The sequence below is a fragment of the Bufo gargarizans genome, unplaced genomic scaffold (genome assembly GCF_014858855.1).
Source record: "Bufo gargarizans isolate SCDJY-AF-19 unplaced genomic scaffold, ASM1485885v1 original_scaffold_975_pilon, whole genome shotgun sequence".
Taxonomy (NCBI): domain Eukaryota; kingdom Metazoa; phylum Chordata; class Amphibia; order Anura; family Bufonidae; genus Bufo; species Bufo gargarizans.
In genome coordinates this window covers 145,309-266,469 of record NW_025334778.1, presented here as the reverse complement: position 1 = coordinate 266,469, position 121,161 = coordinate 145,309, and the positions used below count along the sequence as shown (strand labels likewise).

At 45.4% G+C, this 121,161-nt stretch overlaps 1 protein-coding gene across 1 annotated transcript; it reads right to left on the bottom strand.

The window, feature by feature from the left end:
• Positions 1–31,502: 31,502 nt before the first annotated feature.
• Positions 31,503–106,999, bottom strand: LOC122924267 (NACHT, LRR and PYD domains-containing protein 12-like). The gene is made up of 11 exons (XM_044275205.1): positions 106,903–106,999; positions 91,984–92,036; positions 89,412–89,575; positions 88,126–88,297; positions 83,480–83,545; positions 78,832–80,515; positions 64,568–64,738; positions 49,040–49,210; positions 47,914–48,084; positions 42,085–42,255; positions 31,503–32,481 (listed from the first exon to the last, which is right to left on the bottom strand). Exons 2-11 carry the CDS (start codon positions 92,006–92,008, stop codon positions 32,394–32,396), a joined length of 2,883 nt encoding a protein of 960 aa, XP_044131140.1. The 5' UTR covers positions 92,009–92,036; positions 106,903–106,999; the 3' UTR covers positions 31,503–32,393.
• Between the last annotated feature and the right edge of the window lie 14,162 nt (positions 107,000–121,161).

Sequence of the window (121,161 nt, the reverse complement as noted above, 5' to 3'; positions counted from 1 at the left end):
TGGGCCCGGCAGCTACTATACATCTTTATATATATGGGTCCATAAAATCATAAAAAAGCAGGAGTATCCCCCCGTATAGTAACATAATACAATAGCAGCACTCTGATCGCTCCGCAGTGTCGGATAGATAACCTCCCTGAATATATGCAGCAGGTACGGCTATACCGTACCGCGCTTTATGTCCTGTGCGCTGCTGTCCACCTGCAGATTGGAGCGCTTGTGATTAAATACCACTTCTCAGTTGCGGACGGGCTGACGTACATGTGCCGTGGCGCTCTTCCGTCTGCGGCAGCCTGAGATCATTCAGGAGGACCTAGGCTGCTGCACACAGTATATGACACCCCCTATCCCTGCTGGGGAGGAACAATGCGGGCCCCAGTTTTTTAGCTCCCAGATGCCGTGTTCACATTTGACCACAGCATCTGAGGGGTGAAATGTCTACGATCAATGCCCTCGTGGATTTAGCCCTGGTGTCTTGCTGGCAGGCAACCAGCGGGTAAGGCATTCAGGCGCCATCTTTAAAGACCCGCTGGGAAGGGGGTTAATGTGCCTCCCCCCGTATTAAACCATGCCTGATAAAGAGACCTCAGCAGTCTAGAAAGCTACTGATTGACATAATATCAGCTAGCCATTAAAAGCCATCAACGACTGGAGACTCTCCGTTTTTATTTATTCTCTCATCCCAAGAATTTCCCTTTGCCCGTTTAATACCGAAATATTTCCCTCTTGCCGCTCCATTCACTTTCTATGGGACTGCCCGAAATAACCGGACAGGGGGAGCCGGAGCACAGATGGAAGCGCAAGCTTCTGGGTTTTAGCATCTGAAGGGTTAACTGTCCGACCAACATTACCGCCGGATGTATGCCGTTTATAACAGCAGGCACCCGGCGGCTATGGCGTCGACTCCACTCGCGAGCGGGTGCCATTTTTAAAAGCACTGTTATGGGGGATCTGTGGAGGACACACTGTTATGGGGGATCTGTGGGTGACACACTGTTATGGGGGATCTGTGGGTGACACACTGTTATGGGGGATCTGTGGGTGACACACTGTTATGGGGGATCTGTGGGTGACACACTGTTATGGGGGATCTGTGGGTGACACACTGTTATGGGGGATCTGTGGGTGACACACTGTTATGGGGGATCTGTGGGTGACACACTGTTATGGGGGATCTGTGGGTGACACACTGTTATGGGGGATCTGTGGGTGACACACTGTTATGGGGGATCTGTGGGTGACACACTGTTATGGGGGATCTGTGGGTGACACACTGTTATGGGGGATCTGTGGGTGACACACTGTCATGGGGGATCTGTGGGTGACACACTGTTATGGGGGATCTGTGGGTGACACACTGTTATGGGGGATCTGTGGGTGACACACTGTTATGGGGGATCTGTGGGTGACACACTGTTATGGGGGATCTGTGGGTGACACACTGTTATGGGGGATCTGTGGGTGACACACTGTTATGGGGGATCTGTGGGTGACACACTGTTATGGGGGATCTGTGGGTGACACACTGTTATGGGGGATCTGTGGGTGACACACTGTTATGGGGGATCTGTGGGTGACACACTGTTATGGGGGATCTGTGGGTGACACACTGTTATGGGGGATCTGTGGGTGACACACTGTCATGGGGGATCTGTGGGTGACACACTGTCATGGGGGATCTGTGGGTGACACACTGTTATGGGGGATCTGTGGGTGACACACTGTTATGGGGGATCTGTGGGTGACACACTGTTATGGGGGATCTGTGGGTGACACACTGTGGGAAACACTCAGAAGTCCTTCCGTGGCTTTCGGAGTCTCCATAGTACGGCCTCGTGCACACGAGCGTATACATGTCCAATCTGACAGCACACAGACCTGTTTGTTTATATGGGTCTGCCAAAACCAAGCCAGACAGCAGAGGGAGGAGATGATGTGAGGTCTGCTATATAGAAGAACAGTCTAGTGATGTGAGTGAGAAGGGCGCGGTGTGTACACAGAAGGGTCCGTATTCTGCAGATCCACTGTTTGTTGTGCGCACGAGGCCTTTACCTTAGAAAGCAGCTGCTGTGCCTCCCGCATTGGTCGTCAGGACCATGAGAACTGCTGCAGAATCAGTCCAGGGAAGGATGCTAAGTAACAGTAGTACATTGTCGGGCATATGTATATCTGCACTTTAAGGTCTGACAATATTAGAAACAAAATGGAGATTCACATTACCTTTAAGGGGCCAAACTCTCTGTTGGAATAAGCCAGAGAAGATCATGATGGTCACTGGCCTACAATGTATGTTGTTTTTAAAGTTATTGCCAACAGATGTGATATCTTAAGAGAATGTAATGGGTCTCACATAAACTGTCTCAACTACCGGGGTCAAGAGAGGTTATTGCTTAAAACACTTGTTTCTCTAAACATGTCTGTCTGAGGAACAATGGATGTTTCATGGCTAAACCATGATCTGATAAGAGACATCCATAAAACACATCTGGTGTGGAATAGATATCTATTCATACATTATATATATATATATATATATATATATATATATATATATATATATATATTCCTGTGTGCATTTATTTAGCGTTTGAACTTGTTAATGATTCATATATACTATGCAATATTGATGTATTATAACCAAACATTATTAATGTATCTGTTTGTATTGTATCTCACTGAGGGGATATAGTAAGTTGTTTTTTTTTCTTAAAAAGGGTCTATTCAGAGGAGCTGATGTTATTTCAAACATCATTACTCAATAGCTGTGACAATGAGGTGTATACAGACCAGGACAAAAGCTAAAAGTTTATGGTTCTCTTATCTGACCATAAATAAGATGGTCTGTTAACTGTCAAAATGGATCCATGATGTCTGGGAAAGTGATTCTAAAGTGTCAGAAAGAATCCCTCCTAATTGATTTAGGGTGGACAAGGTGAAAGTTTAAGTGGTGTAATAAAACCATATATAGGTGTTAATTCCTAAAATATCTTAAAAATTGCTATATGATACAACAGTGCCATCAAGTGGTAGATGGGCAGAAGGAATGCCAATTAAATGACATCATCCCCATGATTACCATACGTAACACCCACCTTATCTAATTGGAAATCCCTAATCCAAGAGGGGATGGGCATAGATAAGGATGAGGATATCTAATCCAGTTTTTGGGAGAGAGAAGGGGGGGGGATCACTTAAAAAAGTCACTTGAGACAAAGAGGACTTGAGCCAAACATCACTTGGAACTTCTTCAGGGAGAACACTTGGGAATTTATTCATCAGCATCACTTCACACGTCAGGAACGTACCACAGGACGGGATAGATCTGAATCTTGGAAAGCTGGGTCCCTTCTAAAAGCTCTTTATCCCAAAGCAAGGGGTAATGTATAATCTATTTTACTTGCAGTAATTATAAATCGCTCCAATTGGCATATAGTTGAGACCCCATTATTAGTGGGTCAATAGTGTTAAAACAATAATTTTATGGGAAATTTTAATGAACGTGCACATCATTAGAATTCCTGTAATATTGCTATCAGAGTGGAATCTCTGATCGGATTTTATTATCCGTAGTTAGGTCAACGGGCGTATTTATAAGATGTCTCTTACTGCCATATTCTCTGATTGAGCATAAGGGATTTTCTACAGATTCATTTCTATTGTTTTTTTTGTTGTTGTTGCATTATAATATTTTGATTACCAGTATATTAAATCGGTAATAATTTGATAAAAGGAAAAAGTAGTATTGTATTGTACTTAAGTCAGCCTGTAAACGGTGGAGCACCATCTTATGGTCAATTTTGATATTATCTTTGTATTCATTTGTATGCCATTTTTACTGTTTGTATTTATAATAAATTATATTTTGTATAATTAATTGCACCCTGTTTCATTAGCTGCACAAATTAACTTTAGATCTCATCAATAAAAGAACTGGCGTTTTATATGTCCGCCAATTAAATTTTTCATTATTCATTTTCCATATTTCATAAAAATATGATATCATAAAAATTATGATTTCATATCTTATATGAAATAAATACCCGACAACATGCAGAGCGGTATAACGGTATGACGGGGGAAAGGGAGCACTTAGGGCTCATGTACATAAATGTATTTTCTTTCTGTGTTCGTTATTTTTTTTGCGGACGGTATATGGAACCATTTATTTCAATGGGTCCGCAAAAAAAACGGTGTATTCCGTTTCCGCATGTCCTAATTCCCGTTCGGGAAAAAAATAATAGAACATGTCCTATTATTGTCCGCATTACGGACAAGGATAGGACTGTTCTGTTAGGGGCCAGCTGTTCCGTTCCGCAAAATACGTAATGCACGCGGACGTCATCCATATTTTTTGAGGATCCGTTTTTTGTGGACCGCAAAATACATACGGTTGTGTACATGAGGACTTACTGTGCGGTGTGGCTGATATGCTGAGCGGTGGGCCAAAACCCAGGGCAGATCTTTCCTTTCTACCTCATGTCTGGAGGCTTCACTCCTGGTTTTGGCTCACAGTCACTGGTAAGCCCTAGTTCACACCAGTTATACAGAAGATGTCCTCCTGTGTTGTCCATAGTTGTATCTGCTAGAACGTACAACGTCATACACTGACGAGCGCTGATATAAAGAGAGGACATGGATGAGGCGAGCCCTGCCCTCTCACTGATGTACACCACACCATCACAGTGTTTTAAGGCCACGTTCAAATGCAGATTTTGTGGCAGAAATTTCAGCTCCAGTCACCTGAATGGGAGCTGCAGAAATCCACGTGTCCGCTGCCGAAACCGTCATATTTAGAAGAAAGACGCCGCTTCTCAGTCACTGAGAGTTCTGGAATGTATTGTACTGCAGTGACAGCATTATGGCGGTGTTATCCAAGACAGTCCGGAACTGTAAGGGTTACATAGCATCATAAATCAGTATAATGCTGGGAGTCCACAGCGAGACACCCGATTCAGTGTAAGAGCCAGGAAAATGCTGGGAGTTGTAGTTCTCTTTCTTATACCTCCTCCGATATCACATAATAGCTTAGACATACTGGAAGGTTCTGTTCTCTCATCTTCTCCTATAATGTCATCAGATATTACATAACAGTCTGAACATGCTGGGAGTTGTAGTCTTGTCCTCTTAGATCTCCTCCTGTAATGTCCTCTGATATCACATAATAACAGCCTGGATATGCTGGGAGTTGTAGTTCTTTCCTCTTGTATCTTTTCCTTGTAAGTCCTCTGATATCACATAACAGCCTGGGCATGCTGGGAGTTGTAGTCCTTACCTCTTATACCTCCTCCATGTAATAACACCTTCCTGGAGGCAGCGAGGAAAGGTGTTCAGTATCTGGTGAGTAAAGCCCAGATGTCTCTTGTAGTGTAATATGGCTGACGCAGTTCTGTAGACTGTGGTTTCCTTTCTGTGTTGTCGTCACCCTCTGTCCCGGGTGACAGGGGCAGTGCCAATTCACACAGTAATTACCACTGAGTGTGTGTGGGACCCAACCAGTTACATAGAATGTGTTGGCAGATAAGAACCATTTGGCCCATCTAGTCTACCCAGAGTAGTTGCCCCTGGATGGCCCCTAGACTGTTCCAAGGTCCATCTCTCACTGCTTCTGACGTCTAATAGGTCTTTGCTGCCGTCTCCAACCGTATCTACGCACAGGAAACGCCTGCTCAGCCAATCACTGGCCGTCGTGATGACTCCGCCTCAGGCACAGTTTACCTGCCCACCATCTCTATTGTAGTGAAGGTGGATTTAAAGAGGACCTTTCATGGGTCCAGACTTAATAAACTATCAGGGCATACAGCGGGGATCTAATAGCGCTTACTATTTTTTCTGGGCGCTGCTCCGTTCGCCCGCTGTGCCCTACGTTAAATTCTCCCGCCCAGTATGCTAATTTTCGCATCGGAACAATCAGGAGGAGGCGGAGTCTCTGTGGGCGTCTCCTTCTCCCTGGCTGTAGCGCTGTCCAATCGCAGCGGAGAACGTCACAGCCGGGGGGAAGGGGAGGTTTTTTTTTCTCCTTGGCTGTGACGTTCTCCGCTGCGATTGGACAGCGCTACAGCCAGGGAGAAGGACTAAGAGCTTCCATTACTCATTGGTAGTCGGTATTGTACCACTTTTATCTAGAATGATCCCTATTTCTTAGCTCTATTGTTTATATATATTTATATAATGGTGTGCAGCCATTTTGTTTTTTGTAATCGTCAGGTCAGCGTTATACACGGCATACAGTCTCCATTATCTGTCACTTTCTGCACAATGCCCTGGGCACCAGATGGTTGATGGGAGGGCAGACTTTTGACGTTACAGAGCAGTGATGGCGAGACCTCCAGGGGAAAAAGGCGCGATATTAACTGATGAGCGCTCATTAGTAAAGAACAGGAGGAGCAGGGAGCAGTCAGTATGTCACCGCTAGTGGAGCACTGACGTTACTCACTGCACCCTGGTCCTCTTCACCCGGCGCTGGCACCACCCTATGTTCTGACAGTGTACAGCTCCAGTGCGCGTAGGAGCTCACTATGACCTGACGCTGTGAAGTGCTGCCCAGTGGTGAGATCAAGAGCCAGAGTGGTAGCGGCGCCCGGAGGATGAGGGGAGTATTTATTTTCCATCTGCTCTGCGGTCTGCATTTAGGGGCAGATGGATTGGGTGCTGGTTATAGGGGAAGCAGTAGTCTGATTTGGGGACAATAAAATATTCTGGGTGCAATCTGAGGTCTGTATGAATTTGGCAGTCTGTTTTAATTTTAGTCTGGTCTGGGAACCTATTAATTCTGGGGTCTGGTTTGGGAGTTTGTTATATTTGGGGTCTCACCTAGGGTCCATAATAATGGGTTGCCTAGCAATGTGAAACTTAGGGCTCATGTACACGGATGTGACATACAGCAGGTCGACAATACACTGGCACCGGCCGTGTGCATCCCGCATCACAGACCCATTCACTTGAATGGGTCCGCAATCTGGGATATGCAGAACGGAGGCACGGATTGGAAGCACTACGGAGTGCTTCCGTGGGCTTACTGTAAGTGCCTCCGCACCACAAAAATGTATTGCATGCACTACTTTTTTGCGGTGCAGATCCCAATGCGCATGCGGCTGCCCCACGGTAGGTGCTTGTGCATTGTGGAGAGCTTGGCCAGCACACGGTCATTTGCATGAGCCCTTATGATTAGAATACTACAAAAAGCAGTGACACCTCTCTTCTGACCACTAGGGGAGCTCTTGGCGTCATTTCCAGACATGGACGTCTAGACTTGGGCCGATGTGACAAATGTATTTGCTGTACATGTGATACATGATATAGATATATATATATTACACACCTATTAAGCCCACTTCGAATATGTCGGCGGTGTCCATCCCGCTATTTTAGGCTGGGAGCCGGACACAACTGATATATCTGCACTGCACTTCAGTGCACGGATCTGGCATCTCTCCACTGATAGCGCCTGACAGAGAAGCGGAGCGTGCAGCATTTTCCTGTTCGGCACTATTTGGCATCCAGCATCACAACTGTAGACCAGATGTGTGACAACCATCCCATAGAAAACTATGATATCAGGTCTGGCTTCAGTTCCCCCGCAGCGTTTTCCACTTCATTGTTTGAATTTTAGACTGACAGCATCCGATTCGTAGGTAAAGGACTGAGGCATCGCTAAAATACGGCAATGTCAGATAAGCACGCTGCGCATGTGTCTCATGCTCTCCATTCACTGCTATGCAAAAATAGCTGAGCAAGTGCCCCCATAGTGTCATACCGTATAGGAATACAGCTGCATTCACCGCCATCTGCCCCCATATAGTGCACAGTATCGACTTTGTAGCCCAGATATTTCTGCATAGTCCTAGTCTACTACGCTTTTATATTCAGATAAATGGAGATTTTACTGTCATATGTGACAAAGGGTTCAGATTTGATGTGGAGCGGGCCTAAGGGTTGACTGTCTCGGAAAGTATAGAAAAATATAGTGTTTTAAAAACTCTTTGAATGAAAAGGTGTGTCCAAACCTTTGGTCTGTACTGTATATATTTTTTTACTTATTAATAATAAAGGTATGGACAGGAATTTTTCTTACCATTAAGGCATTTGTACACTTCAATTATAGCTCATCAGACGGAATTATGAATTTTTGAACGCAGGGATCGCTTCTCTATGTTTTATATGTTTTGCTTTACCAACTGACCATTATGTGCCTCTGGATTTGTAGAATAGTTCACATTACGCGGTTCTTTGTGAACATGATGACAACTGGACTTGGAGGCTAACTCGACACAGCTGGAGAGACTCCCGTAGAGGGCAGTAATTGATTGCGTCGTGTTCGCTACAATTTCTTAGATCACATGATATGTGTAGACCTTCGCTTCGGTTCACACCGTGCTGCATTTTGCACGTATGGAGTTGGCTGAACATTGAGTCAAATCTTATCCAACAGGAAGACATCACCACAGATTTGCCTCCATAGGGGAGGGGAGGATTTTGTAATGAATAATACGATGCAACCAATTTCTAGCCCAACATACTATAACGAAGCTATTAATTTTTGCCCAACTTTCACAGATATAATTAATGCAATTAGTATTATGTAGGGTCATCAAATTTGTACCAATAAGAAAGGAGCTGTGTGGTTTTATATTTAACATTTTGTATTGTATGTTTTCATGTTGTTGGGTTGAATAATATATGTCACGGGTGAAAATGTTTGCACAGGTGTCTCACATGAGTCTGATTGATGTTGTGTCCACCCGGCTTGCCCTCACTCCTCCCTGGCGGTGGGAGCGCCGGAGTTAAACTCTATTTCAATTCGGAACATGTCAGACACTTTGGATCATGACTAACAACACAACTGTTTGAAACGCGTAGATCTATTGGGAATAAGTGGGAGCCATCGCCACTGTTTGTTGTATCTACCTGACTATTGGTGACGAATAAAGAACGGGATTATTTGCAACTTCCACGTCTGGTGCTGGAGCCTTCTTTCTATTTTTGTGGATATGTGACGTTACCGCGAATGCGCCATCAGAAATCAACTGATTGTGCAAAGCTATGTTTAACATAAGAACATCATTTAAAGAAATTTTGGTCATCTGGGCATAACTACTGCGAAGGGGGCACATATCTGGGCATAACTACTGTGAATTAGGCACATATCTGGGCATAACTACTGTGAATTAGGCACATATCTGGGCATAACTACTGCAAAGGGGGCACATATCTGGGCATAACTACTGCGAAGGGGGCACATATCTGGGCATAACTACTGTGAATTAGGCACATATCTGGGCATAACTACTGCGAAGGGGGCACTTATCTGGGCATAACTACTGTGAATTAGGCACATATCTGGGCATAACTACTGCGAAGGGGCACATATCTGGGCATAACTACTGTGAATTAGGCACATATCTGGGCATAACTACTGCGAAGGGGGCACTTATCTGGGCATAACTACTGTGAATTAGGCACATATCTGGCCATAACTACTGTGAAGGGGGCACATATCTGGGCATAACTACTGTGAATTAGGCACATATCTGGCCATAACTACTGCGAAGGGGGCACATATCTGGCCATAACTACTGTGAATTAGGCACATATCTGGCCATAACTACTGCGAAGGGGGCACATATCTGGGCATAACTACTGTGAATTAGGCACATATCTGGCCATAACTACTGCGAAGGGGGAACATATCTGGGCATAACTACTGTGAATTAGGCACATATCTGGCCATAACTACTGCGAAGGGAGCACATATCTGGCCATAACTACTGTGAATTAGGCACATATCTGGGCATAACTACTGTGAAGGGGGCACATATCTGGGCATCACTATCTGCCTTAGGCCTCTTGCACACTATCGTATGCCCTACAAGAAATATACGGTCTGTAAGCGGGCCATATGTCCCTGAGCAGCATACATTGTGGACATGGGAGCGCACAGCATCGTAGGTTACTATGATACTGGGCGCATCGGGCCGCCCACGGGACTATTGTCCCGCACTCATATGATATAATTCACCTTTATTTATTTAAAAAATCCCAAATTTACAGAAAATTTTGAAAAATGTGCAATTTTCAAGATTTTAAATTCATCTGCTTTTAAGGCCTCTTGGGCAGAGGGTATACGGTCGTGGGCAAGAGGCCTTAAAAGCTAATTTTTCTAAATTTTCTGTACATTTTCGATTTTTAAAAAAAAATAAAGGTGAATTATATTGACTACATTTTTTCACAATCATGAAGTACAATGTATCGCGAGAAAACCATCTCAGAATCGCTTGGATAAGTAAAAGCTTTCCAAAGTTATTAACCTGGTCCTTAAAGGGGTTCTCTGGGAATTAAGAAAATGAAAATACTTTAATATTACTTTATTATAAATATATTCCCAAATCCCTTTCATTAGTAAGATTGCCTTGTTTTGTCTAGGGAGCAATCATCAGGTGAAATAAAATGGCCGCCATCCTATTAATGCGCACAAAACCTCTCCTAATCACACAGGAGGACAAGTTACTTCACAACACTGAGGTAAAGAGCTGCCTCATCCTCCTCTCTGCTCTGCTTGTCAGGGATTATGGTTCTGAATACAGATAAACCCCACTAATCTCAGATCTTCTTTGGGAGATTGGGAAGGAGATGAAATGTGGAAAAGGTGGGCCGGGGTTCAGATTTATTTCCCCTGACACCGAGCACCCCCTCAGCATCTCCCCTCATACACCGAGCACCCCCTCAGCAATCTCCCCTCATACACCGAGCACCCCCTCAGCAATCTCCCCTCATACACCGAGCACCCCCCCCAGCAATCTCCCCTCATACACCGAGCACCCCCCCAGCATCTCCCCTCATACACCGAGCACCCCCCCCAGCATCTCCCCTCATACACCGAGCACCCCCCCAGCATCTCCCCTCATACACCGAGCACCCCCCCCAGCATCTCCCCTCATACACCGAGCACCCCCCCCAGCATCTCCCCTCATACACCGAGCACCCCCCCCAGCATCTCCCCTCATACACCGAGCACCCCCCCCAGCATCTCCCCTCATACACCGAGCACCCCCCCCAGCATCTCCCCTCATACACCGAGCACCCCCCCAGCATCTCCCCTCATACACCGAGCACCCCCCCCAGCATCTCCCCTCATACACCGAGCACCCCCCCCAGCATCTCCCCTCATACACCGAGCACCCCCCCCAGCATCTCCCCTCATACACCGAGCACCCCCCCCAGCATCTCCCCTCATACACCGAGCACCCCCCCAGCATCTCCCCTCATACACCGAGCACCCCCCCCAGCATCTCCCCTCATACACCGAGCACCCCCCCCAGCATCTCCCCTCATACACCGAGCACCCCCCCCAGCATCTCCCCTCATACACCGAGCACCCCCCCCAGCATCTCCCCTCATACACCGAGCACCCCCCCCAGCATCTCCCCTCATACACCGAGCACCCCCCCAGCATCTCCCCTCATACACCGAGCACCCCCCCCAGCATCTCCCCTCATACACCGAGCACCCCCCCCAGCATCTCCCCTCATACACCGAGCACCCCCCCCAGCATCTCCCCTCATACACCGAGCACCCCCCCCAGCATCTCCCCTCATACACCGAGCACCCCCCCCAGCATCTCCCCTCATACACCGAGCACCCCCCCCAGCATCTCCCCTCATACACCGAGCACCCCCCCAGCATCTCCCCTCATACACCGAGCACCCCCCCAGCATCTCCCCTCATACACCGAGCACCCCCCCCAGCATCTCCCCTCATACACCGAGCACCCCCCCCAGCATCTCCCCTCATACACCGAGCACCCCCCCAGCATCTCCCCTCATACACCGAGCACCCCCCCAGCATCTCCCCTCATACACCGAGCACCCCCCCCAGCATCTCCCCTCATACACCGAGCACCCCCCCCAGCATCTCCCCTCATACACCGAGCACCCCCCCCAGCATCTCCCCTCATACACCGAGCACCCCCCCCAGCATCTCCCCTCATACACCGAGCACCCCCCCCAGCATCTCCCCTCATACACCGAGCACCCCCCCCAGCATCTCCCCTCATACACCGAGCACCCCCCCCAGCATCTCCCCTCATACACCGAGCACCCCCCCCAGCATCTCCCCTCATACACCGAGCACCCCCCCCAGCATCTCCCCTCATACACCGAGCACCCCCCCAGCATCTCCCCTCATACACCGAGCACCCCCCCAGCATCTCCCCTCATACACCGAGCACCCCCCCCAGCATCTCCCCTCATACACCGAGCACCCCCCCCAGCATCTCCCCTCATACACCGAGCACCCCCCCCAGCATCTCCCCTCATACACCGAGCACCCCCCCCAGCATCTCCCCTCATACACCGAGCACCCCCCCCAGCATCTCCCCTCATACACCGAGCACCCCCCCCAGCATCTCCCCTCATACACCGAGCACCCCCCCCCCAGCATCTCCCCTCATACACCGAGCACCCCCCCCCCAGCATCTCCCCTCATACACCGAGCACCCCCCCAGCATCTCCCCTCATACACCGAGCACCCCCCCAGCATCTCCCCTCATGCACTGATCTGCATGAAAAACACAGAATATAGAACCTGCTGCGATTCGCACACAACGCAGAACTGATACGTGAAGAACAACGCTCATGTACACAGACCCACTGAGATGAATGGGTCCGGATTCAGTGCGGGTAATATGTGTTCACTTCACGCATCGCACCCGCGTGGAAAACTCCCTCGTGTGAACGAGGCCTAAGTCTTGCACACCTCTCTGGGGACACACCCAGTTAGGGTCCATTCACACGTCCGTAAGTGTTTTGCAGATCCAAAAATTGCGGATCCGCAAAACGGACACTGTAATAGAAAATGCTTTTTCTGGTCTGCAATTGCAGACAAGACATGTTCTATTTTTTTCGGGAACGGAATTGCGGATCCCGAAAAAAACGGATGAGGATCCCGGAAATGCGGATTTGCATCTGTTCTAGCCCCATTGAAAGTGAATGGGTCCGCAAATTGCAGACGTGTGAATGGACCCTTATGCTAATTTAACAAGCTCCGCCCCTTCATAGTTTGTATCCCCCATAAACCCTGCTACAGAATAGTCTCTTGGGAAGCATAGTGTGCATTACATACATGTGCGCTGCATTACATACATGTAGCCTACATACAGTCCGTGCACCCAGTGCACCTAACACACGGGGCCTCATTTCACCAAACTGTCTTAGTTGCTGATAGCAACCAATCAGAGCTCACCTTTCATATCTTAGTGATCAGAAAACATGGAAGCTGAGCTCTGATTGGTTGCTATCGGCAACTAAGACAGTTTTCCTGTCAGTGAGGCCCATGCTCTCCATTATACTCCAGGTGCACTTACGTAGATACACACTTACCTCACCTGATGGAAGCAGTCAGCAGGACCCTGGAAGCTGCTGATGTCCTCTTCTAATGGAAAGTGTAGGAGCCATCAGCAGGAGCAGAGGCAGAAGTGCTGGTGCCAGGAGCTTCTACCACCCTGCAGTAAGGAGGCCTCTGATTGGTTACAGCAGGCGCCTCTCACAAATGCTGGGCTGTTCCTGTGACCCAGGTGCTGCTCCCCATGAGCACTGTGCAGGTCCCTGCAATACTAGACACTGGGAGGACATGATGGGAGTAATGGCAGATACTTGTACACAGCCCCTGTCCTCCCCTATCATCCAGACTCCAGCACACCAGGTGTCATGGAGAAGCTGCATTACCCAGCAGTAATCTGTGATATATCAGCCATGTCTGCAGTGTGTGAGGTAAGTGGGGAGATACCTGAGGAAACATGGCGGCTACAGGACTTCCTGAGGTAATGTGTGAGGAAAACTGCCTCAGTCATCCACAGCAACCAATCAGATTCCACCTTTCACATTTCAGAGCACATTTGGAAAATGATAGGTGGAATCTGATTGGTTGCTATGGGAAACTGAGGCAGTTTTCTCTTACTCCAGTTTAAGAAATCCCCCCGCTATATTTATTTATGCAGAAGCTGATACTACACCAGTACAAGATGTGTAAGGTAATAATACTCCCATGTATGATGTAGAAGCTGATACTACACTAGTACAAGATGTGTGAGGTAATAATACTCCCATATATGATGTAGAAGCTGATACTACACTAGTACAAGATGTGTGATGTAATAATACTCCCATATATGATGTAGAGGCTGATACTACACTAGTACAAGACATGTGAGGTAATAATACTCCCAAATATGATGTAGAAGCTGATACTACACCAGTACATGATGTTTGAAGTAATAAGAGGAGGACATGATGGGAGTAATGGCAGATATCTGTACACAGCCCCTGTCCTCCCCTATCATCCAGACTCCAGCACACCAGGTGTCATGGAGAAGCTGCATTACCCAGCAGTAATCTGTGATATATCAGCCATGTCTGCAGTGTGTGAGGTAAGTGGGGAGATACCTGAGGAAACATGGCGGCTACAGGACTTCCTGAAGTAATGTGTGAGGGAAAACTGCCTTAGTCATCCACAGCAACCAATCAGATTCCACCTTTCACATTTCATAGCTCATATGGAAAATGATAGGTGGAATCTGATTGGTTGCTATGGGAAACTGAGGCAGTTTTCTCTTACTTCAGTTTAAGAAATCCCCCCGCAATATTTCCTTATGCAGAAGCTGATACTACACCAGTACAAGGTGTGTGAGGTAATAATACTCCCATGTATGATGTAGAAGCTGATACTACACTAGTACAAGATGTGTGAGGTAATAATACTGCCATATATAATGTAGAAGCTGATACTACACTAGTACAAGATGTGTGAGGTAATAATACTCCCATATATGATGTAGAGGCTGATACTACACTAGTACAAGACGTGTGAGGTAATAATACTCCCATATATGATGTAGAAGCTGATACTACACTAGTGCAAGATGTGTGAGGTAATAATACTCCCATATATTATGTAGAGGCTAACATTACACCAGTACCTGATGTGTGAAGTAATAATACTCCCATATAGGATGTAGAAGCTGATACTACACTAGTACATAATGTGTGAGGTAATAATACACCCATATATAATGTAGAAGCTGATACTACACTAGTACAAGACGTGAGGTAATAATACTCCCATGTATGATGTAGAGGCTAACATTATACCAGTGCAAGACATGTGAGGTAATAATGCTCCCATATATAATGTAGAAGCTTATACTATACTAGTACAAGACGTGTGATGTAATACTTTCATGTATGATGTTGCAGCTGATACTACACTTGTACAAGTGTGGTGTAATAATACTACCATTTATGATGTAGAGGCTAACATTACACCAGTACATGATGTGGGAGGTAATAATACTTCCAAATATGATGTAGAAGCTGATACTACACTAGTACATGATGTGTGAGGTAATAATACTCCCATGTATGATGTAGAAGCTGATATTACACTAGTACAAGATGTGTGAGGTAATAATACTCCCATGTATGATGTAGAAGCTAATAATACAACAGTACATGATGTGTGAGGTAATAATACTCCCATATGATGTAGAAGCTGATATTACACCAGTACATGATGTGAGGTAATAATGCTCCCATGTATTATGTAGAAGCTGATATTACACCAGTACATGATGTGTGAGGTAATAATACTCCCATGTATTATGTAGAAGCTGATATTACACCACACTTCTTGTACAAGTGTAGTAATACTCCCATATATGATGTAGAGACTAACATTACACCAGTACATGATGTGCGAGGTAGTAGTACTGCCATATGATTTAGAAGAACCTCAGCCGTGTTAGCCCCCCCATATCAAAATTTTTGAACAAAATATGTGCAGTTGGTTAGATCTTTGTTAGATCAGGTTAGATCAATTGTTGTTTGCGTTAGATCTCATACAGAAGTAGAGATATTAACAGTTATTTGCAGGGGGGGCTAACCCGTCATCAGCCCCCCCTTATCAAAAAGTTGACCAAATAATTAGCTATTTTGGAAGATATTTGTTAGATCAGGTATGATCAACTAGTTGTTTTGTTAGATCTCACATAATGGCAGACTTATTAAGTGATTAATGAGGGGGGGCTAGCCCCCCCACATGCAATTTTCATGTAAAATTTGATGCAGACTAATAGGCCTTCGTTAGATCCGGTAAGATCAAGTGGTTTCAATGTTAGATCTCATTTAATTACAGAGATATTTCACATAAAAATACAGGTATTAGGTAGTATTAAATAGGGGGGCTAGCCCCCCCACATGCAATTTTCTGGTAAAATTTGATGCATACTAATAGGCCTTCGTTAGATCCGGTAAGATCAAGTGGTTTCAACGTTAGATCTCATATAATTACAGAGATATTATGGATATTTGGTATTACGTCAGGGGGGCTAGCCCCCCACATGCAATTTTCTGGTAAAATTTGATGCAGAGTAATAGGCCTTCGTTAGATCCGGTAAGATCAAGTGGTTTTAACGTTAGATCTCATATAATCACAGAGATATTATGGATATTTGGTATTACGTCAGGGGGGGCTAGCCCCCCCACATGCAATTTTCTGGTAAAATTTGATGCATACTAATAGGCCTTCGTTAGATCCGGTAAGATCAAGTGGTTTCAACGTTAGATCTCATATAATTGCAGAGATATTATGGATATTTGGTATTACGTCAGGGGGGGCTAGCCCCCCCCCCCCCCCCCCCACATGCAATTTTCTGGTAAAATTTGATGCAGAGTAATAGGCCTTCGTTAGATCCGGTAAGATCAAGTGGTTTCAACGTTAGATCTCATATAATTACAGAGATATTATGGATATTTGGTATTACGTCAGGGGGGCTAGCCCCCCCACATGCAATTTTCTGGTAAAATTTGATGCATACTAATAGGCCTTCGTTAGATCCGGTAAGATCAAGTGGTTTCAACGTTAGATCTCATATAATTACAGAGATATTTCACATAAACAGAGATATGAGGTTATATGACATAAGGGGGAAAGGTAGCCTTTCAAAAAGTACAGTATCAGCACCAATTTAGAGATGATTGGAGTATATACAGCTGAGTGATACACAAATAAAATACATTTCCCTAAATAGTTGGGGTGCTTGAATGCATTTTTAACAGTTAACTCCTGAGTTTAGTGTCATTTTAAAGTAAAAGTAGGGCTTGTAATTGTAGTATAGAAATCCGAAGCATCACTGAGATATATTTAAAACAGTGACAGATACCGCACCGCTGTTCTATCGACATTACAGTTCTTATCAATTGTGTTTGACTTTTGAGCTATAGTATGAAAACCATATTCTCCACTTATTCCATTCACCTAGATCCATATCTAATTCCTGTGTATCTTAGGGTACCACCATTTTTCACATGTAATTCTGTTAAAGACAGATAGACAGACAGAATTAGGTAATAGATTTGGTAGGAGGTGTCGTGGCAGTCCAAAGTTTAACTACCGTATTTTCCGGCGTATAAGACGACTTTCTAACACTAGAAATTATTTTCAAAAGTCGGGGGTCATCTTATACGCCGGGTATGAGGCAGCACAGGGGAAGCAGTCCCTCCCTCCCCCCTGTGCTGCCTGCTGCCACCAATGATGATAGAGGGGCGGAGGAGGGGCCTGTGTTTTATTTATTGCAAAAAATATATATTTTATAGATATACAAAATTGCATGTGGGGGGGCTAGCCCTATTTAATACTACCTAATATCTGTATTTTTATGTGAAATATCTCTGTAATTAAATGAGATCTAACGTTGAAACCACTTGATCTTACCGGATCTAACGAAGGCCTATTAGTCTGCATCAAATTTTACCAGAAAATTGCATGTGGGGGGGGGGGGGGGCTAGCCCTCCCTGACCTAATACCAAATATCCATAATATCTCTGTAATTATATGAGATCTAACGTTGAAACCACTTGATCTTACTGGATCTAATGAAGGCCTATTAGTATGCATCAAATTTTACCAGAAAATTGCATGTGGGGGGCTAGCCCCCCCTGACGTAATACCAAATATCCATAATATCTCTGCAATTATATGAGATCTAACGTTGAAACCACTTGATCTTACCGGATCTAACGAAGGCCTATTAGTATGCATCAAATTTTACCAGAAAATTACATGTGGGGGGGCTAGCCCCCCTATTTAATACTACCTAATATCTGTATTTTTATGTGAAATATCTCTGTAATTATATAAGATCTAACGTTGAAACCACTTGATCTTACCGGATCTAACAAAGGCCTATTACTCTGCATCAAATTTTACCAGAAAATTGCATGTGGGGGGGCTAGCCCCCCTATTTAATACTACCTAATACCTGTATTTTTATGTGAAATATCTCTGTAATTAAATGAGATCTAACGTTGAAACCACTTGATCTTACCGGATCTAACAAAGGCCTATTACTCTGCATCAAATTTTACCAGAAAATTGCATGTGGGGGGGCTAGCCCCCCCTGATGTAATACCAAATATCCATAATATCTCTGCAATTATGAGATCTAACGTTGAAACCACTTGATCTTACCGGATCTAACGAAGGCCTATTAGTATGCATCAAATTTTACCAGAAAATTACATGTGGAGGGGCTAGCCCCCCTATTTAATACTACCTAATATCTGTATTTTTATGTGAAATATCTCTGTAATTATATGAGATCTAACGTTGAAACCACTTGATCTTACCGGATCTAACGAAGGCCTATTAGTCTGCATCAAATTTTACCTGAAAATTGCATGTAGGGGGGCTAGCCCCCCCTGACGTAATACCAAATATCCATAATATCTCTGCAATTATATGAGATCTAACGTTGAAACCACTTGATCTTACCGGATCTAACGAAGGCCTATTAGTATGCATCAAATTTTACCAGAAAATTACATGTGGGGGGCTAGCCCCCCTATTTAATACTACCTAATATCTGTATTTTTATGTGAAATATCTCTGTAATTATATGAGATCTAACGTTGAAACCACTTGATCTTACCGGATCTAAAGAAGGCCTATTAGTCTGCATCAAATTTTACCAGAAAATTGCATGTGGGGGGGCTAGCCCCCCCTGACGTAATACCAAATATCCATAATATCTCTGTAATTATATGAGATCTAACGTTGAAACCACTTGATCTTACCGGATCTAATGAAGGCCTATTAGTATGCATCAAATTTTACCAGAAAATTGCATGTGGGGGGGCTAGCCCCCCTATTTAATACTACCTAATATCTGTATTTTTATGTGAAATATCTCTGTAATTAAATGAGATCTAACGTTGAAACCACTTGATCTTACCGGATCTAACAAAGGCCTATTACTCTGCATCAAATTTTACCAGAAAATTGCATGTGGGGGGGGCTAGCCCCCCCCCCTGATATAATACCAAATATCCATAATATCTCTGCAATTATATGAGATCTAACGTTGAAACCACTTGATCTTACCGGATCTAACGAAGGCCTATTAGTATGCATCAAATTTTACCAGAAAATTACATGTGGAGGGGCTAGCCCCCCTATTTAATACTACCTAATATCTGTATTTTTATGTGAAATATCTCTGTAATTATATGAGATCTAACGTTGAAACCACTTGATCTTACCGGATCTAACGAAGGCCTATTAGTCTGCATCAAATTTTACCTGAAAATTGCATGTAGGGGGGCTAGCCCCCCCTGACGTAATACCAAATATCCATAATATCTCTGTAATTATATGAGATCTAACGTTGAAACCACTTGATCTTACCGGATCTAACGAAGGCCTATTAGTCTGCATCAAATTTTACCAGAAAATTGCATGTGGGGGGGGGGGCTAGCCCCCCCTGACGTAATACCAAATATCCATAATATCTCTGTAATTATATGAGATCTAACGTTGAAACCACTTGATCTTACCGGATCTAACGAAGGCCTATTAGTCTGCATCAAATTTTACCTGAAAATTGCATGTGGGGGGGCTAGCCCCCCCTCATTAATCACTTAATAAGTCTGCAATTATGTGAGATCTAACAAAACAACTAGTTGATCATACCTGATCTAACAAATATCTTCCAAAATAGCTAATTATTTGGTAAATTTTTGGATAAGGGGGGGCTGATGACGAGTTAGCCCCCCCTGCAAATAACTGTTAATATCTCTACTTCTGTATGAGATCTAACGCAAACAACAATTGATCTAACCTGATCTAACAAAGATCTAACCAACTGCACATATTTTGTTCAAAAATTTTGATATGGGGGGGCTAACACGGCTGAGGTTTTAGAAGATACTACACCAGTACATGATGTGTGAGGTAGTAATTCTCCCATATATGATGTAGAAGCTAATACTACACTAGTACATAATGTGTGAGGTAATAATACTGCCATATTTTATATAGGAACTGATACTACACCAGTACATGATGTGAGGTATAAATAGTTCCAAATATGTTGTAGAAGATACTGTACCAGTACATTATGTTTGAGGTAATAATACCCCTGTATATGAGTTAGAAGATACTATACCCGTACATGTGTGAGGCAATAATACTTCTGTATTTTTTGTAAGAGCTGATTCTACTCCAGTACTTGATGTGAGGTAATAATACTCCCATATATGATGTCAGTGGCGTTGCGAGGGAGGTGCGGCGGGTGAGGGCCGCATTGGTGACACCAGTCTGATGGTGGTGGCGGGAGGGCACAGGGAGATGAGCGCTTCCATTGTGGAATCACTCATCTCCATAGTCATAGTCCTCAGGACAGCGATACAGATGCCTGTGCTGTGGGGCAGGGGAGGGAGAGGCGTGTCCCTTCCCTGTTTCTCTGATAGGCTGCTGGCCTAGTGCCGACAGCCTATCAGAGGCCGGTGCAGGCAGTGTGATGATGTCATCCCGCCGCCTGAGCTGTACAGCGCATGACACAGGCCGGAAGAGGCCTGCATCGCATCGCTGACATGGAGGTAAGTATGTGTTTTTTTTATTTTTTTTATTATATGTACTATACTATTACTGGCACGTGATGGGGGGGCTCTTGTTACTGGCACGTGATGGGGGGGGGGCTCTTGTTACTGGCACGTGATGGGGGGGCTCTTGTTACTGGCACGTGATTGGTGGGCACTATAGGGGCATCTACTGAGGTCACAAAGAAGGGGTATTTTATATGGGGGGCTCTGTACAGTAGCATTTTATACTGGGGCACATTATGGTGGGTACTGTTGGGGGGAGGAGTGCTATGGGGTCATCTACGGGGGGCACTAAGAAGGGGTATTTTATACTTGCAAATTATGGGGGACACTGAGGGCATCTACTGGGGCACTTTATACTGGTACATTATGGGGGCTCTAGGAGGAAGGGGGAGAGGAGCACTATGGGGCCATTTACTGGGGGCACTATATAGGAGTATTTTATACTGGCATATTATGGGGGCACAATGCGGACATTAGCTCAACTGGGGGCATTACAAGGGGGTATTTTTTGCACTGTCTATTATAAGGAAAATTATTACTACTGGGGGGGCATTATGGTGGGCTTTATTACTCCCCCATGGTAGGACCCCCTAGTAGCAGCACCAGCCTCTCCCTGCTCTGCTATCCCTCTGCCGCTTCTCCAAATCCTTATTATAAAATCTTTCTCATTAGGATAAAACACAACATCAGCTCCACCGAGCCCCCGGCCAAAGTGTGGAAGTGGTGTCCGAGATCCCCGAGGGCCAAGCCAAGTAACTGTAAGTGTTCATGTGGAGTATGTTTGTTATACACATATAGCCTACACTGTGCCCCACAATATACAGTATACTGCTACACTGTGTAGTCTGTTCTATAAGCGCCATTGTTTTGTGGCGGCGGACAGAAAATAAACTGGCCCCTCCTGAGACCCGGCTCTGGATCCGCCACTGCCCGGTAAGCAATCTGACTGCTAGCATCCAGCCGAATCTCCCCTCCAGCCCCCCGTCTGCCATCTGTCTGCCACCTGTCTGCTTAGCCCCCCCCCCCCCCCCCCCCCACGTCAGCGGTTTGTTTAGTATCAAAAAACACACACACCCCCGGTACCGCTTGGGTCGGTCGGCAGGCTCAGTGAAGGGATGGCTGCGGCGGCAGAGCGGAGCTTGATGGACGTCCCCTACGTGACTCGACCACACAGGTCAAAACACGATGACCACACAAAGAAGCAGTCGCCAGAAGAAATTGAACAGCATTTGATGTCTCCATTAGCCAGCCAGCGAAAGTGGGGTGCTGGGGCTCTAAGCTTTGGGGGAAGCAACGAATGCCACCCTACGGCTTAGTGGCTAAAAAAATTATTGCTTGGGGTGGGGGCTTGACTGGGGTGACACCATTTTCTACCGCATCGGGTGACACCAGCCCAAGCAATGCCACTGTATGATGTAGATGCTAATACTACACCAGTACATGATGCGTGAGGTAGTAATACTCCCATATATAATGTAGAAGCTGATACTACACCAGTACATGATATGAGAGTATTACTACCTCACACATTTGATATAGAAGCTGATGCTACACCAGTACATGATGTGTGAAGTAATAAAAAGTTAAACAAGTTATGTAGGTGGCAGAGCTCTGTGTATAATGGAGGTAGGTGATTGTGTGTGGGGTATATGTCGGTGTATGGAGAGATGTTGGGAATGGATGCAGACTGCGGCTAAAAAGAGGGCACTACTAGTGTGTGTTCTGCCTAACGGGGACGTGGGTAATGTAGGGTACACACACACACACACACACGGGACCTCTATTGTGCCGGCCACTTATATCATCTTTGTATCTACCTACAAGTATGTAAACGGTTAACGTGTGCAGAAATGTTCCATATAACTTCATTAGAACACGTTGGAAATGTGCGGACAATAATTTAAAGAACGCATGTGACGTTCACACAGCCGAAGAAGGCAGCCGACAGGGTAAGTCCGACCATTAGAAATCTAACACCTTCTTGGAACCTGAATCCAGTTCTTACAGCTTTAGTGTCTCCTCCTATTGAGCAGCTGTCAATTACATTGATTACTAAGTGGCCATTTCTTCAGCAAGAAGGTTTAGTGAGATTCTGTCTCTTTCCACATCACTACACACCATGGAGCCTACCGGTCCTACACACAGGCCTTACTCCATACATCATTACACAACATGGAGCCTACCGGTCCTACACACAGGCCTTACTCCATACATCACTACACAACATGGAGCCTACTGGCCCTACACACAGGCCTTACTCCATACATCACTACACAACATGGAGCCTACTGGCCCTACACACAGGCCTTACTCCATACATCACTACACAACATGGAGCCTACTGGCCCTACACACAGGCCTTACTCCATACATCATTACACAACATGGAGCCTACCGGCCCTACACACAGGCCTTACTCCATACATCACTACACAACATGGAGCCTACCGGTCCTACACACAGGCCTTACTCCATACATCACTACACAACATGGAGCCTACTGGTCCTACACACAGGCCTTACTCCATACATCACTACACAACATGGAGCTTACCGGCCCTACACACAGGCCTTACTCCATACATCACTACACAACATGGAGCCTACCGGCCCTACACACAGGCCTTACTCCATACATCACTACACAACATGGAGCCTACCGGCCCTACACACAGGCCTTACTCCATACATCACTACACAACATGGAGCTTACCGGCCCTACACACAGGCCTTACTCCATACATCACTACACAACATGGAGCCTACTGGCCCTACACACAGGCCTTACTCCATACATCACTACACAACATGGAGCCTACTGGCCCTACACACAGGCCTTACTCCATACATCACTACACAACATGGAGCCTACCGGCCCTACACACAGGCCTTACTCCATACATCACTACACAACATGGAGCCTACCGGCCCTACACACAGGCCTTACTCCATACATCACTACACAACATGGAGCCTACTGGCCCTACACACAGGCCTTACTCCATACATCACTACACAACATGGAGCCTACCGGTCCTACACACAGGCCTTACTCCATACATCACTACACAACAAGGAGCCTACTGGCCCTACACACAGGCCTTACTCCATACATCACTACACAACATGGAACCTACCAGCACTACACACAGGCCTTACTCCATACATCACTACACAACATGGAGCCTACTGGTCCTACACACAGGCCTTACTCCATACATCACTACACAACATGGAGTCTACTGGCCCTACACACAGGCCTTACTCCATACATCATTACACAACATGGAGCCTACCGGCCCTACACACAGGCCTTACTCCATACATCATTACACAACATGGAGCCTACCGGCCCTACACACAGGCCTTACTCCATACATCACTACACTACACACAGGCCTTACTCAATACATCACTACACAACATGGAGCCTACTGGCCCTACACACAGGCCTTACTCCATACATCACTACACAACATGGAGCCTACTGGCCCTACACACAGGCCTTACTCCATACATCACTACACAACATGGAGCCTACCGGCCCTACACACAGGCCTTACTTTATACATCACTACACAACATGGAGCCTACCGGCACTACACACAGGTCTTACTCCATACATCACTACACAACATGGAGCCTACCGGCACTACACACAGGCCTTACTCCATACATCACTACACAACATGGAGCCTACCGGCACTACACAGGCCTTACTCCATACATCACTACACAACATGGAGCCTACCGGCACTACACACAGGCCTTACTCCATACACAACTACACAACATGGAGCCTACCGGCCCTACACACAGGCCTTACTCCATACATCACTACACAACATGGAGCCTACCGGTCCTACACACAGGCCTTACTCCATACATCACTACACAACACGGAGCCTACCGGCCCTACACACAGGCCTTACTCCATACATCACTACACAACAAGGAGCCTACTGGCCTTACACACAGGCCTTACTCCATACATCACTACACAACATGGAGCCTACCGGCCCTACACACAGGCCTTACTCCATACATCACTACACAACACGGAGCCTACCGGCCCTACACACAGGCCTTACTTTATACATCACTACACAATATGGAGCCTACTGGCCCTACACACAGGCCTTACTCCATACATCATTACACAACATGGAGCCTACCGGCAGTACACTTACCTGCTGCTGCACCACTCACACACACCGGCTCTGGCCTATGATCGGCCTATTACTATGTCATTCCCACATTTATTCCTGCATCAGGAACGACCTATTTGTGCCTCACATGTCTACCCTACAGGAAGCCCAGGATCACTACTAGAGATGAGTGAATTTCAGATTTTGAAATTCGTTCACGCTTCGTTTACTGGTAAAAGGTTAATTGCGTTATGGATTCTGTTACCACGGACCATAACGCAATTCTATGATGGAATGCCTTTAGAGGCATTCCGTTATTCATACCATTATAATAGAAGTCTATGGGCTGCAAAAAGGATCTGTCCCATTGTGTCCTCTCCTGTGTAACGGAAGGAGACGCCTATGTTGCCAGACTATCTGACAAACAAATGTATTTAAAAAACAAAGGATGGGGAAACTTTCCCAATATCTGGGGCCCTGGATTGTAACTCCACACATGTAATTTACGTCTTAGAATGCCCGTGTGGCCTGCAATAAGTTGGGCGCACAATACCAACATTGTGCAATTGACTATCGTATTTTTCGCCCCATAAGATGCACTTTTCCCCCCCACTGTGTCTTATGGGGTGAATACTAATGAGTGCTTCCATTATGGAAGCGCTAATTAGTACTGTAGGTCCAGGAAGCGGTGAAGGCTCTGTACTCACCGCTTCCTGGTCGTCGGCTGTGAAGGCTGCGCACAGCGCGAGGGTGCTCTGTGATCTCACGCTGTGCGCGCCAGTTCACAGCGCAGCCGCCAGCAGGAGGAAGAAAATCATGGAGTCCAGGAGCAGGAGAGGTAAGTGGGTTTTTTATTTTGTAAGCTGAGGCTGAATTATGGCTGGGGGCTGATCACATATGGCTGGGGGCTGATTACATGATTAGGGGCTGATCACATATGGCTGGGGGCTGATTATATGATTAGCGGCTGCTCACATATGGCTGGGGGCTGATTATGTGATTGTTTTTTTTTATTGTCCTCCTCTAAAACCTAGGTGCGTCTTATGGGTCAGTGCGTCTTATAGAGCAAAAAATACGGTAAATAAACACAGGTCAAATGTCAAAAAGAAGTTCACAAAAAAAGATTGCAGCGTGTCTTGAAACTATCATGGGGGCAGTTTTTCAGGATTTAAAATCACCCCCATTGAACAGATAACATCAACGTGAGAACTTACAATGCATAAGACATCGCGAGATGTACTGGATCTACAAACTGAATAGCCTCGACCCGTTCTGTGTAAATGAGGCGTTTGAGATCAATCTCTGAACCTCCCGAAACACCGAAGACCTTAATTATGTACCATTCCCTTTCTTTCTCATTCAAGGTTTTTTATTGAGTTTTTCACATAAGTAATACATAAAAGACAACATATTACAAAGTCATACAATGCCATGTACAGCATAGAGCAGACTCCAAGAGTAGGAGGAAGTAAGGTGTAATTTCCCATACGGAAGGGCACCAAGAAGTACCATTCCCTTTCTGTATGTTATGTTATTATGGGAAACGGTCCCCTTTTTATTGTTTGTTTGAGCTTATGTATAGACTTGTAGTAATCTCTAAGGCTGCTTTCACACTTGCATTCGGAGCGGATCCGTCTGGTATCTGCACAGACGGATACGCTCCTATAATGCAAACGATGGTATCCGTTCATGCCATACCCCAAGAAATCGGGCTTAATCACAAAATGCACAGTTTCAAGCTTTCGCTAAAAACACCTATTTCAGTGTGGCCTATCACCTCCCTTCATCTCACCTCCCATAGCCCATTTATCATTGCCTGAGGCTGAGCCTCCACTGCACCCAGAAGCACTTCGTATATTGGCTGCTGACCGGCCCACGTGGCTTTATATCCGCTCCCCTATTCTCCCAAGATGTCTGGACTATCGTACATAACAAGCACTTCTACCTTTTGTGTCACCCCCTATCCCCTCATAGATTGTAAGCTCTTGCGAGCAGGGCCCTCATTCCTCTTGTTTTAATAATTGACTTGTCTGTTGCTATGTTATTTATGACTGTTTGTACATGAAGCCCTGAATTGTAAGGCACTGCGGAATATGTTGGCGCTACATATATAAAGATTATTATTATTTGGGTATTAGTGTATTTATATTTTTTATTAGTTAGCGTCTCCTGTGCCTTATTAGCAGAATTCATTTAAGCTTAATTCATTCAAGTACACTTTATAACATCCAAGTGATTCTGCCCTCAGGAACTTTTTCTATATGCAACTTCTAGTGGCCTTTCTATGTTTAATCCCCATTTAGATCCACAGAGGATCCTTTACGCTGCTTTTCCCGACACTATTGCGTCCATCACCTTGACAACCAATCAGGTGATCTTACCCTTAGGTCAGTTGATCGCTATACTTGTGATCACGTGACCAGCTCGGCAAGCAGCGCGCATGGCCCTTAGTTTCAGTATATTTTCACCACGACAACCGCGGTCATGTGGGCAGAGCGTGGCGATCACGTGACCAATTGATCACGTGCCCATCGCTCTCCCTGCATCCCGGAAGCTACACTACACCAACGAGAGCTCACATGGTCGTCGAAGTTGCGATAACGTGACTTATATTTAAGAAGCAATCTATCTACCGAACTGGCACCAAATATAGGCAAATTTATTAAAGGCTGTATTAACATATGATTTTACTGTACCCATGCTATTTTATGTATTATAAGTTACCCATTTACATACTATGTGGCTAAAAAAACACTGGGGGCTGCCGCTAGGTGCGTTTCTTCTAGCGTTTAAGTATAAATATGTGTATTGTATACCACATTTATATGAAGCCTCTTAACCTGATGAAGATGACCTAAGCATCCCCGAAACGCATTGTTTTATTTGTCTCACCTGATGAGCAATATCTTTGGACGCTACGGCTGCATACCCGACAACTGGACATTTATTTATAATAAGTCTACATCAGGGGCGGACTGAGAACCCTCAGGGCCCCCGGGCAAAATAAATCAAGGGCCCCCTTACAGGCCCCACCCATGTTCTGCTGCAAGCCCCACCCTTGTCCCGCCTCCATGCCCCGCCTCCAGCCACACACTACACAATCTTTAATAAGATTTCAAAGTTAAAGTGACACAAATGCACCCAGACCACTTCAGCTCATTGCAGTGGTCTGGGTACAGTGTCCATTTTGCAAATGTTATAGCTGCAATGTTATAGAGAAACTGCATTGTTTACGTTCCAGCAATAGGTCAGCCTCTAGTGGCTGGCAGCCACCTGAGGGCTTCCTGGATTAAAACAGACCTTTGGTCTGGTATCTGACGCTGGACGTCCTCACACCCTGCATGATGACCTCCAGGAAAGCATTGATTCAATGCTCTCGTATGGGGTGATCTAATCTCAGCGTCCATTAGTGAGCCTCTGTTAGAAGCAGTGTGGGCATAACTACTGTGAAGGGGGCACATATCTGGGCATAACTACTGTGAAGGGGGCACATATCTGGGCATAACTACTGTGAAAGGGGGGGAGGCCCTTCACAGTAGTTATTAATCCCTTTCAGCAGTCCCCCCTTCAGTGAATGGGGGACTGCTGAAAGGGGTTAATAACTACTGTGAAGGGCCTAGCCATCTGGGCAACCACACAGATCATCCCCCCACCCACCTTGTACTTGTTCCACTGATCCGCTACTTGCGGGCTACATGGGCATGAGTTCAGTCACTTCGGTCTGCACTCCCATCCTGCGGCGCGTGATCCCGCGAGACCCGTGACCTACAGCGGCGGGTCTTGCAGGATCACGAGCTGCAGGACGGGATTGCCCACCGAAGTGACTGAACTCATTCCCGCGCAGCCCACAAGTAGCGGAACAATTACAAGAGGGGTGGGGAATAGCCAAATTAAAAAATATTTTGAACCAAAAGGTGTTATGGGGGCTCTGTGGATGGCACTGTTATGGGGGGCTCTGTGGATGGCACTGTTATGGGGGGCTCTGTGGATGGCACTGTTGTGGGGGGCTCTGTGGATGGCACTGTTGTGGGGGGGGGGGGAATCTGTGGGTGACACATATATAGCACCTTATGCTATATATGTGTCATCCACAGATCCCCCCATAACAGTGTCCCTGTGAGTGAATGATCCCCAATACAGGGTCTGGGGGCCGGCATCTGGTGTTGAATTGGCAGCGGGGCCCGGTGCAGTCACTGTATTCTATTACACCGGGCCCCGCTTACTGTAATACTAATATTCATATGTGAACAACTTGAAATCCTCTGCGATCCTCTCCCTCTGAGCTCTCTGTACTCACAAACTCAGTAGCAGGCCGGGCGGCAGCGCAACTCACTGACATCACGCGCCTGCTCCTCCCACTTCATTCATAAAGGAACTTGAATGGAACAACGGAACATGATTTGCGGGCAATAATAGGAGATGTTCTATCTTTCAACGGAATGGAAATACAGAAACAAAATGCATATGAAGTACATTCCGTTAATTTTTGCGGAACCATTGAAATGAATGGTTTCGTATACAGAACACAAAAAATGGCCCGCAAACGGGGGAAAAGAGGCCTAAAATGGAGATGAAATTTCAGAATTTCACTTTTAAGCAATTTTTTTGCAATAACAAAGCAAGAGTTAACAGCCAAACAAAACTCAATATTTATGGCCCTGATTCTGTAGTTTACAGAAACCCCATATGTGGTCGTAAACTGCTGTACGGGCACACGGCAGGGAGCAGAAGGAAAGGAACGCCATATGGTTTTTGGAAAGCAGATTTCACTGGAATAAGTTGCCATGTCCCATTTGAAGACCCCCTGATGCACCCCTAGAGTAGAAACTCCAAAAAAAGACCCCATTTCGGAAACTACAGGATAAGGTGGCAGTTTTGTTGGTACTATTTTAGGGTACATATGATTTTTGGTTGCTCTATATTACACTTTTTCTGAGGCAAGATAACAAAAAATAGCTGTTTTGGCACGGTTTTTATTTTTTGATATGTTCATCTGACAGGTTAAATCATGTGGTATTTTTATAGAGAAGGTTGTTACGGACGCGTAAATAGGTCTACTTTTTTTGGTTTTCAGTTTTACATAATAAAGCATTTTTGAAAAAAAAGATTTTTTTGGTGTCTCTATATTCTGAAGGCCATTGTGTTTTTTTTTTTTGTTTTTTTTTGTTTTTTTTTCTGGGTGATTATCTTAGGTAGGGTATTATTTTTACAGGATGAGATGACTGGCACTATTTTGGGGTGCGTATGACTTTTTGATCGCTTGCTATTACACTTTTTTGGTGATATAAGGTGACAAAAGAATTGGCTTTTTAACACGGTTTTTATGTAAAAATTTTACGGTGTTCACTTGAGGGGTTAGGTAATGTGATATTTCTATAGCGCAGGTTGTTATGGATGCGGCGATACCTAATATGTATACTTTTTTTTACATTTAACACAATAAAAGCATTTTTGAAACAAATCATGTTTTAGTGTCTCCATAGTCTGAGAGCGATCGTTTTTTTATATTTTTTTAGGCGATTGTCTTGGGTAGGGGCTCATTTTTTGCCGGATGAGGTGATGGTTAGATTGGTACTATTTTGGGGGGCATACGCATTTTTGATGTGTTGCACTTTTAATGATATAAGGTGACAAAAAAATGTTTTTCTTAGCACAGTTTTTATTATATTTTTTTGACTGTGTTCACCTGAGGCGGTCAATACGGACGCGGCGATACCTAATCTGTCCCTATTTTTTACAATTTAATTTTTTACTTTATTTTGGGAAAAGGACGCTTTTTTTTTCTTGAAACTTTTACATATATATATTTTTTTTAACTTTATATTTTTAACTTCTTTTTTTCTCACTTTAATTTTTGTCCCACTCTGGGACTTCAACTTTTGGGGGTCTGATCACCTTTACAATGCATGGCAATACTTCTGTAATGCATTGGCTTTAATTGTTTTCCACAGTGTAAGTAGGGGGCTTTGATCTCGCAGGCTATCACGGCATCGGGCTGCCTTCCCTGCCATCGGGTCCCCGTCACAGCAGAGTGGGGACTCGATGGACACCCCGCACAAGTCTGAGGGATTAATGCGCTGGAATCGGTGAAATCACCGATGCAGGTGCATGCAGCAGGGGGTCCGGCTATCAGTGACTGGCAGCTCCTGCACCTGCCCAATCAGCGCGCCATACATGTACGGCCTTGGGAGTTAAGGGGTTAAATAGGAGACAGGATGTTGTTTATTATTATTGATGTTGGAAATTATACATATATTCATTTACCATCTTTATGTCTAGTATCTTTTCCATGGTGTTGATATTGCATCCTCTGTGTGTCTGAACAGCGTTCTATTCACTTGTGCTGATGAATTGTTGAAGCACATTCCATCCACAGATGCCTGTCACCCTGGAGCTACTTTAACACGATGACGTGGCTTCTCTTGAGAGGTAAATCTATTTTCTAACATGTATTTTAACTCCAGTTTTTCATGACCAAGCCATTCTTTTGACAAAGGGCCTGGGTGCCCGAAACGCATCAAGAAGGTTATGTTTTTTATTGATTCAGTGTTTTTACTTTCAATAAAGTGACCAGTTTGGAATACGGCAGTGCTGTTTTTTTTCCTCACTTAGATTCAAGAGTCTCTACTCACCGTGACAGCCGACAGCCTTGTGGATATTGTGGTTCTCTGATTGAGCTGGTAAGGGGGAGATTCCCCGTATCGTGTTTCTTTCCATACTGTAGTTCATGTGTAGGCTGGCAGCTGGGCATCCTCTCAAGGGGAGTCCATTAAGGACCATTTTATACCCTTTGTCTTCTTTTTGTCATTTTACACAGCACTCGCACTGTGTATGTACAGTAAAATACCGCACACCGCCATGTCACTTCTATTGGTCCTGGTGATCGGGAGACAGATCATGTGAACACTGGTATGTCCGCGAGTCGCATCAAGTAAAAGATAAAATAGAAACTGAAATAACAGTTTGTGTGATTTGTTAGTTACACTGTGTGCAATGTGCGGCCTCCTCCGGAGTGACAACCAGTATTATACTGCTGACAACCTACATGACCTTCAGGAGACGCTGCTACATCCCATAGGCCTGGATTTGGGCTCATTATGAAGGGATTTAGTTACTGGACATATAATTAGCTGGAGAAGAACATTTCTGGTATCATCTTTATTATAATATTAGACATTTCCTTATCCTCTGTAGATCAGTGATATTACCCATAAAGCACCAGGAGACGCTCCTAATACTAAACCTCTGAAGACGTCTCCTCCACCAAAGTCCTGTTATCTGCTCATCACTGAGAGGAATCCGGCTTCTTCTCTGTTCAGGAAGATATCTCCATATTTGGTTTCTGCTCTTTCAGTTTTCTTATGGCTTTCTTCTCCTCTTCAGATAATTTATTGCCCTTCAGACTAGAAGAGAAAACAGCGCCCCCAGCATTAGTGAGGTTGTATTGTGAGGTTTCCTCCTGACATCAGACCAGTCAGTGAATTGGTCTCCTGAACATGGGATGTCTATTGTCTACAATCTTGTGTGTTTTGTAAATCTCCCCTTTGGTTCACTGCTCTCATTAACCCTAAGTTCTCACTTGGGCGTTTTACAGCGCGTACGATCGCGCTGTAAAACGCCCGACGCATAATCAAGTACTTGAGCTTCTTTGGGGCGTTTCGACGCGCGTTTGTGGCCATAGGACACTGCAGTCAATCACACAAACGCGCGTCAAACGCGCGTTTACTATTACAAAAAACGTGCATAAAAACGCGCGACTAAAACGCGCGTTTGAGAAACGCTCAGGTGTGAAAGCAGGGTAAGAGAAACTAAATCAGAGTCTTGCAGGTTTGATACCTTTTAATGGCTAACACAAATAGAAGTAATGATGTTACATAGTGAGCTGTCCAGACATCACCAGTCCCTTCATCAGGTATACTACAATATATGAAGAAACATCACTATATATCCAATAAGAACAGAGACATGGGGGTATGAATGGTCATAGTGGGGGCACAAGGTCTCTGAGATAACATCAATTTAGAGACCACAAAACATTCACACCCCTTATCTGTCAGATAATTAAGGACTCATTCTCAAGATCTTTGATATTCAGTTGTTTTTTAAATGTCCTTTCATCCCCCCATGTCTCTGTTCTTATTGTTTCCTCATATATCCTTGTAGGACGCCTGATGAAGGGACTGGTGATGTCTGGAAAGCTCGCTATGTAACAACACTGAATCATCGTTTGCCGGCAGCAGATCATGATTACAAAGCAGGATCTGCCACCGACCAATGAGTTTTAATTCTATTGAAAGATTCCAATTACCCGGTGACCGAGCGTTTACTAGTTCATGTGGAAATTGGCGGCAGTATTAAGCCTCATTCACATGTCTGTGTCCGTGCTCAAATCCGTGAAAAGGTGGTCTATGATGGTCAATGAAAAGATGCCTCGGTGAAGGATCAGTTTGTCTGTTTTTTTCTGTCCGTGTGTCATTCCTGTTTCACAGACACTGCGCAGCTGAAAAATAATTTTCTCGCTGTTATCATTAGGAGACACAGGAGAGCATGGGTATAGCTGCTGGCACTAAGCAAAAAGTGTTAGCTCCTCCTCTCAGCTCTACCCCTACCGAGCTAGTCAGTTTTAGCTTAGTGTCTATAGGAGGCAGACCTTCCTGCTTTGCAGGGCACCTATCCACCATTTTTATTTAATATTTTAGTTTGTTATTTTACCTTTTTCCCCTTTAGGCATGGGAAACAGACACCTTGCCTCTCTGTTTACCCGGGGAGAAAGGCCGGTGTCGGTTCCCCTCACCACCCGACCTCCCCTAAGTGGACCAGGGCAGCCCAGCTCCCCTGCATCCCACAACCCATGGTATCACCTGCATTTCTGCAGTCCACCCCTCCACGCCAACCTCCCTACCACCTCGGTGCTAGCGGCTGAAGAGGTGACCCTACTGCTTCCCCAAGGAGGGGTGAAGAGAAGAGGATGAAGTTGGGGTGAGCAGTGGCGTACATAGAGAAGTATGGACCCCATGGCAAGGATCAAACCAGGCCCCCCACAGGACAAAAGGGTTTCCACCTAATCCCGTGAACATTTTTCACCCTCAGTAGAAGAGGGGATGATCCCAACTGGCCCCATAGCAGTCACATGGTCTGCCACTATGGTAGTTACGCCCCTGGGGGTTAGTATGGTGAACACCACCCCTCTCCATTCCTCTCATCTTTATTCCCCTCCTGGCCTGGGTTATCTCCTCTTTATTTCACCTAGTGCTTGCGCCCCTCCTCGCCCCCTCCCCTCCCGGGCCTGCCGGTACCATTTTCCAGCGATTGCATTCCGTCCTGGGCTGGCCGCTGCTTCTCACTAGTGGACATCGATTATGCCCGTCTCGGGCCTCCTTGGTCCAGAGTTTGGGTATCTAATGTCCATTCTTTCCGCCCTCCGTTCTGGCTAGAAGTTCTTCCAGTTGGCTTGCTACTACTAGGCCACAACTTCCATGCTGGTGTATGGGGGAAGGGGGGACCGTCCCCCAGGCATGAAATCTACTCACCCAGACGTTCCCCTCCTCCAAGAGCCTGCTGACCTCTGCCCCTGATCACCACTAATTTATAAAAAAATAAAATAAATTAACCCCTTCCTCATCTAGGGTTTAACTCCATAAATATCTAATTAAAATGTAACCCCTTCTTTCCTCTTCACCCAGTTGAAGTTGGGGCTTCAGATTTCACTTGGATGATTATAAAAAAAAAAAGATGTTAACCGTGGTGCTATCCGGCGCTGGAAATAGTGAGTACTACAGCTTTAACCCTTTCTACGGGTGGTGCATGGCTACCTCCTCACTCCCAGTCACGCACTACCACTGGTTGCTGTACATCCTGTCATATTACCTTCCTTCTGCAAGTAATCACACTGACAAGTGAAGTACTTGCACCAACATTGGATACTGTGGCTTTCCACAGGTGGAGTATTTGGTATCTACTACCACTGGATACTGTGGCTACTACCGCATTAACCCCTTCATTTTTGTGTTTTGGTGTTGAGCGCCTACATGGCAGTCTCTGTCCTCCCAGGGTGCTACCCCACAACACTGCTTTAAGTCCCGGTGAGACACCACACTACACGGTTGGTCATTGTACTTGACACCTTCAATAGGTGGAGCATCTGCCCTAGAACAGAATACTGTGGTTACTACTATGCGAGTCGAGTATTGCACTATTGACTATGAGCACTATATCCACTACTAGCTCTCCTCCTTATCAGGTGCAGTATTTATGCTAGTACTCCACACCAGGTCTACTACTGAATGGCCTCCTCCTCAGGTTGAGTATTGCGCTAGCCCTAGATACTGTGGATACTACTGTATGGCCTCTTTCTCAGGTGCAGTTTTGCACTAGCCCTAGGTATTGTTCCTACCACTATACGGCCTCCTTTTCAGGTGGAGTATTTGCATTAGTACTACATACCATGGCCACAACTGGGCGGCCTCCTACTCAGGTGCAGTATTGTTCTAGCACTAGATACTATGGCTTCTTCCATATGGTCTCCTCCTCATGGAGTACTGCACTAGCACCAGATACTGTGGCTACTCCTGTATGGCCCCATTCTCGGGTGTAGAATTTGCCTTAGCCCTAAATACTTTGTCTACTACTGTGTGGTTCCCTTCTCAGGTTCAGTGCTTACGTTCACCCTGCAAGCCATGGTGGCTCCCACGTTGTTTCCTTCCTCACATGATGTATTTGCACTGGGTATTGGTTCTTTGGTTCCTACCACACTGCCTTCTATTCCACACCATGTTTCAGCCCTGGCTTTGTATGCTGTAGCTTCTACTACATTCCCCCTTCTATAGGTGGAACCTTCACACTGGTCCTAGGTGTGGGGTCACGGCGCCGTCTAGGAGGGGGGCACGTCTGGAGCGCGTACGCATAATCAGTGCATCCAGTGTCACCCGCGCTCCTGATAATACTATGCGTGCATCTATCTGCATTCATGCTAATGGTTTTAGTGCTGAGCACCGAGCTGATCACTCGGTGCTCAGCTGTGTAGTCTGTGTGGAGTCATGTGACGCTGGCCACGTCACATGATCCCTCTAGCTCCCTATTTAAACAGGCAATCTGCTGGCCACAGATTGCCTGTTATTTAGGTTCCACCTTGTGTCTTTCCTGGCGTACTTACCTCCTGCTGAATTCCTGACGATCCTCTGCCTGCTCCTTGTGTACTTTGCTGCTCTCCTGGTATTCTGACCCCGGCCTCCTCCTGACTATTCTCTGCTTGCTCCATTTGTACTTTGTAGCTTTCCTGGTATTAACTCGGTCCGTTCACGTTCTGTTGTTTGTCTGTCATCCCTGCACTTATTCCAAGCTAGGGATTATCGTCCAGTTGTCCCCTGTCATTAGGACTCGACCGTTACATGTGGTCATTGTATCAACCTTTCCGTCTCAGGTGGATCTCCTGCTCATTTTACCTATGCTGTAGCTCTGACAGGTGTAGTCTTTATACTGCAGCTTGCCATTGTAGCTGACACGTCTATTCATTCCTGATAACACTGGTCATCTGCATTACTTCCATCATCAAACCAGGTATTTGCAATAGCATGGAAAGCTATAGTTGATCAGCCCCTTACTACTGGTGCGCACTTTTACAGGGTTCTTCAGTTGACATCACCTCCTCGTTTCTATGGCACTGGTCTACCACATTGTTCCCTTTACAAATGTGGCATTGCCGCTAACAGTTGATGCTGTGACACCATCAGCATTGCCTCTCTTAGGAGATGGGTAATGGCTCTGACTTGTCCGTCTGTAGTGGACATACCTATTCAGTGCACATACTGGTAGTTGACTACATTACTCCCCGGACGGAGCAGTTGTGCTGTCACTTGTCACTGCTAATAGATTATTAGTTGATGGCACGCAACACCCTTTCTACTTTATGCCCTTCTGCAAGACGAGTCCACCCCTAGATACTGTTGGTCAGTATCCATATTCATGAGGTTCGCGTCTTACTGCTCTGGAATGTCTGCACTGGCACTATTTTTCTATATGACCAGTTTTTCTCTAGTACTTTTGTGACGATGGGCATCGGCATCACACTCTCTTCTGTGTTTCTCCCATCTCTGGCCACTTTGTGCATTCCTCTGATGACCACATTCTCCCCTTCAGGCACAGTTGCTACAATATGGTGGTAGGTGGTCTCTGATGAGTCTACTTGCCTCTGATGTTTCTGGTATCGCTTCTACCTATCACCAAGGTATTATTTTCTTCAGCCTACTGTCGGGTCTGCCTGATCCAGGCAGTTCCTCTGTGATGTATCACGCAGCTTCTCTCGTTAGAAGACTCCCGATAAAGCCTCTACGCCTCGGGGGTATCTGTCTACCAGGTTACCTTCTCCTTATGGAGCTTTCATTTTATAGCTGAGGTGTACGCTGCGGTCCTTTTGGATCTGCTTCGAAGAGTGTATTCCTGGCAAATGTATGTGCTCTCTAGCACGGATTGTAGCCTGCTCTTTTTTCACAGTGCGGTTGCCCTGTCTCTGCTCCATTACCTCAAGTTGTCTAAGACCAGTCCTGGATCCAGCATCACTCAGTCTTCCTTTTGTCCAGTGACGGAGGTTGGTTTGGCTACACTCTTATGCTACATTCCTCTCTGTGGCATGGCTGGGATATTATTGACCCCTGAGGTTTTTTCTCTCTCAGACTACTCCCCATTTGCCTTTGTTTTTTCAGTTTAAAGTTCTGGTTGGTTTCGGTTGTGCCTGTTCATCTCCCTTGACCATCCGTTATCTCTGTCTTGATGAGTGACCATATTCCAAAATGTTTTTTCCTCTTCTCGTCCACAAGGAAGTGTCTACTCTGGTACTCTGCCTTCTGCCCAGTTGATTCCTTCCAGATCACCAAGTTTTCCCTATGTTGAAATCCCATACACATCACGTACACATTTGGGTAGAGTTTTCTATGGGTTTTCCTGTCGCTTGTTAGCCGGATGTCATGCTTACCCGGATTCTACAGACCCTATTTTGCCGACCTCCCTCGGTTTTCCGTGGGGCTTATTGTTATGCAAGAGGTCCTGGCTTTTCAGTCCAGACTCCCACAGCAGTCCTGTGGTACTCAAAATCCAGATGTACCTTCCGGATATCATTTTCAGCAATCTGAAATGCTTCTCCTTCTTATGGATATTCTGTGCTGGTATCCACTTCTTCTGATGTATCTCCAACCTTTGTTTAACTGGGTTTTCCTCTTTCTGCCCAGTCTAAATCACTGCGTGTTCTATGCTCTCTGGCTGGCCCTCCTGGTTCATGCTCTTCCTGTCCTATTCAGGGTTCTTTTTCCATGCGGGATCTCATGGACAACCTTAGATTTTACTTAAAAATAACCTAGCAGAAGAAGCAGCGTGGCCGGACACCACAGAGCAGTGACAGGAGGCACATTTATTTGGAGGTACATTAATGAGGGGACCACATGCACCATCGCTGGTTGTTACACCTGAAGTTCCGGACCTCGACCCCTCCACTTCACTAAACCACATTCCCTTTATAGAGAATCTAGAAAATACGTTTTCTTATTTTCCGTTGTCTAAACCTGGGGTGCGTGTTATAAAGGGAAAATACAGTATATGACATATAATACTACATATTGTGCAGATGATAATACCGCCATACTGTGGTCACATGACTCGCTGCTCATGTAATACTAATAGATGGATGTGTCCACCCTCGTGTTAAGGTCTCCAGTTTCTCATTATATCAATACAATATCAGGAAATCCCTGTAAAACCCTTGGCAGGCGGCAGGTCACCTGACAACCACTAGGTGGCGCACACAGACTCCTGTAGCAGGAGATATCATCTCACTGAGAGCCCTGTCACCTGTCTGAGCCGTATATTATACCTATACTACAATATAAAGTACCGCCACATACTGCACTCGTCATGCCACATCACAGTGTGGCACATCAGATGCTTTAACCCCTTCAGGACCAGCCTAATAGAGGAAATGATGGGACACTAATAGTGATACGGATAAAGAGAAGCATTCTCTAATGGAGCCTGATATGTGATGATGTCACATGTGGTTATAGACGTGTCACAATTTAGGTTGTGATGTGCGGCTTTATACTGTGACACGTCGCAGGCGGACAGTGCGCAGAATGCTGCTGAAGCCTCCAGCTTTACATGCTGATACAGATGAGGTGAGATCACAGGCGGCCACAAACTGCAATCTGCAGCGCCCCCCAGAGGCCACGTTCACACACAGCTTTTTACGGGTGTTTTCTGAAGTTGTGTGATTTTTATTTTATTTTTTGCAGTAAAGGTCTATGGAAAGTATCACACAGAAGAGTTTTTGTCCTGGAGTTTTTTTTAGTTATGTGTTTTTTCCTGCCTCTTTTCAGAAGCGCAGCGTGCTGGAGATCTGGCGGTTCTACATCTTTCACTATAGAGGGAAAACATTTCACAGACGTCCAGAAAGATACGCGACTGAAAACGGACAAAATCTGTTCTGTCACCTGTGATGTTGCTGCATTTTTTAGGGTTTTTTCAGTGACTACTTTTAAAACATGTAAAACATTTCTGAATTGCGGCTGAGTTCTGACCCCGTATGGGCTGATTAACACGCCAGTGATCTATCCGTGTCCTCCGTGGACAGCTCACATGTCCATAGATTTCCCTGTGTTTCCTCATATACCCTTGTCTGTCCACACCCCGCGGGTCAGTGCAGGAACGGAGACATACAGATCTCCATATAAACCGCAGGCGCCATCGTGTTCTGTCTGTTCTCACTCATCCACTGCATAGAAAGTGCATTACAATTAAAAGTAAGAAAAAAAAACAAAAAAATCTTAAAAAATACAACAATTCTATTCTCCTCCTTTCCCAATTTTACATATAAAAATAAAGAATAAAAAATAAACATAATTGGTATTGGCTCATCCGAAAATGTTCGAACTAATAAAATGTACAGTGATCGCTGTTTTTTGGTCACTTCACCCCCTGAAAATAATAAGATCAAAAAGTTATTTGTTACCCAAATTGGCACCAATAAAAACTAAAGCTCGCCGGCAGAAAACAAGCCTCAGCCCGGTAGATGGAAATGTAAAACGGGCATGGGGTCAGGATATGGCCATGAAGGAATTTTTTTTTTTTAAAAGGTTTTTATTACTTTCAAAATAGTAAAATGTAATAGAAACCATATACCGTATTTTTCGCCTTATAAGACGCACCGGCCCATAAAATGCCCCTAGTTTTTAGAAAGAAATATTTTTCATTAGACCTCATGTCAGACCAGCAATCAGACCCCCAGTGTTAATCAGACCTCAGATCACAGCTCCAATCCGATCCCCAATGTTAATAGGACCCCAATAAGACCTCAGATCAGACCCACAATCAGACCTCAGCTCACACCCAAAAGTGAATGACCCCCAATCAGACCTCAGATATGAGTCCCAATATAAAAAAAAGACCCCAGTCTCAAATCAGCCCCCATACCTCATTTGATCAGCCCCCAGTCTCATATTAGCACCCATGACTCTTTTGGCTAACCCTAGTCTCATATCAGCACCCACTGCCTCTTTTTATCAGCCCCCATTGCCTCTTTATCAGCCCCATATTGTCTCAGATGAAAAAAAAAGATATAAATCACTTACCTCTCCTGCTCCTGGATGCCGCCGCTCCTCACCAACCGTGCTCTGGCTTCCTCCTGCTGTCGGCTGTGCTGTGAAATGGCGCGCATAGCATGAGGTCACAGAGCGCCCTTAGGCTATGCAAAGCCTTTACAGCCGACAGCTGAGGACCAGGAAGAGGTGAGTACAGAGCCTTCACCGCTTTCTGGTCCTCCGGTACTAATGAGCGCTACCATAATGGAAGCGCTTATTAGTATTCACCCCATAAGATGCAGGGGCATTTTCCCCTACTTTGGGGGGGGGGGGGGGAATGCGTCTTATGGGGCAAAAAATACGGTAAATGTGGTATTGTTGTAATTGTACCGATCCTCAGGATAAGGTCGTCATGTCAGTTTTGGCACACCGGCAACACTGTAAAAAAAACAACATAAAAAAATGGTGGAATTGTAGCCCCAAAATTTTTTCCTGGGTTTTTAATACAAGTTATGGGAAATTAAATGGAGCCATTAAAAATACATCTTACGCCTCATGCACACGACCGTAGTCTCAGTCTGCGTCCGATCTGCGGATCTGATGTAGACCCATTGATCTCAACGGGGCCACAAAACATGCGGACATTACACCGTGTGCTCCTCACACCCTGAAGTCTGCCCTGTGGTCTCAAAAAACATTAAAACGTCCTATTCTTCTCCATTTCGAGGACAGGAATAGAACTTTTCTCTAGACGGTCCGCAAAATACAGCAGCGCGCATGAAGCCCTTAGACGGCTATGTGAACGGAAAAGTAAAAAAGTTATGGTTTTTAGAAGTTGGGGAAAAAAGCAAAAGGGAAAATATTTATCAGTAATGTGGAGAGAAGATGATAAATCTGCTGCAGATGACACTTATATACAGACTGTGCCGAAATCAGGGGTGCAAGCAGGGGCGTAGCTAAAAGCTCATGGGCCCTGGTGCAAGAGCTCAGCTTGGGCCACCGTCCCTCAGTGCTTGTTGGCAAGGGGCAGGGTAGCACATAGCCTTCCTGCTGCCTGCGGCAAACATTGAAAGGGCCCCCCTCCTGCCAAATTCTTAACCTAATCCCTTCCCTCCAGCCAGAGGTGTAAATTGACCAGTATGCACTTTCTATAATGCCAGTGTCTTATGTGGCACAAGGGTCTTTGGGCCCCCTCAGGCTCCTGGGCACGGTAGCGACTGCTACCTCTGCACCCCCTATAGTTATGCCCCTGTAAGGGGGCCGGTGGCTGCTGACACAACTAGACCTGGTGCATTAGTCAGACATTAGTAGAGACGTCACATATCAAGGAGCAGTCAGCAGTTTATCTCATAGACATAACACTGGTGCGGAACATAAAATAGGATAACATCCATGTATAACTTGTGCCCCACATGTCTCAGTCCTGTACACATCTCTTATACTCACTCTAATGTCTCTATCCTGCCGGCCGGACTGGACAGAGCCTCCATCAAGTCACTGAAGTGAGGACCAGACAGACTGTTATCAGACAGGACAAGTTTCTTCAGGGACGGGTTATTCCTTATTCCAGATGCCAACTGGATGCAGGAAGTGTCTGGTAGACGATTATCACCCAATCTGTAAGAATAAGAAGATGAGATGTGGGTGAGGCGTCCACAGAGCGTTAGTATAAAATCTGTAGATTGTGACTGTGGAGAGAAATGTCCCCGGCTGTTAGCAAAATCCATAAATGTCATCACTAGAAGCCGCCTCTTGTGTGTGGTGGATGTCGGGAATGGCGGCAGCTATAGGATATGTCCATGTCCTAGAAATCCAGAACCCCCAAGGAATATTCTCACTTTATGGCATGTCATAAATCAGTGATGATGGCAGCACATGAATGTACAATAGGGTAGTGGTTTATACTAGAGTAATAGTGGCTCTCCCAAATTATTCCCTTGGAATGGTGCTCTTGTCGGAGGTGGTTCACCTGCCCACTGGTAAGTATGTAAGTGATAAAAGTAAGAAAAGTCGACAGGCACTCTATATCTGGTTTTAGAGGATATTTATTGGTTGATATTGTACAAGGTTTTTATTAAAAATATTGCTATTTAATTTTTTTTAAAAATTTGAAATATTAAAATGTTGAGATCCCTTATTTGTTATGGTGGGGGAAGGGTGGTGTGGTCTGGGTACCAAGGTGTAACCTGAAAAATATCCCGATGAGGGAAGGGGTTGATGTGGACACCTAGGTGGAGGGGGACTAAATGGTGGAACAAAAAATTAAATAGCAATATTTTTAATGAATGTACAATAGTCATAAAGCTGGAGGAACTTGTGTCAGCGTCATCAGCTGCTGAGAGCTCTCCTTCCTCCACTATCTATTGTGGCCCTCAGTCTTTGGCCCCCATTCTCCTTCCTCCACCATCTATTGTGGCCCTCAGTCTGTGGCCTCCATTTTTCTTCCTCCACCATCTATTGGTTCTGCTGGCTGCCTGTCCCCAAAAGTTATGGCCACAGGAGACGCTCACCTTCGCGACGCACTCCTGGCGATGGCTTAGTGAGGAAGGGGAGGGCTGGCTGCGTTCATTCCTGGGCAGCCTGAGCGCTCCCTCTTCCTCCATCCCTCCTGCTCTTGTGATGCCTGATGCGGTGGGGTTGCCGCAGGTGACTGCCCCACTCCCACCCAACCCCTTTGTCATGCCCTCCTGCACGTCTGGGGCACTCTCCTCCTTCCTCTTCAGGTTCTGCTCCGGCTCCTGGAGTCTGTGGGCCGGCTGGTGGCAGTTTCGCGGTGCCGGGAGTTGGCCCCGCCCCTTCCGCTTCCTCCGCTTTAGCCACTGTGTGCCTCAGCGTGGCAGGCGGCAGGAGTGTGTACCATGGGGTCAAGCAATAGTGTAGAAGTAGCAGAGGACTACCCCTCCGGAGTCTCAGCAGGCACCCCCCCCCCCTTATACCTGTTGTCCCCCCCCCCCCCTTCTGTGGGGTTGGGGCTGGCTCAAGCCGTTCAACCAATGCCGGCGATTCCTGCTGCGGGTATACCCGCTTTTGGCCCCTCCCACTCGTCGTAGTCGCCGTTCGCGGCGGGGTTCCTGATCGCCTAGGTACAGTCGGCGGTCCAGATCCTCTCGATGGCGCTCCCTGTCGTCCTCGGATGGGTCCTCGGACGCATCAGAGGAGTCTGTTCGTACACCGTGTTCCAGGCGGGGCAGACCGGTTCCGGTTGATGGGTCCAGGGCCTCTAACCTGGCTACTTTGGCGGTTCACAGGGATGTTGTGCCTGTACCTGCAATGGCGGCGCCGAATCCTTCTTCATCTGGTGAGTAACAATATGCGGGGGCCTGGGGGGCGGGTGGATCCAGTGCAGGTTTGGAAGTGTTGCTGAAATCCCTATTGGACAAATTGCCGTTCTTGTTGCCCCCAGCGGCTCCTGCGTCTACAGCGCCGGAACTGGGGTCTGATCCGCAGGAGGCCTCGTCGTCCTCTGGGAGGGTCCCCCCGGTGTTGGCGAGTGTGCATAAGGATTCCTTTTTCTGCGGGGTTAGCCCCTTAGGTTCTCATTTAGATGAGGCGGTACAGGAGAAAATTTGGCCCAACCAATATGTGGATATTTGGTCTCTGATATCGGTGGACCAACATACGGTGGATAAAGAGAAACGTTTTTTAGATAAGCCGGATGACAGGAGGGTTAAGGTGTCAAAGACTATGAACAATTGGCTACAAGCATTCTAGGTTCTGGGTTGTGTTATGGGTCAGCGGGCCCCCGAGCGCTGTTCTGAATTGTTCATATACTTGGACACTATCTATAGTGCGTATAAGGCTCACAGGGGCAGTGCGTGGTGGAGGTATGATGAGGAGTTTAGGAGGCGTTTGGCGCTTCAGCCGACGCTGGGGTGGGGGGTGAAGGCCACGGATGTATGGCTTCGCCTGATGGTGTCACAACGACCCCCTTCCTTTTAAGGGGCGGCCGCTGGGATCGGGGCCATCAGCAGCCCAGGGGCCAGTGGCCGTTCGACGACCAGGCCCGTGCTGGTTGTTTAATGAAGGTTTCTGCAAGTATGCCGGTTTGTGCAAATACAAGCACGAATGCTCTTCATGTGGGGGCCCTCACGCAGCGGGTCGGTGTACCAGGTCCCAGGTTAAGCCTGGTAAAACTCCCTCCACCTTCGAACAGAAGGACGCCAGTCAGCGTGGTAGAGATGGTGCCGTGGCTAGATAGGTATCCCATTAAGGAGGCAGCTTTCACTTTGCGTAACGGTTTTTCTGAGGGTTTTTTCATACCGTTTGTTCTTAATCTGTCCCCATTTTATTCTGATAATCTTAAATCGGTCAGGGAAAACCCAGAAGAACTAGAGGCTAAGTTGCAGAAGGAGGTGTCAGCGGGTAGGATTGCTGGCCCTTTTGTAGCCCCTCCCTTCCCTAACTTGAGGGTTTCTCCGTGGGGCGTGGTTCCTAAAAAAGAGACAGGGAAATTCCACCTTATACATCATCTATCTAATCCCCGGGGTTCATCCATTAACGATGCTATCCTCCATGAGGAAGCATCGGTAACGTATGTCTCGTTTGATAGAGCAGTGGCTTTGGTGAGAGCATCAGGTCAGGGTGCCCTTCTGGCCAATTAAGTTATAGAATCGGCATTTAGACTTCTGCCCATTCACCCTGATTGTTTTCATTTGCTGGGGGGTTGTTTCGAGGGTCTTTTTTATTACGACATGTGCTTGCCCATGGGGTGCTCTATTTCGTGCCATTATTTTGAGATGTTCAGCTCATTTTTGGAATGGGTTGTGCGTGTCGAATCTGGGTTGTCGTCTGATGGAATATAGGTAACTCCATTTTGTCCTTCTAAGTAAACGTGTATTATGGATTATATCTGACCAGCTAGTGGCCAACAGTTGATGTCCCTTGTGAGTGTGTCGGTGTCACCGGCGACGTGGCAGGCACATGGTAAGGCCTGGGCAGACTGGTTGGCTGTGAGAGGTACAAGAGATGTCGGTTGGAGGGATGATCTTCGTTTAGAGGTTACTATTGAATGGCTGTTAGGAATGAGGCCAATGGGGGTCTCTGCCCCGGTGGCGCGGTGGCGTTTAGCGGGGGTGGCATTCTACTTTAAGTTGTGTGGATAGGCGGATGTGACAAAAAACTTTGTGGTGAGGCAGGCCATGAAGGGATGGCAAAGGGAGTATGTAGTGAGAGATGATAGATGGCCTATTTCTTTTACATTACTATGCAAGTTGATTGAGTGTTGCGGGGAGGTTTTTTCATCAGCCTTTGAGTGTTCTATGGTGGCGGCTAGTTTCAGTCTCGCCTTTTTTGCAGCTCTAAGGGTGGGGGAACTGGTGGCGCCTTCAGGCACTAGACTGGTTGGCTTGTTGGAATTGGATGTCGTGCTGGGTAATAATGCTCTCAGAGTCCGTATTAGAAAATCAAAGACGGATCAGTTGGGGAATGGGGTATGGTTACCGATATTGCCAGTACCGGGAGTAGCCTGCCTGGTTCGGTTGGTGTCTGAAGATGAGTTGATTAGGATGAGTGGCGTAAATTTTTTCGCGCATGCTGATGGGTTCCCGTTTACTAAATTTCAGTTTTCTTCTGTCCTGCGCAATTCCCTGTGGCATTCGGGGGTGGAGCCTGGTGAATTTGGCACTCACTCTTTTCGTATAGGCGCAGCCACAGAGGCGGCTAGAGCGGGTTTATTGGAATCGGAGGTGATGCGCATTGGCAGGGTGGCGGTCGGCCTGCTTTACGCAATATATTCGTCCTGATCTGCTGGTTTGAGTTACTATGTTTGCAGCTATTGCATTATTGACACGAAAAAAAAAAAATTTGATTAAGGTATTCATGGCAGATCTATGTTTCATAGTTTTTTCTCTTTTTTTCTCTTTCCCCTAAAGTGAGGAAAATTGGCTTCTACCTCACAGTTTTTTTTTTGCCTTCCTCTGGATCAACTTGCAGGATGACAGGCCGAACTGGATGGACAAATGTCTTTTTTCAGCCTTATGTACTATGTTACTATGTTCGTCCGGTGGTGTGGCTGTTTGGCCACTCTTACATATTTTGGGCGGTGCAGAGGGCGGAACGCAGGCCTGGAGGTCGGAGCCTTGGATTCGGGGAACTAGAGGTTTTTTGGAAGGGTATACGGGGCCTTCGATGGTCACAGCTGTTACCTGAGGTGGTTGATTTGGGTCTCCGGTCTGTGGGACCAGTCATACTGGTGATTTATGCAGGCGGAAATGATCTCTGCGCCCTGCAGCTAACTGAGTTAATGGCGCTTATGCGCTCTGATCTGGAAAGGTTCCCGGCCTTCTTTAGGGAATTGATCATTGTGTGGTCGGAGGTGGTTCACCGAGTGGTGTGGCATGGGGCTCGGGATGGTGAGGAACTGGAGATGTGCCGGAAGACCTTAAATGCCCGTATTTCACGCTTTGTGCGCTCCCGAGGTGGTGTAACGGTTCGTCACCGACAATTAGAAGGTGACAATAGGGCGTTGATGAGACCGGGTGGGGTACACCTGACAGAAATCGGTTTGGATATATTTTTGTCTTGCCTCCAAGAGAGTCCCGTATAAAAGTCGGTCTTCCTCCGTGGCGGCAATATAGAGAACAGGAGCATGGTGCGAACAGATTTGGCGCATGTGCCCTCTGGGGTTCAGGGGTTGGCACACCGCACCGAAGGAGTGGTTGGAGGAGGAGTTTAATTTGCCGTTATAATGTTTAGCTGTGGCCGATCATCACCCAGTAAAGCAAGTTAAAGTTAAACAGTGTTTGTGTTCTTTGTTAAAGGATAAGTGAATAACGGGGGGCCTGGTGATATTTCTCTTATCCTAACCCCTGTCCTGAGTACCAGCAGTCTGGCCCCCAGTCTGTGGCCTACATTATCCTTCCTCCACCATCTATTGTGGCCCTCAGTCTGTAGCCCCTGTCCTCCATTCTCCTTCCTCCACCATCTATTGTGGCCCCCATTCTCCCTCCTCCACCATAACAGAAAAAAATATATTAAAAACATGGGATTTGATTTTTTTTTTTTTTGTCAACTTGACCCCCAAAAAATAGGATATGACTGTTCTATTATGGGTATTTTGGTGTTTTATTTTTTGGCATGGTATCGAATGGTATAGACTAGAGTATTGCAATACTTTTTTATGGTATTGAAAGCTAATAAAAATTCTGGTATCGTGACAACCCTAGTCAGCAGTTTATCTTATAGACATAACAATGGTGCGGAGCATAAAATAGAATGAACTCCATGTATAACGTGTGCCCCACATGTCTCAGTCCTGTACACATCTCTTATACTCACTGTAATTCCTCTATCCTGCAGGCCGGACTGGACAGAGCCTCCATCAAGTCACTGAAGTGAGGACCAGACAGACGGTTACCAGACAGGTAAAGTCTCTTCAGGGACGGGTTATTCCTTATTACAGATGCCAACTGGATGCAGGAAGTGTCTGGTAGATCATTATCATCCAATCTGTAAGAATAAGAAGATGAGATGTGGGTGAGGCATCCACAGAGCGTTAGTATAAAACCTGTAGATTGTGACTGTGGAGAGAAAATGTCCCCGACTGTTAGTAACATCAATAAATGTCATCACTAGAAGCCGCCTCTTGTGTGTGGTGGATGTCAGGAATGGTGGCCGTTCTGTCCCAACACAGGGAGATTTATTTCAATGTCATTTCAGATAATTCTGCTTCAATTTCTATGTTCCTGCAGTTATTAGTTAGGCAACAGCACCATCTGGTGGTTTTAAAAATGTATTGCACCTTGTTTATACTTTGTTCATCTCTTAATAAAGATTATTGTATTTGTGGGTAGTGCAGGGCATTCTGGGAAGGAGAAGCCAGTCTCCAGTCTACATAAAGACGACAGGACATCAGCAGAGCTGTTCCTTGCAGTTCTCCTTCTTAAAACTCCACCAGTATATCTGGTGAGTGTCATCTACATGCTGTTCTATGCTTCTGTTGATTCATGTTATGTCTTATACTTATACAAGTAATTTGTATTTTTATAGTTTTACCAATCAATCAATTGATCACATCAATTCACAATCCTGTTGACCAATAAACAAGTTAGACTACAGAAAACAGTCCTTTTATTTGGAAGACAGGAATGGTGTATGCTGACTGTCAGACTGCACACTGTGTGAACGTGCTTGGTTGCTCTCAGAACTCTATAGAAATAAATATAGCATGCTGGGAGTCGTAGTTTCACCACAGCTGGAGTGCAAAGGCTAGCCATCACTGGTATAGAGTATCGCAATACTTTTTTATGGTATCGAAATCGAATCAAAATGTTGGTACCGTGACAACCCTAGTCAGCAGTTCATCTCATAGACATAACAATGGTGCGGAGCATAAAATAGAATAAAATCCATGTATAACGTGTGCCCCACATGTCTCAGTCCTGTACACATCTCTTATACTCACTGTAATTCCTCTATCTTGCAGGCCGGACTGGACAGAGCCTCCGTCAAGTCACTGAAGTGAGAACCAGACAGACTGTTACTATACAGGTCAAGTATCTTCAGGGACGGGTTATTCCTTATTACAGATGCCAACTGGATGCAGGAAGTGTCTGGTAGATCATTATGAGCCAAACTGTAAGAATAAGAAGATGAGATGTGGGTGAGGCGTCCACTGAGCGATAGTATAAAATCTGTAGATTGTGACTGTGGAGAGAATATGTCCCCGGCTGTTAGTAAAATCCATAAATGTCATCATATGATATGTCCATGTCCTAGAAATCCAGAACCCCTGAGGAGTGTCCTCACTTTATGGCATGTCATAAATCAGTGATGATGGCAGCACATGAATGTACAATAGTCATAAAGCTGGAGGAACTTGTGTCAGCGTCATCATCTGCTGAGAGCTCTCCTTCCTCTATCTATTGTGGCCCTTAGTCTGTGTCCTCCATTCTCCTTCCTCCACCATCTATTGTGGCCCTCAGTCTGTGGCCTCCGTGGCCCTCAGTCTCCTTCCTCCATAATTATTTGAGGCCCTCAGTCTCCTTCCTCCACCATTTATTGTGGCCCTTAGTCTCCTTCCTCCACTATTTATTGTGGCCCTTAGTCTCCTTCCTCCACCATTTATTGTGGCCCCCATTCTCCTTCCTACACCATCTATTGTGGCCCCCATTCTCCTTCCTACACCATCTATTGTGGCCCCCATTCTCCCTCCTCCACCATCTATTGTGGCCCCCACTCTCCTCCTCGCATTACTACAGAACACATTTGGCTCGCTCAGTCAGTTATTTGGGGGATGGATTATTAGTAGATATTACACTACATTCAGGGTTTCTCTGGATTCTTCTGGTATTGATTATCACTTATTGATAACGAACAGTAATCGTCTCAATTCTGAGTAAATTACAGCTGGGGTCATCAGTAATAATACCGCCATACAGCTGTAATGTAGCACAGGCAGAGATGAGCGGTAAGGGCTCCTGTACATGTGAGATGGGGAAACGGCTCTCCTTGTCTGAACACTGTGTAGATTAAATTAAATGCTCTGGACTGATATTCTGCTGTCTGGCCACAAGATGCCGATGTTTGATAAACACAGCTACAGACTGCCTATATATTACCATATTCATGAGAAAAATAGTGTTTACTCAGTGTCTGGAGAGAGGAGAAGGATACAGCAGCCATCTTGGAGGGAGGTAAAACTAAGAAACTGTGTGAGGAGAGAATCTGACGGCATCCAGGTGTGAGAGCATCCCTCAGTGACCAGAGCTGCATCTAAGTGAAGCTGATCGTGTCAAGACCCTGATCCTGTCCGGAGGAAGAAGGATGCTTCCAGTAATGCTGATGAGAGCAGAGGAACAAAGCAACTTACACTGCGGGACCGCATGCTTGTTGGAGAGGCATTTGTTCTGTTCAGAGTCACCAGCGAATGCAAAGCAGACATGGGACGTAAGTTCGTGCATGCACCTCATTACAGTGTTGGCGCCTAGAGACTGAGACTAGGCCTGTAGTTAGTTAGTTAGTTAGGGTTTGTGTTTGTGTCAGGCCAAAAGTGTTACTACTGTTCGTTGCAAGGGCTCTATAACTTAAAGTGACATTTCACATTGGAGAGCTGATAAACTTCCCACAAACTCAAGCCAGGCTAGCGTTTTGCTCAGGAGGATTACTCAGGCATGTGCTACAGGACCAGTTATGGGAGGGGGAATACTGTAGAGCTTTGTAAGATTGTAAGCTGTTGTGCTGCACCGCAGGCTAGCCCGCACCACACACCCATACAGCGATTCTTGTTTTTAGGGTAATAACAGGTAAGGTGTGGCAGTTTAGTTGTGTCCGCCAGTAGGTAAATTACTGCACTTTCCTCCTTCATACATCGGAGGGCGCCGTGCTGTGCAGCACAAGGGTCTCAGCCTTCAGGCTGGGTGTATGTAAATTTATTGTATGTTCCCAGCATTTGTGGTTGTGTTTATTGCTACATTTAAGTAAAATTCGTTTTTTGCAAAAGCTGGTGTTGGGGTTGCCTATCTCGTTCGTGACTTCGCTGTATCCTGGACAGCCCACCCCGGTACACAGCTTACATGCATATTACAGCTCTGTATAACCTGGGAGTTGCTCAGATCCATAATCTGCCCCATAGACGCAGATGTGTCCTTCCTGTCCCTCCAGATGTCTCTCAGGACATATGACACCTTCTCCATGTGGAGGCACAATGCAGGTTCTGATGAGGTCAGTCCTATGACTTACTAGGATGAAAGATTAGTTCAGCCTCCTTTAACAACACCATCCCATTCCCCCCCCCCCCATTAACAAACGCACAGACTTCAATTTTTGGTATAAAGGGCTGTAGCGACCAAATTATTAACATATTAATCCATAATAACATTTTATTTTTTCACTTGCATGTAACCGAATAATGCCAAAACATTCCAAATTCATAACCCCCTGATGAAGAGGGATCCTGGAAGGCAACCCAATCATTTTAATTCTCAAGTTGTAATTCCACCGTACCCTTGGCTGCACTCAGCGACCCAAGGGCACCAATCATCAATATTATGCCCCTGCAGGCCTTCTGCCCCTAACAGGAGCCCCCAGCCTTCAACTCACCAAACCTCCTAAGATGCACGCCCCAAAGGGTCATGCACCTGTTCCACATAGTTTTGCCCCCAAAGATCCCCTTTTTACCTGCCACAAACGAGAATTGATGACACCTCACCTATGCTCATCCTGCCACACCCGAACCGCTGTCTCCAACCCTTCTTGTAACCCCAGTGCCCACAGATCCATCCCAACCTCATTGAGATGAACACCGTCTGCCCATAAAAACTGAGTAGACGCCTCCTCCATTTTCTTATGGCGCACAACAAACCCCCCTTTCTGCCGCACAAATCGCCCAACCTCCTTGTTCAGCTTCGCCCTAGCTTTGTTGATGCGATCTACTGATCTGGCTAACCACCTTGCCCGCCGTGCTACCACCTCGGATCAAACTACCAACAAGTCCAGAAACTCCGCCCATAGACACAACAAATCCAACTTGATGTCACTTATTACATCTCTCGAGCGACGCACCCCCCAGGTTGTTTCTCCCGACATGATGTGTATTTTCATGAGTGTACAGTATTATCTAATGATATTATAGCCGAAATGAATGCTCGTTGCCTTTAACCCCTTAAGGACATAGGACGTACCGGTACGCCCTATTTCCCGAGTCCTTAAGGACCAAGGACGTACCGGTACGTCCTGACTTTAAAATCGGCATGCCGGCGCCGCAGGGGTTAATTTGAACAGGATGCCGGCTGAAATCATTCAGCCGGCATCCTGTTAAAACGCCAGGGGGGGTCATGTGACCCCCCCGTGTCGGCGATCGCAGCAAACCGCAGGTCAATTCAGACCTGCGGTTTGCTGCGCTTTTTGCAGTTTCTGATCCCCGCGGTCCCTGACCGCGGGGATCAGAAACTTTAGAGTGCCTAAAATCAATATAGTACACCCCCCCCTGCACCCATGCATGATTTGATGGCGGCGGGTGGTGCAGGGGGGGTGTCGCAGGCGGTGGGGGCGTTGCGGGAGGCGGGCAGTGCGGCAGGCGGGATCGCGATCCCCCGCCCGCCTCCTATTGCGTAATCGTTGGTGTACAGTGTGTATACCAGGGTGCCAGCACATTGCTGGCACCCTGGTATAAACGGCTGACATCTTTGATGCGATGTCAGCCGTTTAACCCTTTCCATACAGCGGTCCGTACGGACCGCTGTATGGAAAAGGTTAACAGTAAGAGGGAGCTCCCTCCCTCTCCGATCGGGGGGCTGCTGTGCCTTTGCAGCCCCCCGATGGAGAGGGAGAGAGCCCCCCGAAGCCCCGTCCTCACCCTTCCCCGTCTGCGAAGTTCTGACCATAACTGAGCAGACGGGGAAGGTTCCCATGGCAACAGGACGCCTGCTCAGGCGTCCTGCTGTCCATGGTGCTGAACAGATCTGTGCTGAAAGCATAGATCTGTTCAGTGTAAGTAAAATACAGTACAGAAACCTATATAGAGTACAGTACTGTATTTTACAGACATCAGACCCACTGGATCTTCAAGAACCAAGTGGGTCTGGGTCAAAAAATAAAAAGAATAAGTGAAAAAAGTTAAGATAAAAAAAAAAACATTTATCACTGAATAAAAATTAAAAAAATAAAATAAACTACACATATTAGGTATCGCCGCGTCCGTAACGACCTGATCTATAAAACGGCCATGTTACTTTCCCCGCACAGTGAACGCCATAAAAATAAAAAAATAAAAACTATGAGAAAATTGAAATTTTGCCCACCTTACTTCCCAAAAAAGGTAATAAAAGTGATCAAAAAAGTCGCATGTACGCCAAAATAGTACCAATCAAACCGTCATCTCATCCCGCAAAAAATGAGACCCTACTCAAGATAATCGCCCAAAAACTGAAAAAACTATGGCTCTTAGACTATGGAAACACTAAAACATCATTTTTTTTTGTTTCAAAAATAAAATCATTGTGTAAAACCTACATAAATAAAAATAAAGTATACATATTAGGTATTGCCGCGTCCGTATCGACCGGCTCTATATAAATATCACATGACCTAACCCCTCAGGTGACCACCGTAAAAAAAAAAAAAAAAAACGGTGTAAAAAAAGCTATTTTTTGCCATCTTACGTCACAAAAAGTGTAATAGCAAGCGATCAAAAAGTCATATGCACCCCAAAATAGTGCCAATCAAACCGTCATCTCATCCCGCAAAAAATTAGACCCTACTCAAGATAATCGCCCAAAAACTGAAAAAACTATGGCTCTCAGACTATGGAGACACTAAACAATTTTTTGGTTTTAAAAATGAAGTTATTGTATAAAACTTACATAAATAAAAAAAAATTGTATACATATTAGGTATCGCTGCGTCCGTGACAACCTGCTCTATAAAATTACCACGTGATCTAACCTGTCAGATGAATGTTGTAAATAACAAAAAAAAAAACGTGCCAAAAAAGCTATTTCTTGTTACCTTGCCGCACAAAAACTGTAATATAGAGCAACCAAAAATCATATCTACCCTGAACTAGTACCAACAATACTGCCATCCTATCCCGTACTTTCTAAAATGGGGTCACTTTTTTGGAGTTTCTACTCTAGGGGTGCATCAGGGGGGCTTCAAATGGGACATGGTGTCAAAAAACCAGTCCAGCAAAATCTGCCTTCCAAAAACCATGTGGCATTCCTTTCCTTCTGCACCCTGCCGTTTGCCCGTACAGCGGTTTACGACCACATATGGGGTGTTTCTGTAAACTACAGAATCAGGGCCATAAATAATGAGTTTTGTTTGGCTGTTAACCCTTGCTTTGTAACTGGAAAAAAAATATTAAAATGGAAAATCTGCCAAAAAAGTGAAATTTTGAAATTGTATCTCTATTTTCCATTAAATCTTGTGCAACACCTAAAGGGTTAACAAAGTTTGTAAAATCAGTTTTGAATACCTTGAGGGGTGTAGTTTCTTAGATGGGGTCACTTTTATAAAGTTTCTACTCTAGGGGTGCATCAGGGGGGCTTCAAATGGGACATGGTGTCAAAAAACCAGTCCAGCAAAATCTGCCTTCCAAAAACCATGTGGCATTCCTTTCCTTCTGCACCCTGCCGTTTGCCCGTACAGCAGTCTACAACCACATATGAGGTGTTTCTGTAAACTACAGAATCAGGGCCATAAATAATGAGTTTTGTTTGGCTGTTAACCCTTGCTTTGTAACTGGAAAAAAAAATATTAAAATGGAAAATCTGCCAAAAAAGTGAAATTTTGAAATTGTATCTCTATTTTCCATTAAATCTTGTGCAACACCTAAAGGGTTAACAAAGTTTGTAAAATCAGTTTTGAATACCTTGAGGGGTGTAGTTTCTTAGATGGGGTCACTTTTATGGAGTTTCTACTCTAGGGGTGCATCAGGGGGGCTTCAAATGGGACATGGTGTCAAAAAAACTGTCCAGCAAAATCTGGCTTCCAAAAACCATGTGGCATTCCTTTCCTTCTGCACCCTGCCGTTTGCCCGTACAGCAGTCTACAACCACATATGAGGTGTTTCTGTAAACTACAGAATCAGGGCCATAAATAATGAGTTTTGTTTGGCTGTTAACCCTTGCTTTGTAACTGGAAAAAAAAATATTAAAATGGAAAATCTGCCAAAAAAGTGAAATTTTGAAATTGTATCTCTATTTTCCATTAAATCTTGTGCAACACCTAAAGGGTTAACAAAGTTTGTAAAATCAGTTTTGAATACCTTGAGGGGTGTAGTTTCTTAGATGGGGTCACTTTTATGGAGTTTCTACTCTAGGGGTGCATCAGGGGGCTTCAAATGGGACATGGTGTCAAAAAAACTGTCCAGCAAAATCTGGCTTCCAAAAACCATACGGCGCACCTTTCACTCTACGCCCCGCTGTGTGGCCGTACAGTAGTTTACGGCCACATATGGGGTGTTTCTGTAAACGGCAGAGTCAGGGCAATAAAGATACAGTCTTGTTTGGCTGTTAACCCTTGCTTTGTTAGTGGAAAAAATGGGTTAAAATGGAAAATTAGGCAAAAAAATGAAATTCTCAAATTTCATCCCCATTTGCCAATAACTCTTGTGCAACACCTAAAGGGTTAACGGAGTTTGTAAAATCAGTTTTGAATACCTTGAGGGGTGTAGTTTATAGAATGGGGTCATTTTTGGGCGGTTTCTATTATGTAAGCCTCGCAAAGTGACTTCAGAGCTGTAGTGGTCACTAAAAATTGGGTTTTTCTAAATTTCGGAAAAATTTCAAGATTTGCTTCTAAACTTCTAAGCCTTGTAACATCCCCAAAAAATAAAATATCATTCCCAAAATAATTCAAACATGAAGTAGACATATGGGGAATGTTAAGTCATCACAATTTTTGGGGGTATTACTATGTATTACAGAAGTAGAGAAACTGAAACTTTGAAATTTGCAAATTTTTTCAAATTTTTGGTAAATTAGGTATTTTATTATGCAAAAAAATTAATTTTTTTGACTTTATTTTACCAGTGTCATGAAGTACAATATGTGACGAAAAAACAATCTCAGAATGGCCTGGATAAGTCAAAGCGTTTTAAAGTTATCACCACTTTAAGTGACACTGGTCAGATTTGCAAAAAATGGCCTGGTTCTTAAGGTGAAAATGAGCCTGGTCCTTAAGGGGTTAAGAGGAAATCAGCTTAAACCAAAGTTCTGTTATGTGGCTAAAGAGGCCAATATGAGTTCATGGCAAGTTCAGTTTATATAAGAATCATAGTGAATATGAATGGACATTGTATTTTAAAAGTTATTGCTAAAAGATATGGGTTTATCTATGGGGAGTATACTGGCTTCTCCAGACATGTCTGTCTGAAGGGAACAATGTTTGTTTCATGGCTAAACCATGACAAGATAAGAATTTATATCCTTAAGACACATCTGGTGTGTGGTGTCTATTCATATATTCATAAGTATTATGTATATTCATGTGTGCATTTATTTAGCTTTTTAGTATGAACATATCAATAATTCATGTATAATATGCAATATTGATATATAGTATAACTAAACATTAAGGTATACTTTATTCCGTGTGTATCTCACTGAATACATATAGTCTTAGAAGGTATAGAAAACACTAAGGTTTTCTACTAATGGAAGTTTCTCAGAAAAGCTAATTCCAGGCGTCGTTACTCAATAGCTTGGACAGTTGGATATACAAACCCACAGTGCGAGTGTAAGGCTCATTGTATTTCTTATCTGGCCATAAATAAGATGGTTTGGGAACAATCTAATTGATTCCACTAAGTCTGGAAAGATTACTTCAAAGTGTCAAAGAAGCATCCCTCCTCTTTGATATACGTTGAGAAAGGTGAAAGGTATAGTAAAAATCTGAAGTCTGATGTTACAACAGTGCCATCTGGAGGCAGATGGACAATATTATATTATGTTACCATTTGTGTTATACCATGTCAAGGATTAATATGACATCATTGTGTTATTAGCATACGAGTACACCCACCTTACCTGATTGGAAATCCCTAATCCAGAAGGGGATGATTCTTAGATAAGGTGGGAAATAATTACTCGTGTGCAGAGCATCAGCTCACTGAGACAAACTAACTAACTCGCCAAAAAGAAAAACTCACCAAGGAAACTGATCACAAGAAAAATATACCAAAAGAAACTTGGATTATTTTTTTTCGACTACTAGGAAGGTTCTTGAGAACTGGTCCTATCTGAAACTCTGTCTACCTCTGACCCGGTAACTTATACTGTGCTTACTGCTCATGATATTAATAAGATATTTCTCTCGGTATATAGCCAAAAGTCCCCATACTGTGGGAATATATAGTATTAGGCGCCTCCATAATGCTGATTATTCTCTTAGCAAAGATGCATATTGCTAATGGAAGATCTGACATAATTTGAAAAGAGGACTAAACCGTTGGAAATTTATTTTCCATAGTCTGATTGCCGAGGTGGATATTTTGTCATATTAATATCAAATAGTTTTGATTGGTCATTGGGAAACAGAGTCAAGGGATAACATTTATTTTTCCTATATTAATCCGTGTTTTTTTGTTATAGCCTGTTTGGTAAACAGAAGATCCTAAGTTTCTCCTGGTATATAAATTATTGGTCTGCTTGTTAAAAGTATAGCATTGACGTTTTGTGATAGATAAATTTAAGTTGTACTGTGCTGGTGAGATAGTGGTGTGTTAGCACCACCGTGTGGCATATTTTGGGTATTATTTTACAGCTTCATTGTTTGCCTTTGCAATCGTGTTGATTTTATATTCTTGATTTGTATCGTCTATAATAAATTACATATATATTTTTGCATAGACAACTGTCCCTTTGTTTCACTGCTTGCACAAATCAAATTAAGATACTCCATAAAAGAACTTAGAGGCGATTATGTCCGCCTGAAGGATCATATAAAAAAAAAATATATATTTGATCCTCTCTTTTATATGAAGATTTTTTTTATATTTAAGATATTCGACAATGAAGCACCAAAATGTCTGGGCGTCTATTTAAGGTAACATAAAAGCTAAACTCTTGCAGAACCTTTCCCCACAAAAAGGCCCTGCAAACCTATCCAACATACTTGTAACTCATTGATAAAAAAACCTAACTGTCTTCTGTTCCACCGAACATCTGCTCGCAAAGCTCCCCAATATACATAGGAATGCCCAAATATCCAGGCCAAACACAATGAGGACCCTGCAACAAAACACAGAGGGAACATATTATACATAAAACTCCTACTGCCACCCTAATCCCCTGAAAACACAAACCATTACCCTGGCACCCTTAAAAGCAGACTAGGGCAAACATAAGATCAGAAACAAGCCGACTCCCAGCAACCAATACGTTTTATTGCTGCATCACTGTCACAGGTAATGGGGAGGCGAAAACCCCAGATAACACAGAAAGGAAAAGACCAAAGTCTAGGCCTCAAAGCGAAGAGAGAGGGATGTGACCTCCTAGGAATCCCTAGACCTCTCCCTGCCTCCTGCCAATATGAGCAGACCCTGAAGGTGGGAATACTCATACGCCGAAACCTCCTTAGCCCTGGTGACCCTGGAAGCCCTAGGAATGGTGGCAGGGAATGAGACTACTGGTCGCTTCCCAGATGAAGGAACCAACGTCTCCCTGAGGCCTAGACAACAACAAACACAAGCAAAAAACAACATGCAAAAATAAATGCACTTAACTTTAAAGGAGAATGGAGGAGCAGGAGATACAAAGGAACAACACACCAGCAAAACAAACTCCAACAGGAAATATCAACCGCAAGGTAAGCAGTGTGAGTCAGAACTAAATAGAGTCTCATCAATGAACACAAGCTGCACCTGAAGAGAGGTGTGGTCAAATCAAACCACAACACAGCAAGGAGAAAACAGATAGACTGTCAGATAACCTCACGTGCCACGAGTCTCTCTGATCTTCTCACCTCTGTCAATGGAGGGACCGTGACAATCACCTAAACCCTACCTGGCTGCCTCTGTAGCCACCCCAATCCTAAAAGAATGAGAAGCAAACTCCCCCACCGGCAAACCTGCAGCTTTCAAGCACTTCAGGAAATCCGCTACAAACTGAAAATGGGAAAGAGAGGTGCCATCCTGATGCACTAACAAAGGTTCTTGCCCCTCTGAACGGTACAGAATTTCTTCAACACACCGAACCGGACACACCACACAGCCAAACAATGGGCGTATATTAATTTGCACCCCTTTCCTACTTGGTCCATCTTTGACCTTCTAAACAAGCACTGTAATCCATCAGCTCCCCCGCAAATATCCTTTCGCAACAAAACAAACCCTCTAACTAGACACCAATTCGGAAACCCGAAAATCGCCAAAAGACGCCAAAGAAAAACCCGCCCCAAACAAACAAGCTTCATACTTTGACGTACAAACTACCTGTACCATCTTACACAAAGTCTAACACCAAAAAAGAGACGGGCTTTCGGGTGTCCCTGGCGGGTTGCACCCTTCCGGTAGCCCTTCAAAGCCTGGCGAACCAAAACAAACTTTCAAAACATCAACAAACCCCCATAATCGCAACCAAAAACCAACCGCTGCAACCTTCTTGGACACCGCCGAAAACGATGCACCACTCTCAAAAGACAACCCCAGCAAATACACCAATAACGTTTGAAATTCTTCCACAGAAGAGCATCCCCCTACCCGATCTATCAGCTTTTCCCACTGACACCAAACCACTGCCCAGGTTCCGCTACATCGCCGTATCAAGGACATCGACACCCGAAGGCCACGCTCCAGAACCAATGGGGACAAATCATCCCTTTCTCGTCCGCTCCCGGCACCAGTCAACAAAAACGATCCCACTGGAAACAAGAAAGAGAATCGACCACTGAATTATCGACTCCAGGCACATGCACCGCTACAAAACATGAATTCAACTCTATTCCCGAAGAACCAGGTGGCGCAACACTGGCAACAAACTAGCTAAATTGTCACAACAGAACAGCAACCGTTTGTTACGCAAACGGTTCTCCCATGACTCGGTAGCCAATACAATTGGAAATAACTCCAACAGCGCCAAATTGGATAGGAAGCCAGCCTTCCACTACTCCTCCAGCCAAGAACCCACACAGCACTGCCCCTGGAAAAAGGAACCATAACCACACACCCAGGAAACATCTGTATAAAGCTCCAAATCAAAACTTGACACCAGCGCCTCTATCCAAACTGAACGCCCATTAAACTCACCCAAAAAAACGATCCCACACCGCAAGGTCCTCCCACACTTCAGCTGCCACTCTCACATAATGAAACTGTAACATCGCGCCCACCGTAGCCAAAGCCATCCGTCTGCAAAAAACTCGACCCATTGGCAAAATACGACAAGCAAATGGGGCAAGGGATATCCCCTGGGCGACCACCTGTAGGCCTGTTGCATCAATTGGCGTCACGAACAGGATAAGAAAACTATTTGTGCAACGTTTAAAACTGTGTAGGCAACCCTTACCGCACTCTGGCACTTCCTACACTGGGATCCACCAACACCATATACTTAAAGGAGACTCCATGTCCTCGTTGCTTAACTGCAACTGGTTTCATGCCTACTTGCTCTATCAGAGGGACATATATCGTAAAAACCTCTTAAGGGGCAAGGGATATCCCCTGGGCGCCCACCTGTAGGCCCGTTGCTTTTATGTCTATATAAAGTGGAATAGAATTATCCCAAACAAATCCAAGAGACGTCAGTTGTATGGTTTTCAGGAAATATGTTGGAACTGCGATTGACAGAGCTCTAAAATAGTATAATAATTTGGGCAAGACCGACATTTTTAGAGAGTTAACTCTCCCTATCCAAGATATGTGGTAGACTCTCCACCTTTCTAGAAGTCTCAGCTTTCTGAGGAGCGGTGGGTGATTGTGTGAGTAAAGTGTATTGCAGGAGGCTATTAACAGAATGGGAAATTAGTTGTGAAACTTCCAACTATGGGAGCGAGATATTGAATGCTTTTGATTTCGCATTATTAAGGCTAGAGCTACACGGCGCCTGGTATGATAGTCAATAGTGTCTCACAGCAACATGCAACATACTGTGACAGTCGCCAAAAATCCATCCAAGTTGTGTATCGGGATGTGGCACTGCGACACCATAGTCTAACATTACAATAAATGTGATTTTTCTGTGACCCATGTCGCTGTGTAGCCCTAACCTAATAGTGAGGCTTGAGACTGCCCTGAACCTGGACAACTCTAAGAGCAGATTAGGGAAGGAAATATGAGAAGACGATTCAGACGACCGTCTGATTGGGTCGACATCCATTCCGCAATTTTGGCCTGTTCCATGGCCCTACAAAAAGATAGAGCACGTCCCATTCCTGTCTGCAATCGTGGACAAGAATAGGCATTTCTATCATAGAGCCGGCCAAGCGCAGTCCGCAAAAGGCGGAACATACATGGACGGTATCTATGTTTTGTGGATCCGCAATTTGCAGACCGCAAAACACTACGGCCGTCTAAATGAGCCCTTAGAATGTAATCCGCAAACATACACATTTTATGGTGGATGGATGCAAGTTCCAAACCTTTACTATCAATATTGCTACAAATACAGAACGGGTTGAGTTCTGGAGCCAATATAAACAATTGCTTGAGGGTTAGCATAAAGCACTTGAAGCCATGTAAGGAATTCAGGTGGGAACCTCCAGTGTCTCAGTACAGAGGACAAGTAGCGCCATGATAAGGTACCAAAAGCCTTATGAATATATAGAGAGAGCAACATGGCAGGGATGCCCCTAGCATTACAGGCGTGAATGAGATGAGGTATGCCTCTGATGTGGTTATTGATCCTTCCAATCAAGGAAGATAATAGTGTATTAAGGAGCGTTGCTAGTGTCTTGATAAGGAGTCTATATTAATAAGTGAGATGGAGTGATAATTGACTCGATCAAGGGGATCTTGATCAGGTTTGGGGATCATTGATATAGCTGCCTGGAGAGATCCTTGGTGAACTGGAGGACCCTTACATTGCATTAAAACATTCTGCTAGGTAAGGGCTAAGAATGGAGGAGAACGTTTTATAATATAACCCAGAAAAGCCATTGGGGCCTGGGCGTTAATAAATCTTAAGGGAAGCAATTGCCATTCTACCGCTATTGGGGTCATTTCAGAACATAATAGTGCAGCAGGCCGGACCGCAGGGGCAGTATGTCAGTGCACGGTGGGCTGATGGGGGTAATAGTTGTACTCACGGTTTTGCAGCTCCCTGGGTCGGCGTGCAGTGATGAGGAAGACAGCACTAAATCCTTTTGGGCACTCTCTATTGCAGGAACACCAGCCAGATGGAAGTTGAGGTGCTCTTGATGGTAATGGATATACTTAGGGTGCTTTGGTGGTGGGCTCCTGTGTTGTTCGTGACGCCAGCACCATGAGGTGCAATTAGGAGATGAAGTGGTATAAGGAAACCAAGTTTCTTAACAAACTTCCAGTACTTTACTGAAGCTGATCCAAGGGTCATCAATGTGCACAAAAGTCATTTACAGCAAGGCAGCTTCTACAGTGATTCAGATTAGTTCCCAGAAGTTGCATAAGGGGCAGTTTTCTATGACAATCAATCTTTCTCCCTTGTTTCTCCAGGCTGGTGGGATGGACTATCTCTGCTGTACTGTATAGTCATATACTTCTGTATCCTCTCTAGGAATACTATATTCTGACAGATGGCCTTTCTGTCCTTGGTTATGGTAGGCAGCGTGTAGCTTAGAATCTCTCCACCTAATGCAAAGGGGACTAGACCCTGATAAACGACGGTTACCTTCCTTTGCCAATATTCTCACTCCCTCTCTGAGTTGCCTGGTTCTTCTGTAATCTTTCCCTTTTATGGGCTGGTACAATGAACTAACTTTGGAGTTTTTGTAACTCTCCAAGATGGCTGCTGAGGTGCAGCTTTGTCCTCAGACATCACGCACACTGACCTCCTTCTCCTCTCTACTGTGTGCAGGGAGGAGTCAGCCCTGGGAAGCTTGTTAGAACCTCCCCCTCCCTATGCAACTTTATTGGAACTCATATACAAGCACAATTTACATGAAACACAATCACAGTATTAAGCAGTGTGTTTCAGGACACTACATCAGTGATACTGGAGAGTCTGGTGTGGGAGACTAGTCTTCTGTAAATAGGTAGCGATCTGTTCAGAAGAGGAGGTGTGTGGTTGTGAATATAGGTGGGATAGGAAGGATTTTTCAGGATTAATGGCTATTGTGCCTTGAATAGTGTGGGGTTGATTGAAGTGTTTTAGCTAGTGGGGTAAACGGCTTATTGTTTAGGGTATAATATTTCTGACAGGCCATCATTCAACAGTATCTGAGAAGCAAAGATTGAGCTCTGTCTGTGGGCGAGAGAGAGAGCTTGGTGGGATTCTTCAGAGGGGTTTGCCTTTGCCAGAACTTCACATTGGGAGACTTTTTGTTCCTGTTCTCACTGCTTGAGTGTGCATTTCCAAAGTACTGTTTTATGGGAGATAGGAGGAGACTGAAGGGGCATTGATAGTAAAGTGTTCTACTAAGTGTGTTTTGATAGAGAACACTTTATGCATCATTAAAGGGAGTCTGTCACCACATTTGACCATATTAGACAGATCCTATAGCGTTATATGTGCCACCCAGCAGTTAAAAACGGTACCTTTGTTGCATATAACCGAGTCTTCTTTCTGCCAAAAATGAACTTTGAAGATTGTGTAAACGAGCCCTCTCAAGTGCCCAGGGCGGTGTCTCAATCTTCCGAGCCCAAGACCGGACCTCCCTAACGGCTCATAACCCTGCCCTCCTTGTGCCTGTGCCCGCCCGTTTACTCCCCTCCCCTCGCCTTTTCCATTGCGGCTGCGCGGACAAATTCGTAGCCGGCGCATGCGCAGTAGGTATTGCGATGCCCTGCCAGGACCGTGCATCGCATTGCGCATGCGCCAGCTACGAGTCTCGTAGCTGGCGCATGCGCAATGCGATGCCCGGTCCTGGCAGGGCATCGCAATACCTACTGCGCATGCGCCGGCTACGAATTTGTCCGCGCAGCCGCAATGGAAAAGGGGAGGGGAGTAAACGGGCGGGCACAGGCACAAGGAGGGCAGGGTTATGAGCCGTTAGGGAGGTCCGGTCTTGTGCTCGGAAGATTGAGACACCGCCCTGGGCACTTGAGAGGGCTCGTTTACACAATCTTCAAAGTTCATTTTTGGCAGAAAGAAGACTCGGTTATATGCAACAATGGTACCGTTTTTAACTGCTGGGTGGCACATATAACGCTATAGGATCTGTCTAATATGGTCAAATGTGGTGACAGACTCCCTTTAATAGAGGGACATTAAGAGACCAGGAAGGATTGGGGGGTTTAGACAGGAGAGATAAAGAGAAAACCAAAATTGGGCTATGGTGCGGAGTATAAAATAGAAAAAAATCCATGTATAACTTGTGCCCCACATGTCTCAGTCCTGTACACATCTTTTATACTCACTGTAATTCCTCTATCCTGCAGGCCGGACTGGACAGAGCCTCCATCAAGTCACTGAAGTGAGAACCATACAGACGGTTACCAGACAGGTCAAGTATCTTCAGGGACTGGTTATCCCTTATTACAGATGCCAACTGGATGCAGGAAGTGCCTGGTAGATCATTATCACCCAATCTGTAAGAATAAAAAGGTGAGAAGTGGGTGAGGCGTCCACAGAGCGTTAGTATAAAATCTGTAGATTGTGACTGGAGAGAAAATGTCCCCGGCTGTTAGTAAAATCCATAAATGTCATCACTAGAAGCCGCCTCTTGTGTGTGGTGTATGTCAGCTAGGGATGAGCGAATCGACTTCAAATGAAACATCCAAAGTCGATTTGCATAAAACTTTGTTCTAATACTGTACGGAGCAGGAGCTCCGTACAGTATTAGAATGTATTGGCTCCGATGGGCCGAAGTTATTGCTTCGTGAAGTCTCGAGAGACTTCGCGCAATAACTTCATAAATTTATTTGTACTGTAAAAAAAAAACATTTCCCGAACTCTGGTTCGGGAAATGTTTTTTTACAGTCCAAATTTATTCATGAAGTTATTGTGCGAAGCCTCGCGAGACTTTGCGAAGCAATAACTTCGGCCCATCGGAGCCAATACATTCTAATACTGTACGGAGCTCCTGCTCCGTACAGTATTAGAACAAAGTTTTATGCAAATCGACTTTGGATGTTTCATTTGAAGTCGATTCGCTCATCCCTAGAGACAGCTATATGATATGTCCATGTCCTAGAATGTTCTCACTTTATGGCATGTATTCTGCCACAGATGTACATTAGAGAAGTCTCTGACTGGTTGTGAGCGGAAATCTCTGTACAAGCAATGGTAGATAGCTGAACTCGCTAATATCCCTAGGTTGTGGTACCAGGTGTATGTGAAAATCCAGTGAGGAGAATACAATGGAGATGCTTTGGTAATTTATTAAGTTTACCTGGAGCAAAGACATATAGAGGACATTAGAGGATATTAGAGATATCAGAGGTCAAAATGAAATGATCTGACCAGCTCTGAGTCTGCTGCAGAAAAGGAAGACACAGGAAGAGATAGAACAGGATGTGATGTCACAGAAAAGGAGTAGACAGAGAAAGGGTCATGGAATTTACATAATACATTCAGGAAACCTATAACAAGAATGACCACAGGGTGTCAGCATTACATAACATGGTAAGAATATGATAACACAAATACAGCAATTAATATTAAATGGAAGAAATAAATGCTGGGACAGCACACTCCCCGTCTGAAATCCTAGGATTTCACACTATATTAAACATGAATGTCCATATGATGTTCGATGAAAATACTGGAACCTGAAAGACAAAAGGCAATAACGAAAACACAGTAAACTAGAATGGTTCAACAGGAACAGTCCAATATCTGGAATTTTAAGAATGGTCTGGAGATGGATGACTAAATGGAAGAAAAATTCTTAAAAGGATTCCTCAAGGTAGAAGAAATCATTACTCAATGGGTAAGAGGAGAACAATCTCAGATGCAGGCCTGATGAAGTAATTGGGATCGCCTTGTTTTGCGATGGTCACTCCCACCTTACGAACCTTGCCATCTTCACTGGCGAAGATTTTTGAGATGATACCCATGGGCCAGGAATTTATTTCCACCTTCTGGTCCTTCATGACAACAAGATCTCCTATTTGTAAGTTTGGCTTGACCTGCTGCCACTTCCTACGTCTTTGAAGAAGGGTTAATTACTTGTTTTTCCACCTGATCCAGAAACAGTTGGCGAGATGTTGAAAGTACAATACAATCGTGTTCAGCGACTCGCCTTGCCTCTTCACAAGGACCCGGTGCTCACTCCACGGAAAATCCGATACAAAAAGTGCAAAGTAATATAGTAACTGGAGGGCACTCAAATACCAGAGAACATCAAGGCAGGATGTCAGTAATCCCAATTTATTACCTAAAATAGTGACATAGGACTAAAACCGTACTCGCATAAATCTAAAAACATGCAACTAAAAACATGCACATAAGGAAAATTGACCACACAATGAAATGTCCACACAATGTATATTAGGACAAAATCCTTATAGGGTTGCAGTGTCCGAATGCAAGGTCAGGTGTATGACCGCATATATGCAGATTAAATTTGTGTGCAAACTCAGCACACCAGACAGCACGACTACAATTTAAGACCCCGCCAAGCAATACACGACAGACACTCACCACAGAGAATAGAGGACAACTATCAGGGTCCAATCACTTATCAGAACAGGTCACCACAGAGGCCTCACCATTACAATGCACAAAAAAGACAGAGAGGGAGACATTCACGGAAAAAGACACAACCCCTATGTACACAGGACCCATCGAACATGATTAATATTAGTAAAATTAAACCCACAGAAGCACAGATTTCACTTTACATTCACACGTCCTGTTTTTTTTCATCCTGAAAAACGGTCCGTTTTTTGCGGATCCGTTGTTCCTGAAAATGTTTCCATATGTCATCCGTTTTTTGCGGATCCGCAAAAAACGGAAACATGTATAAATTTCAATAATCAAATAAAGTTGTTTGGAATTCATTGAAAAAAAATTGAAAAAAATAAATAAAAAATTTGTTATGTGTTTCCAGGAACGGAATCCGCAAAAAACGGATGACATACGGAATGACATCCGAATGTCTTCCGTTTTTTGCGGATCCATTGACTTTGCATTGTACCAGGATCCGATTTTTGCGGAACATAATAGGACAGGTTTTATATTTAAACGGACATGCGGAACGGAACAACGGAAACGGACAGCACACGATTTTTTCCAGGACCCATTGAAAATGAATGGGTCCAGATCTGGTCCTGATCTGTAACGCAAAAAAAGGAACAGATCAGGAAAGAAAAAACGGACGTGTGAATGGACCCTTAAACAAAGGATTAAAATTCGCACCGACTAAGCCCATCGACAAATTTGCGACCTACATCGGGATAGAGAAGTTCATCAGGAAATTATGCCTGAAGAAATATTTTCTGAAGAACCCTGTATGCCCACAGGACCCAATAGATACTGGTCCGGATAGATATCCACATACGACTTTAAGGGAAAGATCAAAGAAATACCCCAGGCAAGAAATAAGTGACAAAATGATGGCCTTCAGGGTGAATGTAGAAAGAGAACTGAGACGAATGAACCCAGCAATAAGAATAACCTTAGCAGGAAGGAGATTGAGGCAATTAAACAGCTGCAGAGGGATCACGATGTGACGATACGCCCTGCGGATAAGGGTGGAGCTGTTGTGATCTTGGACACAGAGGCATATAGAGCTGAGTGCCTTAGGCAGCTAAATGATGGCACCTATAAGAGACTGGGGAGGGACCCGACAGAGGACTTTTTCCAAATATTAAATAAGTTAAGCCGGAAAGGAGTAGAGGGAACCTTTTTATTAGAACAGGAAGCTCGGTTTATCTTGGGTACAGAGAGGAGGATCCCGGCCTTCTACTGTATTCCCAAGATCCATAAGGATTTAACATCCCCTCCCGGTAGACCGATTGTTTCAGGGATCGAGTCCCTCTCGGCCAACTTATCACAATATATAGATAATTGGCTTCAACCAGTGGTTAAGAAAGTCCCATCATATATTAGAGATACAACGGACATAATTAAAACTATAGAATCGTTGAAATAGGAGGAACACTGGATTATGGGCACCTTGGACGTCAGTTCATTATACACGATTATTGAACATTCCAAGGGCCTAGAAACTCTGAATAGACAACTTATAAGCAATAGTGGTGTGGAAGAAATTGGTTTTATTGTGGAGGCAGTTCAGTTCATTTTGTCACATAATTATTTCATGTTTGAGGACCAGTTCTTTTTGCAATTGACAGGCACTGCCATGGGCACCAGATTCGCCCCCAGTTATGCCAATCTATTTTTGGCCCAATTGGAAGACGACATCATCTGGCGGCGATACATCGATGATGTATTTTTTATTTGGCAGGGTGATCAGGAATCTTTTGAATATGTTTTTAATTGATATTAATCAGAATGACAGGAACTTGAAGTTTACTCCAGATATAAGAAATAGAGAGGCTACGTTTCTGGACATTAATTTAAAAGTGGAGGGGTCCCAAATTATTTGTAGTACCCATTTTAAAATGGTCGCTAGGAATAGCTATATTAGGTTCTCAAGTTGCCACCTGCCTAGATGGCTGACTAATATACCTGTCAGCCAGTTTAGGAGGTTAAAGCGCAATTGCACACAAGGGGAATGATTTGAATTGGAGGCCGCGACATTAAGGGACCAATTCTTGGAAAAGGAGTACCCACCCAGGATTATTATGGAAGCTATTAATAAAGTAAGGGGTATGGAAAGGGATTCTTTCTTTAGATCAAAAGAGGCCACTATACAAAATGACATTTTGAGACTCATCTTACCATTTCACACACAACATAAACAGGTGGAGAGAGTAGTCCGAAAATATTGGCATTTCCTATTAGAAGATAAACTCCTGGGCCCTTTCCTCACAGAATCCCCACAAATAACATACACTAAAGCTAATAATTTAGCATTGAGAATAGCTCCCACTATTAAACAACAGAAGACCCCAACGGGCTCTATGTGGATGACAACAAAAGGGTTTTTTAGGTGTGGAAGGTGTTTGAATTGTAAAGGCACCTCTTTTCCCAAAAAGACTACAAAGGTCGAATCTTCCCAAAATGATTTTGAGATTGAGATTAGGGAAACTTGTGACTCCCAGAATGTCATATATCTCCTCGAATGTTCATGCCGCAAACAATATGTAGGCAGAACAAAAAGACCCCTGAAAAAGAGTGAGGGAGCACGTGTTGAAGATCCTGAAGGGAGATGAGTTGCACTCACTCTCCAAACACTTTAAGGTCTTCCACAATTGTGACCCAACCTCTTTGCGCTTTACAGCGATTGAAAAGGTATATCATTCGAAAAGAGGTGGCAACCCTGTGACCCGTATGTCTAGACAAGAATCCCGGAGGATCTTTGAATTCGAGACGTTGGCCCTAAAAGGTCTGAATGCTGAAATGGAGCTATTCGGGTTCCTGTGATCAAGTGTGATATTGGGGCGTTGTCCGGAGGGGACAGGGGATACAAGTCTGGCTGTCTATCAGCACTTGGATCACCTCTCCCCTCCTGACCACTCCTCTGGTACTACTAGAACCCAACTCGTGAAGTACAGAGTATGGGTCTATTCAAGTGATTGTTTTAATTCATTTTGATTCATTTTCAGTGACATTTTAATGTTTATTTTAGGAAATATGAGGTTTTAGTCATGTTTATTGATTTATATTGTTGTCATACAATATGGTGTTGAAAATGATGCACTTTGGTGTAAAAAACGCATAAAAAACGCACATGCAGTTTTTCAAAACCGCATGCGTTTTTTCATAAATTGTATGCGTTTTTTCATAAATTGTATGCGTTTTTTTCCATTTATTGACCCCCTAGAGAGGTGGTGATACAAGAGAAGGGCTGTATAATCTATATAGGGAAGTATAATAATGTACATGGCGGATTTATTAATTACCGCAGGTGCAAGTGTATATGAAATGAGCACGGCTTCAAATGAACTGATCCATACCGGGATCTCAATGTGATCGGGGTCCCAGAATGCTCCGCTTAAGAAAGGAGGGTATAAAATGGTAAATGTCTATGGAAGCTGTCATTACCGCTGAGGAAGGGGCTTGATCCCCGAAACGCGTCCGGTTTGGTTCATGACAGCACAGGACTTTTTATTGGAACTCTGAGGTGACATTACCAAAAGTCACCATACCCCTCGGACCCCCAGGGAGTGATCTCCAGTGCGGATACAACCATACGGTCCGGACCTTAGGACCTAGCGCACTGACCAGCCTCACAACAGCTACGTGCATCACATGAGACACAGCCAGGTCACGTGGGACGCTGCATCATAGACCTGAGACCATACGGGACGCCGTGTGAGTCCAAGTGGCTAGAGCAAGATCAAGGGGATGCAGGAGGGGTAATGTACTTTGCCCTATGGGGTTTATATAAAGTTTCTGACAAGACTATATTGGTTGAACATTTAACCTATACTGCGTGCTGAGTTTGCACACAAATTGAATCTGCATATACAGTACAGACCAAAAGTTTGGACACACCTTCTCATTCAAAGAGTTTTCTCTATTATCATGACTATGAAAATTGTAGATTCACACTGAAGGCATCAAAACTATGAATTAACACATGTGGAATTATATACATAACAAAAAAGTGTGAAACAACTGAAAATATGTCATATTCTAGGTTCTTCACAGTAGCCACCTTTTGCTTTGCTTACTGCTTTGCACACTCTTGGCATTCTCTTGATGAGCTTCAAGAGGTAGTCACCTGACATGGTCTTCCAACAGTCTTAAAGGAGTTCCCAGAGATGCTTAGCACTTGTTTGCCCTTTTGCCTTCATTCTGCGGTCCAGCTCACCCCAAACCATCTCGATTGGGTTCAGGTCCGGTGACTGTGGAGGCCAGGTCATCTGGCGCAGCACCCCATCACTCTCCTTCATGGTCAAATAGCCCTTACACAGCCTGGAGGTGTGTTTGGGGTCATTGTCCTGTTGAAAAATAACTGATGGTCCAACTAAACGCAAACCGGATGGAATAGCATGCCGCTGCAAGATGCTGTGGTAGCCATGCTGGTTCAGTATGCCTTCAATTTTGAATAAATCCCCAACAGTGTCACCAGCAAAGCACCCCCACACCATCACACCTCCTCCTCCATGCTTCACGGTGGGAACCAGGCATGTAGAGTCCATCCATTCACCTTTTCTGCGTCGCACAAAGACACGGTGGTTGGAACCAAAGATCTCAAATTTGGACTCATCAGACCAAAGCACAGATTTCCACTGGTCTAATGTCCATTCCTTGTGTTCTTTAGCCCAAAAAAGTCTCTTCTGCTTGTTGCCTGTCCTTAGCAGTGGTTTCCTAGCAGATATTCTACCATGAAGGCCTGATTCACACAGTCTCCTCTTAACAGTTGTTCTAGAGATGTGTCTGCTGCTAGAACTCTGTGTGGCATTGACCTGGTCTCTAATCTGAGCTGCTGTTAACCTGCGATTTCTGAGGCTGGTGACTCGGATGAACTTATCCTCCGCAGCAGAGGTGACTCTTGGTCTTCCTTTCCTGGGGCGGTCCGCATGTGAGCCAGTTTCTTTGTAGCGCTTGATGGCTTTTGTGACTGCACTTGGGGACACTTTTAAAGTTTTCCCAATTTTTCGGACTGACTGACCTTAATTTCTTAAAGTAATGATGGCCACTCGTTTTTCTTTACTTAGCTGCTTTTTTCTTGACATAATACAAATTCTAACAGTCTATTCAGTAGGACTATCAGCTGTGTGTCCACCTGACTTCACAACGCAACTGATGGTTCCAACCCCATTTATAAGGCAAGAAATCCCACTTATTAAACCTGACAGGGCACCAGGGCCAGCCTTAGGTGTTCAGGTGCCCTGTGCGAGCTAACCTTGTGGCGCCCCCCCGCCCTCACAAAAAAAAAAAATAATATTGTGTGGCACAGTGTATGCTATATGTGTATAACAAACATATTTCACATGAAAACTTAGTTACTTGACTTGGCCCCTGGGGGATCTCGGACGCCACTTCCACACTTTGGCCGGGGGCTCGGCGGAGCTGATGTTGTGTTTTATCCTAATGAGAAAGATTTCATAATAAGTATTTGGAGAAGGGGCAGAGGGATAGCAGAGCAGGGAGAGGCTGGTGCTGCTACTAGGGGGTCATACCATGGGGGAGTAATAAAGCCCACCATAATGCCCCCCCAATAGTAATAATTCTCCTTATAATGTGACAGTGCAAAAAATACCCCCTTGTAATGCCCCCATTTGAGCTAATGTCCTCATAGTGCCCCCATAATGTGCCAGTATAAAATACCCCTATATAGTGCCCCTAGTAAATGACCCCATAGTGCTCCACACCATCCTTCCTCCTAGTGCCCCCCATAATGTACCAGTATAAAATGCTCCAGTAGATGCCCTCAGTGTCCCCCATAATTTGCAAGTACAAAATACCCCTTCTTAGTGCCCCCCGTAGATGACCCCATAGTACTCCTCTGCCCCCTTCCCCATAGTACCCACCATGTGTCCCAGTATAAAATTGTACTGTACAGAGAGCCTATATAAAATACCCCTTCTTTATGGCCTCAGTAGATGCCCCTATAGTGCCCCCAATCATGTGCCAGTATTAACAGCCCCCCCTCTGTGCCAGTAATAATAGCCCCCTATGCCAGTAATAGCAGCCCCCCTGTGCCAGTAATAGCAGCCTCCAGTAATAACAGCCCCCCTGTGCCAGTAATAGCAGCCCCCAGTAATAACAGCCCCTCTGTGTCAGTAATAACAGCCCCCAGTAATAACAGCTCCTCTGTGCCAGTAATAACAGCCCCCAGTAATAAAAGCCCCTCTGTGCCAGTAATAACAGCCCCCAGTAATAAGAGCCCCTGTGTCAGTAATAACAGTAATAACAGCCCCTCTGTGCCAGTAATAACAGCCTCCGCCAGTAATAACAGCCCCCCCTTTGCCAGTAATAACAGCCCCCGCCAGTAATAACAAACAGCCCCCCCTTTGCCAGTAGTAACAGCCCCCGCCAGTAAAAGTATTGTACATAATAAAAATAATTAAAAAAAACCACATACTTACCTCCATGTCAGTGATGCGATGCAGGCCTCTTCTGGCCTGTGTCCCAGGCTGTATGGCTCAGGCGGCGCGATTACGTCATTGCGCCGCCTGCACCGGCCTCCGATAGGCTGCAGGCACTAGGCCGGCAGCCTATCAGAGGAAGGGAAAGGGACACGCCTCTCCCTCCCCTACCGCAGCACAGGCATCTGTATCGCTGTCCTGAGAACGGCGATACAGATGACTGGAGATGAGCACTTCCACAATGGAAGCGCTCATCTCCCTGTGCCCAGCCGCCACCGCCAGCATATTACACTGCGAGCTGTCGGCCACCCGGCGCCCCTGTTGCTATGGCGCCCTGTGCGGCCGCACAGCCCGCACACCCCAAAGGCCGGCCCTGCAGGGCACACCTGTGAAGTGAAGATCATTTCAGGTGACTACCTCTTGAAGCTCATCAAGAGAATGCCAAGAGTGTGCAAAGCAGTAATCAAAGCAAAAGGTGGCCACTTTGAAGAACCTAGAATATGACATATTTTCAGTTGTTTCACACTTTTTTATGTATATAATTCCACATGTGTTAATTCATAGTTTTGATGCCTTCAGTGTGAATCTACAATTTTCATAGTCCTGAAAATAAAAAAAACTCTTTCAATGAGAAGGTGTGTCCAAACTTTTGGTCTGTACTGTGTGCGGTCATACACCTGACCTGAGTTGCCTACGGACACTGCAGCCCTATACGGATTTTGTCCTAATATACATTGTGTGGACATTTCATTGTGTGGTCGATTTTCCTTATGTGCATGTTTTTAGTTGCATGTTTTTAGATTTATGTGAGTACGGTTTTAGTCCTATGTCACTATTTTAGGTAATAAATTGGGATTACTGACATCCTGCCTTGATGTTCTCTGGTATTTGAGTGCCCTCCAGTTACTATATTACTGAGATGTTGAAAGTGTTTCTACCGTTTATGATACAGGTTTACCAGAAGAAGACTCTTCAGGTGGATTAGGAACAGATCCAAACTTCTGAGTGAGAAGAATTTCTAGAGTGAGAATGGCAGGGGATTCTGGATCCATAGATACAGGTACAAGAGGCCTTGCATTGACGATAGCAGATACCTCAAGCTAGGAAGGTAGTCAAAGTCTCATGGGTGAGCCTTAAGAAGTTTTAGTCCATAAGCATACAGTCCAATATTTTGCGGGTGATGCCTATCATTCTTTCCCGTGAACCGCCCATATGAGAGGCATGAGGGGGGTTAAAGATCCATGTACAACCATTGTTGGCCAAGTAGGTCTTGAACTGGCTTAGAGTTGATTTGCAATTCTCGGCAGGCACCTATAAAGTTGGTTCCACAGTCAGATCTCATTTGCCTTATTGGTTCTCTGATGGCGAGAAAACTTCTTAAAGCATTAATGAAAATGGATTTTATTACTTCAATGTGTATAACATGTACACTTAAGCATGTAAACAACACTGCTCATTGTTTTCTGTCTGCCTGGCCACCTCTGGTCCTACGTGCAGTGACTGTCCATCATCATTATTCTCCTGCAACTCCACCATTAACTCCTCCTATGCAATTTTGGCCTGTTCCATGGCCCTACAAAAAAATTGAGCATATCCTATTCTTGTCTGCAATCATGGAGAAGAATAGGCATTTCTATCAAAGTGCCGACCATGAGCGGTCCGCAAAATGCTAATTGTGCAAACTCATCATCTACTTACACCCAAGGGTGCTGGCGTTACAAAGACATCTGGGACCCTGCCTTTCGTGCACCTAAAACCCATACCACCAAGGGCACCTCTACTACCATCCATCAATAGAACGCCTTTAAGCCAGAGAGTGCCCCGAAGGAATCCGGTGCCTTCCTTCTCCTCCCTGCACGCCAACCCAGGGAGCTGCAGAAACGTGAGTACAGACTGTCGCATTCCTCGGTCACATTCACATTAGTTGTCACACTCACTCACACATGTCCCTGCGGTTCTGGTACTCTGCAGGAACAAGAGGGACACTGTGACCCTGGCTTCACGGCGTGGTGACAGACTCTGAAGTCGCCTCCACGTCATCTTGTTGTGACTGAGAAGGGGACTGAGCCATCTAATCCACAGTCTCATCCTCTTTTTCCTCAATGATAATGATGTGCCTTTCCAAAGACAGCAGAGACAACTGCGGCCTACTACTACTATTACTACTACTACTCCAGTGTCCCACTACGTGACCGTGGGCACCGCAAACTTGTTTTAATTATGTTTTATTGTCATGTAATATGCCTGAATTTTGTACTTCATCTCCTGTCATATTCTCCCACGTCACAATGTGATTCTACATGCAAGATCCTTTACATAGGCCTAGTTTCTCCACAAGAAGGAGTAGTGTCAGAGTATATATATATATATATATATATATATATATAGAGTTCATTCTAGAACAGTCCAGTTCACTCATGAGCTTAGTCAGAAAGCGGCAGCAATGTAGCTGTATAACTGGAGAGAGGCCTAGTCACAGCCTCTCTGCTCTGTCCCTGTCGGCTCCACAGTCCAGGGTCTTCAAGCCTGCAACTATTCTACCTAGAGGTGAGCAATCCACTTCTATAGATCGCTCCTCCGTGGTGACCAGTGTCCAAGCTGCATTCAGCCGAGTATGCAAGGGATTACCACATTTTATTCAGGACAAAGGATCAGCAAGATAGTCATTACTTGAGGACTTATTAGGCACCTTTGTACCAGGTGTAGGAGACAGCGTCAGGCATCCTCACCACCAGTTCAAACTCTGAGGATAGTTTAGGCCAACTGTCAGAACAACATTGAAATCGAAGTTCAAGGATTTAGAAAAGCACCGTCAACCAAGGTTAGAATAAGGCCGGAGTTTTTACCAGTGTAAGAATTTCATATTTTATAAGCCTAGTCTGAAGCAGTAGTTTTCATATTCATTACAAAGAGCCTGTTTCCACTAAGGACTTGCATTTCCCTTTCCCACATAATCATGGGAGACTGTGCTTAAGGTCTGGCTGCACCAAGAGACTGTTATCACTTGGATGTACTGTTACCAGGATTTATCTTCAGTAAAGTTCCACCCTGGATTCCATCCTTCTTGTCTCAGTCTCAAGTTCCTCAATTAACACTACAGTAAATGGTTGTACCTCCATACAAAAGGTACTGGCATCACGACTACAAGGGACCTTGCCACAGGCACATTAATGCAGACCATCAAGGGCACCTCGAACCACCATCTGGCCTGTGTCCCTCTCCAGCCCCATTCACCCCAGCCACATGTCCAACCCGTCCCCATTAAAGTGAAGGGGCCAGAGCGGACTTCCCGCGGCACTTGTGTGTTCGCGTTAGCACAGATCCAACAGGCTGTTCCCCTGCCGGATCCTGCTAGTGTGAAAGAAGCCTAATACATCCTGATGGCTCATTTTAAGCCCGATCCGGTTGTATTAAATCAAAACTGAAGAAACCTGATCAGGCATGAAAATCAATAGTCAATGGGTGCCGAATCCATTTTTTTCTGTAAGAAAAAAAAAAACAGATCAGGCACCATTGACTTAGGCTACTTTCACACTTTCATTTTTGCCTCATCCGGCAGGGCTCAGCAAAAACGCTTCCGTCATGATAATACAACCATCTGCATCCGTTATGAACGGATCCGGTTGTATTATCTTTAACATATTCAAGACGGATCCGTCATAAGCACCACTGAAAGTCAATGGGGGACGGATTTGTTTTCTATTGTGTCCGAGAAAACGGATTCGTCCCCACTGGCTTGCATTGTGGGTCAAGCCGGATCCGTTTTGCTCCGATACTCATGCCGGACAGAAAACTACTGCATGCTGCAGTTTGCTCTCCGGTATGGAAATGCAACCAAACGGAACTGAATGCATTTTGTGGCACTCCGTTCTGTTCAGTTCTGTTTTGTCCACATTAACAATGAATGGGGACAAAACAGAAGTGTTTTTATCCGGTATTGAGATCCTCTGCCGGATCTCAATACCAGAAAATGTAAATGCTGGTGTGAAAGAAGCCTAATTCAGGTTCTGCTGGATCTCAAAACCTGAATTAAAAAAGCAGATGTGAAAGTAGCCTAAAACTAAAGTTGGCAAACTACTAAGCAACTAATTAGCCCTCTCCACCACGCCGACACTTTGAGTGTCTGAAGATTAAAGGGGTTATCCAATATCATAAACTGCCTCCCCATGTGCTGGGCCCCACACAGGGAATATACTTACCTGGGTCTCTGCACCACCGCTGCTGCTTCTCCCCATGTGCCGATGAAAACATTCGGTGTTGGGGGCAGCAGCCAATGGCAGACGGGGACGAGCCTCCCTAGTGTCACTCACGATGCTAGGGAGGCTCGTCCCTGTTGCCGCCAGCCATTGGATGCTCCCCCCGACACCGGATGTTTTCATCGGCCCCCAGGGGTTGAAGTAGCAGCGGTAGTGCGAGGACCAAGAGCAGCGCAGGGAGTGGGGTAAGTATAGTCAATGTGAGGGGCCCGACACATGGGGGGGCGCAGTTGATGATATTGGATAACCCCTTTAACAGCATGGATTTTGGCCTAGTATGTCAGGTCATCACTCTCAGATATTATCCTCCACTACCCTGCGTATTATAAGACATGTAAATGCTGGTTTTAATAAATTCAACAACCCCAAAAACTATAAACTGTAATTGTGTGGAGATGGAAATACATGAACTTAGGCCAAATATCATGTTATCACTCATAGATAATTTTGGGTGCTACCCTGCAACCTTTTAAAGCTTAAAAAACTTTAAAAATAAATTAACTATATGGAGATGCCCTGACACTGGGTTTGGACTAGTATTTCTGGTGTTTTCACTCAAATTTAAAATGCTACATTGATGGTAAAACACGTGTTGTACAGTTTTGTCCTTATTCCACCCTAATCCCCAAAATATATTTCTGGTAAAATGGGAAAAAAATGAAAGGATGTCCTTGGCGGTAGCTGCGTTGAGGTTTGCAGCAGCTGCAGTTCTGCTAGGAGGCACAGCAAGCCTCATCTCCTCACTGCTCACTCCCTGGCTGACAGCTTTCCCTGCCTGTCCCATTTCTACACACACAATTCTTCTTCTTTGTAATCCTATCCCTTCCCTTCTCTGTCCCTGGCAGTACAATACAAGCTTGATTGTGACTTTTCACTGCCCCTGACTCCCTAAGATCATTTTCCTGGCAGACACTGACACCCAACCACCCTTATTCACAGCCTCACACACAATGGTTTTCTGCTTGTTCTGCCAGGGCACCTCCCTGCCTGCTGCAGCACTGATTGCCTCATCTAGGCGGTCTGTTGGCCTGGGAGCCAATCAGGGCAAACCTCCCCCCCCCACCCTCTTCCTATCAGGGTCATGTGAGAACCCTTCTCCCTCCCTAGTGATTTTTTCCGCTGACATGTGCAGTAAATGGCGCTATGTGCTGTTTTACTGGATTTGTCTGAAACAAACCTGAAAAAGTTCTTGTTGGGCTGTCAGCCAAAATTTTGCAAAGTTCTTAATGAACCAGTCTGCTCATCTCTAAGACATACAATAAATCTGTCAGATCCTAAATACTACAGAAAGATTTAAAATAATTAGTATTTTACCTCAGATTCTGCAGGTTATGTAACGCTGGAGCAAGTCTTTCTAATCCTTCATTGTCTAAGGGACATCCATATAGATTCAGTTCTTCTATATGTGTGCAGGTGTCCAGAATAAATGCCAACACTGTGCAGTCTAGAGCAGACATACGAACACCAGAAAAGTCAAGACTTCTGTGTGATTGTAGTGATTCCAGCACCAGAGCCTTATTCCGGGATTCATACAGATAGAAAAATGTACTTAGAAAATGTTGCTTCTTGGGGCTCTTTTCTTCTAGAATGAAGTTCTTTAGCCAAGTGATGACATCTATAGATGTCTGAGCTGCTTGTCTGTCCAGGTATCCAGTTAGCATTGACCTGGTAGAGCCGTCTGATAGGCCACACAGGAAACGGAGGAACATCTCACCTCGTCCATCAGGATAGGATTTGGCATCTTTTAGTGATTTCTGTAACTTCTCAGGAGAATAATCCACATAATGCACCAAGGCAGAGAAGAATTCCTGAACAGTGAGATGTAAGAAGGAATAGGACACAGGTTCCTCCGATTCCATCAGAAAACTTGATAAGAGCTTTGACTTTTTGTCCACATGGAAACAGTCCAGATCTTGTACCTCAAAGATAATCCTGTGATTCATGACTCCATGTTCTGCCATCCATCCGACGGACTGCAGGATCTTCTGAGCGTCACTTTTGTCCAGGCTGTGATTGAACAGGATGTTGGCGGCAAATATCGCAAAGAGCTGGGTGACGGTTTTGGGTAATAATGACACCGGCTGATCACTACTTGTTGGCTGGAAGCTCTTGGATAATACTGTACAGATGATCCAGCAGTAGGACGGGAGGTAACAGAACGTGTACAGGGTGTCATTCTGCTTCACATAATTAAAGGCCTTTTCTGCCAGTTCAGGGTCGGGGAAGAAATTGTCAAAGTACATCCATCGTTCTTCCGGTAAAAACCCAGTGATTTCTACTATTCTCTGGAAAACGCTACAATCAATTGATGCCAGTCTGGTTGGGCGACTGGTCATTAGGACAGAACAACCATCAAGAAGAGACTTTCTCACCAAACTAACCACAATCTGACCACAAGGTTCGAGCTGTGTAGGATTAGAGCACAAGTGACTTGATGAGAAATCCATGTTATGAAGACTTTCATCTAAACCATCAAATATAAAGATAACTTTTTCTGGTTCTTGTAAGATGTTACTAAGCTGCTCCTCCAGATATGGGTACTGATGAAGGATTAGAGAGTCCAGACTAACTTTGTCCAGTCTGTTGAGTTCGCGGAATTTAAAGAAAAAGACAAAGGAGAATCTTTGATAGAGATCCCCCTTCACCCAGTCATAGACAACCTTCTGCATCAGTGTGGTCTTCCCTACACCAGGCACTCCGCTTACCATTACCATACGTGGCACTTGTTTGGATCGGTGGCACCAGCGGAACAGCTTGTTGGGGGAAATGTGTTGTAATTCATTGTGTTTTGTCTTTAAGTATTCCTCATGTTTTACCCCGGTCTCTATGAGTTCATTCTCAGAGCGTTCTCTGAAGTGAACAGTGGAGACAATGATGAGGTTGACATAACGTGTAAGGAATGGAAAACTCTCCTCTCGCTGGTCACATCTTGGAGGTTTGTTCTCTAGAAGTTTCTCAGTTCTTTCACGTAAATGTTTCTTGTGATTGATCTGGAATTCTATAGAAAATAGGAAAATAAAAGGTGAAGATTAGAAGCTGAAACAGAACTAAATATCTAGATGAAGAAATGGCAGATATCTGTACATTGCTGAATTTTCCAGCTCTTCTTGTCCACGTGACTTCTCTAGACACATTGGAGCGGATTTACTAATAGTGTCTGAAAGTAAGACAGTGTGAACTAAGACCAGACCGACAGACAATGCTCCAGATTTATCACACAGACTGACACTGGATGATAAATCTGGATAATAACTTTACACAACACCAAGGGCACCACAAACCAGGGAGACCCCCAAACCAGAATTTGCCACGAGGGGGACAAAGGGTGCTCTATTCACTGTGCACGGTCCAATGAGTACCAGGGAGGACCATAGCCACCGTGAGTACTAGTACCACCATCACACACACATTCTCACCTTCCACCCGGGCCACCGCTGCATGTTACTAACTAGAATACTAGGTGTGGTGGTACTGTACGGTGTAATTTACATGACATGCAGGCAGCATGTCATAGAGCAGGAGGAGCTGAGCAGATTGGTGTATAGTTTATGGGAAAAGATCCAGTAAAACTTGTACTTTATTTATTAAAAGCAGCTCTGTCAGCATGATCAACCCTACTAAACCATAGTGCCTGGTAGGGTTGATCATTCTGATACAAATTATATATTTTTAGGTATTAATAATGGATAGAAATCATTACATTTATAAATATTCAAATTACTTAGTTGGAACACGGAGGGGTGTGCTGTAGTGTTATAAGCCCCCCTGGTGCGCTTAACACTGCACCCTGACATTTCATTGATGGAGCAAGACCCCTTATCTTTCCCTGTCTTCTGTACCTGAGTACTACCTCCAAATGTCTGCGCCTGTACTACAGCTGTGCCGCTGCTTACCGAGCATTTCATATCCATACCGCACAGGAGCCGATGACCTCATTTAACCCAGAAGCGATCCTCCTCTGTCTCTGTAGCCAGGGACGCCTCTACTTCCATGTTCAAATATGTCATCAGCATCTGCATTGGTCAGCAAGCCGCAGAGCTATAGGAGGTCCTATCAGTGACTGACAGCCTTCCCTCTATGAGGAGGAGGTCCTATCAGTGACTGACAGCCTTCTCTCTATGAGGAGGAGGTCCTATCAGTGACTGACAGCCTTCCCTCTATGAGGAGGAGGTCCTATCAGGGACTGACAGCCTTCTCTCTATGAGGAGGAGGTCCTATCAGTGACTGACAGCCTTCCCTCTATGAGGAGGAGGTCCTATCAGGGACTGACAGCCATCCCTCTATGAGGAGGAGGTCCTATGACAGCCTTCCCTCTATGAGGAGGAGGTCCTATCAGGGACTGACAGCCTTCCCTCTATAAGGAGGAGGTCCTATCAGGGACTGACAGCCTTCCCTCTATGAGGAGGAGGTCCTATCAGTGTCTGACAGCCTTCCCTCTATGAGGAGGAGGTATTATCAGGGACTGACAGCCTTCCCTCTATGAGGAGGAGGTCCTATCAGGGACTGACAGCCTTCCCTCTATGAGGAGGAGGTCCTATCAGGGACTGACAGCCTTCCCTCTATGAGGAGGAGGTCCTATCAGGGACTGACAGCCTTCCCTCTATGAGGAGGAGGTCCTATCAGGGACTGACAGCCTTCCCTCTATGAGGAGGAGGTCCTATCAGGGACTGACAGCCTTCCCTCTATGAGGAGGAGGTCCTATCAGTGACTGACATCCTTCCCTCTATGAGGAGGAGGTCCTATCAGTGACTGACAGCCTTCCCTCTATGAGGAGGAGGTCCTATCAGTGACTGACAGCCTTCCCTCTATGAGGAGGAGGTCCTATCAGTGACTGACAGCCTTCCCTCTATGAGGAGGAGGTCCTATCAGGGACTGACAGCCTTCCCTCTATGAGGAGGTCCTATCAGTGACTGACAGCCTTCCCTCTATGAGGAGCAGGTCCTATCAGTGACTGACAGCCTTCCCTCTATGAGGAGGAGGTCCTATCAGGGACTGACAGCCTTCCCTCTATGAGGAGGAGGTCCTATCAGTGACTGACAGCCTTCCCTCTATGAGGAGGAGGTCCTATCAGTGACTGACATCCTTCCCTCTATGAGGAGGAGGTCGTATCAGTGACTGACAGCCTTCCCTCTATGAGGAGGAGGTCCTATCAGTGACTGACAGCCTTCCCTCTATGAGGAGGAGGTCCTATCAGAGACTGACAGCCTTCCCTCTGAGGAGGAGGTCCTATCAGTGACTGACAGCCTTCCCTCTATGAGGAGGAGGTCCTATCAGTGACTGACAGCCTTCCCTCTATGAGGAGGTCCCATCAGTGACTGACAACCTTCCCTCTATGAGGAGGAGGTCCTATCAGTGACTGACAGCCTTCCCTCTATGAGGAGGTGGTCCTATCAGTGACTGACAGCCTTCCCTCTATGAGGAGGAGGTCCTATCAGGGACTGACAGCCTTCCCTCTATGAGGAGGTCCTATCAGTGACTGACAGCCTTCCCTCTATGAGGAGGAGGTCCTATCAGTGACTGACAGCCTTCTCTCTATGAGGAGCAGGTCCTATCAGGGACTGACAGCCTTCCCTCTATGAGGAGGAGGTCCTATCAGTGACTGACAACCTTCCCTCTATGAGGAGGAGGTCCTATCAGTGACTGACAGCCTTCTCTCTATGAGGAGCAGGTCCTATCAGGGACTGACAGCCTTCCCTCTATGAAGAGGAAGTCCTATCAGGGACTGACAGCCTTCCCTCTATGAGGAGGAGGTCCTATCAGTGACTGACAGCCTTCCCTCTATGAGGAGGAGGTTATACAAGTTATACTGAATCGTCACAGAAAAATATATAAGAATCTGCTCCGCTCCTCCTGCTCTATAACAACCCGCTGCAGTCCAAACACCATGTTCTATGTCACAGATGTAATGTAATGTGAACTATGAGCAGTTTTATTATAATAGGTCTATATAAATCTCACTTACCTTTGAGTTCTGGGGACAGTTGGTGTCCATGTTCATCCAGCAGGATTTGCTCCACCAGAGTGTCACCTAATAAGAAATGATACAGACGTCATCAGTGCTGTATGTAGACGTATAATGTACAGGAAATATCACATTATACAGGGACCGGACGAGGTCTAATGGTCCTAAATGTACAGCTGTGACATAGTGTCCATGTCCCCCACACTGTGCTAGTCACTGTGTATGGTCACATTGTGGTGGTCATTGCATGTCCTGGGATTGTGATGGATACTGTATGAAGGGGCACTATGGTAGTTACTATGAGGGTGCTGTAGTATTATTAGTATAGCGCCATTCATTCCATGGCGCTGCAGATATGATAAGGGGTATACATACATCATGGAAAACAACTGCAATAACCATTAACAAGACGAGTTACAGACTGGTACAGAAGGAGAGAGGGCCCTGCCCGTGAGGGCTTACCATCTACAACAGGGGTGCGCAACCTACAGCCTTGGGGCCACATGCGGCCCTTGATACTATTCTGTGCGGCCCCCATGTTTTGTGGCTGCTCACATGTATCTATCATGTATTCTCCCATTGGAGGGGAGTACTAGAAGTGTAACTAGACATTAATGATATATACTGCATGTCCAATATGCCATAAATATAGTGTTTCAGTTGGTAATACCCCTTTCAGTTTTATTTTCGGCCCTTGGAATTGGTTCAGGGTGACAATGTGGCCCTCAACCAGAAAAAGTTATGCACCCCTGATCTACAAGGTATGGGAGAAGTGTTGCAGAGTAGGATTGCTGGGTGCAGCGGTGTCAATTCAGATCAGACGTTGTGGAGTAACAGGAACTCCAATAAACCCTATTGGAACATGCGTGCAATAACAGGTCACCTGGTGAATATGGGCAGCACGGTGGCTCAGTGGTTAGCACTGTTGCACCTTGCAGCGCTGGGGTCCTAGGTTCGAATCTGATCAAGGTCAACATCTGCATAGAGTTTGTATGTTCTCCCTGTGTTTGCGTGGGTTTCCTCCGGGTACTCCGGTTTCCTCCCACACTCCAAAGACATACTGATAGGGACCTTAGATTGTGAGCCCCATTGGGGACAGTTGGATGATAATGTCTGTAAAGCGCTGCGGAATATAGTAGCGCTATATAAGTGCATAAATAAATAAATATTAGTGAGGTCACCTCAATGTACAGGAAATACAACACATCATAGAAATGCATAGAGAGACTACAGTGAGCATTAGTAACAGCGACATCTAGTGTTATAAGCTGTAAAATGTTGTAGGACACAGTAGGTGAGAGTAAAGGTGGTCATAGCGGTATAGTGGCAGCAGGGTTACAGTAGGTTGTCGGGTTGTCTGAAGAGGCGGGTTTTCAGGTTTCTTTTCAAAGTTTCCACTGGAGGTGAGAGTCTGATATGTTGGGGTAGAAAGTTCCAGAGTATAGGGGATTCACAGGAGAAATCTTGGGGGCGATTGTGGGAAGAGATGATCAGAGGAGAGAAGGAGGTCTTGTGAGGATCAGGGATTACGTGTGGGGATGTATTGGGAAAGTAGCTCAGAGATGTATGGAGGGGTCAGGTTGTGGACGGCCTATTGTCTACTTGTTAGTATTTTTAACTATTCGCTGGGCAATGGGGAGCCAGAAGGGAATGGCAAAGTAGTAATGGGAGAGAGGTGGATTAGCCGGGCAGCAGAGTTGAGAGTTGAGAATATATTGGAGGGGTGCGAGGGTGCTAGATGGAAGACCACAGAGGAGTGTGTTACAGTATTCTCGGTGGGAGATAAGGGCATGTACAAATAGTTTTGCACTCATGGTTGAGGAATGTGCAAATTCAAGAGATATTTTTGAGTTGGAGGTGGCAAGTGATGTGCTGGCTGGTGATGGGCTTGGGTGTGCGGTTTGAAGGACTTGTGAGGACTTGGTTGACCGAGTGTGATGTGCCAGACTGCAGGGGCAACACATGAGTTACGGTGGGCCGATGGAGGTAGTAGTTCTTTTACTCACGGGTAGCTTAGCCTCCCTGCGCCAGCAGTTTAGTGAAGGGAAGGACAGCACTAAATCCTCCGGGGCACTCTCTATTGCAGGGAACACCAGCCAGATGGAATTTGAGGGGCCCTTGATGGTATAGGTGTTTAAGGTGCTTTGGTGGCTGGGCCCCTGTGGTCGTGACGCCAGCACCCTAAAGTGCAAATGTTGAGAGTAGTAGAAAGGATGAGGAGTCAGTTGTAATAAAACTGTTTAACATTTACTGAATCAATGGTCTCATGACAGTTGGTACAGTTCATTTATATATCAAAGGTAATAACCCAGATGTTACTTTAACTGGAATTCCTTAATACAGGTCTGGCAATTGTCAGTTGAGGCGTTCTCTTAATACTTTGGCTTTAAGATGCAGAATGACAATTCTTGCTAAAGTAGTTTTGCACTAAGTCAACTTTCTAGCACTCAGGTACTGAGTATAATGTTTTCCTATGTATCTTGAGCAATCCAATAAGGGCGTTCTCCCTCGTGGCAGGCAAACTCTTTGCTACATTATTTGATGTATTCAGGTTTACTATGTTCCCATCTAATCGTGTCCATGTACCTTTTAAATTCCTCCTGGTCACTTCTGCTGGTGAAGTCCCTTGGCTAGGTTCAGCTCTAATCTTCACTAGACTTGCTCTATATTCATACTTAGACTTAGTGTCTTGTGCTGGGCTGCAGTAAACCCTTGGTTGGTCCTCTCCGGGCTTGATCAGGGCCCAGAGGAAAGAAAGGCAGCTACATCTTGGACTTTTACTGTTCTCCTCCTCCATTAACTTCCTTCTCCTCTCTCTCAACTTGTACTACCGCTTCAACTAACTTTATTAACAAACCTATGGCTATATATAATATGTGGTGCCAACACACATAGATGTATTGAGAATGCCAGCACGATATTAGGAAAATACAATATATTAAATACATTGAATATGACATTTAGCCGCAATTTAAAGTGCCCACATTTAGCACATAAGTGGGACACTGTACGAGGAGTGTGTGTAGCCATTGACCATGACAGGTCTGTTGGGGGGGTTGAGTGAGATAGGGAAACATGATAAATTCTGTTTTATTCATGTTAATTTTATAAAGTGAGAGAAGATATAGAAGATAGGCATTGTGCGATTCTTGATAGTAAGGTGGTGATGTCTGGAAAAGAGGTAAATGTGTGTAGCATAAAAGTGATACTGAAATCCATGGGACTCCATGAGCTGTCCCTGGCCGAAGGTGTAGACTGAGAAGAGCAGGGGTCCTAAGACAGAGCCTTGAGGGACACTAACAGAGTGGGGATGAGATGAGGAGGTGGTGTGCAAGTGGGAGACACCAGATGTCCAGTATGTGAGGTATGATGTGATCCAGGAGAGGGCCAGGTCTGTGATGCCAAGAGATGAAAGAGTTTGTAAGAGAAGGGAATGGTCGATGGCAGGGGCGGATTGGCAATGTATTGTACCGGGAAACTTCTCGGTGGGCCGGTGGAGCCCAGCTATTCTTTAAAATTCTTGCAGCCAGCGCCAATACACGTACCGCCGGCTGCGCTGGCTGACAAAGATCCCGGCTGCTGCGCTGCTCAGTCCCGCCTGTCTAACACTTCTGGGGCTATGAGTTTGTGTGGAGGTGGATGGTGGTTGAGGCCGTGTACACCACACAGTGTCAGTGACTCAGCCACTGCCTGCCAGCCTTGCTGCGCTACACTGACTGGACTTACTATGGGTGGGCTCGGCCGCTCGGGTGTGTGAGATCTCTCACCTCGCTGCCGCTCCGCCCCTAGGCTGCCCGAGTGAGCTTGACACTTCCAAGTGTGAAGTTCCACACAGATGAGATTATGGGGCTGGCTGGCGTACGCAATGTCGGCTAAACTATTCAGACATGGCACGCGCCGGCGCTAGTGATGTGACCCTGTGCATGCTGCCTGCATGCTGCTGTGAGATGTGATCTGGACAGTAGGGTGGAAAGGCTTTCCTCTGTAATGGTGGAGAAGCAGGTTTGGGGGGGGGGGATGAGTGGTTGTGTAGAGGGGCTGTGGGGACTGTAGGCTGAAGCTTTCTCTGATGTCAATCTTTTCTCTGATGTCTGTGGCATAGTCTTCAGCTGAGATGAGGGGTGAGGGTGGAGGCACTGGGGGATGAAGAAGAGAGTTACAAGTGTTAAACCGTTGTTTAGGGTTGTGAGACAGAGAAGACATGATGTGAGGTAGGTCTGTTTTGCAGCAGTAAGTGCGGACTTGAAGTTGAGAGGGGATTGTTTGTATGTGATAAAGTATAGTGGGACATTGTGGTGGTCACTATGAGGACACTGTGATGGTCACTGTATGTGGCGGTCATTACATGAGAGGACCTGAAGCCTCATCGGCAATTGCTGCTGTCATTTATATATGTTTGTCATGTTCACCTTGAGTAACTTTTGGGCTATTTTTTTATATCACCTGTGGCTCATTTTGACATCAAATCCTAAGCCAGACCCAAATCAATTCAGGCCACAGGCAAGACCTAAACTTCACACCTCAGACTAGACTCCAAAATTGGTTCAGATCCCTAATAAATCCAGAGGAAGATCTTTATTACTGTGGACAATGTAAGTCATGAAGACCTCTATTTCATGGGTGACACGTCTCATACATGATGTTACCTCTATGATGGAGTTCCTCCAGTACAGCGTCCAGGCCGGGGGAACCATAATCCTCCCATAATACATACAGACTGATCCACAGTCCTATCACAGCTTTTCTTCCTAGGTTACGTATATCCTGTAGTAAAGTCTGCGCCAATCTTCTTCTATCATCTTCTAGACTGTGGTATTTCTAGAACCCAAGAAAGATCAGACATAAGGACCGTTATACACAGATACATAACACAAAGGGTTAACACACTGCAGATATTACATGTCTGGCTTCTCTATAATGTGTTGTCCAGAGAAAGAGAAATCTATGGGATAGTTGTGGAGAAAATCCTTCCTGAATCCACAAGTAACAGATTATTTCCAGGATGTAGTGACCCCTAATGTACGTGTGCGGGGGAGGGGATAAATCCTCCACAAGACAGCAGGATGGTGACATGAATGTTGTGCAGGGGATGTGGATCTGCTGTGTCACTTGTACAGATTTGGCTTGGGGTAACTCCTAATGGGGTTATCTAAGCAGCCCCCCTGGTCTTCACCCTATACAGGGGAATCACTAGGCCGCTATCTCCTGGAGTAGTCTCTGCTCAAGTGATTCCTCAGTGCTGTGCTTCAGAATCTCTTGACCCCTGTGTGTCAGCAATCAGGCAAGACTGTAGTCGGGGAAGTCCAAGGTCAGGGCAGACAGAGTTCATGTAATCTATTAAACAGTACGAGGTCAGGACAGGCAGCTCAGGGTCAGTATAGAGATCAGGTGGAGGTCAGGACAGGCAGCTCAGGGTCAGTATAGAGATCAGGTGGAGGTCAGGCAGCGAAGGGTCAAATCTGGAAAAACAGGCAGAAGTCAGTACACAGGTAAATAGACAGTATAGCGCGTCTTTGCAGGAATCCAGTCACTAGAAACCATTGTTCCGAGGCGCTCTCCTGTGGGAAGGCTCCTTAAATACCCTAGGGAGGTCTGCCATAAGTTGGAGTAGATGATGTGCGTGCATGGTGCATGTGCCCCTTCAGGTATGGAGAAGCATGGCCATAGAAATTCAGGCTGCAGCCTGGATGGAGTAAAGAGAAGAACTACTCCAGAAGTTGGAGTCCTCAGAGGAGAGAAATGTTTGTGAGTCCAGACCTCTGGCATCCAGGAGCTAGAAGGCAGGTGACCACAGCGATAGCCATGCTCACCAGAGGGAGTGGAGCGGTGGCCGGCATCAACCACCAGTATAAAAATGACGTAAACTGTGCCTCCTACACGTGATATCACTTGGGGCATTTATATACAACACCGGCAGCTCATGTCCTCTCACCTCAGTATCAGGGAGATTTCGGAAATGTAGCTCACTCAGAAGTGATGGAGGACTCATGTTCTCCACAATGTGGAGCAGATCATCCTGGAAATATTCATACGTCATCCTCAGGAAGTGATCTTCACGCTGACGGAGCTGCTGGTAGAACTGCCGGGTCTTATCATCTAGGAAACGGAGGAGACACAAGAATGAAGTCGTCTAGAACATGGAGGAGACTGATGGCAGTTTATGTGGAATATTCCTGTCCTGGATCATTTCACAGGTTTCCACTAATGAGAAATCCACAACCCCCTGTAATTCACCAGCACAATCCCTGCAGGACACATTCACAGGAGACATCTTTACATTGATGTCAGTATTTCTATACATGGAGATACATGGCAGATGTCAGTCACTGGTGAGAAGCGAGGGGAACGTCCCCTTATTCAAGAGAGAGAACCAGTCTCAATAATACACTGCCCTCAGAGGGGGTCGGTCAGCGGTTCTGTCAATACTAAATTGGGCTCCCGGCATCTGGGTTGGTGGGTACACCTCTGCTATCATTTGTACCTCTGCCTCATGTATATTTATTTACCGCTATACTGTGACTGTGCCTGAAGATGTGGATAGTTTCATGTCACACTTGCTGTATGCTACTGGACAGGTAACTTTTCTGTAGCCATCTCATTATCATCACAGGCAGGATGACAATGATAGGTTCCACCTCTGTATAGATAACACAGGATCCACCATTTTCTCTACAGATAGTGGCTACATCTTATCTTCTTCCTCCTGACCTCTGCACAGGTCACAAAGCATGAACAGAAAATCAGAATCACCAGGAATTCTGAAAATATGTTTCAAATAAAAACTTGACTGAGACAACAGGCGTTTTCTGAGGACACACTCCCTTTAAGGACGCCGTCTAATTTGGTAGTTATTTCTTGGTGACTTTATTTAACTTTTTCATCTCCACATTTCAAAAGCCATAACTTTTTTGTTCTTCTATCCACATACCCGTGTGAGTGCTTGTTGTCTGCAAGAGGAGTCATATTTTTTAATTGTATCATTTTGGGGAACATCTAATGAACTGAAGAAATTTCAAAAACAATGTATTAACAAGACCCTGCAATTTTGGCATTTTTATGCAGTTTACCGTTTAGGATAAAAAATTTTATGATTTTATGGTTTGGGTCTTAACGGATGTGGCGATAAATATTAGCTATAGGCTTAAATAATATATTTTTTTTACATTAATAAGCAAGGGAATAAAGGTGTTGGGGGGGGGGGTTGCTTGATTTTTTTCTTTTTTCCTTTAAGAGGCTCTGTCACCTTAAACAACACTAATAAATTAGACATACTGCCTGGTAGGGCTCATCATGCTGATTAAAATGATACCTTTCTTTTGTCTGTAGGATAAACAGCTGCAGAGAGATCTGTGTTTTATTCATATGTAAATGAGAAGTTGGAGAACCCTTTGAGCACTGCTGTGCACTCCCCTTCCCCTTGATTGACAAGGCTAGACAGCAGGCTGAGGGCAGAGCACTGTCCAAGAGCTGTGCGCTAGCATCTACATATCATATACACTATGTACTATAGCTTCACCACACTGAGATCTGCTCAGAAAGCTAATCTGCATATTACTGCTTTATTTACAGGCACCATGTATGATCATACAGACACCAGTCATATGTGTTAACTTATAAACATAGAAAAAAACATGTTTTTCAATATGGTAATATTATAGCTTGGTGGTATAGTTGTCTACCATGTATGTAGAGATCCTCAGTTTAAGTCCCAGGAGAAGCTTACATAAGTATTTTTTTTTCTTTTATTTAAAACCATATCAAAAGGATATACTATAATACATAATATATAATCATATAATAATGATAATAAAAAAAAACTCCTTACAATATCTCAGTGTGGTGAAGCTATAGTACATAGTGTATATGGTATGTAGATGCTAGCAGACAGCTCATGGATAGGGCTCTGCCCTCAGCATGTCTAGCCCTGTCAATCAGGGGAAGGGGAGTGTGCAGAGCACAGGGGGTGTTCCATAGCAGTGCTCAAAGGATTTAGCCCTGCCTCCTGGTGCTCCAACTTCTTATTTGCAAATGAATAAAAACACAGATCTCTCTGCAGCCGTTTACCCTACAGACTTAAGAAAGGTATAGTTTTAATCAGCATGATGAGCCCCACTAAGGCCTCATGCACACGAACGTATATTTATTCCGTGTCCGTTCCGGTTTTTTTGCAGACCGTATACGGAACCATTCATTTCAATGGGTCCGCAAAAAAAAATTATGTTTTTCTGTGTGCATTCTGTTTCTGTATTTCCATTCCACCAAAAAATAGAACTTGTCCTTTTATTGTCCACATTATGGACAAGGATAGTACTGTTCTATTAGGAGCCAGCTGTTCCGTTCCGCAAAATACAGAATGCACACGAATGCCATCCATTTTTTGCGGACTGCAAAATACATACGCTCATGTGTAAGAGGCCTAAGTCTGTTCATCATCAGGACACTGGAAGGTGAGAATCGTACAGATCTGGCACCTCATCCACTAATAAAAGAGAAGGAATACTTACCATCACTGGGGGTTATAATGCTCATCCTGGACCTGGGACGATATCAAAATCTCCTGTAACATAAAAAACCTTTATTGCATTTAGGAGCAGAAAAAAGAAAATCCAGAATCTTAGACACTTGCTGCTGCGCACCCTCCTACGGTACTAAGGGTCCGGTGATCAACCAGGGAAGAAGAAAAATAAAGGAGTTTATCGGCGGCACAGCAACGAAGAGTCAGGGAGACCTTGAGTGAAGAAGAACTCAGCTCTATTCATGATCAACAATGTGTTTTGAGGTTGGAGTGACCCCTTCCTCAGGTCAGTACTTCAATAGCAGTGGTGCATCTCCAATAGTGGCAGACCAGGCAGCTGCTATGGGGCCCCTGTGGGAAGGGAGCCCGCAGTGGAGGATAGGCCACACCCACTAATTACACTTATATTTGTAGAGGCTAAACTCCATGCAGGAAACAGACCTTCTGACGTCACTGGGTCACATGACATTCTCTTGTCACGTGACTTTTGAATAGAAGGGTCGGAAGCTGAAGCGACACAACCCACTTATATAGCTACCTGTGAGAGTAGACTAAAGGACGTGGAGAAGGACCTTTGGTGATGTCATCATCACCATGTGACCAGTTCAGGAAGCCAAGGCATAGCAGAGCAGGGAAGTCTGAAGGACCTTTGGTGATGTCATAATCATGTGACCTGTGCAGACAACTGGTGAAACCTGTGTGATGTGGCTGTGAGGATGCAGAGTTTGTGTGTGGTGCCTGGAGGAGTGGTAAGTGGTTTCCTGGGATAGTCCATATAACATCCTAGAAATGCTGCGAGTTGTAGTTCTGTCCTATTATATCCCTCTACATGTAATTGCAACGTATGCCCTAGTACAGTCTGGTAATGCTGGGAGTTGTAGTTCTGTCTTATTATAGGTATTACAGACGTGGACAAAATTGTTGGTACCCTTTGGTCAATGAAAGAAAAAGTCACAATGGTCACAGAAATAACTTTAATCTGACAAAAGTAATAATAAATTAAAATTCTATAAATGTTAACCAATGAAAGTCAGACATTGTTTTTCAACCATGCTTCAACAGAATTATGTAAAAAAATAAACTCATGAAACAGGCATGGACAAAAATGATGGTACCCCTAACTTAATATTTTGTTGCGCAACCTTTTGAGGCAATCACTGCAATCAAACGCTTCCTGTAACTGTCAATGAGACATCTGCACCTCTCAGCAGGTATTTTGGCCCACTCCTCATGAGCAAACTGCTCCAGTTGTGTCCGGTTTGAAGGGTGCCTTTTCCAGACTGCATGTTTCAGCTCCTTCCAAAGATGCTCAATAGGATTGAGGTCAGGGTTCATAGAAGGCCACTTTAGAATAGTCCAATTTTTTCCTCTTAGCCATTCTTGGGTGTTTTTAGCGGTGTGTTTTGGGTCATTGTCCTGTTGCAAGACCCATGACCTGCGACTGAGACCAAGCTTTCTGACACTGGCTAGTACATTTCTCTCTAGAATTCCTTGATAGTCTTGAGATTTCATTGTACCCTGCACAGATTCAAGACACCCTGTGCCAGACGCAGCAAAGCAGCCCCAGAACATAACAGAGCCTCCTCCATGTTTCACAGTAGGGACAGTGTTCTTTTCTTGATATGCTTCATTTTTTCGTCTGTGAACATACAGCTGATGTGCCTTGGCAAAAACTTCGATTTTTGTCTCATCTGTCCACAGGACATTCTCCCAGAAGCTTTGTGGCTTGTCAACATGTAGTTTGGCATATTCCAGTCTTGCTTTTTTATGATTCGTTTTCAACAATGGTGTCCTCCTTGGTCGTCTCCCATGTAGTCCACTTTGGCTCAAACAACGACGGATGGTGCGATCTGACACTGATGTTCCTTGAGCATGAAGTTCACCTTGAATCTCTTTAGAAGTCTTTCTAGGCTCTTTTGTTACCATTCGGATTATCCGTCTCTTAGATTTGTCATCAATTTTCCTCCTGCGGCCACGTCCAGGGAGGTTGGCTACAGTCCCATGGATCTTAAACTTATGAATAATATGTGCAACTGTACTCACAGGAACATCTAGTTGCTTGGAGATGGTCTTATAGCCTTTACCTTTAACATGCTTGTCTATAATTTTCTTTCTGATCTCTTGAGACAGCTCTTTCCTTTGCTTCCTCTGGTCCATGTCGAGTGTGGTACACACCATATCACCAAACAACACAGTGATTACCTGGAGCCATATATATAGGCCCAATGGCTGATTACAAGGTTGTAGACACCTGTGATGCTAATTAGTGGACACACCTTGAATTAACATGTCCCTTTGGTCACATTATGTTCTGTGTTTTCTAGGGGTACCATCATTTTTGTCCATGCCTGTTTCATGAGTTTATTTTTTTACATAATTCTGTTGAAGCATGGTTGAAAAACAATGTCTGACTTTCATTGGTTAACATTTATAGAATTTTAATTTATTATTACTTTTGTCAGATTAAAGTTATTTCTGTGACCATTGTGACTTTTTCTTTCATTGACCAAAGGGTACCAACAATTTTGTCCACGTCTGTATATATACTGTATATTATATATAGGTATACGACTGGCTGTGAGGTTACAGTATATAACCGCAGCTTGTCCTGTGTGTGGACGGTATGTGGTCAGGTATATGACTGGCTGTATAGTTACAGTATATAACCGCAGCTTGTCCTGTGTGTGGACAGTATGTGATCAGGTATATGACTGGCTGTATAGTTACAGTATATAACCGCAGCTTGTCCTGTATGTGGACGGTATGTGGTCAGGTATAGGATCGGCTGTATAGTTACAGTATATAACCGCAGCTTGTCCTGTGTGTGGACGGTATGTGGTCAGGTATATGACTGGCTGTATAGTTACAGTATATAACCACAGCTTGTCCTGTGTGTGGACAGTATGTGATCAGGTATATGACTGGCTGTATAGTTACAGTATATAACTGCAGCTTGTCCTGTGTGTGGACGGTATGTGGTCAGGTATATGACTGGCTGTATAGTTACAGTATATAACCGCAGCTTGTCCTGTGTGTGGACGGTATGTGGTCAGGTATATGACTGGCTGTATAGTTACAGTATATAACCGCAGCTTGTCCTGTGTGTGGACGGTATGTGGTCAGGTATATGGCTGGCTGTATAGTTACAGTATATAACCGCAGCTTGTCCTGTGTGTGGACAGTATGTGATCAGGTATATGACCGGCTGTATAGTTACAGTATATAACTGCAGCTTGTCCTGTGTGTGGACGGTATGTGGTCAGGTATATGACTGGCTGTATAGTTACAGTATATAACCGCAGCTTGTCCTGTGTGTGGACGGTATGTGGTCAGGTATATGACTGGCTGTATAGTTACAGTATATAACTGCAGCTTGTCCTGTGTGTGGACGGTATGTGGTCAGGTATATGACTGGCTGTATAGTTACAGTATATAACCGCAGCTTGTCCTGTGTGTGGACGGTATGTGGTCAGGTATATGGCTGGCTGTATAGTTACAGTATATAACCGAAGCTTGTCCTGTGTGTGGATGGTATGTGGTCAGGTATATGACCGGCTGTATAGTTACAGTATATACCGCAGCTTGTCCTGTGTGTGGACGGTATGTGGTCAGGTATATGACCGGCTGTATAGTTACAGTATATAACTGCAGCTTGTCCTGTGTGTGGACGGTATGTGGTCAGGTATATGACTGGCTGTATAGTTACAGTATATAACCGCAGCTTGTCCTGTATGTGGACGGTATGTGGTCAGGTATATGACCGGCTGTATAGTTACAGTATATAACTGCAGCTTGTCCTGTGTGTGGACGGTATGTGGTCAGGTATATGGCTGGCTGTATAGTTACAGTATATAACCGCAGCTTGTCCTGTGTGTGGACGGTATGTGGTCAGGTATATGGCTGGTTGTATAGTTACAGTATATAAACGCAGCTTGTCCTGTGTGTGGACGGTATGTGGTCAGGTATATGTCTGGCTGTATAGTTACAGTATATAACCGCAGCTTGTCCTGTGTGTGGACGGTATGTGGTCAGGTATATGGCTGGTTGTATAGTTACAGTATATAACCGCAGCTTGTCCTGTGTGTGGACGGTATGTGGTCAGGTATATGTCTGGCTGTATAGTTACAGTATATAACCGCAGCTTGTCCTGTGTGTGGACGGTATGTGGTCAGGTATATGACTGGCTGTATAGTTACAGTATATAACCGCAGCTTGTGCTGTGTGTGGACGGTATGTGGTCTGGTATATGACTGGCTGTATAGTTACAGTATATAACTGCAGCTTGTCCTGTGTGTGGACGGTATGTGGTCAGGTATATGACTAGCTGTATAGTTACAGTATATAACCGCAGCTTGTCCTATGTGTGGACGGTATGTGGTCAGGTATATGACTGGCTGTATAGTTACAGTATATAACCGCAGCTTGTCCTGTGTGTGGACGGTATGTGGTCTGGTATATGACTGGCTGTATAGTTACAGTATATAACCGCAGCTTGTCCTGTGTGTGGACGGTATGTGGTCAGGTATATGGCTGTATAGTTACAGTATATAACTGCAGCTTGTCCTGTGTGTGGACGGTATGTGGTCAGGTATATGACTGGCTGTATAGTTACAGTATATACCGCAGCTTGTCCTGTGTGTGGACGGTATGTGGTCAGGTATATGACTGGCTGTATAGTTACAGTATATAACCGCAGCTTGTCCTGTGTGTGGACGGTATGTGGTCAGGTATATGACTGGCTGTATAGTTACAGTATATAACTGCAGCTTGTCCTGTGTGAGGACGGTATGTGATCAGGTATATGACTGGCTGTATAGTTACAGTATATACCGCAGCTTGTCCTGTGTGTGGACGGTATGTGGTCAGGTATATGACCGGCTGTATAGTTACAGTATATAACTGCAGCTTGTCCTATGTGAGGACGGCATGTGGTCAGGTATATGACCGGCTGTATAGTTACAGTATATAACTGCAGCTTGTCCTATGTGAGGACGGTATGTGGTCAGGTATATGACTGGCTGTATAGTTACAGTATATAACCGCAGCTTGTCCTATGTGAGGACGGTATGTGGTCAGGTATATGACTGGCTGTATAGTTACAGTATATAACCGCAGCTTGTTCTGTGTGTGGACGGTATGTGGTCAGGTATATGACAGGCTGTATAGTTACAGTATATAACCGCAGCTTGTCCTGTGTGTGGACAGTATGTGGTCAGGTATATGACCGGCTGTATAGTTACAGTATATAACTGCAGCTTGTCCTGTGTGTGGACAGTATGTGGTCAGGTATATGACCGGCTGTATAGTTACAGTATATAACTGCAGCTTGTCCTATGTGAGGACGGTATGTGGTCAGGTATATGACTGGCTGTATAGTTACAGTATATAACCGCAGCTTGTCCTATCTGAGGACGGTATGTGGTCAGGTATATGACTGGCTGTATAGTTACAGTATATAACCGCAGCTTGTCCTGTGTGTGGACGGTATGTGGTCAGGTATATGACAGGCTGTATAGTTACAGTATATAACCGCAGCTTGTCCTGTGTGTGGACAGTATGTGGTCAGGTATATGACCGGCTGTATAGTTACATTATATAACTGCAGCTTGTCCTATGTGAGGACGGTATGTGGTCAGGTATATGACTGGCTGTATAGTTACAGTATATAACCGCAGCTTGTCCTGTGTGTGGACGGTATGTGGTCAGGTATATGACAGGCTGTATAGTTACAGTATATAACCGCAGCTTGTCCTGTGTGTGGACGGTATGTGGTCAGGTATATGACCGGCTGTATAGTTACAGTATATAACCGCAGCTTGTCCTGTGTGTGGACGGTATGTGGTCAGGTATATGACCGGCTGTATAGTTACAGTATATAACCGCAGCTTGTCCTGTGTGTGGACGGTATGTGGTCAGGTATATGACCGGCTGTATAGTTACAGTATATAACTGCAGCTTGTCCTGTGTGTAGACGGTATGTGGTCAGGTATATGACCGGCTGTATAGTTACAGTATATAACGGCAGCTTGTCCTGTGTGTGGACGGTATGTGGTCAGGTATATGACTGGCTGTATAGTTACAGTATATAACTGCAGCTTGTCCTGTGTGTGGACGGTATGTGGTCTGGTATATGACTGGCTGTATAGTTACAGTATATAACCGCAGCTTGTCCTGTGTGTGGACAGTATGTGGTCAGGTATATGACCGGCTGTATAGTTACAGTATATAACTGCAGCTTGTCCTATGTGAGGACGGTATGTGGTCAGGTATATGACTGGCTGTATAGTTACAGTATATAACCGCAGCTTGTCCTGTGTGTGGACGATATGTGGTCAGGTATATGACTGGCTGTATAGTTACAGTATATAACTGCAGCTTGTCCTGTGTGTGGACGGTATGTGGTCAGGTATATGACCGGCTGTATAGTTACAGTATATAACCGCAGCTTGTCCTGTGTGTGGACGGTATGTGGTCAGGTATATGACCGGCTGTATAGTTACAGTAAATAACTGCAGCTTGTCCTGTGTGTGGATGGTATGTGGTCAGGTATATGACTAGCTGTATAGTTACAGTATATAACCGCAGCTTGTCCTGTGTGTTGGCGGTATGTGGTCAGGTATATGACCGGCTGTATAGTTACAGTATATAACCGCAGCTTGTCCTGTGTGTGGACGGTATGTGGTCAGGTATATGACTGGCTGTATAGTTACAGTATATAACCGCAGCTTGTCCTGTGTGTGGACGGTATGTGGTCAGGTATATGACCGGCTGTATAGTTACAGTATATAACTGCAGCTTGTCCTATGTGAGGACGGTATGTGGTCAGGTATATGACTGGCTGTATAGTTACAGTATATAACCGCAGCTTGTCCTGTGTGTGGACGGTATGTGGTCAGGTATATGACTGGCTGTATAGTTACAGTATATAACTGCAGCTTGTCCTGTGTGTGGACGGTATGTGGTCAGGTATATGACCGGCTGTATAGTTACAGTATATAACCGCAGCTTGTCCTGTGTGTGGACGGTATGTGGTCAGGTATATGACCGGCTGTATAGTTACAGTAAATAACTGCAGCTTGTCCTGTGTGTGGATGGTATGTGGTCAGGTATATGACCGGCTGTATAGTTACAGTATATAACCGCAGCTTGTCCTGTGTGTGGACGGTATGTGGTCAGGTATATGACCGGCTGTATAGTTACAGTATATAACAGCAGCTTGTCCTCTGTGTGGACGGTATGTGGTCAGGTATATGACTGGCTGTATAGTTACAGTATATAACCGCAGCTTATCCTGTGTGTGGACAGTATGTGGTCAGGTATATGACCGGCTGTATAGTTACAGTATATAACAGCAGCTTGTCCTCTGTGTGGACGGTATGTGGTCAGGTATATGACTGGCTGTATAGTTACAGTATATAACCGCAGCTTATCCTGTGTGTGGACGGTATGTGGTCAGGTATATGACCGGCTGTATAGTTACAGTATATAACCGCAGCTTGTCCTGTGTGTGGACGGTATGTGGTCAGGTATATGACCGGCTGTATAGTTACAGTATATAACTGCAGCTTGTTCTCTGTGTCACACCCCGGATTTTCTTCATTCAGTAGTAACTCCCTGAACCTGACCTGGAACTGGATCTTCTGGAAGTCTGTGACCCCCTCATATCACGGAGCAGTGTGAGACCCCCCACTATAAAACAAGAGACCCTGTATATACAGGATATAAGAGATGAATTTATTTCGTGAAAGCCGCACACAGCGTGTAGAAATACAAGATCTATCGTTGTTATGTCGGAGAAATGCAGAATTTATTTATTTTTAAATATTTTTCTATATGACACCCACTGATCACCGTTAGTAATGTACTAATTCTGCAGCACAGGTTGTCACAGTTATGGGATAACAATTATGATTTTATGGTTTTCTGACATTAACCCCTTAAAGTATAATGGTCATATATTTTTTGGGGAGTATTGGATTGTGGTGATTAATATCTCCTTGGTGGCCCTATTTCAACTTTTCACTGTGTACTCAATTACCCCTTAATTCCACAGTTTTGTTCCCTGTACTGCCTACTTTTACCTCTGCTTAAAATAGGGTTGCTAGGCATGGTCCGTCTATCTGTTGCTAGGCATGGTCCGTCTATCTGTTGCTAGGCATGGTCCGTCTATCTGTTGCTAGGCATGGTCCGTCTATCTGTTGCTAGGCATGGTCCGTCTATCTGTTGAAGGATGACGCAGAGGCACGCAGCCTGCAAGGTCAGATTACAGACAGCCAGGGACTGTAAGTAAATGATTAAAGCCAGGTCCTCCCCAGCAGCTGATACCAGTGCCTGGGCCGTGTGCACTTCTCCCTGTCCCTGCGCTTGGCAGACGCTCCCTCACTCAGCAGAGCTGGAGAAGGCAGAGTCAGAGCAGCGCAGACCAGGGAAGGGAGATCTGCCATCTGCTCAGTGTATAAATGAAAGCAACATGTGGTGAGGGGACCCCTTTGTGCTGCAGGAAATTAACCCTTTAGGGGGAGGGCTCTGGTTATTGACACTTTTGGGGGGGCTATTGTTACTGGCTAGTGAGGGCAGGAGGGATTAGCCTCAGGGTGAGGGCAATGGCGGCCATCTTAACTGAATAGTGAAATTGCAGTTTTATGCAGACTGGTTGCTAAGGGCTGAATCCTATTAAATATGGGGGAAGTCCGTCTAATAGTAACTGATTCCGGAATATCATGTTATTAGTAACTACATATATGAAAATTGAAATTAGGATCTAAGTGTGACAGTTATCCTTTAATGACTGGTTGATTTTCCTTTTTTTTTTTTTTACTCCCAGCCCTCCCAAAGCCATACTTATTTATTTTTTCATTCACTTAGACATATGAGGGCTTGTTTTATGCGGGACAAGATGCACTTTCTAATTCAACCAATGGCAAATTGGCCATTCTGACTTTTTTTCCGTTTCGGCGTATAAGAAAAATATTTTTATATTTTAATAGTGTGGGCGTTTTTCACACGTGACGATGCCCATGTGTATTTTTTATTATTTACATATTTTTATTTACATTTTGGGGGTGTAATAGAAATTATTATAATGTGTACATTTTTTTTGCGTCGGACCGTATGAGAAATACACTATGAGAGTCAGTCATTCACCGACTGACATACGCCAGTTTTCTGGTGTATATCCGTCACAAAGATTATTTGCACCACAGTGTGACTTTTCCCCACTCACGCCAGGTCTAAAAGAAGGGGTGTGAAGGGAACGGGGTGGGCCATCTTATTTATCATTTTCTATGCCTGTTTTAGATGTAGAAAATGTTCTAAATCTATGATAGCAAGTGAGCTGGCGTAGATATAGACCACAGCATCTGGAAATGCTGAAACCCATGCTTCCAGGTGTGCTCCCCCTGGAGGAAATCGGGGGAGCAGGATGCATTGTGCGGCAGCTTCAGTCCTCCTGAATGAACGGAAGCTGCCGCATATTAGTTCCTATGGAGCCCCAGCATGTGGCACGGCTTCATAGGAAAAAAGGGGGTCTAAAACGCTAGTCTTATTAACCTCCTCAGGACCGCCGCACGCAGGGATGCGTCTTTGCGGCGGCCCTGTAATTCCTCCTGGACGCGCCGGCGCGTCATCTCGCGAGACGCGAGATTTCGGTCAGAGCCGGCCTGCGCATGTGCATCGCGGGCCGGCAAAAGTTAAATCACAATTTTGTCATCAGCCTGCCAGCCAATGATCGTTGCTGGCAGGCTGATGATTTTCAAAAAATCAAATCACAAGCCAGTTAACACTTTATATATAAGGTGTTAACTGGCTTCTCTGCTCCTCTGCTGGTCCTTTTTGTCGGTTGGTTCCAGCAGAGGAGCAGACATCACAGTGAGTACACACAAAACACTACACTTAGCCCCAGATCACCCCCCATCACCCCAATTAACCCCTTGATCGCGCCTGTCAATCACCTAGTGAAAGGGAAAAAAGTGATCAGTGTAAACTGTCACTTGTTTTTTTCACTGGTATTGACTGATAGTTTTAGGATAGTTTAGGCCCCTTGGTTAGGTAGTTAGCGATTGTTTAGCGTCCAGCCACACCGCACCGCAGTCACTGATTCGCTGATTAGCGTATCGCTAATCAGCATTTGTACTGTTATAGTATCTGTAAGTGATCAGAACTGATCAGTCAGAGCTATAATAGTATTAGTGTCACCTTAGCTCGCCCTCCACCCAAAACGCAGTGTTTACCCGATAAGGCCTGATCGGTCGCCCACACGTGCGTTCACCCACGCCTGCCCCGCCGCAGTGACAAAAAAATTATTATTTTTTGATCACTGCACGATCACTTCACAAGCGCTGCGGCGATAAAAAAAATCTGTTTTGATATTTTTTATCAATCGCAGCGGCCTCCGGTACTTCGCTAGCCTCCCATTTGTAAGACAGGCTTGCTTTTTTTCTTGGGTAGTCTCAGGGAATACCCCCTAAATTTAGTAGTCCAAATGGCAAATAAGGGGTATTCTTCTGAAGAGGCCTACAGGCTTCTGACCCAGTCGGATGAGGAATGGGAACCCTCATCTGACGAATCCAGCGGGTCAGAATATGAACCTGTAGAAAGCAGTGGCAGTCTGACCCAAAGTTCGGACGAGGAGGTTGAGGTCCCTGATACCACCAGGCTTACCCGGCCTCGTGTTGCTAGACCACAGGTTGCGCAGGATCCGCTTCAAGGGCGCTGGCGGATTACGTGGTGAGGCATACACCAGCAGCGCAGCCCATCCTGGACCTAGTACCAGCACTGCCGTACAACATGGAGAAGTGGCGAGCACCAGAAGGGCAGTTGAAGCTGGTACGGTGGCACGTGCAGTAGTTCCCCCGTCACAGCCACCGCACAGACAGGCCCGTAGAGCCCCTGAGGTGTTGGCAAACCCTGATTGGCAGCCCCCAACTTCAGCTGCACCAGTAGTTCCCCCTTTCACCGCCCAGTCTGGAGTTCGGGTTGAGACAGCTCAGATCGGTTCGGCACTGGGGGTTTTTGAGCTGTTCTTGACTGCGGAGCTGTTGGACAAATCGATATGCCACTCAATTTATAGCCGCCAACCCGGGAAGCTTTTATGCCCAGTCTTTCTGGTGGAAACCCGTCCAAGTTTCCAAAATTAAAACTTTTCTGGGCCTTCTCCTCAACATGGGCCTAACAAAAAAGAATGAATTAAGGTCATATTGATCCACGAACCCAATTCATCACATGCCCATGTTCTCTGCTGCCATGTCCAGGACACGATTTGAGACCATCCTGCGTTTCCTGCACTTTAGCGACAACAGCACCTCCCGTCCCAGAGGCCACCCAGCTTTTGACCGGCTCCACAAAATTCGGACCCTCATAGACCACTTCATCAACAAATTTGCAGATTTGTATACCTCTGAGCTAAACATCTGCGTAGACGAGTCCCTAATACATTTTACCGGGCGCCTTGGATTCAAACAATACATCCCAAGCAAGCGCACCCGGTATGGGGTCAAATTGTATAAGCTCTGTGAAAGGGCCACAGGCTATACCCACAAATTTTGGATCTATGAGGGTAAAGATCAGACCCTGGAGCCGGTCGGTTGCCCTGACTACCTGGGGAGCAGTGTGAAGACAGTCTGGGACTTGGTGTCACCCTTATTTGGCAAGGGGTACCATCTTTATGTGGACAATTTCTACACAAGTGTGCCCCTCTTCAGGCATTTGTTCCTAGAACAGATTGGCTGCTGTGGCACCGCGCAACCTAGTCGCCGGGGCTTCCCCCAACGGCTCGTTACCACCCGTCTTGCAAGGGGGGAGAGGGCTGCCTTGTGTAACCAAGAACTGCTCGCGGTGAAATGGAGAGACAAGCGTGACGTTTACATGCTCTCTTCCATTCATGCAGACACGACAATCCAAATTGAACGAGCAACCAGTGTCATTGAAAAGCCCCTCTGTGTCCACGACTATAATTTGCTCATGGGAGGGGTGGACTTCAATGACCAAATGTTGGCTCCCTATTTACTTTCCCGCTGAACCAGACGCTGGTATAAGAAGGTGTCTGTATATTTGATTCAATTGGCTGTAAATAATAGTTTTGTTCTCTACAGTAAGGCTGGGAGAACAAGATCCTTCCTTAAATTTCAGGAAGAGATCATCGAGAACCTCCTGTATCCAGGAGGTTCCGTGGCCCCAACCACCAGTGCGACATTTCCCCAGTGTTGTTGCCGGTACCTCAAACCAACCGCCACCCCGAAAAAAATGTTGTGTCTGTAGCAGGAGTGGAATAAGGCGTGACACCCGCTATTTCTGTCCTGACTGCCCTGACCACCCTGCCCTATGCTTAGGGGAGTGTTTCCGGAAGTACCACACACAGGTACACATAGCATAGGGATTGAGTTACACAGGGCTGTTAGTGCCCATTCACACAGAGCTGCTGCAAACGTCTCCTTTCACCTGGGACAAAGTGCATAATGTACTTCGCCACATCTCTGGGCGATTTGCGCTTTGCACATTGTCCCATGGGGAAGGAGAGGTACCTTCCAGGTGGCCCAACTGATCTACTAGCTGCAGCACTGATGTGCATTCTGACAGAAGCATTGTGCTGCTGTCAGAATACACAAAAGTCGGTGTATGCGGCGCTGCAAGACGAGATTTGTCCTCTGCAGTAAAAAATACGTTTGCCGAGGCATATGAGCTGAGGGGGCGGCGGTGTTCGTATGCTTTGGCAAACACTTTGTATATAAAAAAAATAAAAAATCCTGGCAATGATTTATTAATCCACATTGATTGATGTGAATAGAGAAATCGGGTTTGCCAGGGCATACGAGCTAAGTGGGTATGGATGTTGGGCGGAGCTCCTATGTCCTGGCAGACGCCTTTCCCCTCCTTTTTTTTTTTTGGGCAGAAATTTTTTATCCACATTGATCGATGCGAATGAAGAAATCTGTGCCGTTCATTTTTTTCTTTCAGCCCAGAGGCTGAACGGAAAAAAAAATATTATTACCCGTATGCTCAATATAAGGAGAATAGCAGAAACTCCTAATGCTGGCCATACATGTAATGATTGCGAAGACCCTCAAATGCCAGAGCAGTACAAACACCCCACAAATGACCCCATTTTGGAAAGAAGACACCCCAAGGTATTCGCTGAGGCGCATATTGAGTCCATGAAAGATTGAAATTTTTGTCCCAAGTTAGTGGAAAGGGAGACTTTGTGAGAAAAAAAATAAAATAATAATTTCCGCTAACTTGTGCCAAAAAAAAAAAAATTCTATGAACTCGCCATGCCCCTCATTGAATACCTTGGGGTGTCTTCTTTCTAAAATGGGGTCACATGTGGGGTGTTTATACTGCCCTGGCATTTTAGGGGCCCTAAAGCGTGAGAAGAAGTCTGGGATCCAAATGTCTAAAAATGCCCTCCTAAAAGGAATTTGGGCCCCTTTGCGCATCTAGGCTGCAAAAAAGTGTCACACATGTGGTATTGCCATACTCAGGAGAAGTTGAGCAATGTGTTTTGGGGTGTCATTTTACATATACCCATGCTGGGTGAGAAAATATCTTGGTCAAATGCCAACGTTGTATAAAAACATTGGAAAAGTTGTCTTTTGCCGAGATATTTCTCTCACCCAGCATGGGTATATGTAAAGAGACACCACAAAACACATTCCCCAACTTCTCCTGAGTACGGCGATACCACATGTGTGACACTTTTTTGCAGCCTAGATGGGCAAAGGGGCCCAGATTCCAAAGAGCACCTTTAGGATTTCACAGGGCATTTTTTACACATTTTGATTTCAAACTACTTCTCACACATTAGGGCCCCTAAAATGCCAGGGCAGTATAACTACCCCACAAGTGACCCCATTTTGGAAAGAAGACACCCCAAGGTATTTTGTGATGGGCATAGTGAGTTCATGGAAGTTTTTATTTTTTGTCACAAGTTAGTGGAATATGAGACTTTGTAAGGAAAAAAAATAAATCATAATTTTCCGCTAACTTGTGACAAAAAATAAAAAGTTCTCTGAACTCACTATTCCCATCAGCGAATACCTTAGGGTGTCTACTTTCCGAAATGGGGTTATTTGTGGGGTTTTTCTACTGTCTGGGCATTGTAGAACCTCAGGAAACATGACAGGTGCTCAGAAAGTCAGAGCTGCTTCAAAAAGCGGAAATTCACATTTTTTTACCATAGTTTGTAAACGCTATGACTTTTACCCAAACCATTTTTTTTACCCAAACTTTTTTTTATCAAAGACATGTAGAACAATAAATTTAGAGAAAAAATTATATATAGATGTCGTTTTAAAAAAAATAAAAATTACAACTGAAAGTGAAAAATTTCATTTTTTTGCAAAAAATTCAGTAGATTTCTATTAATCACACTGTTAAGGGGGATCTGTGGAGGGCACACTGTTATGGGGGATCTGTGGAGGGCACACTGTTATAGGGGATCTGTGGAGGACACAAAAGACATGTCCTATGTTTTGAGGAGTGAAGACATGGATCAGAAGCTCATGGAAACACTCAGAAGTCCTTCCGTGGCTTTCGGAGGCTCCATAGTACGGCCTCGTGCACACGACCGTATCTTCCATCCATGTCCAGTCTGACAGCACACAGACCTGTTTGTTTCTATGGGTCTGCCAAAATGCAAGCCAGACACAGAGGGAGGTGATGATGTGAGGTCTGCAATATAGAAGAACAGTCTAGTGATGTGAGTGAGAAGGGCGCGGCGTGCACACAGAAGGGTCCGTGTTCTGCAGATCCACTGTTTGTTGTGCGCACGAGGCCTTTACCTTAGAAAGCAGCTGCTGTGCCTCCTGCATTGGTCATCAGAACCTTGAGAACTGCTGCAGAATCAGTCCAGGGAAGGATGCTAAGTAACAGCAGTACATGCAGAGCGGTATAACATGGGAAGGGGAGCACTTACTGTGCGGTGTGGCTGATATGCTGAGCCGTGTGCAGTTCTCTAGTGCTAAGCTGGGAGCTCAGGATACCAGTCTGCAGGGAGTCACCCTCCTCCTCCTCCTGACTGGTCAGTGATCTCCATCAGTGATTGTGAGATAAAACCTGGAGCAGATCTTTACCTTAGACCTCATGTCTGGAGGCTTCACTCCTGGTTTTGGCTCAGTCACTGGTAAGCCCTAGTTCACACAACATACATCATACACTGATGAGCACTGATATAAAGAGGGGACATGGATGAGGCGAGCCCTGCCCTCTCACTGATGTACACCACAACATCACAGTTTTTTAAGGCCACGTTCACACACAGCAGCTTTTGTGGCAGAAATTTCAGCTTCAGTCACCTGAATAACACTGCCTGCATGGGACCTGCAGAAATCCATGTGTCCGCTGCCGAAACAGTCACATTCAGAAGAAAGACACCGCTTCTCAGTCACTGAGATTTCCAGCAACAAAATCTTTCACAAGTGAAGGCAAGGATGAAACTACCATGATAGGGGGGTTGGCAGAGGCGGGGGCTGGGCCTGTAGGCCCCTTTCAGACAAACGAGTGTCTCGCTGCGGAATCCCAGCAGTATAGCATTATATTGATTTATGATGCTATATGGTGCAGTTCTGGAATGTCTTGTACTGCAGTGACAGCATTATGGCATTGTTATCCAATACAGCGAGAAGTGGAAGCATACTTCCCAACTTTTGGAAAAGAGGGACATTAGGCAAATTTGTCTGCACTAGGCCATTCCTATAACTCTGCCTAGAAAAAACGAAACGCCTAATCCCACGACATGTCCACAGCCGAGCGACCGTGTGGCAGGTGCAGCACTATGAAGTGCCTTTTGCACTGTGGCATTAGAAGAAGTTTGGTATCTCTGACCTTTTAGTCTAACCAGACTGTCTATTACTCTATAATTCCTCTAGCGCTGTTCTATGGAAACAGTAGGTTTAAAGAGCGCATCAAATGCTTGAAATAACTTCTTTATTAACTTCAACTTTTCTTCATATATAACACTGCCACCTCCGCAGCAAATAGTCCATGTACAAAACACGTGTTGAAAAGATATCACAAAATGGCGGTATGATTAAGATGGTGGTTCAACTGTTCAATCTTGTCATTCAACATAAAATGGTGGATATATTTCTCTCTAGAGTATCTGTACTCTCACTTTGTTATTTAAGCACTTTATGATCTCTCTGAGAGGTATATCTGAGGTCTAACTAATAGTTCTACTTTGTTACACTTGGTTTGCAGCTTGCAGTAACCATTTACCGATTGGTTGAGTATGATCTGGTATGGTTGTATGCAATTTGGATTGCAATATGGAATTTGAATTTGTATGGAATTTGCAATTGGTTGCAATTTGGTGGAACTATTTTGGCCTCTTGCTTCCATAAAACACAGCTCTTAGTGGAGTGAATGTCTATTCAGCTCCTCTTCTCTGGTGTAATGATTCTAGCAGCTCCTGCCAGGGGAATTTCCCACACAGGCTGTATGTCAGGCTGGCTGTGATTTGTCAAAACTCCTGCTGTGTGTGAGGCTGGCTGTGATTGGTCAAGACTCCTGCCTAGCAACAACAGTTTAACTCTATGCTTTCTGTTGTGTCTGCTGTGTCACTGAGCCTACCCACATTCATATAATGAATCTTAAAGGCATATTATCTATTCTGCTTCTGTAAACACAATATATAACTGTTACAGGACATCCAAAACATGAAGTCACAGTAAATAACTCTGCTTTTGTCTTTAACACACAAACATAGGAACTGTATTAAGGTTATTGGCAGGTTTAGTTGTATAAACATATAAGATATATTAGCAACCTAGGACAGGTATTAGCTGGCCAGCTACAGACCGGCCTCCTAAACTGTAATTGGTTATAAAAATGGCCGTGTGACGACTGTTACTGCCCTCACACTGCCATTTTTCGCATCCATGTGCATAAAGGTAGTGATGAGCGAACCACGGTCCATACGTTATAGTCCGTCGTAACGGAGTCCATAACAGAGTTCTTAGAAAACAGAAGTTCACTCATCACTACCTATAGGCTAAATAACATTGCTCACCTCCAACATACAGTCCCATGTACAGTATATATATATATATATATATATATATATTAAACGTGGCCTGGTCTTCACAATCCTGATTGTCTTACAGGCTCTGGGTGCTCCCCTGACCCAACCAATACCATCAGCCGAGTTTTCTCCTATAGTCACTCAGTCGATCCGCCTGATCCGACCGCCGCCCTATTCATCTCCGCTACATCTGCGGACACTTCGGTAACTACGTTTCTTCTTCTCACCACATACTTGTTCCGTCACTTTCAGTGCTACGTAAGTTATGAATGTCACGACCAGCCACGGTTGGCTTCCCTGGAGTTCAGTAGCCACCAGGTTTAGTGCCTGCCGTTCAGGCTCTCGTTTTCCAAATCACCATGTTGTTGCTTGTGGCATTTTTAGGCTCACGTTGTTACGTTTCAGGCTCACATTCATCAATTACTCAATACCATGTCTGTTGCCTGTTACGTTTCAGGTTACGTTCATTGATCACCATGTCTATTGCATGTTACGCTTCAGGCTTACGTTTATTAATTACCATATCTGTTGCCTGTTACGCTTCATGCTTACGTTTATTAATTACCATATCTGTTGCCTGTTATGCTTCAGGCTTACGTTTATTAATTACCATATCTGTTGCCTGTTACGCTTCAGGCTTACGTTTATTAATTACCATATCTGTTGCCTGTTATGCTTCAGGCTTACGTTTATTAATTACCATGTCTGTTGCCTGTTACGTTCAGGCTTACGTTTATTGTTTACCATGTCTGTTTCCTGTCACGTTTCAGGCTCACTTCCATTTCCTTTTCCTCCGGTACGATTTCAGGTTTGGTGTTCCTTTTTTCATCCTTTCCGCTAACCTTCCTGTTTGTCGCTACATCACTTTAGCTTCCCCAAGCCATTTCGCGCTCTAGTCGGCCCAGGTCATCCACGGTAATGCCCGTTTTCCGTCAAGCACCAGGCACTCGCCCAACTCACTAGTTTCCTTCTACCACCATTCACGGCTTGGGGCTCTCTTCTGAATGGCATGGCCTCCAGCTCCGCTATTAATTTCTGTTTGTCATCTCGCAGTTGCAGTATGTCGCACACCTCCAACATTGAGAAGGCCTCGTCGGTTCCTAAAACCCCCGCATCCGAGCAGGCCAGCATTTCATCATTACGGAACTGGACAATTCCGAAATTAATTGCAGAGCTAAATAGGAGAGGGATTCAACATCCTGCTTATGCCCGGAAGGCAGAATTATACAGACTTCTGGTGACTCAATCGGCAGCCCCAGACTTGGAGCAAGTCTCCATGTCTACTCTCCAGCTATCACTGACTCAACTTCATTCTATGATGAACAACATTGCCTCCTCAGTCTCGGACGTGCAGACTAGGCTACTGGCAGTCGACTCCTACGAAGGGTCGGCAGCTACCCAGTCTGCTCCACCCTTGCCAGTAGCCTCCACTACAGGGCCCGTTCCCCCAGGTAGGGTCCTAAGCGCGCCAGAAGTAGCTCCCTCACATTTCATCCCTAGCAATATAAAAAAAGATATCCTAGAGGGTAAAGACGTCAACCTAGCGTCCATCCTAATAGTCACACATGACACAATAGAAAGCAAAACAATTGCGTGCGGCGACGTGTCCATCGTCCTCAAAGCCAGGGATCCCCGCCTAAACAAAAAGCTGTCCATCAACGAGTTCGTCCTGGTGTTCAGTCTGTTCAGGGATGTCCTTTGCTCAGTCCACCCTGAGAGGTGGGAGAAGTTGGATATTTACCTTTACCGGGTCACGGACTTGGGCCATAAATACGGTGGGCATGCTTTTCACGACTGCCACTGCTTGTTTTTGACCAAAGCTGCCGCCGCTCTGGCCCACTTCCAACACGTCACAAACTGGGCTTCCATGGACATGGAGCTTTTTTGCCGGCACTTTGCAGGGCTAAAGGCCCCGTTGTGTGCGTTCTACCATTCAATTACCCACTCCTCAGATTGGTGCCCCAATGTAGGACCCTCCATGTCCCAGGGCAGATCCCTTCCCAGTAGCTCCGGGTCCCAACAATGGTCTGGCCCAACCACGGATAAGTTGGGGCATCCCATAGTTTTCCTGGGTAACAGCCAGGTCTGCAACAATTACAACCAGAACACCTGTTACTACAATAAATGTAGGGCCCTCCACGTATGTTCCGTATGTTTCAGTGCACACACCCACATGGCTTGTCCTCAAAGATCCTCCAGGCCATCCTGACTAACCGGGGTTTGTCCAATTTTTGGTTTCTGGGTTCACTGCAGGCTTTCACACAGGCCTAGTAGCTCTTCCCCAGTCCACTTGTCCGCAGCCAGGGATCCTGAGCCGGTGGGGACTCTAATCAAGTCTGAATTAGAGAAGGGGTTCCTCATCGGTCCATTTTCCGTTGTCCCCTTCGACCTTTGGAGAATCAAACCTTCATGTCCAGGCTCCTGCAGTTACTCCCCTCAGCTCTCGAGCAAGACAGCCTCATTAGTTTAGATGCCCAAGCCATGGCCGACCTGGCCATGTGGAGGGACTTTCTGGCCGAATGGAACGGAGTCTCTCTGTTCGTTCCGCAACTTGGGCCAGCATCCACTTTGATTTTCTTGGACGCCGCCACCTCCGAGGATTTTGTGGCAATCTCCGGGAATCAGTGGTTTGTGGGCACTTGTCCATCAGAGATTTCATCAGCCAAAGTCACTTTGAAATCTTCTCCATTGTTGGAGTTCTACCCAATTGTGGCGGCCGCTCAAGTCTGGGGCAGGCAATGGGCCAATTCTTTTGTGGCTTTTATCACCGACAACCAGACAGTGGTAGAAATCATCGCTAGGGGCAGATCCCAGTCACCCTAGATAATGTCTTTTGTCCGCAGGCTGGTTTGGCTCTCCCTGCGTTATAATTTCCACGTTTCATGCAGGCACATTCAGGGCATACGTAATGTCGCCGCAGATGCATTATCATCTTTTAATTTCGATGCTTTCTTCCAGATCATGCCGGAGGCAGAACGAGTGGGGCTCCCCCCTCCGGTTTATCAAACACTAATAATGGATTAAAATCATTCATTCCTCTGATGCAGAAGTCTCTGTCTGTTAACACAGCCAGGAATTACAAAACCGCTTGGAACACTTTCACACTCCTTCATCCAAGAAAGGATACTGACAGGACCACACACATCATAGCCTTCATAGCTTACTGTCATTCTGACCTCAAACTGTCCTACAACACTATCAAGTTGTACTTGGCCGGGGTCCAGCATTTTTCCATGTTGAAGGATCCAGAGAGTAGGTCGGTTTTCTTGTCCAAGGCAGTTAGAGCGACACTCAGAGGCGTTCAGAAGAGTAGCGAAGGGGCCGTTCTGAGCAGACATCCGGTGTCAGGGGAACTCTTCAGGAAGCTTTCCACCTCCCTAGATGGCCTTCCTTTTGGGCTCCATTCCAGCACAGTCATTAAGGCGGCCATGTACCTTAGCTTCTATGGGTTCTTAAGACCCGGCGAATTTACCAGCGTTTCAGCCAAGGCTAAGGGCTTAGGGCTCTTTCACACTTGCGTTGTCCGGATCCGTTGTGTACTCCATTTGCCGGAATTACACGCCGGATCTGGAAAAATGCAAGTGAACTGAAAGCATTTGAAGACGGATCCGTCTTCAAAATGCGTTCAGTGTTACTATGGCAGCCAGGACGCTATTAAAGTCCTGGTTGCCATAGTAGTAGTGGGGAGCGGGGGAGCAGTATACTTACCGTCCGTGCAGCTCCCAGGGCGCTCCAGAATGACGTCAGAGCGCCCCATGCGCATGGATGACGTGTCCATGCGATCACGTCATCCATGCACGTGGGGCGCCCTGACGTCACTCTGGAGCGCCCCGGGAGCCGCACGGACGGTAAGTATACTGCTCCCCCGCTCCCCACTACACTTTACCATGGCTGCCAGGACTTTAGCGTCCTGGCAGCCATGGTAACTATTCAGAAAAAGCTAAACGTCGGATCCGGCAATGCGCCGAAACGACGTTTAGCTTAAGGACGGATCTGGATTAATGCCTTTCAATGGGCATTAATTCCAGATCCGGCCTTGCAGCAAGTGTTCAGGATTTTTGGCCGGAGCAAAAAGCGCAGCATGCTGCGGTATTTTCTCCGGCCAAAAAACGTTCCGGTCCTGAACTGAAGACATCCTGATGCATCCTGAACGGATTTCTTTCCATTCAGAATGCATTAGGATAAAACTGTTAAGGATTCTTCCGGCATAGAGCCCCGACGAGGGAACTCTATGCCGGAAGAAAAGAACGCAAGTGTGAAAGAGCCCTTAACTAGGGATCAGCTGGTATGGCGCAGCAACCATTTCTCCCTATACCTTCTGACGTCCAAAACCTCTCGGGTAGGGCCACCAGTGGAGGTGATGTACTTTCAGACTTTCAACGCATGGTGCCCAGTTCAAGTTCTCAGGAGTTTGCTGTCAGTTTTGGGAGACTCTGCCCCGGACAGTCCTTTGCTCCCGTTTAAAGTCAGGGCCATCACGACTTCCCAGTTCATCTCATATATTCGTATCTTGGCATCTGGTTTGGGCTTCGACCCCAAGGCAATTTCAGGGCACTCCTTGCGCATTGGGGCGGCATCCGCAGCTTCAAACCATAATGTCCCGGCCATGTTATTCGTAAAATGGTCCGCTGGCACTCCTCGTGCTTTGCGCGTTATATCCCGAACCCCCAGGCCGAGATATCCAAGAGGCCTTTTGCAGTTTGGCTTTGTGAGTTGGTTCAGCTTCAATAAAGTTACTCTCTACTTGGTTTGTTTTTTGCCCCCTTATGGCCCTACCCACGGCATGGCTAAGGGCACCCTGCCAGCCATTTAGTTAGGTCAGCACGCCGTTAATCAGTTAGGTCCTGGTTCTTCAGGGTACTAGTTCTCTTCCGTACCCGTGACCACAAATAGGTAAGGCTGACAAGTCAGCCTGCATTTGTGGGAAGGGCGCAGGCACCTATAAAACGGAGGCACGCCCTCACCTACTTGCGTACGTTTCCGGTGCCCCACCCTCCCTCCCCTTTCCTTTCCATATTCCTCAGGGTATTCCCCCTTACAGGCCTACCCACGGCATGGCTAAGGGCACCCCGCCAGCCATTTAGTTAGGTCAGCAAGCCGTTAATCAGTTAGGTCCCGGTTCTTCAGGGTACTAGTACCTCTTCCATAGCCGTGACCACAAATGTGGAATAAAGTACAAAACTGACTTCAAATATTCTCCTCATGATATATCCACCCCGTAGTGCGCCATTGTAGACATAACACTATTATAGAATCATAGAACCTCCCAGCACATGTGCGTCGATTACTTTAATAGTACCACAAATTTGAGTTCACAATTTATTTTACTCATATAGAAGCGACATATTACACACTGCTCCTTACAGGCATCATTATCATTGACAATCAAGAGTCCTAGAAATGTGGGAGGAAACCAAGGGAGAACACACAATCTCCGTACAGAGGTCACTTTTGGACCAATGACCCCACTGCAAGACGCCAGTGCTGGTCAGAATTCTGCCCAACACTAGAAAGCACTATGAAGTAATGGAAATGTCATAGCAGAATAAAAAGGAGTCTCCTCCCGTTACACATTCATGTCTTCACTCACCTAATAGCAGTTGTTTGTGTTGAGCTGCATGGTGGCTCAGTAGTTAGTGGTGCTGTCTTACATCACTGGGGTCCTGGGTTTGAATCCAACTTATGCCAATATCTGTATAAAGCTTAAACGTTTTCCTCGCAAAATATGCAGCTAGGTGGTGAGCTCCACTGGGACAGATTACAAATATTACTTTAGAAGCTCAGTAATGTTTATTGGTCTCCTCTATGGAACCTCCATGTATGTTCCTCACTCACACAGTGTAATATAGTGCTGCTATGGTAGGTGAGCAAAATAACGAACATTAATATTACTCGTCTGATCATTTGTCTCCTCAAGCAAAACTTCCATTTAGTCTGCGACCCTGTACAACAAGGACTATCTCTCCCTGTCCTCATTGGAGGCCGTCACCTAGCTGCATGTTCCTGGAGGACACTCACAGAGAACCTACACACTCCATCCAGATATCAGTCTCAGGTGGAATCAAACTGAAGACCCCAGTGCCAGCTACAGAGCCACCATGCAGCCTAATATTAGTATGCACTATGAGTGGTGACATGGACCAGCAAAGGGTGAAGGCACCATTTATTTTTTTTACAGAAATTTCCATCACTTCATAGTATTTTCATCTGTTCTTTCGTCTGTTCGGCAGCATGGTGGCTTAGTGGCTAACACTGGTGTATTGCTAGTGATGGAGTCCTTGGTTCAAATCTGCTCTAAAGCAACATCTGCCTGGTGATTGTGTGTTCCCCCTGGGTTTCTTTTTTCACTTCACTTTGGCTGTGTAATATACTACCATCATATGATAAAAAATCAGATTTGAACCAAGGAGTCCAACAATGCAAGACACCAGTGCTATCTGCTGAGCCACCACATTGCCCAACACACAAGACTGTTTGTAAACTTTATAAACATGTGGCTGCTTCCTATTGTTCATGTCATTGCTCACCTCCTAGAGATAGCCTTTGTTGGTCAGTGTGGTGGTTCCAGTGGTTGGTGCTGGTGTCTTAAAGCTGTGAGGTCCTTGGTTCAAAACTGACTAAGGATGAGATCTGCATGGTGATTTCTTTATACTCTTCACTATGGCTGTGTAATATACAACCATCATATGATAAAAAATAAATCAGATTTGAACTAAGGAGTCCAACAATGCAAGACACAGATAGCTGAGCCACCACATTTCCCAATGCACAAGACTGTTTGAAAACTTTATAAACATGTGGCTGCTTCCTATTGTTCATGTCATTGCTCACCTCCTAGAGGTTGCATTTGTTGGTCAGTGTGGTGGTTCCAGTGGTTGGTGCTGGTGTCTTAAAGTTGTGAGGTTCTTGGTTCAAATCTGACCAAGGGTGAGAGCTGCATGGAGTGTGTGCTGTCTGATAATTGCTTGGTGTGAGATGGAGAAATTGTGGTAATGTAGGTGGAGAAAGGGAGTCTGTTTGAAGGTTGGTTGTGAGAGGAAAAGTAATATGTTTGGATGTGTGAGATGGAGAAATTGTGGTAATGTATGTAGTGAGTTGGAGAAAGGGAATAATATGTTTGAAGGTTGGTTGCAAGAGGAAAAGAAATATGTTTGGACTGGGGAAATTGTGAGAGGTAGAATACAAAAAAACAAACTTTTGGACTTAGGTTTTTAAAAATTATATATAGTTGTGTTTCTTGGTCTCCACCCAGGGAGACCACCATTAATTATATTTGTATCGCACAAAGAATACTTTCCTTCATCTCTTACCACCAAGCTGCATCTTTCAGGAGAACACAGAACCTCCATCAGATAACAGCATTGGGTGGATTTGAACCGGGGAGCCTCACAACTGAAAGACACCTGTGCTGACCACTGAGCCACCACTCAGCTCAGTACTAGCAAGTCCGAGGAGGTGAGCAATGACATGAACAGGAGGAGGGGCCAAGGAGGTGAGCAATGACATGAACGGGAGGAGGGGCCAAGTTGGTGAACGATGACATGAACAGAAGGAGGTGAAAGGGAGCAGGGGCCAAGGAGGTGAACGATGATATGAAACGGGAGGAGGGCCTTCAGGTGATGAGATGTCTATGTAGTTCCAGTGTTGCTAAGCCTAGTACCCACTGGTCACATACATGACCCAAGCCTATGATCATGCACTAAGTAGCACAGTATGATCTGACTGTGTCTATTAAAGGCATAGTAGACCGTAGACTCTGTGTAGGAGACGACAATCCTTCAGAAACCGCTGGATTATAGGAGAAGATCTAGAGAATACTGCACACAAACACCCCCCCCCCCCTCCCAGTAAAGTACAGGAATATCTATAGTCATCACCATATAAAATTATAAAAAGCAGAAGGAGCTGTCAAAGTGTGCCGACAGATAACGCTAGCCACAGGGTGCCCCATATAATGCAATCCATAGTGTAGAGGAGGTATTTGCCCCTCCTAATGTAGTGAGCCCTAAGGAGCAGGTGCAGAGCATGGGAGTAGCAGTGGTCCTAATAAAATGCGTCACAGTGTGATTGCACTGATGAAGGGAAATCGCTCCTAAACATCTGTCTGCAGGGGACATACCATGATCACTGTGGTGGTTCTCTAAAAAAAAGTTCTTATAGGAACTCAAACTTAAATCCCAGAGACCACCTAAAGATAACTTTGCTGAAGATCATCAATTCGGATCTTCATGGAGAACATTGGGAGAAGCTTCGGCCGTCTGGAAGATCCCAGCAGAAGAATCTGCATAGCTTAATCCATCTTGAAGAGCTCAGCGGAAGAATTGGCACAGCTTCACCAGTCTGAAAGGAACACCTCGGGATCTCTTGCAACTAAGCAGAAGACCAAACTGCGGAGCCACAAAATACTAAAGAGGTGACCTGTCCAGAGTGTTCAGCCTGCACTGCACCAGCTCCCGGCCTGGCTGCCCCTGAGATGTCTTGGCAAGAGGCCAGCAAGAAGCCCAGCACTGGAGTCATGGTTGTCCTGAAGCAGGTTGGCAGGAGAGTGCCAGACATGCTCCAGGAGCTGTTTTTCAAGACAATGGTCCTTTACCAGGGCTTCTCCAAAGCGGAAACAGTAAACATCCAGTCATTAATTGCTGAGATGTTTTACATTACGTTTGTTTCCGTAGCTGTGTGCAAGTGCTACTGGGACATGGTTAAAGATGTGAAGCCAGACTACCCTTTCAGCCTTTTTGTAAGCAATGGCCCAGTTCAGAGGAAAGGAGACTGTTTCCTTGCGGAATCCACACATCCCAGGAAAAGACAATGTTACCTTCCTGAAGCATTTGGGCCATAGGCGGATTGGGAACTTAAAGTGGCCCAGGAAAAAATAAATAAAAAAATGTAAGTGCCCTCATGTTCAAATTGACAGAAAGTGGCCTAGCTCAAGTAGGCAAAGCCAACAGAATATGGGTGGGCCTGCATTACAGTAGTGCAGCACAAAATACTGCCCCAGCAGAACCAAGTAGCACAGTGCAGCACAAGGCAAGAACTGCCCCAAGAAGACTGCCTGTAACCACATCTACAAGGACTGTCCCAAAAAGGCCAAGACATATGTTTTGGTTGCAGCCAGTGCAAAGCCTGCACCAACACCAGCCCAGTGGCCAACAAGAAGGCAGAGAAGAGGACATTGGCCCTTCCCCCAGCCCATGCCCACAGTCTCCCTCCCCAAGTCCTGAGCCCCCTTGTCACCACCCTTCATACTCCCTAGCTCTGCCTCATTTGCCCAGCTCCACCCAGCTTCTCCGTTTCCCCTGCAGCAGTGCCAACCTCCCCATCCCTCCAACCATTGCTACGATCCTCTCCCTGTAGGAGTTTCCTCCATTTGTCTCTGCAGGTACTTTGCAGAGGAAGAAGAAAGTGAGGGACAGCCTGAGCACTGAGTCCTTTAAAAAGAAGGTAGTGGAGGTCACCCTGGATCCGCTGTTCGTAAAGGTGATGGAGTAGCTCATGGAAGATCTAGTGTCTGAACTAATGTCTTTCGCACTCTCTGACTATTGAGTGCTTTTCTTGCTCGATCAACTGAAAGACGAGGTCCTGAAAGAACTCCCAGATACAGCAGGCCCAAAGGACAAGGATCACGGCCAAAAGGAGTAGTAACTAAGGTGTATGGTTTGCGCTATCCACCCCTTTTCTCTTACAGTACATCTAACCTAAGCATCTTTAGCATCAATGTGAAAAGTATCAGGGATAGGTCTAGACTACAGATTGTGATAACCTTTTTGCCTTCACAGGGTTGTGATATTTACATGCTGCAAGAATGTACGTTGTACCTTTCAGTTCTTGTAATCAATCTGGTCAGGCAGTGGTCCTTCCTACTGGTCTGGTGGGGCAGCAGAAATCACTATCCTTATCCTTTCACACTTGATTCCGTCCATGAGCTTATCTGTGGCAGGCTACTGGTCACAGACGTCTCATGGGCAGGAGAGCCGGTTAGGCTCGTCAAAGTGTATGCCCCCTGGTCGTTAAAAAGCACTTGGAGCATTTCCAGCTCTTGCATACCCAGCTTGTCACCATAAGGGCAGTGGTGGTGGGCAGAGACTTTAACTGCCCCATCAAGAAGATGGGCGCACATCAGCAAGAACCAACCTGGATGTTTCCTCAAAACTGCAAATTGAGATGGTGACGCAAACATCCTTGCGGGACGCTGTGGGCTTCATGGGGGCTGGCTCTGTCTGTCTCTGTTTACTACAGTTGGAGCCACCCTGATGGCTCACAGTGGTCTCGCATCAACTTTGTGTTTACATCTCGGGTGGTAAAACATGAGTATTTAATGGTCCCCTGCTTCATCTTAGGGACATTAGGCTGCAGGCGGTCCTGGGCAACTCTTCCCTCCCGGCAGTGGAAGCTGAATTGTGCCCTGTTGCAAAGAGAGGAGGTAATGGAGGAACAGAGGAATCCCTACATTGGGTGGAGGAACGATAAGTGCCTTTGTAACAAAACTGCTGAATGGTGGGAGTATGATAAAGTCAAATCTCATAGTTTCTTTCAGGCAAAAGGTCATCAACAAACTTGTGAGCAGAAGACGGATTTTGAGTGTCTAAAGGGACAGTTGCATTACTTGCAGAAGATCCACCAGTGGGGCTGGGACATCAGGGTTGAACTAAAGAAGACCAAGAAGGGCCAGAAGACAGTTTGAGAAGGAGTCCAAGGGCATCATCTTCCATTCCAAAGCAGAGCACCTGGAAAAGGGTGAAGTAGGAAGAATTATGATTAACATACAATGCCCTAAAAAATAACAGCGCCTAGCAAACTGTGCGCCAGACAGTAATAATGCCATAAACATGGTGTTCCTAAAATATAATTGTGCCAAGCTGTTTTAGGGTGCCGCCACAGTATGAGTGCTCCCAAAAGTCCCACTAGTAGTAATAACTTCTAGTAATAGCCCCTGCTTCCATAGTGTCCATGGAAGCAATGCTCCGCCCAGTGGTAATAATTCACCCTATAGTGTACCCCAATAGATGTAACATCCACAACAGTGCCCCCAGAAGTAATAATGCCCACTATAGTGCCCCCAGTAGTAATAAAATTCCCAATTGTAGTACTCTTACTACAGCGGCAATGGCCCTCTAGTAGTACTCATGTCTAATAGTGTCCCACTAGTATGCTGCCCTAAGGTGCCAAAGGAAAATTGCATTAAATCCAAACCTCACCTTCTATTCTGTCCCTGATCAGGCAGTCATGATGATGATGATGTCACAGGGCTGTCTGCGCCATCCTCTGATAGACCAGATCTAGTGGACTGTAGCACATCAGAATGATCGGTGGGGCAGGGAGACATCGGGTCCTTTGTCTCATGCAGTATTCACCTGTATTGCTGGGACAACACTGCAGAGCGTACACCGCGGGTACACATACCACAGCCCTAGAAACTCTGCTCTAAATGCCTTAAAACCAACTTTGGCAGAAGAAAACTGTGCGAAAAACTAAACATGTAAACCCAGCCACAGAGGAAACTATGGCAGCATCACAATGAAAAACATGGAGATCAGCGGCTCCTGTGCCTATCATTGTACCTAAAAGGAGGACGTAATACCGGGGACAGTGGGGTACGATACTACAACATAGAATAGAAGCCATACTCTACTTGAGTCAGACAAATGACACTAGACGTCTAGAAGATAAAAGATTGCTACTCAACACACTTGGCCCCCACTTGTAATATTCACTTATTTCCTCGATGCCTCCATGAGGTTGCTATTGACCTGGAATCTGTGGTACATCTCTGCAGTGGCATACTGTAAGGGCGTCAAATTTAAAGGGACACCGGAGCGGACGGTGGGGGAGCACCGGAGGTGATGGTTCCCGCCCTTGCCGTCCAGTCTCGTATGAGTTAGTGACACAGTGAAGGATAGTTGTGATGACATCACTGTGAGGGGGTTATGCCAACGAACGTGTGCGGCCTGTGCTGCGGACCTCAAATTGCAGTCCACACTGCACGGACACCGACCGTGCGGCAGCTGCATGTGGATCGTAGACCCATTTACTTGAATGGGTTCCGAGATCCGCATCAGACAGTCCGCACCACAAAAATGGGTTTGTGAAGTGGGATGCACACGGCAGGTGCCCGTGAATTGCGGACCCGCTGTATGCGGGCTGCTATACGACAAC

Excerpts from the sequence above, each read along its gene's own strand:
- LOC122924267 (XM_044275205.1), bottom strand. The coding sequence starts at position 92,008 with ATGAGCATTATAACCCCCAGTGATG. Across the intron at positions 89,576-91,983 it reads CATTATAACCCCCAGTGATG|ATGATAAGACCCGGCAGTTC; the intron begins GTAAGTATTCCT and ends TCCGTTTCCTAG. Across the intron at positions 48,085-49,039 it reads TGCAAGATAGAGGAATTACA|ATTGGATGATAATGATCTAC; the intron begins GTGAGTATAAGA and ends TTATTCTTACAG.